The sequence below is a fragment of the Hermetia illucens genome, chromosome 2, assembly GCF_905115235.1.
Source record: "Hermetia illucens chromosome 2, iHerIll2.2.curated.20191125, whole genome shotgun sequence".
Lineage (NCBI taxonomy): Eukaryota > Metazoa > Arthropoda > Insecta > Diptera > Stratiomyidae > Hermetia > Hermetia illucens.
The window spans coordinates 51378659-51522837 of NC_051850.1; the positions used below are offsets into that span (position 1 = coordinate 51378659).

At 42.7% G+C, this 144179-nt stretch overlaps 6 protein-coding genes across 23 annotated transcripts in view; all 6 read left to right on the top strand.

Moving 5' to 3' along the window:
* The first annotated feature begins 8756 nt into the window (after positions 1-8756).
* LOC119650396 lies at positions 8757-44677 on the top strand. Its single transcript, XM_038053163.1, has 6 exons — positions 8757-8886; positions 25029-26338; positions 26396-26451; positions 32326-33646; positions 33827-33882; positions 43530-44677. The coding sequence occupies exons 2-6, from the start codon at positions 25124-25126 to the stop codon at positions 44602-44604; spliced, it is 3723 nt and encodes a 1240-aa protein (XP_037909091.1). The 5' UTR covers positions 8757-8886; positions 25029-25123; the 3' UTR covers positions 44605-44677.
* A 7414-nt stretch (positions 44678-52091) lies between these two features.
* On the top strand, positions 52092-55912 carry LOC119650398 (F-box/LRR-repeat protein 2-like). Of its 4 annotated transcripts, none has more exons than XM_038053175.1 (3): positions 52092-52294; positions 52404-52521; positions 54800-55912. In XM_038053175.1, exon 3 carries the CDS (start codon positions 54897-54899, stop codon positions 55617-55619), a length of 723 nt encoding a protein of 240 aa, XP_037909103.1. In that variant the 5' UTR covers positions 52092-52294; positions 52404-52521; positions 54800-54896; the 3' UTR covers positions 55620-55912. The 4 variants fall into 3 exon arrangements, with proteins under 4 accessions (XP_037909101.1, XP_037909103.1, XP_037909105.1 ...); XM_038053173.1 differs by having other exon boundaries at positions 52379-52521; XM_038053176.1 differs by lacking the exon at positions 52404-52521.
* Positions 55913-64010: 8098 nt separating this feature from the next.
* Positions 64011-94622, top strand: LOC119650395. 6 transcript variants are annotated; one of them, XM_038053158.1, is made up of 7 exons: positions 64011-64741; positions 74954-76269; positions 76330-76385; positions 82225-82730; positions 83837-84651; positions 84833-84888; positions 93428-94622. In XM_038053158.1, the coding sequence occupies exons 2-7, from the start codon at positions 75049-75051 to the stop codon at positions 94527-94529; spliced, it is 3756 nt and encodes a 1251-aa protein (XP_037909086.1). In that variant the 5' UTR covers positions 64011-64741; positions 74954-75048; the 3' UTR covers positions 94530-94622. The 6 variants fall into 6 exon arrangements, with proteins under 6 accessions (XP_037909086.1, XP_037909088.1, XP_037909089.1 ...); XM_038053157.1 differs by lacking the exon at positions 64011-64741 and adding an exon at positions 64817-65066; XM_038053159.1 differs by lacking the exon at positions 64011-64741 and adding an exon at positions 64817-65066 and having other exon boundaries at positions 82225-82723; positions 83830-84651.
* A 443-nt stretch (positions 94623-95065) lies between these two features.
* LOC119650397 lies at positions 95066-105468 on the top strand. 8 transcript variants are annotated; one of them, XM_038053166.1, is made up of 6 exons: positions 98170-98620; positions 98691-98711; positions 99877-100049; positions 102617-103912; positions 104777-104832; positions 104893-105468. In XM_038053166.1, the coding sequence occupies exons 4-6, from the start codon at positions 103244-103246 to the stop codon at positions 105371-105373; spliced, it is 1206 nt and encodes a 401-aa protein (XP_037909094.1). In that variant the 5' UTR covers positions 98170-98620; positions 98691-98711; positions 99877-100049; positions 102617-103243; the 3' UTR covers positions 105374-105468. The 8 variants fall into 8 exon arrangements, with proteins under 8 accessions (XP_037909099.1, XP_037909100.1, XP_037909094.1 ...); XM_038053172.1 differs by lacking the exon at positions 99877-100049 and having other exon boundaries at positions 98166-98711; positions 102617-103490; positions 103539-103912; XM_038053169.1 differs by lacking the exon at positions 99877-100049.
* Positions 105469-113981: 8513 nt separating this feature from the next.
* LOC119650185 lies at positions 113982-133702 on the top strand. The gene is made up of 4 exons (XM_038052741.1): positions 113982-114127; positions 125441-126735; positions 132682-132737; positions 132798-133702. Exons 2-4 carry the CDS (start codon positions 125482-125484, stop codon positions 133264-133266), a joined length of 1779 nt encoding a protein of 592 aa, XP_037908669.1. The 5' UTR covers positions 113982-114127; positions 125441-125481; the 3' UTR covers positions 133267-133702.
* Positions 133703-139326: 5624 nt separating this feature from the next.
* Positions 139327-144179, top strand: part of LOC119650026 — a 12976-nt gene continuing 8123 nt past the window's right edge. Inside the window, exons 1-3 of one of the 3 annotated variants that reach the window (XM_038052502.1) lie at positions 139482-139583; positions 139647-139737; positions 143974-144179. The exon at positions 143974-144179 is cut by the window's right edge and continues 1086 nt beyond it. In XM_038052502.1, coding sequence (XP_037908430.1) covers positions 144015-144179 — 165 coding nt within the window. In that variant the 5' untranslated portion in view covers positions 139482-139583; positions 139647-139737; positions 143974-144014. Of the gene's footprint in view, positions 139584-139646; positions 139738-143973 lie in introns of all 3 variants that reach the window. The other 2 variants (XM_038052501.1, XM_038052504.1) reach the window with 2 other exon arrangements.

Below are 144179 nucleotides of genomic sequence, written 5' to 3' on the forward strand. Positions count from 1 at the left end.
GCCACTCTGAGATAGTGGATTCTATCGCATGGTATAGCTAGCAATGGAGTTATTCATCCTCAACGGCGCAACAACCGGTATCCGGTCTAGGCCTGCCCTAATAAGGAACTCCAGACATCCCGGTTTTGCGCCGAGGTCCAACAATTCGATATAGCTGTCTGGTGTCCTGACCTACGCCAATGCCTCGTCTTCCTTTTCTACCATAGATATTGCCCTTATAGACTTTCCAGGTGGGATCATCCTCATCCATACGTATTAAGTGACCCGCCCACCGTAATATATTGAGCCGGATTTTATCCACAACCTGACGGTCATGGTATCACTCATAGATTTCGTCGTTATGTAGGCTACGGAATCCTCCCTTCTCATGTAAGGGGCCAAAAATTCTACGGAGGATTCTTCTCTCGAACGCGGTCAAGAGTTCGCAATTCTTCTTGCTAAGAACCCAAGTCTCCGAGGAATACATGAGGACTGGCAAGATCATAGTCTTGTACAGTAAGAACTTTGACCCTATGGTGAGACGTTTCGAGCGGAAAAGTTTTTGAAAGCTGAAATACGGTCTGTTGGCTGACAACAACCGTGCGCGGATTTCATCATCGTAGTTGTTATCGGTTGTGATTTTCGACCCTAGATAGGATGCATACATTAGTTATTAAAATTTGTATGATGAGTTAGAATATGGTGTCTTGTTAAAAACTGTTAAGAAGCACTGCAGAAGCAGGGCGTTTGCATACATCTAAATGAAATTGGAAGTGTCTATAAACCTTCCCATTTAATTCACATTCATAATTCATATATTGTCTGCATTTTTAATTCTGATATTCATTTTCGCACGAATTTGGAATATACAGGGTGCGGCAGCATAACTTCCTTTTTTCAAAACTCAATAAAAACTATTGTATACATCGGAAAATATTTATTTATTTTTTATAATGTAGGTACATGTCTAAAGTTTTTATTTACATTGATTTGAAGATCAAATCTGTTAGGTGACGTCCCCCATTCTCCATACATTGCGTAAACCGATTTCGGGCATTTGTCATGACTCTTGTTAGCATAGCAGGTGTTATGTTGGCAATTTCTTCTTGGATGTTGGTCTTCAAATCTTGTAGGGTTCTTGACGGTTCACATAAACACGGGATTTCAAAAAACCCCATAGAAAAAAATCACAAGGGGACAGATCGGGAGAGCGTGCCGGCCATTCCAAATCGCCTCTAATTGAGATAAGGCGCTCTGGAAAGTGTTCCCTCAAAACAGCCATCGATGCTCTTGAAGTGTGTGCTGTTGCACCGTCTTGTTGGAACCAAGTGTCCCCCAAATCCAAATTTTCTAGCCGTGGGAAAAAAAAATTCTGTAGCATGTTTACATACCGGTCCGAATTCACTGTCACTGTAACCTCATTTTCCTCAAAAAACCAGGGACCAATAATTCCAGCTGAGGAAATTGCACACCACACTGTGACTTTGGGTGAATGCAAAGGCTTTTGATGCAATTCTCGAAGGTTGGTGTCAGCCCAGTAGCGCATGTTTTGTTTGTTAACCGACCCACACAAATGAAAATGGGCTTCATCGCTAAAAAAAACAATAGCACCCTCGGGAACGACATCAAGAAGAAACTCACACGCGTTCATCCGAGAATTGAAGTCACGTTTTGAAAGTTCCTGCACTATCGCCATCTAATAGCGATGAAAATGAAGATCATCACGAAGAATTCTTATCACAGAACGATCGGATAGTCCAAGGGCAGATGCGTGTTTGCGCGCAGAACGCCGTGGCGATCGCAACATTGACGCTCTCACTGCTTCAATGTTCTCAGGTGATCTAACGGGCCGAGGGACTCCAGTTCTTCCTTTTGTCGCACTTGCAGTTTGTCTGAATGTAGTGACCCATGTAACAATTGATTTGCGGTCTGGGACGGGAGCCAACGGGGCTAAATTAAAGCGATTCCGAAATGCACGCTGTGTTGCAATAACCGAACATCCGCTTGAAAAGTAAACCTCAACGGCAAAGGCACGCTCCTCACTATTCCAACGCATGATGGCGACTGAACCGTGTCGGGACAAAACTTTACAGTATCCCCTCTTGAACGAGACCACTAGCGCTCCGCTATGACATCAACTAACTGAGTGGTGCGCATTTTAAAAAAGGAAGTTATGCTGCCGCACCCTGTACATTGATGAGATGCGGTGTCTAATAACGTCCGAATGAAGTGTAATTGAACTTGGTCTTGCTGAAGGGCAAGTGCATGTTGGCTTCAGTCGTGGGGAAAGTAACAATATTACATTTCTTCGGAGATCAGCATTTTTTCGCGAATTCTTAGAGGACACGTGTGTATAAATACAATACACAAATTGTATACCAGTGCAGTAATAAAATTCACTCATAAGAGTTAACCTGTTATACTTGGCGCTTCGGTGTTTCACTTGAAGCACATTAAAGAGATTCTTGGCGTTATGCCGAAGAACTTTGCCCCATTTAAGGCTACTACCTACTTGGTGTTTCGGTGCTCCACCTGAAGCATACAAAAGGGCTTTTCAGCGCTTCGTTAAAGGACAAGCTGCAAGCGCCGATAAAAGAATCGGCCCCCTGCGCTGACTAGCGCAAAAACAATGCGTTTTCATATTGTTCTGTTGACTCCGTACGCATTAATTTATTGTGCAAAATGAATCTTTACTATTTCACTATTAATTTACTGGACGAAGACACGAACGAGTGACTCATGCAGTATTGCTCCTCCCTCAACGATGTGTGGGAGGTTGCGCGACTAACCCTGAAAAGGGTCTCTGAGCCGCCATCGTTAAAAAAATGCTTCCTCTGGCCTCCAGAAAAAGAGCGGAATGTTGCTGGGGTTCTAGAATAACCTGTTGTACAGAATAACTTCAACACTTCCACCTCGATGCTGCTAGGCAGCAAAACAGGAGAGAGAGCCGACAGGCTGGGAACTTTCTCACTATCGGAATTCCCGAAACCGATGTTGTGCTTTTCGTCTTTGAAGACATACACTGTCGTGATCACCAAAAGAGAAGAATGGTCGATAAATGACCATGAGTCTTTTCAGATTACAGACTTAATAATCTTCACCGACGGGTCAGTTATGGGGAGCGGATCGGGGGCAGGGGGGTTCTCGGGGAATCCGATTATGGAACCGGCCCGACCCCTCGGAAAAAATGACGACCATATTCCAGGCAAAGATATATGCCATTTCATTGGCAGCAGAAGAATGTCTGCGACAAAAATGGAGGGGTCGCATCATTCGAATCTGTTCCGACAGTCGGGCGGCATTATCAGCACTAAACAGCAACGACATATCAAGCCAGTTGGTGTGGAGTTGTTATCAGTTGCTGCTGAAACTTGGCCGACTGAACGAAATATTCCTGATTGGGTGCCGGGGCACTCAAATGTGGCTGGTAATGAGAGGACTGGCAGACTGCTGAGGGTCTGGATCTACAATGGTGGGGTCAGAACCAGCTTTTGGAATTTGGCCATCCACTGTCAAGTCTACTCTGAAGGGTGAAATTACAAGGATTACAAGGATTCACGCAGCCGAGTGGAGAAATTTGAACTCTTGCCGGCAGGCAAAAATCCTTGCGAAAGAACTTGGGGTCGCCAGACCGGCATTTTTGTTGCCCCTTAAGAAGTGGCGCATGACAACCCTAGTAGGGCTTTTAAGGGGACACTGCTTCATAAACTACCGTATGGAAAACTTTGGGGTGGCGGTTTCGGCTAGTGCAGACTCTCTGTCTCTGGAGAATGTTCTCAAATTCGCTAAAGCCTGCGAACGCCGTAGGCGGGAAGCCATTGAATTGGCGAATTACGGGGATAGTCCAATGGGTTTAACAATGGCCTGAGTGCTCGAAGCTGCGGCTCCTTCCAGTAAACTAAATTAACTTAATTTGATTCACTCATGAAAACAAATTCCACTGATACACAGTTTTATTACTTTATCCTCTTTTAACATTCTCCTGTTATCCAACTGTATTTCCCATCAAAAAGCCAACAGTTTCCCTAATATATTTCGGTTTAAAATACATACTTTGCATTTTGAGATTTAATTTTATTTAAAAGAAGACGAAAAATTTACCACATGTCTATGAATACTCGGATTAAGGCATTTCCATTCCATATTAAAATTTGTGCACATTTTGCTCATACCACATTTCACCTTGGACATAGTGGTTTTTACGCAAAACCTGAAAATGATTGCTTCGATAAACAAACGTACACGGTACAAGATTGTCCTGAAAATATACCTACCTACATACGTGCAATACTCCTATTTGTTGCATTTTTAAAACAGAAATGTATCCACTATGCATCAACAGGACATCCAATATCGCCTCATCAATTAAGTCGACTTGTGTGGATGCATTGCGCTCTGAACTACTATTCGATGAATCTCACAGTACCAGATATGAATTTCCAACTATTATCCGTTTCAATCTGCAGCTCGAAGATTGTTTGGTGTTTTTATATTATAGGTAAATTGTAGCAACAACTGCAATGTTAAAGATAAGTCCTAATTTACTTTTTTTCGTAAAATTTATGGTTAAAATTATATTATCAATGACTGACAGCCCTAATCCTAGAAGAAATAACTACGACATAAGTCCACATTCGTCCCGCATTATAACGAAATTTTCCTGGTACTTTCTCTACCACATTCCAATTGGAGAGCACTTCAGCAGAATACCCCATGTGTGTGTGTGTGTGTATGGTGGGGGAGAAGCTACAGCTTCTGAGCACTCAGGCCGTGTTGGCCCATTGTACTCGCCTCCCCCGTCTAACGGAATATTCCGGATTCGTTAACGTATCGCAGGATTTCCGTTAGTGGATGTGATGCTACCTGTCGTAATTGGAGAACATCGGCACCAAAGATCTGATGCCTGATGCGTCCATAGACGGGGCATTCACATAGGAAATGCTTCGTGGATTCCGCTTCCTCATTACAGGAGGGACACGTATCATCTTCTGTAATTCCCACTCTGAACATATGCCCAGCTAGTGAATTATGGCCAGTCAGAATGCCCACAATACACCTGCAAGTCCTCTTGCTTTTCGACAGGATAAACTTTGCGGTACGTATGTTTGGTTCTGGCAGGAAAAGTTTGGTGTGTCGAGCAGCATTTAGACTCTGCCACCTGTCATTATGGGAAACTTGTTCCCAGTTTTTGAAAACAGATTTAGCCAATGCTACTGATACCCCAATTGCTGGCTTCGGTCCCGGCATAGGGGAGATTGACCCCTCTTTCTCTAAAGCGTCCGAGATTTCATTTCCCTCAATGCCACAGTGACCAGGTACCCAGAGTAGTTCCACCGTATTGAATCTAGACATAGAGTTCAAACGGTTTCTGCATTCCTGAACGATTTTCGAGGTGATCAAAGGACTGCTCAATGCCCTCAGTGCAGCTTGACTGTCACTGCAGATTGCGATGCGCCTGCTCTTTAACCGCTCGTCAATCACCCAGTTTGCCACCCTTAGGATCGCATAAACTTCGGCTTGAAAAACCGTTGCATATTGTCCCAAAGGAAAAGCCCACTTCTCGTTTTTATTCGAGAGGTAGACTCTGGCTCCAGAACCCTCTTCTGTTTTTGAGCCATCGGTGTGGAAGACTTCCGTATATCCCGCCACGCATTCCTCTGGGTCTTTCCAGTCCTCTCTACGCTTCAGGGTAACTTCATATATTCTACCAAACAGATGTATGGGGACACGAGAATCGGGAGTCATTGTAAGAACTGGATTCAGTCCTCCCAGTAACTCTTCCAATGCTCTGTGCCCCCCACATCCGTTGTTTTCCCATAGATCTAATCCAATTAGCCTATGAGCTGCTCTCATTGCAGTGCTTTGAATAAATATATCCAGGGGCTGCAAATTGAGTAGTGCATTCAGAGCTGCGCCGGATGTCGTGCTCATGGCACCAGTGATACCCAGACAAACAGTTCTTTGCAGCGCGGCTAGTTTACGGTGAAAACCTTTTTGTCTCACCTTAACCCACCACACTACGGATGCATATACGAACATCGGCCTAATGATGGCAACGTATATCCACATTACCACATGAGGCCTGAGTCCCCATGTCGAGGCAAAGGTCCGTCTACACAGCCCATAAGCTGTGAGAGCTCGTTTCATCTTCACTTCTACATGTTTGTTCCAAAGAAGTTGTTTATCTAGAGTGATCCCCAGATATTTCACTTCTTCGGAGAGTTGAAGGGTAGTACCCCTCATCTCAGGGAGAAAAACTCCATCCAGTTTTCTCCTTTTTGTGAGTAATACCATTGTGGTTTTATTTGGATTAACTGACAAACCATGTCTGAGGCACCAGCTGTCTATCAAATCAACGGCACGTTGTATATTCCTACACACCGTTCCAAGATCCCGATCAACAGCAAGTACAGCCACGTCATCAGCATAAGCTTGAGAGTGTATTGGCAAATTTTGCAGTTCGCATAGCAGTGAGTCGATCAGCATACTCCACAGAAGTGGCGAAAGCACACCTCCTTAGGGGCAGCCCTTCGTTGCTTCCGTAGTCAGGTAGCGATCGACCCCTACCTCAGCGCACAGCAATCTTTGCGTTAGCATAGCATGGATCCACTTAATTAAAGCATCATCAACACCATGCGCTCTGGCGGCATCACAAAGTTTTTGAAAAGGCGCACAGTCAAAAGCCCCTTCAATGTCCACGAACACCCCCATCGCGTACTCACCATTCAAAGTTGCATCCTCTATTTTTGTGACCAAGGAATGAAGAGCAGACTCACAGGACTTTCCACGTTGGTAAGCATGTTGGTTTTCACTAAGTGGGTGTGACCTAAGTGCGTTTCCACGAATGTGACGCACCACCAGTCTCTCCAAACCTTTCAGCAAGAATGAAGTCAAGCTGATCTGTCTGAAGTTCTTTGGATTAGAATAGTCATCTTTCCCAGGTTTCGGTATGAAAACTACCTTAACCTGTTGCCAAGAAGAAGGCACGTAGCCCAGAGCAAGACATCCTCGAAAAATATTTCTTAGAGGTCGCTCTAAGTGCTCCATACCCTCCTTTAGCATTACCGGATAGATGCCATCCATGTCAGGTGCTTTGAAATGTTCAAAGGACAGTATGGCAGCTCTCGCCTTTTCATGGGTAACAACCGCTTTCGCAGTGTTCCAGTTCCCCTTGCAACGCTTGCGTGTTGAAGGGGTTGCAAGAACCGTCAACTCTCCCCCTACCACTTCTCTCACCCGTTCTCCTGGGTGGTGTACTTCCAGGAGGGTCTGTACTGAGTCCAGTTTGGAGCTCGTGAAATTACCGTCGAGTTTTCTAAGAGAATCCAACTTGGCCGACTCATCCCTTTTGAGGACTCTGCACAGCCTTGAAGTCTCCCTTTCGCCTTCCAGTTCCTCACAGTACGCTCTAAAGGAGTCTCGTTTCGAACACCTCACGAGTTTCTTATATTCACGTTGTGAGTTCTTGAAATTTAACCAGTCTTCGTTCTTGTTACTTTTGCAAGCACGATTTAGAAGTCGCCTGGTTGATTTCCTGAGTGTTTGCAGTTCTCGGTTCCACCAAGGAACCGTTTTACCGCTTTGGCCTCGGGAAATAGGACAAGCCTCTTCATAGCACTCTAAAAGTGTGCAGTTCAGAGTTTTCAATTCATCTTCCAGCACCAAAGGAGTGCTTAGTCGCCTAGGGAACTGTACTTTATTGCCAAGAAGATCATTGAACTTTGCCCAATCCGTTTTCCTAGGGTTCCGTCTTTGTACTGCAGACTGTTCGCCCGCAATAGTCAGATTGAATTCTAGATATCGGTGATCTGACAGTGAGACCTCGTCTAACACTCGCCAGTGTGTAATCAACTCTAACAATTTTGGGGTACAGATTGTTAGGTCAATTACTTCGCTTCTTCTCGGTCCCACGAACGTAGGGGCGCTCCCTACGCTTGCAGTCATAAAACCAGCTGAAGTGATGAAATCAAATAGCTTCTCCCCTCTTGGATTGCATTTGCTACTGCCCCAACAAATATGTTGAGCATTCGCATCGCAACCCATTAAGAGTTCGAGACCACTTGATTCTGCATACGCCACCAGATCCCTAAGTTCTTGCGTGGGTGGAGGATATAAAGAATCATAGGGTAAATAAGCGAATGCAATTATGATGTTTTTCCGCTCGCCATTTGTCTGGTATTGTATGATGTCCGTAGCTAAGTCCTGGGAACAATATTGTCTCAGCATAGTTGCCTCTAACCATCTTGACATCAGGACGCAAGCTCTCGATCTTATGGATCTTTTGTCGTAGAAGATCCTAGCCCCCTTTACTGATCCAATGCCACAGATTCTGTTAAATCGAACCAACGGTTCTTGCACTAGAAAGATATAGGGGAGAATACCCCATAAGAAGGAGAATACGAGTAGACAGATGGAATGTCAAATTACGAGAAATTGTGTAATATGCGCCGGGGTCGCCGGGCTAACATCAGCTGTCCCTTGAGTCACTATCATTACGAGAAAAGTAGAGTATATTGTGTCATATATCTAATGATCGTTGTCGCGGGTACCATAGAGAAATTTCGTTTTCAAAGTTTACATCGTGAGGTGGAATATTCGCCGGGACACTGTGGACATACACAAAAAACATCAACAACAACATCATGAGCACCAAGTAATGTTTACCACTTTGGAGGTGCCCAACTTACTGAAATTCCTCCAACTCGTCGCGATAAAAAAGTGAGTCATATGGAACTTTCGTATTTTTCTGTGATATCAGTTGCTCGAAACTCAGGGAGTCGAACACATCGCATTTCCATTTTGAACTTTATTCTGGTCGGTCATATAGAAAATTCTAGATCCTTTCGTGAATAAGTGATACAAGTGCTTTAGTAGATTGCAGCGCATAGTCTGCACCATTTCTCAACTGTAAGTTCTCCATATATTTTCAAACGTTCTATGTACGAAAAAATGTTTAATCAGTGCAATACCGGAAACGTGGATGCTAAATCAACTCACGTTGTTTCGGGATGTCTATTTTTTTTTTTTGTGTGGATAATCTGCTATCATTACTCTTTTCTCTACATAGACCGTACACTGCTTCAAGCCTGGAGTACTTTATTTCCTGTGATGCACTTGATAAAGGCGTGTTAAAGGCCTCTATTCAATGTGTGTTTTCAGTGTCCATAGAATAAGGGAAGATATGCTTCCAGATATTCGTGGAGTGTGTAAAAGATATTATTTGTTCGCCTTCCGCTAGTCTCTTCTTGGTATGTTCCCTTGTCGAACCCAGGTGGCTTCATTAGATTCTGCTTCATAGTCGAAGATTCGTCACCAAAGCATGCTCCATCTCGATCTTGCAAACTGCACATGTAGAGTTGCATAGTAACAACTCCACCCAAAGCGCATTACCGGCTGCATTGGGCGTGCATTACATTGCGTGCTGGCAACAAAGTTGGTTTAGTGACCCACTCAGGAGGTACTAACGTCAACACTTGCTTCGACCGCTCCTAATTTTTGTGTCGTCATGCCCTCCAAAGAACTCTTCGTATCCAAATTAGCGTCCAATACATCGACTGAGGACGTTCTGAGGTATGTGGAACATAAGCTGCTTACTTGCCATCTCCGCTGGTTTGTACCAAACTAACTAAAAACAACAATTCTGGTCGGTTTCGGTTTTTCGGTTTTAAAGTCATTTATTCAAAAAACCAGTGACTTACATTGAATACATAGCATTTGTTTCTTGTTTCTAGCCTAAATGTAGCTTATGTATCACAATGTTTGGCCTGCCCGACCTTCTCTGACATTACTTTTTAAGGTTTTGTGTAAAACAAAACCTTATTAAAATCGATTCAACGTCTGTCTGTCTGTCTGTCACACGCATTTTTCTCCAAAACGGCTAAACCGATCCGAACGAAATTTGGTGGACAGATAGGAACTATGAAATCCCACGCATACAGCGAGTGGCATAAATTTAGGTGGAGTTTAAAGGGGGGTCCCCATACATGCAAAAGGGGGGTGTAAAATTTTTTTTCATCAAATATAGTCATGTGGGGTATCAAATTAAAGGTCTCGATTAGTACTTTTCAAAGCCGATCTTAGTTTTGATATTCGTTGGAAGGGTGGGGAGCGCGGGGGTTGAAAGGGATCACTTCTTTGAGGGGGCCATTCTCAGAAACTACCAAACCGAAAAATCTGAAAAAAATCAGGAGGCTGCCACTATATGGTGCTTGGGCTCCGAAATACCTTCCATGCCGATAGCCGTTTAAATAAAGTTAATAATAGTATATTACTACAATTTTTTGTAATTGTTTAGAAACCCCCCTTAAGTTCATCCTAGTACCATGAAATTTTGCAGTGATATAGGCTATAATATAGAGCATGATCTTACCTAGTTTGGTGCAAATCCCACTATTACTAACAAAGTTATAATACCTCAAATTTGTTGCTTCTTTGAAAATTGAAGACTATGAATGTCAATATCACCCGAAAGTGGATACTCTCACATAATATATGGATATATTACGTGCTACGTACTAAGAAATACACAAAACCTTTCGTACCTGAAGCGCCCAGCTTCCGGTTTCCCGACTTGTTTATATTTAATGTTGGTTAAATTGTTGGCATTTGCTAATAATATTAAACTCAGGGTGTGAGGCGTATGAGGTTGACCATTATCAACACAGGGCTTTCCATCAAATGATTTATTTAAATCGCTTTCTAGAAAATAGAGGGCAATGGGATTTTTAGCTATATTACACGGAGCTGTCGTGCACTCGTCGCTCCTCACATCTTTTTCTTTTTGTTCAGCCATTAGTTCACAAGCGGGGTCGGCCTGTGGTGATCGGTTTCGTCATTTTATAAATGCCTGATCAGGATGTAATCTTGAGACCTTTAAATCCCCATCCAACATATCAAGCCACCATTGTTTTGGCCGGCTTTTGGTTGCTTACCATTGCTTTCGATGTTCTGACCAATACTGGTTGTTGAATTCTCGTTAGTGTGAATTACGTGACCACACCATCGAAAACGCCTCTCTTGCAGTTTTCTCACGATCGGTGCAAACCCGTTCGATCGCGGATATTCTCATTTCAGACGTAATCAAAACGTGTCACGCCACCAGTGCAATGCAACATCTTCGTTCCCATTACCGCAAGACGCCGTTCATTGACCTTTATAGTCGGCCAATACTCAGAACTATAGAAAGGGGCAGACGGACGACATTGCAGTAAATTTTAGATTTGGGACGTGCGCTGATACGTCGATCACAAAGAACACCAGTTGGGGAATGCCAACTCATCCAGGTTGCATTAATGTGTGAAATAATTTCATTACGCAGTTCTCCATGGGCAGATAGCATTGACTCGAGATATTTAAATCGTTGAGTTCTGGCAATGGCAGTAACCTGCCCCTCAAGATATTTAAATCGCTGAGTTTTGGCAATGTCGGTAACCTGCCCTTCGAGATATTTAAATCGCTCAGTTCTGGCAATGGCAGTAACCTGCCCAGAACTGAACGATTTCAATATCTCGGGTCAATGCTATAAGCTAATGGAGAACTACGTTATGCTCCTCACATAGGGAAACACAAAACCTTTTATACCTGAAGCGTCAAGCTTCCGGTTTTCCGACTTGTTTTGATATATTTACGTTACACATTGATCTTGACAATTCATGATACAAAAAATGGACATATATTTGAAAAAACTGCGCCTGCACTTAGAGCGCGAGAAGGCTTATTCACTTATTCTAACTTAATCTAATCTAATAAATAATACTTAAATCTAATGCTTATATCTAATGTTTTAACAGCACTCACAATTTTGCGCTCAACCTCTGTGCACCAGGCAAGGAGTGTCGAAGCGAGAGACAATGGCGGGTTTTAATGCAGAGCTCACAATTTGGCAATGGGGTGGAGTTACCCTCCAGATAAAGTTGCCTCATTAGTGGATTGGGGTAATTCTTCGTTCTATCGAACAATCTTTCTAACAAATTGAGAGTGAACTCTCGAAGAGGTTTAACTTTTGCTCGCCTGTATACTTCGGCGTTGCGGCCGCACTTATTGGTTTTCCAATTGTACGACAAGCCGACACAGTGTCTCAAAATTCTGCGCTCGAAGGACTCGCACTTCTTCATAGCTTTGATCGAGCAAGAGATCCATGTAGGGGCTCCGTAGCAAAGAATCGGTCTTATGAGGACTTTGTATAGAGTCAGGTTTTTTTTTCTTTTTTTTTTGAGGAGGTGGAAATTTTCAAAAGACACTGGCCTGCCCACGCCAGCGTGTGGGATTCTTACCCACTAAACCCATCCCCTACTCCCTCCAAGCCCCGTGGAACCACCGTACGTTATTACATCACGGGGCGGAGTCAGCTCATTTTACCTTGGTCCCTTTTCGTCTGTACGCGGCGTACGTAACCGTGCTTCTCTGATCTCCTCTGCCTTTCGCAGTTTGCTCTGGATAGATACGACCATGGAGTTGATCGCATCCCAGTCTTCCTGACATGTTAGCATTCTTCGCACCAGATTCTCTGGTACAAGCACCTCTCCTAGAGTCTCCTCTAGGTTCTTCCTTTCCTCCACAAACCTTGGACAGTGAAAGAATATATGCTCTGGGCCCTCTGGGACTCCATCGCAGTTTGGACAGTCGGGTGAGGTATCCAGTTTAAACCTGAACAGGTACTGGCGATATCCTCCATGCCCCGTGAGAAAAAGAGTAAGATTATAATTAATCTTACCGTGCCGTCTCTCCAACCATTCCTTGATGGCAGGGATGAGCCTGTGTGTCCATCGACCCTTTCCCGAGCGTTCCCAATGCTCTTGCCATCTATTTAGCGATCTCTCCCTTTCGGCGTTCTTCGTCTGCGATAAAGGAGAGATAGACTTCGCATTATATATATTCGTCATCTCATCTGCCAAGATGTCAATCGGCATCATTCCACAGATGACGAATGCTGCATCATCTGAGACAGTCCTGAATGCCGAGCACACTCTTAGGGCTGTTCTTCTGTAGACTGAACTCAGTTTGTTACCGTTAAATGTAACCTGCAATGTCTTTCCCCAAACTGGAGCTGCATAGAGCAGGATCGGACTCACTACCATAGCTATAAGCAACCTGGAAGCATGCCGTGGCCCTCCCACGTTCGGCATCATTCTTGCCAGGGCCACACTCGCAGTGGATGCTTTGTCATAGACATACTGCACGTGTGCCTTATAGCTAAGCTTCCCATCTATCACCACTCCTAAGTATTTGATTATAGAGTCAGTTTAGATTTAGTGCAAGTCTTACTCTTCTACGAAGAATAGAGTAGATTTTACTTAGTGCACCGCGTGCTCTGCTGAGAGCAAAATTAAGGTGGGGGTCGAATCGTAGGTGTTCATGAAATGGCATTCCCAAGTATTATATTTTTTGTGAACTGTTTACTACGGTATTCCCGATTCGTAGTTTTAAGCGTTTAGCTTTTCTGTGGATAGATCTGTCTGTGTTTTGGCCTCGTTGATTTTTATCCACCAGGTCTGGTAGTAGTTGCAGAGATCTGTTAAGTATTTCTCTATAGCGTTAGCTGCCTTACCGGCTCGAAGGCTCGACGAGAAGATAAGCGTGTCGTCAGCGAACTGTAATAGTTCTGTGCCGCTCTCTGGGATTTGAGCGTCGGCCGTGAAAATGTTGTAGAGTGTAGGTCCTGAAATGGATCCCTGCGGTACTCCAGAAGTGACCGGTAGGAGATCGGAATAAACATTTCTCACGCTAACGCAAAAATGCTTATCTTCGAAGAAACTTATTATAAGTCTGGTCACCGGGATAGGGAAATCAAGACTGATTAATTTGAAGATGAGTCCGTTGACCCACACGGAACCAAATGCCTTTTCAAGGTGCAATGCACACACTACTGTGGGCTTGTTATTGACGTTAAGCCTGCTACTCACTGAATCGTGAAGGTAGCTTAGTGCGTGTTGGGTCCCGTACTTTGTCCGAAACCCGAATTAATGGTTCGGAATAAAGTTTTCCGATCGCAATGTTGGACTAATCCCACTGTCCGTGCTTTTTCGAAGAGCTTGCCCAAGTTGGATAGGTGAGAGACGGGCCTGAAGTTTTGTGATTCATGGGAGCCGCCTTTTTTTTAATGGCGATTATCTTTGCTATTTTCCAAGTAGAGGGAAAGTAACCATTATTGATGCCGTTGTTGAAGACTGCAAGAAGGAACTTCATTGATGCCCTAGGGAGGTTTTTGATGACACTATTTGCTATGTCATCTGGTCTGGTTGATTTTTTGCCGGTAAGGCTTTTAGTGATGGCTGCGAGCTGTGATAAGCTCAAAAAGGTTTTTGGATCATTTGGTTTCAGGATGGGTTAAAGGTGGAGAAGGTAGTTAGTTTGAGTGAATGCTCATGAAGAAAGTCTTTGATTGTCGTTTCTACAATCGAACTGACGACCTGGTTGTGTCTAGGCAAGTTCCTTGCTACGGAATTATTCCAACATTTGACGGATTAATGTACTAAGGCAGTTAATCCGAGAAATTAACACTTTATATTCCGTGTTAGTTTTGTTGCCATTTTTGTGGAAGTTCCGCTTGAGATTTCTGCGCCAGATTTGCCTGATTTTCAGGTGTTTTATTATCTCATGCGGCAGTTTATTGAACTGAATCTCATCGATTTTGAGGAGCTTTGTGTTTCAACGTGTAGCAGAGTTGATGGCATCAGTAGCCAAGATGATGGCCTCATCGATTTTTTTGTCTGTTAGATTTTGCGAGACAGTGATTTTTTTCAGGTTTAGCTGTGGTGCTAATTCTGGCCTGAATTTATCCCAGTTAGTATGGGCCAATGATCTTATTGTGCTGAATACTCGCTTTTGCAGTTGAGAGTTTAGGGAAAGTATAAGTTCAACTGCGAAGTGATCGGACATTCCTGGTAAAGTTTTGCACGTTAACACCTGAAGTGTAAGAGTGGCATCTGCGGACATTAGAAAATAGTCAAGTATTGACTGACTAGACTGCAGGCCTTGTGGGTGTGTCTGGCAAGATCATCTCAAGCTGATTTAATAATAATAATAATCGTTGGCGCAACAATCCATATTGGATCTAGGCCTTGAAGTGTGTTAGAACACTTCATTCAAGCTGGTTTAATGGACTTTGATTATGGATCCATTTTTCGAGGGCAACCCCATTTCGGTTTTTTGCCAAATCGCCCCAGGAAATGTGCCGTGAGTTAAAGTCCCTACCAAAAATTAGGTATTTAGATTTTGACTGGATATCGCTCAAGATTTGTAAGTCTTGGCCCAGTTGTTCAGAGGGAGAGTTACATTTTATGTAGACTGCAGCTATTAAGATGCGTCTACTGTCGTAAGTTTTAACAAAGGCCGCTGCCGCTGAACAGGTCTGCAGGTTTTTAATGGAGGCTTCTTCAAATGCATAGCATTTTCTGATTAAAAGGGCGGTACCGCTGTTGGCGTTGTCCCGGATAATGTTATATCCGGTAAAATTAACGATGTGCCTGCTTTTTAAATGTGTCTCTGAAACACAGAAGAAGTCTGCTTTCAGGGTATCGACCAACTCTTGTACGGTGGTACGTTGGGCGTGTGAAACCAAGGACGCGGAGTTAAAAGTGACGATTTTTAACTCTATAAACTCATCAAAAGTTGGATAGCGGCTAATTGTCGCTATTCATTTGTTTGGGCCGAAGCGAGCGTTTCGACCAAGGTTTTGAAGACCAACTTGTTGCCTTGTAGGACTTGAGGGGCTGTAGTTCTAGGAATAGTGTTCCTAGTTGTTTTGGTAAGAGGAGTTTGGGGGGCTGTAGCACTAGGAAGAGTATTCCTAGCTGCTTGAGCGTAAGCAACGCCCGGTTTGGCCAAGCTTTGTGACATCTGAGTCACCGCCTGTTTGGCTTTCATGGTCTCGGCATTTTTTTTTTTGCCCTGCCAGCTTCTGGTAATCATGTCCTTGTATGCCGGGGTGTCCGGACTGGCCGCAATTATAGCAAGTAGGTTTGTCTGCGGTGGGATTTGGCCATTCCCCTCACACATGGGTTTTCGTGCACCTCAGGCACGGTGCACGATGGAGCAATTGATGGCGATATGTCCGAAGTTTTGGCAGTTGTAGCACTGCACTTCTTGAATCGGCTTGATTTTCTCAAGTGAAATTTTCTGGTCAAGGATATATTTCACCTTAAACTCTTCATTTAGTTTTTGTTCTGGCTGGAAAGTAGCCACGAACAGCCCCGATTGCGACTTCAGGCTGTGTACAAGTTTGTCGGCTCGCGTGACTAGATTCGACACGCTTTTCAATTTTAGGTGCGGGTACTCTTCGTTGAGTTCGCGCATAACCTTCGCTGACATAACCGTGTCTGTCTCTCTGTGAAGACCATGGATAACTAAGGACTGAGTCCTTAAAGCTGGAGGGGTTCTGGTCGTGGCATGCAGTCCCTTTTCCTTAATAAGGTTGAAGATCGCTGAATGATCCCCTGCAGAAATGCATTTAATTCCATTCACATTATACTACCAAAATGTAAGAGGCCTGAGAACTAAGTTGTTAGATTTGCGGATATCGGCCGCGTCCTCAATGCACGATTACATTTGTCTTACTGAAACGTGGTTTGATAGTATTTTTAACTCTTCATTGTGATCGCGATGTGCAGTGTTCGGTTAAACTTATATGTGGAGGCGTTTAAGTTGCCGTGAAATAGCATGTTTCTTTTATCCCTATCACCTTGTTAAATATTCGTCCCTGTGTGGCAATCACTGCTCGCATTTCACCTTCGAATTGTCCCGTTTATAATTTCCTGTGTTTATTTTCCGTGTTCTTGTCCAGCTTCTCTAGTTGAAGAATTTTCTCTTAACCAAATATCCGAGCCAGCTATTAATACCTGTATAGGGACTTCATTTTCCCCCAATTGAATGGGAAACCTCCGCCGAATTCTTCCCAAACTTGTCACATTATCTTTTCTGGCTCTCTTGGAATTCATGAATTCGTGCTCCGCCTTACAATTTAACGTTCATCCCAATCATAATAACCGCCTCCTTGATCTAATTTTGTCCAACATTTTTCATCTTCATTCCTTAGTATCTCGCAGAAATTGCGAAACACCGGCTAAAATATCGTTGCAGAGGCAGTGCAGTTGATCTGGCCAACCTTAAAGTCCTACGTTCGTCCACAAAATCCTTAATTAGGAACGTGTAGCATCCTCCAGTCTCCCGGTCTATGGCTCCAGTTGCTAGAGCCATAGACCGGGAACGAGATTAGCGGGAGCGAGACATGCTGATCGATTGACAGCGGAATAGCGGGATCGGAGTTTTCAATTTTTAAGCGAGTCTTACAGAGTGAAGTTTTGTCTTGAGAGCAAGCCAATAAAATCGCGAATTACAGAATTGAGATGTTTTGCCGTAAGAATCGAAAATAATTTTCAGTTCCTTGGGTTACATTTCGGTTTCATTGTTTATTGTCTGTGATTCGTGAACACCAGATGTGATCCGAGGGAGGCCCATTGAAGGGGATTGCATGCGCTGCGACGTTTATGATTTTTCTCGTAACGAAAACAGCTTCGTGCACGGAATTAGGCGGAAAGTAAAACTGGAACAGTTGCGTCTGCGCCTGCTTATACCTGACTTGTGTTTGCTATGCTGCTCCGTGCTCAGGACAATGCAATTTATTCATAAATAATTGTAATGTGCGTATTTACTTTTCGCAGCCATAAGTAGTACGAACTAGATACTTGCGCATTGATCTCAGAAAATATCATAGTCACCGAAGAACTCGCGAGGAATAGTATAGTCTCTCTAACTCCATGGAACTGTGTTGCTAGCTACACTGCGTAGCGTCCGCCAAGACCCGGGATTATAGACTTTGTCCTGTCCAAGTTGGAGAGATAGCAAATTTAAGTGTTTTCATGTGATATTTATTGCGGTGCAAAAGTAAACACCAAGAAATGTTGAGTGAAGTCCGTGGCCGGGTGAGAAGTGGGTCGTCCAAAGATCCTTTTTTTGTAGGACTTTAGTACGTCCGGAATGCAAAACGGAAGAATTGCGTGTTTGGATCGCTGAGACGGAGAAAGAGTGTTTTCTTCGAGATTGATTGTTTTGTTGCTGGCTCAGTGTCATTTTGGGAAGAAAAGAAATGTGCTGCGAATGTGCAGGAGAAGAAGTGATTTGGAAATGGACGTGTATACCTTTCTGAGTGCTTTTCTTCATTGCGGAAATCTTTCCTGTTTTCGAAGACATTTCTAGTCCAAGCAGTGTCTCATGTACCGGCAAAATTGAAAGTTTAAAATCCAATATACAGGGTGCGGCAGCATAGCTTCCTTTTTTCAAAACTCAATAAAAACTATTGTATGCATCGGAAAATATTTATTTATTTTTTATAATGTAGGTACATGTCTAAAGTTTTTATTTACATTGTTTTGAAGATCAAATCTGTTAGGTGACGTCCCCCATTCTCCATACATTGCGTAAACCGATTTCTGGCGTTTGTCATGACTCTTGTTAGCATAGCAGGTGTTATGTTGGCAATTTCTTCTTGGATGTTGGCCTTCAAATCTTGTAGGGTTCTTGGACGGTTCACATAAACACGGGATTTCAAAACACCCCATAGAAAAAAATCACAAGGGAACAGATCGGGAGAGCGTGCCGGCCATTCCAAATCGCCTCTAATTGAGATAAGGCGCTCTGGAAAGTGTTCCCTCAAAACAGCCATCGATGCTCTTGAAGTGTGTGCTGTTGTGGCGCGGCAGGATTCGCAGCATTTGAAATTTATTTCAAATGTTGTGAATACGAACGAATAGATGGCGCGGATCTATCCACTTTGCGGAGCTCGCCACGGGAATGGAGGACCGGCGAGAAAAGTGTGCCATGAGTTAGGGGCAGAAGAGAAACACATGAAGCGAGTCTCACTTCTGCCTCTAACGAGCATACGGTGACATGAAGTAAAGAAAGTTAAACATCTAAAAACTTTAACAAATGTAAAATATAAGTTCTACGGTTATTGAATTTAGACTGTCTGTACTTCACTGCAGGATTCTAATTTTTGAAAGTGTTTTGCATCTGGCACAGAAGTTATCAGTTAAAAAGTACGGAGAAAATAGAACTGATTAAGAAACAGAGAGCAAACAAACTAAAATGAATATCCAGGGAAGATTACAAAATGAAAGCTAAATTGGTGACCCCGGAGCGAACATTGCAGCAAGGAGCCAGCGTGTCCAGCCCCGCTCCGCAGTCTATAACGCCAATCGTCAGCGTCAACCAATCAAGCGGGCAGACCATCGCACAAAACTTGAACATTGCCTCCTCCGCAACTGTCGTTCCACTGGCTATTTCGTCGCAAACTCCAAATGTGATTACCGGCACAATCAAGGTAGCGAAAGTGATCCCCCAACAATAACAGCAGCAGCCGCAACAGTCGCAGCAACACCACCAGCAGAGCCAGCACCGCAGCGCTAGACGTTAGCATCACTGCCGCAGCCACCATCAATTCAACGAGCGCGACCACCTTTCAACATCGACAACGCAGCAACGGCGGAAGCATTCAAAATCCCATCGAGGTACAACAATATCAGCCTCAAGTTCAACAACATCAAAATCAACCGCCAGCACAACAGCAACAATATCAACAGCAGCAACAACAGCCACCACAAAATCAGCAGTTCGCTTCAATCAACTCGCAGGTTTAGTTTTGAATTTGTCCATCTGATTGTTTATTATAGTATTAAAATGTAAAAAATTGTGATAATAATAATCGAAAATCGCTGCAAGAGACGGCGTTAGGTGTTTCACATCGCGGGTTCTCCGTTTCCTTGTTGGTGTTTTTGGTCTGCGCTGGAGAGCGTCCGCTTCGGTCGTCATTTCTCTGTTCGTGCGTGCATTTGTGGGTGCGGCCTGCCGTGTCAGTGTAAAATTCACCGCGTTTCGTTTTAAATTCACCGCGCCTGCATTACAACTCGTACTTTTCGTGAAACAAGATGTCGTTTGACAGTAAAGACGCGGCAGGCCCATCGGACCCGCAAGTGACCGCCCTCGCCGTACGCGTTCCTCCGTTTTGGCGGCGGAACCCGGAGCTGTGGTTCGTGCATTTGGAAGCACAGTTCCAAATGTCCGGCATCACATCGGACGCGACCCGCTTCAACTACGCGGTGGTCGGCCTGGACGAAGAGTCTATTCTTCTGGTGTCCGACGTTGTGAAGTCGGCATCGTACATACAGCTCAAGAGCGAGTTGATCAGGCGCCTGTCGGCAAGCGAGTCGGCAAAATTAGACCACTTGCTGGCGGGTTTAACGTTGGGTGATCGAACTCCCAGCCAATTGCTTCGCGAAATGAGGCAATTGGGTGGAAGATTACAAAATGAAAGCTAAACTGTTGCACCGTCTTGTTGGAACCAAGTGTCCCCCAAATCCAAATTTTCTAGCCGTGGAAAAAAAATTCTGTAGCATGTTTACGTACCGGTCCGAATTCACTGTCACTGTAACCTCATTTTCCTCAAAAAACCAGGGACCAATAATTCCAGCTGAGGAAATTGCACACCACACTGTGACTGTACATTCCGAAAACCGAACAAAGTTGATACGGTTGTGAAATGTTTATATTATATCCGCACGGGGAATAAACTGAAAGTTCAAAAAGCTTTACAACTGGGGAATTTGGTGTGTGCATTCCAGTTTCACGATTCAACGTTGGGAGGATATAGAGAAAAAGGAGAGCGTCAAGGGATGGTGCTCGATATATGATATAATGTATAGCATATGACCCAAATTTCCTTTAATTTTTTTATTTAAATTCGTAACAAAAATAAATAGTATCTTTGGGAGATGAGAAAACCGAGGTGTAAAATAAATTGATGGGACATCAAACAGAGCTCTGGGCAAGGTTACCGAATGTTATGTTATCAAATTTCATTTTTTTCTTTTTTAAGGTTTTGTGTAAAATAATATTTTAATGAGAATCCATTCACTGTCTGCCTGTCACACGCACTTTTCTCCAAAACGGCTAAACAGATCCGAACGAAACTTGGTGGATAGATGGGAACTATGAAATCCCACGCATGCAGCGAGTGAAATAAATTTAGGTGGAGTTTAAAGGGGAGCCTGAGGTTTGTGCAAAACACTTATGTGAAATTCAAGCCTCGAAAGATGTCCCATTCCGATATCTGCTCAAATAAACTTACCAATTTGTATATTACAAATTTTTGGAAATGGTTTTTTTTTTGTTTGCACTGATGAAGGGAACAAGTGGTTCCCGAAATATCGGTATTTGCAAGAATAAATACCCACACCAACGAAAAAGTAACAACAAGTTTTATTATTTATATTAATTAATCGTTGGAAACACCGCATAATTTCACTCTGATAGAATACTATGTTCACCTTTCGATGAGACAAAATTTTCTGTTCGGGTAACTCTATTTTCCCGGTTTCTTCAGGGAGATCAACGTTGCGGAAGTGCCAAAAAGCACCGAATGAACATCTTAGAATTTTAGACTGGGACTGATGGAGCAGATTAATGTTGGATGGTCTGGCAGACTCTCATTGTCCATACAGGCTTAAACACCGATTTGTAGAGCAACAATTTACAGTTTATAGAGAGTGATTTTTTGTGAAGAATGTTTGAATTTAAGTTTGAATTGTTTCGAGGTGAGTCTTCTATCGAAGTGTATCCCCTGCTATTTAACGTCATCCGATTGGGGATAGCAATGTTTTTTATCTTCACTTGAGGACAATTTCCTTTTCGCAAAGGGAAAGTTATTTGTACAAACTTTGACCCGTTGATTTTCATCCTCCACATTTGAAGCCAGTTTTCTACTTCCCTTAAATGCGATTCCAGTTGCAGGGAAGCTAGTTTTGGCTCCGCATGTGAACTTAAGATTGCGGTCCCGTCACCAAAGGTAGCTGCGGTGGTTTGCCCGATAACAGGAAAATCTGCCGTTTAGTTATGGTACAGTACAGGACCGAGTACACTCCCCTGAGGAACTCCTGCTTTGATCTTACGTTGTTCATAGAGAATATCTTTGTGTTTCATCTGGAATTTATGTTATTAATAGATTCTGGAAACAATTAGGGAGTAGTTGTTTGATTTTATTAATGAGACCTACGTGCGAGACCTTATCAAGTGCTTGCGCCAAATCTAGGAATTCTGCTGTGCAATATCTCCTTCCGTCGTGAGCATTGTTTATTTCTGATACAAATCGGTGGACTTCCACTGTGGCATTCTCTCCAGAGTATTTAGCATCATTTAAAATGGAGCCGGAGACATTGAACTTGTTATTTTTTGTGTGAAATGAGTTTCTGATATTAGAAACAGACTTCAGCTCTGTGTTGGCTTAGGCCGTTTGTATTCCAATAGGCATGGGATCATGGTGCTGATAATGTTCATGAATTGGTTCATATTATTCGGCAGTGTAGTAATAATCGAAAATAGTTCTTGCTGTGAACTGTCAGCGCCAGGTTCGTCTTGACCTACATCAGCAACTTGCACTCCAGGACGAAGAGATGAGGCTGGTAAGTTAACGGAGCTGGACAGAGTTCATGTTTTAGCCACAGAGTTCATTTGTTGTTGCTCCCATCTTTGAACAGGCAGTGTGTTTTGCTTCAGGGCTTTATATACAGTCTCTTACATAAGAGCGTGGTCACTGTTACACGTAGATAAAAAATCAGAGCGTCCTGTTTCTTTTTCTATGACATAGAGGGCACCTCAGTCCTTCATGCTTTTTGTAAAAAGTCAGCTCTCTGTTAAATTTAGTCTTCAATTGAGTCGTTTTTCGAAATGAGTGCTGTTTACGCCTCTCGCTTTGAGGCAATTTTTCTATGTTTGCATGAAAAAGAACCCAAATTAACGCAAACTGCTGCTGCGAAATATATGGGAAAGTCGAAGCAGTTCGTTAGCAAGTGGATAAATCGCTATAAAAAGGTCGGTAACGTTGATGATTTTCCTGATCGCGGAAGTGCAAGCAAAGTCTCAAAAAAAGACGAAAAAAAGATTCTCGCATTGTTCTCGAAAGCAAAAGGTGTTGACATATCTTACGGAACGATTCGCAGGCACTTGCTTGCCAATAAAGTGAAATATAGCAGTACTTTGGAAAAACCAATGTTGAGTGCAAAACACGTTGAAAGACGAGTGGAATGGGCGAAGCAAAACTAGGACCGCGATTGGAGCAACGTAATTTTTTCTGATGAATCCTCCTTCTGGGCATTTCCGAGCATCAAACCCGCCAGGACAACCTCCACCAGTAGGATGCTTCAACGGACTGTTTAACACCCCGTCAAGGTTCATGTTTGGGGGTGCTTCTCAAACAAAGGTTTCGATACTTTGTTTTTATTTACCGAGAATTTAAATGCCGAAAAAATGAATAAAATATATCAAAAAGCTTTGTTACCATCTGCAAAGCAATGGTATATAAAGAAAAATGAAAGCTGGATCCTTCAAGAGGACAACGACACGAAACATCGGAGTCGAGCGTGTAGCGAGTGGAAGGCGCAAAACGGAGTTGTCACTTTAGATTGGCCATCTCAGTCACCGGATGTAAATCCCATAGAAAATGTGTGGGCTCTGATGAAAATGCAGCTTCGCAGACGCATGGTAATTTAGATCAACTTTCTCGACAAATTCGGAAAATTTGAAGGTCTTTTCCGGTAGAATATGCAGAAAAACTAGTGGAAAGTATGCCCCGACGGTGCCAGGCCATAATTGACAATGCAGGAGATTGGACTTGCTACTGAGGTATTTGCATTGAGTATTGACGACCAAATTATCAATAAATTTGCGAATTTTCGAAAAATCAATTGTTATTATTTAACAGTGACCACGCTCTTATGTAACAGGCTGTACTTTGCATCCTCTATAATTCGGTGTATGGTCTTGTTCATAGTTATTGCATTTTCTGGTTGTATCGTCTTTTTTATTTTTGGTACATAGAACTCTTTGATCACATCGGAAATGAGGATATCTGCGATCTTTATGGGGTTGCACCGATCGTAGAAAAATTGCGAGAGAGGCGTCTTCGATGGTATGGTCATGTAATTTATGTTAACGAGAATTCACTTACCAAGATTGGTCTGAACATCGAAGTCGATGGTAAACGACCAAAAGGCAGGCCGAAACAACGGTGGCTTGATGCACCGGATGGGGATTTAAAAGCCTCGAGATTGCACCCAGATCAGGCATTCGATAGAGCTAAATGGCGAAAGCGATCCGACGAGTCGACCCCGCTTGTGAACGGGACAAAAGAAGAAGATATCCTGGTGTGCATTGGTAAGGATCATTGCGTTTATGTAGTTCTTCTGCCTTGATTATCCTGTGCAAAAGGTAGCGGAGATTGTATATTGGGTGAACTTTTTTTTTTCCAATTTGAAAACCTCTGGATTTAATTCAAGTTTGAATAAGGGTTGCGGTATTCTGTTTCGGTTTATTTTCACACTGACTAATTTTACCGCATTTCCTATTTCAGTAAGTTCTTTTGTTTCACTGGGATCAACTTCAGGTTCAATCACCTTAATCACAACGCATAGGCCTTTGCTGCTCTTAAGCTGGTATGTGTAATATTGTCGTTTTTCCGTTCCGAAATCCTTGGTTATCTTTTTAAGACTGTCCTCAAAATAGATTTCTATTTTCGTCTCATTGATCTTTCTTTTTTTGATGGGAGCAATCTGAAAATTGTTTTCCCCAAGAATTGCTAGCAATTTGACAACCAAAGTTTTGCTGCTATTTTCACGAAAGTAAACCGCAGGGGGTTTAACTTTAGTGATTGCTTTTGGCTCTTTATCAACTTCTGGGGGCAAAACACTTTTTTAATATTGTTGATTTTCGACGATTGTGGACTGCGACTCCTTTTAATAATGGTGATGTAGCGACCGATCTCACTTTGGTTCGCAGTATCCTTCGTTGACGAAGAAGTAGATGCTTGATATGCTTCATTATTGCCATCAAACTCAATAATGAAGCACCAGAAGCATCGTTTTGAAACTATGTGATCAAATAATTTAAATTATTTTAAGATTTTATACGGAAAATGCGAAAACGCGTACTTTTTGTACAATATATGAACAAACTTATTTATTCTGTACTTACTCTCACTAATCAGCTATTCTACTCCTTTTATGCAGGCTTTAACGATAAAGACCGATTTAATTTCTTAAACTTTGGGTCATCTTGATAAGGAGCAGCTCTTCAACAGAATAAAAAATTGTTCAAAAATAAAATGGAGGCGCCAACCAGGACAATAAAGGACTTGGATAAGGAAAGTCTTCAACATATATTCTCTCATCTGGACCTCTTGGATAAATTAAAGCTAGCATTAGTTAGCAACAACATCACTGACTTGATCAAAGATGCCCTTCGCAATGAAACGCTCGATGTTTTTGATGTTCAAACCACTTTTTCGGTGCCAGAAGCAGAATTCATTCTAGCTAACTATGGGCAATTTGTAACAAAATATCGATACGTATCCACTTGGGAAGATGAAATTGATTTTTTGAGGCTAATACCAAAATATTGCCTAAACTTGGAGGAAATTGTACTCTCAAGACGTGAAATAAAACCAAATGATGTTCATGGCCAATTATTGACCGTGTCCAAACATGTCAAAGCTTTAACCCTTAGGAAGTGCATACTTGGAAACGCTTCTTGCTCTCTCCTGTCGGGTCTTAGTAACTTAGAAGTTCTTAATTTAGAAGATAGCAAACTCACTGGGAAAGATTTCAATAAATTACGCAACCTCGTTGATTTGAATTTGAAGAATTGCCGAAATTTTAAGTCGAGAAATTTCATCGAAATATGCAAATCGAATAAACTAAAGAAACTGAATATTGCAGGCTTGAAGCAATTAACACATGCTTCCATTCAAACTCTAGTAGATACGCAATCAGACCTAGAAACATTGATTGTGGGCAACAAATATTGGTTCAAAGATTGGAACCGTATGTTCCAGCTAAAAAGTTTGCGGGAGGTATCCATGATTGGTTGCTTTGAACTAAATGTGAAAGCTAATCTCGAAGTGCTTGTGGACGAACAGAAGGAGACGCTTGAATGCCTAGAAATAAATTTTGAAAATAGCTATCCGGAAAGAGGAGTTGATTTCTTGGAGAGGGAAGTTCTAAGCCGGATATGCGAATTTAGTAACTTAAAAGTGCTTAGCCTGAGAAACTCGGAGTTATTGGAAGACAAACATTTAGTGAGGATTGCGAAGATGTGCAAACTTTTGGAAATGTTGGATATTCACGGAACAGCTTTTCGAGATATGGGAATTATTAAGTCCGTGGAACATTTAGAACGCCTACATTATTTGGATATTTCATATTGCAGAGTGAAAAGAACTCTGTACAGTCATTTGGTAGAAGTTCGTAGAGAACAAGGAATCAATCAGCAACTTTTGGTCTATATTAATTCCAGAATGGAATTGAAAAATTTATTGGCTGTAAGTTGTCATCCAAATTAATAAATTTAATACTTCATGAGGTTCTCTTTCTTTCAGTCGGACGAGTATAAATTATGTCATCACTTTGTCATATTGCTTTTGGATCCAATGAGGTTAGCAGTTGTGTTATCAAACGTTCTCTTCGATTTCGAATTTATTCAAGGTTTGAGTGAGAAGTGTGTTTATGAATGAATGAAAAGTATACTTGAAAATTTACAATTCTCCTGACTTTAGTCAAAGACAGACGATATGAAGTATTTAATTTTAAGACAAATTTGTTTCTTAGTCCTCATCGGTTCTTTGTATGTGACCATATGCAATTTTCCAATTTAACATTTAATTTGATAAAAACTAGTTTATGGAATGTGCTGGATTTCGTGCCTTTAAGTGAGGTAACTGCCTATTAGAGTGTGGTATGAGACATGCAGTCGAAGAACGTTTGATTGTTAAATATGAATCTCTTGGAGCGAATCAACGGAACGGAAACTGAACGAATTCGACCCATTTTTGAAAGGGATTGTGACTGGTGATGAAAAGTGGATCCCGTAGGACAACCTCAAGCGAAAAAGATCGTGGTCGAAGCGCGGCGAGCCGGCCCAAACCATCGCCAAGCCCGGATTGACGGCCAGGAAGGTTTTGCTGTGTGTTTGATGGGACTGGAAGGGAATCAGCCACTATGAGCTGCTCAACTATGGCCAGACCCTCAATTCGGTCCTCTACTGTGAGCAACTCGACCGTTTGAAGCAGGCGATTGACCAGAAGCGGCCAGGATTGGTCAATAGGAATGGTGTTCTGTTCCTCCAGGACAACGCTCGGCCTCACACATCTTTGATGACCCGCCAGAAGCTACGGGGGCTCAAATGGGATGCCCGATCGCACCCACCGTATAGTCCGGATCTGGCACCAAGTGATTACCATCTCTTCTGGTCCATGCAAAACGCTCTTGGTGCTACTAAGTTGACCTCAAAAGAGGGTTGCGAAAACTGGGTGTCTGAGTTTTTTCGGAAATAAGGAGAGGGGTTTTATAAGGAAGGGATAATGGCAACAAGTTTGTGAACAAAACGGCGCATATTTGACCTAAATCGGATAATCCTAAGCATGTTAAATAAAGTGTCAAATTTCGATCACAAATACGACATTTCTTTCTCCCGTGCTGGCTCGAGAGAATATTGAAATACAGTAGACGCTCGAAACAACGAACACACGAAATAGCGAACAACGGTTTTCCCACATTCAGGCGCTCGAAATAACGAACATCAAGCTTGAGGACTCTTAATATAATACAATGTAAATGTTCAAAACATATACTTTTTACTCTTAAGTTTTCTTTGGCAGGCATGTGTATCTCATTTCATTGCTTTATGTTTACTATCATATATACATAGGTATATGCAATAGAAGTGCAATACAAACCTTAAGTGAAATAAGGGTACGGAAAACTGAAGAACGTTTTTCAAAGCATCTGTATAAACAGCTATACAGCCGAGTGCGAGTTATAAGTTTCCAAAGAGCAGCATAAATATAATAATGTAAGGGAGGGCGGCAGGACGTGATAATATGCTGTTAGACTCTGACCAACGATTGGGCATCAAGATGGTTGCCAATGAACTGAACTTGTCGCGATGAGGAAAGTGTGCGCCAAGTTCGTGCCTAAGGGGTTGTCAGACCACCAAAAGGCCAAGCGAGCGGAAATTTTAAGTGATTCTTGCAACGTATTGAAATTTAATTTAATTTTTTGGACAACGTCATCACTAGTGATGAAACCTGGGCTTCTCAATATGACCCAGCAACAAAACCACAAAGCTCTGAGTGGCACATCGACCAGTCCTCCAAATCGAAAAAGATTCTTGCATTTGCAAATATTAAGTGAAAACCATGCTCATTGCCTTTTTCGATAGTAAAGGAGTAGTCCATGAGGAGCTTGTTCCTCAAAGACACATAGTTAACGCTGCCTACTACGTGGATGGGCAGGAAAGACTCGGAAAAAGGGCCATCAAGATGCGAAAAGACATCTCCGCTACCTGGAAACTACATCACGACAATGCGCCATGCCACAACGCACTACTAGTCCGTGAGTTCTTGGTCAAACAACGCTAACGCTGCCCTACCCTTTCATAGTCTTGACGTCGCCTCAGCAGACTTCTTTTTGTTCTCTCGGATTAAGGCAGCTCCACAGATGGGATCCAATCAGCTGTATCGAAGACTTTGCGAGAGGTCTCCGAAGACGCCTTTCAGGGCCCACACCGGTCATGGCAGAGTCGCTGGAAATAATGTGTAGAGGCCCTAGGACAGTACTTTGATGATTTTTTTAGTGATCGTGCAAATCTGTTCAATAAATTACTTTTAACAAAAACTACATTACTTTTACCTGTATATATAACTAGCTCGAGGCAATATGTTTCAATCGTTTCCTTAAACCGTTCGAAACTTGTCTTTGAGTGGAAAAGTTGTCATGAGTGCAAGAAGTAGAAGAAAATTATTGACTCTTGAAATGAAAGAGCAAATATTAAGCGACTTAGATAAAAGATTAACAATATGTTCGGTCTCGCGAAAATACAATTTGTCGAAATAGTCAGTGTGCATGATTAGGAATAGAAGAAAGAACATTTTAAGTGTTGCCAGTGAGGCAGTAGCAACTATCAAGAAAAAAACTTCTATGAAGCCGAAACCGACTCTAGAAATATGGGTGCCAAATACAGGGTGCGGCAGCATAACTTCCTTTTTTAAAATGCGCCCCACTCAGTTAGTTGATGTCATAGCGGAGCGCTAGTGGTCTCGTTCAAGAGGGGATACTGTAAAGTTTTGTCCCGACACGGTTCAGTCGCCATCATGCGTTGAAATAGTGAGGAGCGTGCCTTTGCCGTTGAGGTTTACTTTTCAAGCGGATGTTCGGTTATTGCAACACAGCGTGCATTTCGAAATCGCTTTAATTTAGCCCCGTTGTCTCCCGTCCCAGACCGCAAATCAATTGTTACATGGGTCACTACATTCAGACAAACTGCAAGTGCGACAAAAGGAAGAGCTGGAGTCCCTCGGCCCGTTAGAGCCCTGCCTGAGAACATTGAAGCAGTGAGAGCGTCAATGTTGCGATCGCCACGGCGTTCTGCGCGCAAACACGCATCTGCCCTTGGACTATCCGATCGTTCTGTGAGAAGAATTCTTCGTGATGATCTTCATTTTCATCCCTATAAGATGGCGATAGTGCAGGAACTTTCAGAACGTGATTTCAATTCTCGGATGAACGCGTGTGAGCTTCTTCTTGATGCCGTTCCCGAGGGTGCTATTGTTTTTTTAGCGATGAAGGCTGACACCAACCCTCGAGAATTGCATCAAAAGCCTTTGCATTCACCCAAAGTCACAGTGTGGTGTGCAATTTCGTCAGCTGGAATTATTGGTCCCTGGTTTTTTGAGGAAAATGAGGTTACAGTGACAGTGAATTCGGACCGGTATGTAAACATGCTACAGAATTTTTTTTCCCACGGCTAGGAAATTTGGATTTGGGTGACACTTGGTTCCAACAAGACGGTGCAACAGCACACACTTCAAGAGCATCGATGGCTGTTTTGAGGGAACACTTTCCAGAGAGCCTTATCTCAATTAAAGGCGATTTGGAATGGCCGGCACGCTCTCCCGATCTGTCCCCTTGTGATTTTTTCCTATGGGTTTTTTTGAAATCCCGTGTTTATGTGAACCGTCCAAGAACCCTACAAGATTTGAAACCCACATCCAAGAAGAAATTGCCAACATAACACCTGCTATGCTAACAAGAGTCATGACAAACGCCCGAAATCGGTTTACGCAATGTATGGAGAATGGGGGACGTCACCTAATAGCTTTGATCTTCAAAACAATGTAAATAAAAACTTTAGACATGTACCTACATTATAAAAAATAAATAAATATTTTCCGATGCATACAATAGTTTTTATTGAGTTTTGAAAAAAGGAAGTTATGCTGCCGCACCCTATCAGATGAATCACACAGTGACGGCTCATATGAAGAGCAAAAGGAGTCGTAAAAAGAAAATATCTTCTGCAGAAGCGATTTCGAATTTAAACAAAGCACAATCTCGAAAAGCTATTTTTCAAAAATAGTGGACATTTTACAATGTAAAACCTTATTATATTAAAAAAAAATAAAACTTAAATACAGTGCCCGACAAAAAGTGTTCGCACTCCGAGTGTGAAAGAAAATTCTAGTTCAAAAGGGTTTTTTTCTGATTTATTATGAAGCTGGAGAATAAAGTTGTGCTTCCTGTGATTGCATGTGGAGTTCTTATTATTTACACCAGCAGAAGTTCTATTCAAAGAATATGGTGGAAAGGAAAGTTGAAGTTTTGAGGGAAAAGGTACGTTCTTTGAAGATTTGTGTGTTAATAGTAGAGTACAAAAAAAACGTCGAAAAAAACATATGCAAATAATTTGTTAAACGATTTTTTTTAAATGAAAATAGATAAATGAAGATATCTACAAATGTTAAATTAGAAGAAATCAATTTTCGCTTTTTTTGGGTCTTTAGTATTTCGTATGGCCGCCTCTCGCCCTTATCACCTCTGCAACTCGTGCGAGCATCGATTAGTTTAAATTTTCAAGAAATTCGTCCGGAATTTCATTAAGCCATAGTTTTTGTTGCAGTCGCCGCTTCAAAAATGCTCATAAGTTCTCTGTGTAGTTCAAATCTGGACTGTTTCCTGGCAATGGCAGCGAATGTATGCCAAGCTCCTCTTACCAAGATGTTATCCGTGAATAAGATCTGTATTGAGGATAAAACAAAAATTCGTTTAGTTACAGTACGAGCTCTATGACACGGGGCCGAATCGTCCTTAATCAGCTTATCTTAATAAAGTGCTCATACAGTGCTTCTACCGTTTGAACAACGCGATCTTCGATAACTTTTTTGTACTTTCCTGCGTTGACAGCACCGCTTAGAAACGAAAAACTACCAATTCCTTTGGATGTTATTCATCCTCACATCATTACTGAGAGAGAATGGTGTGTTAAGCGTACAACATACTGGGGGTCAAATCTCTCACCTTCACATCTTCGCACGCCGTCACGTCTTTCCAATGCCCAATTCACTCTTTTTTCGAGCATAGCCTTCGTTAGAATCGGCTTTTTTGCTGATCTTCGAGCTCTGACGCATAACTAACTGACGCATTTTCCCCTTTCAGCATTTCAGCACGAATTGAGTTGCAGTTGCAAATTTATCTCGCAAGGATATTCGCTCTAATGAGGAGTAATCACCTACTTGAAATCCCAGGCTGCCATCTCTGGTATACTTTTTAATAAAATTGCTAATACTTTTCTTCGAACTCAATTTCCCCCCCATTTTCCTATCATTATCACCCCGTTCCCGCAAAGCCAGTTCTTTCGATTCGGAGCCTGTAGTAGGGACTTATATCACTCAATGATTGAGGGCAACAATACCGCATAGGGACTTCTTGTTGATCCGCTTTTATGTAATCTGTTTTGGGCATTTAAGTCAGGGAACCTGGACGCCACCAAAGAAAGTCTCTTGACAATTTACTGGGTGAAGACTACGGGTCGAGAAATACTGAGCCAGTATAGCCCCGCTGCGCCACAGTGGAATCATAAAAGTGTTGAGTGCGAACATTATTTACCCTTGTTTTTCTTATAGTTTTTCTTTTCCAATTTTTAAAGTATATTTTTATTATATTCGCCAGATAGGATGCTATATTTCTTGTATTTTATAGTTTCGTAAGAAGAGAGAAGACAAAGACAAAAATTTTTACAATTTAATCAAAAATTTGACCGAGTTTATGTGAATGTCCACCACTGCACTGTACGTAAATATCTTCGATCCTATCAACCTCAAACAATTTAGGATAGAAATGTAAACTCTGAGATATATGATGTTCCAAAAGTGACAAGAATGAATGAGTAACTCGTAACTTTAGTTTTTCAAAACGGTTCCACCATTTCTTCAAATTCAAATTCAAAATCATTAATTTATGTTTTCTTTTTCAGGTTGAATAATGGAATCAGCATCTTAGAACGTCTACGACAATTAAATACAAATAATTCAGAAACACACCAATCTAAGGAAATTCTCCGTCCAAGTTCGCCTGACGCATCTGAAATTTTACAACAGAAAGTCACACTGCTCAGTTTGGATGAAAATGCACTTTACCATATAATGAAATATCTGCGGGTTCCTAAAAAGCTAGAACTGGTTCTTATCAGCGAACACTTTTGCAATGTAGTTAGACATTTTCTGCATAAGGATTTCGTTGATTTTATTGACATTATAACGACTTTCACAGCAAAAGAGACACATGAAATTTTATCACGATGTGGTTTCATGGTGAAACGTTTACGTATAAAAGTGCCAAATAGCCAACCGAAGGATGCCGAATATTATGATTTAATAGCGGAATTTTGCACAAATTTAGAGGAACTGAATTGTTCAAATATGTTTAACGTATGCAAACTGGTATCCATTATCAGAGCGTCATCTAGCACCTTGAAATTTCTAAATCTCTATCACTGTGAGATTGATGAATCAGTCGAAATTGAAATATCGAAAGCATCGAATTTAAAAACTTTATGGGTTAAGGAGACGGGGATTGTTGGATCTCATGTGAGGCAATTAAAAAATTTGGTTGATCTTGATCTGGGTTGGTGCCTAAAGTTAGAACCTCAACATTTCATTGCCATTTGTAAAAACAATCGACTAGAGAAATTAGGAATTAGCAAATGTACTGCGTTGAATAACGAAGCATTTTCTGTGTTATCAGAAACACAATATAATTTACAGAAGATTATACTCGACGGAATCTACGAGGCTTCAAATGTTGTAGATATAGCAAATCTTCCAAATTTAGTAGATGTTAGGTTGAACGGCAGTAGTCCTCAGGAACTAATTGAATGCCTAAATGCCCTTATTGAACATAGAGTTGATGAAATACAATGTCTTCAAATTCAATGTTTAGAGGATCCGGAAGCATCAATTCTTCCAAAATTACGAAGAAGTATTTTGGAGTTTGCAAATCTTAAACTCCTTCGGCTTCCGTTTGGTACATTTATAAATGATACATGTTTAAAACAGATTGCTTGGTTATGTCCATTGTTGGAAATTCTTGATCTGTACAACATATCTAATCTAACGAAGGAGGCAATCATATATGCCGTTACGCATTTAAAACATTTGCAGCATCTCAATATAAAAGGATGCCAAATAGATGATATTTTGGCTCTGTATCAGGAGGTTTTGACAATCAAAGTGCAGCAAATGGATGCTGAGTGTTTAGTCTTGCACGTGGATTCCGACTGCGAAAGCCTTACAGAGGTAAGAGTAATGGATATCATACGAACTGTTTTCAAATCTTTATATCTGATTCAAAAGCTCCTAAAAATTATTTTTTTCTTTGCATTAAATATTTCCAAAAAAGTGCTTACAATACGTTATTAACACGAACTTGTGCTCTAAAATATTTTTCATGAAAATACTTGTATTTTCCCTTTTCAGACAAAAGAATATGCTGTTATGAAAAAATACGTTACACTATCCACGAAAGACCTAAGGTAAGAATAATGACTGCTAAAATTGTCTTAAGTTATTTATGGGAACCTTTAGAAAACATCCCTATGGATCTATAATATACAGAATATTTGTCTTTTAACCGCTGACCTTCAGCTCAGCTTTCTTTTATAACCTATCCGAATTCATAACTTTCTATTTATCTTTGGTAGTGAAGGGGGTAGGAATGTACTGCGAAGGCTATACAATGGAAGCACTAAAGCCAGAAAGAGGATTAGGGGACCTTTAATTTCATATGCAAAAATTGGGTTCCTCTAAAGTGAAAGTCTTCTTCTCTGCATTTCGTCCCGGAAACTATCTGAGAGAAACGGGAGGTGGGCATAATTACACGATTGCAATCGTGCAATCGTAATCAGACGTATGCAATCATCATGGAATCGTAGGTATGTATGCGCCTACAAATTGCAAACAACCTTTCATGGTGCGCATATAGATGATGGTTTCGTTTGCTTTCAATTTTGAGATATGTATGTATCGACAAACTTGCACGCATCAAGTCGAAATGGTGAACTGAGATATATATATGCGCATTGTGAGCGGCAATTCCCAATCCCGAAACATATTGTTTATATGTACGTACTTTGTGAGATCCAGATGGAATGGTTAGTGCAGCCACATACATTTATCTGTTTGATATCTAACACACGGACAGATGTTTGTCCCCTTCAACTCGAAATTACCTCACGGACTACATTTCGTATAATTACTTGCAACCACATTCTACTACAAACATAATTGTAAGTTACAAGAATATTTTGCACACAACAACTCCTCCAAAACACCAAAACTTGATCAGAAATTATCCAGGATTTTACAAATGACTCTTATTTGATTAGATATTCTAGATCCTCTAACTGATGGGAAATATCGTTTGTTTCACACATCGAAACAACCATCACCATCACTAAGAGTTGAAAACCTTTATTTCTACAGCAAATCTTAGGTTGAAGTCATAAAAATGTACATGTTATCAAATACATAGAGATCGGTAGGTGATTTATGTAATATTACAAAGCGTAATACCATATTGCCATCAGCGAGCGCGTCCAAAACATCACCAAATATTACATATCACCTAGCATCGCCACATTATCGCATCACCTAATATCACCTCATTACCTTGCATTATCGCATCACCTAAGATCATCGCATTACAAAAGTGATGATATTATTTTTCTGAAAAGTAATGTTTTGCAATGTAATGTCAAATTACAAAGCATTACCGCTCTTCGGAGTACCGAGCTGATGCCGACGCCGAGTATCGCTTGTGAATTTATTTTTGTTATGGTTACTTGTATTCTTCACTACTTTAGATTGGCTTTGCACTAGTTTTGTACTGGCTAGAAAAATTGGAGGCTAGAAAAACTCTTCCGGGTGCCAGTGTATACGTGGATGCAGATTTTTTGCTTTAAGTAAAATTAATACGTAATGTTATGCGAGATATTTAGGCATACATAGTCAGATCAAGCAATCGCAACTGAAAATACAGGATTATGATTACGTGATTACATTACTACGTGACCAAAATCGTATTCACGAGAGCCCTATTATGATTACAATCATGTTATCATGAAATCCGTAATCATGATTCTGATTTTACGGCGACAGAATGCTACCCCCTTCAAAGTTGAGGGGGTGAGTAGGATGAGAGGGGGAGGGGGGGGGGGGGCTGGGGGCTGGCTCTAATTGAGGTGAGATGGGATTCCGGTGAATATTCCTTCCCCTCTTACGGCAATGTGGTTTCGTATTCTTGAAAGCCTAATGGTAGCGGACGTGAATCCAACATTATACTGTTGCTGACGGCCACCATAAAACGTGCTCTCTTGAATTAGTAGTAGATGTTCTTTGATAAGATCTTGCCTTTGGGTTTCCTGTCCAGGTTGAGACGCATAATAATTCAGTATAACGCATCAACAGAGATCTCCAACCTAGAGGAGAAGGACGGCTTCTATGAGTAATTACCCGCAGTCTAGGAGAGGCATTCTCAAGGTGACATTGTGATGATGATGGGCGATCTGAATGCCAAGATGGGCGCTGACAACACTTTTCTCGGATATGTGATGAAGGGGCATCGTTTTAGGTAGACCTCCGCAGTTTGAACCGTCTCGTTGTTGGTGTCATGGAGACATTGTTCGAACGCAGACCCAGTTACAACGTAGCTGCTTTTCGACTGACGATAATGAAAATCAAATCAGATCAAACATATCGCGATCAGTACTAGAGATCTAGAAAGGGACCATCATTTGATGGTCGCTTATCTTCCCTTGCATATCATTACTGCGTCTGCTAGCAGGAGAACACGATCTACGATCTATCCGTTGTGCAACAGTGATGGAAACTTTCTTACTACGCAAATAAAACAAACTGTAAATTATCTGTGAGATGATATTGATCAATACTAAGAGATAGATCGGTTAGTGTAAGAAGCTGAAAGCTCTGTTATAGACGGCAAATGCGGGTCTGCACGATGCTGTCAAAAAGCAATACAGCGTAGTTTGCGCTGTGAGGAAAACAATTTGACCTGTTGAGAAAAGCAGAGGCTACTGCAAATAAAAATGATTTCTCTATCGTATATCATATTACGAAAGAGTTGCGAAAGCCTTTCAATGTCCTGCAGCCGTCTAGAGTGCGGCTGCTGGAGGCCCATTTGCTTGGTTCTTACTGTCGCAAAGATATTAACTAAAATCATTCTGGATCGTATGAACGAATACCTTAAAGCTTGATCGACAGGGAGCAAGTTGATTTATCCTCTATATCCACCTCTATCGACCGCAGTAACACCCTTCAGAATATTGCGAAGCAGAGGGCGGAATTCAGATATCTGCTTCATTTACTTTTCATCGATTTTGAAAAATACTTTGGAAAGCGTGATCAGGGAGTATATCTGGACTCCTTTAGGAAGTAGGAACGGCATTCTGATAACTATTATCAGAGGGACATATGACAGTGCAAGATATCACGTGTTGTGTGAAGGCAAAGGCTGAAGAGAATTTGAGGTCCAAAGCGGAATCCAACAATGTTGTATCTGGTCACTGATCCATTAATAGTAGCATCAAAGGCGTCGAAAAATTTGTATATCTAGGTTGCGTTCTTTTAGCCGGCAAGGCATCGAATTTTAAATTGCCTGGCGTATTAACAGTACTAATTCCGCCTTCGCTATTTTGTCCAAAATTTGGAAATGCAACTATCTCAAGCTCAATGTCAAACTGAGAGTGTTCCACTCCAATGTTCTGTACTATAGCAAAGGAGAACATGGAAAATGGCGGCTGTTGTTACTAGAAAGCTCCAAGCTTTCATCAATTTATTTGTGGTTGATATCATCGGGGTATTCTGGTCTTAGAATAGTGGAAGAAAGGTGCAAGCTTCTCATACTTGAAAGAGTTGAACATTACCAGGAATTAATAGCAATGGCGCTTAAGTGTCAATGACCCGCTATTCTCCAGAGGGGTTTATGGCAGCTATAATAAAATGTTGCACAATTTATCTGCGACAGCAAAATAAACCACAACTATTCTAGATTGTCTGCATAATCAATATTAGCGTTGCTTGTTCTGATACGCAGAGGCCAAAAGATGCAGCGTAATGTTATTCCACAGCAGTTGTCCCAATACGGAATCAGAAAAGCCTTTCTGCAGGCAGACTTTTTAGCTCCAGCTTTCAATTTACGAAACTAACTCTCGGTGATGCGTCTAGCTGGAAATTCCTTGATAACCGTCAGATGGTTGTGATATCTGCATACAAGACATACAAGAACTCCGTCGTAATCACCAAGAGAGAGGAATGCCTTTTCGAATTACAGACTTAATAATCTTCAAGATGCATCGTTCGCAAGGGTGTTCTCGGCAAATTTGCTCATCGAACTGGCGCGCCCTCTTGGAGGAGTGACTCTTTCCCAGGCGGAGATGCGCATATGTACTTTCATTGGCAGCAGAAGAATGTTTGCAACAAAAATGGCAAGGTCGCACCATTCGAATTGGTTTCGACAGTAGGACAGCTTTGTCCACACGAAACAACAACGACATAAAAAAGCAATTGGTGTGGAGTTGCTATTTGTTGAAAATTCTCCGACTGAACGAAACATTCCTGATGTGGGTGCCAGGGTGCCTTGAACATCACTGGTAATGAGAAAGCTGGCAGACTGACTCGCCAGGCGCTGAATGCACATTGATGGGGCTTGAGCCAGCTTTTTGCATTTAGCCATCCACTGTCAAGTTTACTCTGAAGAGTGAAATTGTAAGGATTCACGAACCCGAATGAAGAAATTCGAACTCCTACCGGCAGGAGGAAATTTTTGTGAAAGAACCCGATGCTTTTGTTGTTCGTTGAGAAGAGGCACATGAAAACCCTAGTAGGGCTTTTAACGGGGCACTACTCCTTAAACTACCACATGGGAAAAATTGGGGTGGTGGTCTCGGCGGGATGCAGCGAATGTGAGGAGGAGTAGGAAACGGCCTTGCATTTCATATGCATTGCCTGGCTTCGGTAAGGCTTTCTTCAACAAAGAATCTGTGCATTCTCTGCCCGTGCAAAATGTTGATTCGCAAAAACCTTTTGTGCAAACACAAAACCTTATTAAAACCGGTTTACTGTCTGTCTGTCTGTCCTTCACATGCATTTTTCTCGGAGACGGTTGTAGCGATTGGCACCAAATTTGGTAGAAAGGTGGGAACTGTGAATCCCCACGCATATCGAGGGGTATCAAATTAAAGGCCTCGGTTAGTACTTTTCGAAGCCGGTTTTAGTTTTGGCATTTGTTGGAAAGGTGGGGAGTGCGGGGGGTTGAAAGTGATCATTTCTATAATAGACCCATTCTCAGAAACTACTTAACTGAAAAAAGTCAAGAGGCCGCCACTATATGGTGCCTAGGCTACAAAATACCCTCCATACCGATACCTGTTCAAATAAAATTAATAATAGTACATTACAATATATTTTTAGTAATTGGCAGGAAAGCCTCCCTTAAATTCCGCCTAGAATCACGCAGCAATGTAGGCCACAGCATAGAGCATGACCGTACCAAATTTGATGAAAATCGCACTATTACTAACAAAGTTATAATAGGTCAAAACTGTCGCTTCTGTGCAAATTCAAGACCTTGAATGTCAGTATCACTTGAAAGTGGATATTCTCACAATTCAACGTCGCCTCGCCGCCAAAACGTACTCACCACGTCCGACGAAATTCTGGCCTATATCAGAAGCAAAACCAACTCAACCTTCGATGCTATCGTCCAATCTTCCTTTTGGCCACAGGGGGTCTTCATCAAGCTTTATCAGAGAACTAAGCTTCGTGAAATTTCCGGCCCGCCCGACTGCCTCGCCGAACTGGAATAATTCCGACAACGTACACTCTTTTATCAAAATGTAAGGGGTTCTAAGGACCAAGCTGTCGGATTTCAACCTGTCTGTCTTAGTATTCCAACATCATGTCATGTGCATTTCTGAAACCCGGCTGGATGACAGGATTTTAGATTCTGAGCTCCTGTGGCGCCCTCCAATTGAACCTTTCTAGAAACCACTTAGATGGCACTCTTGACTTGCTCCTCTGTAACCTTCCTGTGCGTTGTCTTTCTCAATCCCTTCATGCTCTGTCTGCCCCTGACGCCCACCATCCTGCTCTCGAGTTCGATGTTCAGATATCCTGACTCCACTCTCCTGTCGCTCGCAAGCCTACCAAGTTCAACTTTCATAAGACGAACTTCGAAGGTCTGAACTAAGCCCTGGCGTCAATCAACTGGGTCCCCTCCTCTCTCCATTTACGTGTGACCAAACACTCAACACTTTCTATACCATTTTATCTGATCTTCTTCCTTGTTACGTTCCCTCCTCTCCTAAGTGCTTACGCTCTTACCCTGTCTGGTTCACCACAGAAGTTCACAAAAAACTACGTCAAAAAGAAACTGCGAGGAAGAAGTTCCTGTCTTCTAGAAATGATGCTGACTTAGTTTTTTTCAAATCTCTTCGTTCCGCGGTCAAATCCTTAATACGTAAGTCCAGAAACGAATATTTGACCAGTGTGGAAGACTCACTAAAGCGCGGAAACCTGAAGCGTTTCTGGTCCCACATTCGCAACTCCTGCTGCCCTGCCCAGTTATCGCCTCCGTCCATTCTCTGGCTTCTCAGCTAACTCCCCCCAACTATCTTGTGATTTACTCTGCTGCTATTTTTCATCAGTCTATGTTCCTCCTCCTTCCTCCGAGTCCTTCCTGATAGTGGATGTAGCCTGCCCCGCATCGCCTACCATTTCCCTTCTTACCCCTATCCTTGTCGAGTACCTCATTAGCAAACTTGATGCCAATGTCGGACCTGGCTACGATGGTCTTCCAAACCTCGTTTTGCTCAAAACTGGTAAGTCCACCTCCCTTCCCCTATCTCTTATTTTCAACAAAAGCCTCGAAGAGAATCATTTTCCCGGCATGTGGAAAGAGGCCTTCATCATCCCCATACACAAAAGTGGCGATCGTACGCTTGCCGAGCATTACCGTCCCATTTCCCTCCTCACCTTCTCTTCCAAAGTCCTGGAAAGATATGTCAGCGACTGGTTGTCCGCCCACTTTGGCCAACACATAGTGAAAGAGCAACACGGCTTCGTTAAACGTACGTCCACTGCTTCCAACCTGCTTGACTTTACCAACTATGTCGCCAAATGTCTAAATTCACGGCAGGAAGTGCATACCATTTACACTGACTTCGCTAAAGCCTTCGACACTGTAAATCACAAGATATTTCTATACAAACTCTAGTCTCTAAACGTTCCAATACCACTTGTTTTATGGCTTGCCTCTTACCTTTCCAACCGATCCTGCCGCGTCTCTTTTGACGGCTGTATATCCTGCTCCTTCTCCCCCTCCTCTGGCGTCCCACAGGTATCTATTCTGGGTCCTTTGCTATTTTTATTTTTTATTAACGACCTTCCTCCTCTCCTTACTTTTCTCTGTTTGCTCTATGCAGACGATCTAAAGCTATTTTCCGCTATATCGTCGCCTATGGATTGTGTTTCCCTTCAATCTAACCTGGACACTCTGGTTCGTTGGTGCTCGACTAATAGTTTAGCGCTAAATGTCAGAAAGTGTCACTCTATTTGCTATTCCCTAAAATCCTGACCCACTTCTTCCTCCTACTCTCTTAACGGGCATTCCTTATCCTGCGTAAATTCCACTCAAGATCTTGGAGTCACTTTCGACAATAAGCTCCGCTTTGACACCCATTGCCTCGATGTCATCAATCGAGTTGCAAAACTGTCAGGCTTTATACTTTGCTCTTCCTCTGATTTTGACTCCATCCAACCCTCCTTAGCTCTGTTCAATTCCCCCCTGAGGAATACCCTCGAGTATTGCTCCGTGATCTGGTCACCCTCCCGTAACTGTGATTGTCTTGCTTTTGAAAATGTGCAACGTAAATTCACCCATTCCCTCTTCTTTAAAAAAAACTTCCCTCGTGTGGATTACCCCTCCCGCCTCCGCTTTCTGAACCTTTCGTTCCTACAACAGCGTAGATCCTATCTAGATCTATGCACATTTTTTAAACTTTCCTCGGGACTGCTCCGTCGCTGACGACATCACCTGCCGTTCTGCGTCTTATAACACATGTAGCGCAGACATTTTCAACGTGCCCTTCGCAGAGCTCCAAGTCTACTTTCGCAGAACAGCTTGGTCCTTTTAACTTCCCTACCTTAAGTAGTTTTAAACGTAGGATAAGGTTTTTGCTTTCTCCTACTCCTGAGGACAATCATTAATTGGAGTTTACTCTGTTTGTTGCCCGTTAAATTAAATAAATAATATATGCATATATTACATGCTACATACTAATGGGACAAATGCACAACCAAATCTCTCTATAAAAGAAACACACAAAACCTTTCATATCTGAAGCTTCCGGTTTCCCGATTTTTTTTTACTTCGGGGTCTTTGATTGTATCTCCGTTCGCTACATATAGCTATATCAAAATTCGGCGCTCCAATGGTTTATGAAAAGAAATTGAAATTGATTTGCATCGATTTTATTTACTTGTGTGGTCCAACTCGCTAAATGATGGACACCTGTCACTGTGCCGATCATCTAGACCTACGTGTTTTCCCAATTAATTGATGCTTTTTGCAACCTCGCTTCACAGGAAAAGGAATGTGAACAAGTTTAAAATTTAATTTTAAGTAAGGGATTATTCCTCCATCAAAGATGAACAAGCCGGAAGGCGGAAATATCTAAAGGTTTAATGGTTTTTTTATGAGTTCTATGTGCGTTCTGTTCCATTTAGTCGTAACTAGAAATTAATGTTGCTAATGAGCATTGTGTTCGAAATAGCCTGAATGGTGCACTTGCGTCAGTTTACAGGAGTTCATATCTAAATTAAATAAAGAAAAACTAGTATCTATTTTCGAGCATTTGAGTCTGCTTTATAATTAACTAGCTGACCCGACAGACTTCGTACTGCCTCAACCGATAAATAAAAGACCTAAACTTTTGTATAAAATAATTTTAAAACAAAACGAATCCGTATTTAATAAAAAAGCATATTGTGAAGCATTCCGTCTGCGGATTCGATCAATTTCATTATGTCCTGATTGCTGTTGTTGTGTTTGATGTGCACGAACTCGTTGCATTCTAACCCTATTTACTTCATTATCACTCACTAAATAACGCAATTCTGACATAGCAATATGACTATTTTCTTGATCTGTCTCTCTCTAGTCATTAGTGCGGTTAGGACGTGAGGTAGCTCTTCGCACATTTGATTGACTGCGACGACCTAAGTCAGCTCGTCTTCTCCTCGGCATCGTAAATTGTAAATAATGAAAGTGAGAAAATTTTTCGCTCGCTTAGCAGGAAAGTGTCACAATCACAAAATATCAAAAAAAAAGAGCACATTACCTGGAATGTCACTATCGCAAAGGATCCCCAAAGTAAAGAAAGTTCTCGCGCACTCGCGTAACGCAATATCGTAATACTTCTTTCCGTGTTCTAAAGTGCAACAGGATGGATTGACATATTAGTTGGGTGTCAAATCTAATGTCAAATATTATCGTTGCGTTCAGAAATTTAATTTGTAACAAAACTTAATATCTAGTTTAGGTCTAGGTAGTCTAGTTTGGTCTTGAAATATTTATGGAAATTCAGAGAAGGTTTAAACGGTGAGAAACAAAAATACTAAAAACAGAAATTCTATTTTCCAATACAACATGTTCTGAGCTGTGAAACATTTGATATCTTTTGTCTTTTTAGAAATAAAGATTGTCACTTGGTTGTCAAATATTTCTAGTTGCGTTAAAAAATTTGTCCGTTTCATAGCTGTAATATGAGTGAGCGATTGAACTCTATTGAATATTAATAAAGTTCAAATTGACTCTAAATTTTATTTAGAAAAAAACGTTTATATGGGAAGAAGAAAAGTGCTGTTTTTAGGGTTTTACCGGCAATTATTCGAATTTTTCTCACCTTTTAAACCTTCCCTAGACCTCCACGGACATTTCAAAACCAAGATAAGATAAATTCGTTCAGCCGTTCTCGAGTTTTAGCGAGACTAACGAACAGCAATTGATTTTTATATATAAGATTTAGTGTTTCCAAGTGGTCCCATAACCTAAGTACTAAGCTTGAGATCTTAGATTCATTTGAATATAATTATTTTTTTCTAGTGATTTGGAAAAGGAAGGATACTTCAAAAAGAAGAAAGGAAAATATCAGAAGGAAGTAAAATCGACAGTTTTCAACACTGATTTCATTAACAACCAAGACTATGTCAACATTTTGGACCTGCCCACCAATTGTTTACTTAATATTGCTACCTACTTGGGAACGGTAGATAAGTTGAACTTCATCTCAGCTCACAGCCGATTCTTGGATTCGACCCGGAGTTTGATTGAGTGCATGGTTTTCAATGTCAACGAGATAAGTCAGTCGTTTACTTTACGGGAAGCGCAGGACTTGTTTAAAAGGTGTGGAAAATCTATAAAACGGATACAGTTTACCGCTTTGAACTCAAACTACGTGGAGTACTTGAGACTTATTCAACCCTACCGTGAACACTTCACAGAAATACACTTAAGCAATATTTCTGAACAAACTAATGTGGAAGAACATAAGAAACTGTTTGATTCTCCATTACAGAGGCTTAAAAAAATTGTCTTCGATAATGTTGAAGGGATAGATGCATTCTTAACTGTTATTCAAAATAAAGATGATTTGCAAATTTTAGATACTTCATGTTACAACGGGGACGGAATGCTCATTAATCAGTTTAAAAATCTTACAGAATTATCTTTATTAAATTTTGTACCAACGCGATTGTCTAGTCATAGTCTCATACAAATTTGTCGAAATTGTAAACTGAAAATTCTAGACGTCCATGCGTTTGAGCTTTTAACACTTGAAGCATTTAATGTATTAATTGAAACGCAAAGTGATACCCTCGAACGACTTTCCATATCCTGCGAGTATGATGACGATGTTTGTAGTGATGTAGTGAAATTGCCTAACTTGAAACACATTTTTATACAATTTTACACAAATATTTCGCTCCTAGAAAAAGTTTTAGATAAACTTGTTAAATATCATCGCAATGATTTGATATCTTTGGAGGTAACAAATGACATGTATGTCCTACCAGCATCCGCCGATATGTTAATTGAAACTGTTCACGAACGAAGTAAAAAATTCAGTAATTTGCAGAAACTTGCAATAAATGTCTCTCCGTCATTGCAATATGAATAATAAAATTCAAACTGTGATATTAAACAGAAAATGTATAGTTTTAGGAATATTTTTTTTTTGTACTGAAATAAAAGTTAAAAGTACGAACAATTGAAACTCCGTTATATGTATTACGACTTCCTTAAGAGTATGATTTAACTGGCAAATATCATTGAAAATCTGGGGCAACCACTGCGGGAAAAACGTGCTTTAAAGATTTTTTCCGTAAAAAAACGAATGTATTTCTAAACTTTGTTATATCTGATATATGATTTTGTAGCATATCTTATGTAGAATTAGATGTGTAATTGAAATTTTTGAAAAAAATTGGTACAAAGTTTCCACTTCCAGGCACAGAAGGCTCTAAAGAAGAGCATAAGATCGGCTAAACGCTCATCATGGAGACGCTTTTGCGAAGAGACTAACTCTCTTAAGGCAACCTCAAAGCTGAAGCGGATTCTGGTCAAAGAATGTAGCCAGAAACTGGATTATTTACGTTTACAGAACGGGAAGTACACAGAAGGCGATGAAGAAACGGCAAACCATTTGCTTGAAGTGCACTTCCCAGGCAGCATCCAAAATTTAATCTCGGGGCCAACATGTGCATACAGCCCTCAACCGAGAGACTGGAATCTGGCATGCAAAGTAGTATCACTGGAGCGAGTAAAATGGGTATTTAACTCGTTCCATAGATACAAGTCTGCAGGTCCGGATAGATTCATCCCTGCGCTATTAATAGAGGGAATGGTTGCACATTCGGAATATATATCGCCCATACCTACCATATGCTTATATTCCAAATGGCGTGATGTGAAGGTGTTATTCATTCATTCATTCCGAAACCAGGAAAACCCACCTACACAGACGCAAAAAGCTTTCGACCGATCAATCTAACGTCCTTTCTGCTAAAATGACTAGAAAGACTAGTAGATCGGTTCATAAGGGATACACACATTCCTAACTGGCCCATAGGCAACATGCCTACCAGAAAGGCAATTCCACGGAGACAGCACTCGATAAAATTACGGCAAAAATTGAAAAGGCGATGTTCGAAAAAGAATAAAAGACACAGTATGTGACCGCTTGAATGCACCTCTGCATGAAATCCACAGCTGGTGCCTCCGCAATGGACTCACGGTGAACGCTAGGAAGACTACCAGTTATGTTCACTAGTAACGTCAGGTGGGGCAACTATACGCTACCCACTTTAGCAGGGGCGGAAATCCAGCTGGCACAAACAGTCGAGCATTTAGGAGTACATTTCGAGTCCAAGGTAACGTGGAAGCACCATATCCAGGAACAATATCAAAAATCCTGCATATTGCTCTGGTGCTGTAGGAATGCGATAGGAAAGACCTGGGGACTTTCACCAAAACGGATACACTGGATGTATACATCGATAATAAAACCCATTTTGATTTATGTATGCATCGTCTGGTGGCCAAGACTGAACTTTGCTAACAGCAGGAAGCTGCTAACGCTGTTTCAGAGGCTTGGTTGCCTAAGCGCATCACACGGTCATGCATGCGTCTCTCTGGAAATTCCTTGGCAAAGATCCAGTAACTCTGATGCCGGTCGATCATATAGTTTTCGTTTTTGAAAAGAGATACACTGTCGTGATCACCCAACGAGAAGAATGGTCGATAAATGGCCATGAGTCTTTTCAGATTACAGGCTTAATAATCTTCACCGACCGTTCAGTTATGGAGAGCGGATCGGGCGCAGGGGTATTCTCGGGGAATCCGATTATGGAACTGGCTCGACCTCTGGAAAAAATGACGACCATATTCCAGGCAGACATATATGCCATTTCATTGGCGGCAGAAGAATTTCTACGACAAAAATGGAGGGATCGCATCATTCGAATCTGTTCCGACAGTCGGGCAGCATTATCAGCACTAAATGGCAACGACATATCAAGCCAGTTGGTGTGGAGTTGTCATCACTTGCTGCTGAAATTTGGCCGACTGAACATTCCTGATGTGGGTGCCGGGGCACTCTAACATCGCCGGTAATGAGGAGGCTGACAGACTGGCTCGCCGAGGGTCTGGATCCATAATGGTGGGGCCAGAACCAGCTTTTGTAATCCGACCATCTACTGTCAAGTCTACTCTCAAGTCCAGTGTAATGGTATTGTTGAGTGAAAATCCACTCATAGTTTTGACTGATGCATTTATTACCTGCGTTTGCGAGGCAAATTTAGAAATATAAGCCTCATTAACGTTCACGCCCCTACAGAGGAGATTGCAGAGTCGGAGAAGGATACCTTCTACCAGGCAGTTGAGCGGACCCTCAAAGCCTGTCCCAAATAAAATATAAAAATTATACTTGAAGATTTCAACTGTCAAGTAGGGACGGAGCTCGTATTTAGGCGATACGTCGGCTCCCATAGCTTACATAAAGATATCAATGATAACGGTCTGCGGACTATTCAGTTAGCAGTATCACACGAAATGGTTGTTGGAAGTACCTGGTTTGCGGGGAAAGCTGTGCACGTGCTGATTGAACGCCGCAAAATCTTAGCCTTGATGAATGTCACAACATATGGGCGATGGGATTGCAATATAGACGCCGATCACTATCTCGTTGGCCTAGTGCTCCGGGCTCGAATTACAACATCGCCTACAATCCCCTCTGACAATCAGGTGAGAGTGAATTGTGAAACCATTTACAACATAGCCCTCCGTAACATCTATAAGGGCGAAATGGATGCCGCAAAATTGGCAGCTAACAGATGTCCTGCAGATGAAGCATCAACAAATGATCTTCACACAACCCCCTGAAGAGCGTTATCATTGACAAGTCCAAACGGCTGGTTTGTCGATGAATGTAAGCTAGCAACGGAACGGAAGAATGCTGCATACCGAGTAATGTTGAATTCGCAAAGAATGCTGGCACGCGCAGAGACACCCATAAAAGGTGGATATCATACAGTGCAGCAATTATAGATAAAACTGACTAGGTTGACCCTGACCAATGTCCGAGGGCAGATAAAAGCACCAGGATTACTCTCAAGACCATTCAACATCAACAACGGTCTCCGACAAGTGGATGCCCTATCATGCGTCCTCTTCAACCTGGCCCTGGAGAAAGTGATTCGTGATGCTGAGGTAAATGCGAGTGGTACGATCCTCTTTAAGTCCACCCAACTGCTGGCCTATGCTGACGATATCGACATCATGGGAAAAACGACCCTAGACGTACAAACTGCTTTCATCCATATCGAGCAGGCGGCGCGAGATATTGGGCTGCACATCAATGAAGGCAAGACAAAGTATATGGTGGCAACGTCAGCACCAAAAAACAACCAACCAACAACATCAAACTGCACTGGTGAAACGGGAAGAATAAAGATAGGAGACTATAACTTTGAAACCGATAACAGCTACGATGATGAAATTCGCGCACGGTTGTTATCATCTATTTCAGCTTACAAAAAATGTTCCGCTCGAAACGTCTCACGACAGCGTCAAAATTCTTACTATACAAGACAACGATCTTGCCAGACCTTTTGTATTCCTGGAAGACTTGGGTGGTTAGCAAGAAAAATTACGAACTCTTGGGCGCGTTCGAGAGAAGAATCCTCCGAAGAATTTTTGACAGCTATTAAGTTGATTACCGCGGGCGTCGTGTGCAGGCTCAGGGAGCAAATATCTCTGAAGAGATGCTTCAGATGCCTCGATTTCGCTCATTTTGCGGCGGCGTGCACTAGCCAGCATGATAGGTCGAGAAGTTGCAGGAAATGTAGGAAAGAGGGCCACCTCATCAAAGATTGCACCGGAGACCCATGGTGTATGCTGTGTAGTGGGAAAAAGGGCGTGGACGGCCAGCATGTTGTGGGAAGCAGCAGATGTCCAGTATATAGGAGGGAGTTGAACCGCACAAGCAAATGAGATTGATACAAATCAATCTCAATCCCTGTGAGGCAGCGCGCAAACCATTCGAGAGTCGAATGTGTATGTCGCGGTAATTTGCGAGCCGTACAGAAACCATGGCGGTGCGACTTGGACGGTCGATGTGTCTGGCAACGCCGCAATTGGGGCGTGCGGAAGATAGGCCATTCAGGAAGTCATGGCCACCCCGGCAGCCGGTTTTATAAGGGCGAAGGTCAACGGTGTCCATATTTACAACTGCTACGCCCCTCCTAGTGCAACCTTAGCCCAATATGAGGAGATGTTAAACAGTCTGGTGTTGGACGCTAGAGACCGCAGCCCTAAAATCATTAGCGGCGATTTTAACACGTGGGCCCTGGAGTGGGGAAGCTGATCGATGAACACATGAGGTCAAATTCTGCTGGAGTCTTTTGCGCAGCTGGACATCGTGCTGGCCAACTTTGAATGCGTGCCCACCTTTCGAGGTAGAGGGTCGAGTTCGATCTTTGACCTGACATTTGTTAGCACTTCACTGGTGAGGGAGATGGCTTGGCAAGTGAGTGAGCACTTGACCCACAGTGGCCACCAGGATATCTTCCTCCGCATTGGGAACCGGGCAAGCAGTCAACGACGCTCTGGAGATGGAAAGGCTAAGGCGGTTGGTTGGTCTATCAGAGCTTTCGACGAGGAGACATTCCTGGCGGCATTGGAGGGAGCCCATGATCCGGATGGAAGAGCGGTGGAAAGGGTCACACAACTATCTCAGCGTGTAACCGAAGAATGCGACGCTACGATGCCACGACGACGTTTGCACGATGGCAAGAGGCCAAACTACTGGTGGAGCAAGGAGATCGCTGCTTTGAGATGCTCTTGTCTCCGAGCGAGGAGACTTTCTCACAGGACAAGGGGAAGGCCGGAGCACTAGTAGGCCATAGGGAGAAGCAAACGGGAACGCCACCAGAAGCTCTGCATGGAGGCTAATATGAATCCGTGGGGTACAGCCTACCAAGTTGTAATGAACAAGATCCGCGGGCAAAAATCATCTCAAGTGACATGCCCACGGCTCATGTTGCAAATAATTACAACTCTTTTCCCGCAGCAGGAGCAGGATGAAAGTGAACCCCAACTGGCAGCTCAGCAGGACGTCTTCTCGATCCCTGGTGTTACCGAAGAGGAACTCCGGGATTGGACGGAATTCCGAACAAGGCTCTGAAGGTGGCGGTCAAGGCCAGACCAAGGTGGTTCGCAAGCACATTCGAATCGTGCATGGCGGAAGGAGTATTTCCCGCCCAGTGGAAGAGGCAGAAGCTGGTGTTGCTACCAAAGCCCGAAAAACCACCCGGCGTGCCCTCTTCATATCGCCCTATTTGTTTCTTAGACACCATGGGGAAGATGTTGGAGAGTGTGATATACAACAGGCTACTCCAGTTCATCGAGCTTGCGGGTAGTCTTTCAGAAGGGCAATATAGGTTTCAGCGAGCCCGTTTTACGGTCGATGCAGTAGCAAAGGTCGTGGAATTGGCTCGAAATGCAATGTCCATGGACAAATGCTGTGCTCTGGTGACGCTGGACGTCAAAAATGCTTTTAACTCAGCCAACTGGGGCTGGTTTAAAGGCGCTTTGGCCAAACTGGGTGTTCCTAGCTACTTGGCTCGGCTAATCGAGAGTTACCATTCGGACAGACTTCTCTGGTACGAGACGGACGACGGGCCGAAGGAGTATATTGTGACAGCAGGTATGCCTCAAAGTTCTGTATTGGGACCACTGCTGTGGAACATAATGTACGACGGAGTGTTTGGCCTACGCGTGCCGGAGGAGGCAACGCTGATTGGTTTTGCGGACAACCTGGCGGTAGTTGCAATTGCAAAGTATCCCGAGGATGTGGAGCTTTATGGAAATGAAGCCATACCATCAAGTCATGGTTACGAATGGCTATTCATCGCGGGAGTGGAGAGGTCGATCCTGCTATACGCGGCCCCTGTTTGGGCGGGAGCGTTGAATCACGCTCTCAACCGGAGGAAGATAAGTTCGCCATACCGGCCAATTGCGCTAAGGGTGTGCAGCGCATTTAGGACGGCGTCAACGGAGGCAGTGTGTGTAGTCGCGGGAATGATCCTTATAGATCTTCTAGCGAGCGAACGGAAGGCAAATCCAGTCGAGGTGAATGCGGATTTCCGAAAAGCCAACAAGAGAGAGTTGTGTGGCAAGTGGCAACAATTTTGGGATAACTCCGACAAGGGCCGGTGGACCCATACATTGATCCCGTGTATCGAGAAATGGGTCGACCGAACGCACGGAGAATTGAATTACCACCTGACACAGTTCCTTACGGGACACGGTGGCTATAGGAAGTAATTGCATCGCTTCGAGTTGGACGAGTCTCCCAACTGTCCTGAATGCGCTGCTACATCCGAGGACCGGGAGCACGTTATGTTCCATTATTCCAGATTTCTGCAGCAGAAAAGGAGGTTGAACAGCATCTTGGGGGCGGACATCGAGCCCTCCAGCCTTATGGAAGAGATGCTGAAGTCGGAGGAAATCTAGATGGCGATAAATGAGGCAGTAGCCGTGGTGCAGACAAAACTTCTGGAGTTGGATCGAGCTCGGAAGGCAGCGCGATGGAGACGCGACATGGACGAGCTGGTATAGCGAACCAGAACCTCCCCCGCGAAGTAATACTTCACGGTGGCGAAAGAGTGTGGGTGGTTTTAGTAGATGCGAAACCCACACACTGCTGGAACCTGGCGCAGCAGCGTCTTTCTAAGATTTCCACCTCCATCCGTAAAAAAAAAATACATAAGCTATATACGAGTATTATGCAGAAAAAGGTTATTGTTTAACTCTAGTAGTCCTGGTACTACGAATTTCGTGTACCTGTTATTATTAGGCTTTGATCGAATACCGCTTGTTGCGTAGTTGATAATGATGCAGTTGTGACGAGTAGTGGTGGGAGAACTCCTAACGATGTGATCCTTTTAGTTATCCCCCTAATGCTGATACACCCGAGAGGAAAACATTGAATAACAGATGGCTGCCACTCGATGAGTCACATAATCCTAAACATGGATATCCAATTGTTATCCGTTCCAGTTTGCAGCTCATCGCAAAACGCAGATTGTCTGATGCTTTGAAATTGTAGGTAAATCGCTGTAACAACTTTAATAATAATCGTTGGCACAACAATCCATATTGGATCAGGGCCTTGAAGTGTGTTAGAGCACTTCATTCAAGACCGTAACGGTACACTAGGAGGCAATGTGCTCGCCCGAGATTATTACCCTGATTTGACTCAGGTACTCATTCACAGCTGAGTCGACTGGTATCCGACGTCAAATCACGATGCAAACAACTTTATTCAATTTTAAAGTAAATTATAAGAAATGATGAAGCAAGTAAATAGCTCCCGAAATATGTGCCTCTGTGTATAATAAAAAAAAATGTTTATAAAAAAGGAGAAGCTACAAGTTTTAATATTACACCTAGTACTCTATTTACCAAATTTCACCTGAAGACCACTTCTCCAAGAAAAAATCCAAGAGGTCACCGAGTTATCGTCAGCTGTTCCCCAATGGGCATAGAGTCATTATCAGTGCGAGATAAGTAGAGTATGTACTATATGTTGTGTCATTTATTTATCATACATAAAACGATCGTTCTCGCTGGTAACATAGAAAAATCACTTGCCACTTCGCTTTCAAAGTTTACATCGGGATTTAGGATATTCTCCGGATTATCGTGGACCTAGGCAGAAAATATCAACAACAACGTCATGAGTTCGAAGAATAGTTTACTACTTTGGAAATGCCCAACGAAGTAATTCATGGCCAGAAGAAAGAAGGGTGAGTATGCAATTTTCGTATCTTTAAGTAATCTTATCTGAGGTCCGGGAACTGAAAACATGACATTTTAATTTTGAACTTTAGTGCCGTTGTTCATATTTCTTCCTAGTGAGAAAGGGAACCAAAGGGGCGTTATATCCTTTCGTGAATGAGCGATGCAAGTGCTTTAGTAAATTGCAGTATATAGTCCGTGTCTACATAGTGCCAAAGGCTGCTTCAGTTGTGGGGTAAGTTGCTTTGTTCCAATTGTAGTTTCCATAGAATAAGGGAAAATATACTTCTAGCTGTTCGTAGAGAGTGTAATATTGTTATAATGTACTTGCCTTACCACAATTGCCATGGATTTCCAGATCAACGCATGCGCGTATGATTGGTCGCCATTCCACGCGCCAATAGTATGAGGCGTATATGCGTGGTTAGGTGTTTTCCGTTTCCCCTCCAAATAAACGAGAGGTTAATTAGGATGCTTCCATGTTGGATTGGAGTCAACATGTATTCCTAAATACTTGACTGTTTTTACCAGATGGATTTTCGCTCTTCATAAGGTGGGTAGCGGGTAGCTTTAACACCTAACGTTCCTAGTGAGCATAATTAGTGCAGTCTTCCTAGACTTCACTGTGAGTCCGTTGCCGAGGCACTAACTTTGGATTACATGCACAGTTGCGTCCGCAAACTTGAAGGTAGTTATTACAACTAGATCGTACGCGAAGGCCTTTATGGCTTCCAGGAGCTATAGCAAAATACCCATTACCAGGAACCATAACAGAGGAGAGAAAATTCCTCCCTGTGGGCAGCCCCTATGACATCATGCTCAGTAAACTTCTGGCCGACCAGTACATGGATTTTTTTGCACTCTAGCATGTGAAGGATCCAACTGATTAATAGCGTATCGATTCAAGTGAGACATAATTGAAGGCACCTTTGATGCCCAGGAATGCACCTAAGGCGTATCCTTTCTCGGGCATTGCCTTTTCAATTTTTGCCGTGACCTCATGGAGTGCTGTCTTCGTGGATTTGGGTTTCTGGTGAGGGTGTTTCTTATAGTGAAGTAGTTACTTAGCAATGTATGCCTTATAAACCAATCAACCAGCCTTTTCAGTCCTTTAAATAGAAAGAGAGACTGGTCGGTCGGAAGTTTTTTGCGTGCATGTAGGTGGGTTTACCTGGTTTGGGAATACATATCACCTTCCTTCATTCGGACCTGCACACTTGTATCTGTTGAACGAGTTAGAGCCTTTAGAGCCTTATGTGCCTCTTTATAGTGATTACAGTCAGCGGCTGAATCACACTTTAGAGCACGATTGAGGAGCATCCTTGTCGTTCTCCTCTGTTTTGCCAAATCCGAGTTTCATCATGGTGTTTTACCCTTCTTTGGCTCTCATGGAAAGCTTCTCTCATGCAAGTTGTGATCGACTGGACACGTTTTTCAATTCCACCAAAGGATTTGATGCGTCTCTCAGAGATCGTAACTCCGAAATGGAGCGGTTTGGAGGTGGATCTACGCTCATTACGAAATTAATACGCCCGTGATCCGCGAGTATTTTATCGTACTCTCTATTCTCCGACAAGAGCAGCAGTGATGTCGATGGCATCTCGCTTGACCACGTTAAAGAAACTAGGCCCGTTACTCAAATTGAGGATCTGCAGATCGGTTCCTTTCAGATACTTTAATAGTCTCGATTCTCTTGCGTTGATGTTGAAATTTCGCCAGCTTATATTTTGGGCGTTGACATCACATCCTACTATTACCCCAATGCCTTTACTTTTGGGATATTGGATAGCTCTGATGAATGTTCCACTGGAAACTCCTTCTACGTCATAGGGGAAATATGCATGGTTCATTATTTTGTTGTGGTTCTGTGGACATCACATAGGCCGTTAACCAGGATAATCTGGAGGTCATATGAGACCACCATTCAGAAGCAGAGTCGATCACTTCCATTGGTAAACAACAGGTCACCATGTCAGCTCCGTTCGAATACAGTCAGTTACCCTCGACTGCAAATTATCCAATGGGCACGATTCGCATAACACCCTGGTTTGGGGGAGGTGTTTTTCGACTCCCCAGTCTAGATCCGTAGCGTTTTGTTAATAGTAGGGTCACTTCGTATAGGGTGTGGGTATCACCACTCACTAACGGTCTTGGTAGACGAGAGGCTTGGCTCCTGAAAAGCCACGCACCGCCCCAGAGGAGAGACAGCTCATCCTCAGAGAGAGACAGGTTGGCCTCAGGGAGCTATGTTCCGCGTCGGTCTATCCTGCAGTGCACTGCTTGACCCCAAGTATTCGAGATACTTGAAATGTAGTCAGCAAAACCGCAAAGACTATGTTCGCTACCTTGATTCACAGTTGAGTTCCCATTGAGAATTTCTTCATAAATAACTGGAGTGCCTTTAGGATTCGCTCCAAAAAGTGTAAATAAGTCCTTCTCTTCTACAATATTTAACGATTTTACTTATTCTGTACTTACTCTTGTAAATTAACTGTTTTATTCATTTTATCCAGGCTTCAAGAACGAAAAAGTCGATGCAATTTTCTGAATATTGGGTCATATCCATAGAGTGCGGCAGTTCAACAGAACAAGAAATTGTGTGAAAACAAAATGGGGATACCAGCCAGGACAATAGACGACTTAGACAATAAAAGTCTTCAACACATATTCTCTTATTTAAGCCTCGTGGATAAATTAAAAATATCATTAATTCTCGACGACTTCAACGACTTGATCAAGGATGCCCTTCGCAATGAAATATTTGACGCGTTTCAAGTTCAAACGACTTTTTCGCTTCCAGATGCAAAATGCATTTTACATAACTATGGAAAATTTTTAAGAAAATATCAATGTGAAACCACTTGTAAAGTCGATTTTTTGAGCCTAATAACAGAATATTGCACAAACATGGAAGAAATTGTTCTTTCAGGATGTGAAATCAAAGACAATGCGCACAGCAAATTATTGTACATTTCCGAAAATCTTAAATCTTTAACACTTAGGAAATGTGTACTCGGAATTGCTGCCACCTGTCGCCTTGACGAGCTTAGGCAGTTGAAAGTGCTGAATTTAGAAGATTGCAGTGTTCATGGCCAATATTTAAGTAGATTGCGTAATCTCACTGAGCTTAATATAAAGAATTGCCGAAACATTAATGCGAGAGATTTTATCGAAATATGCAAGTCTAATAAACTAAAGAAAGTGAATGCCGAAGGCCTAGAGCAATTAACAATCGCATCCGCAAAAACTCTAGTCGAAACTAGAAATATCGTTTGTGGGCAACAAGTATTGGCCCAAAGATTCAAGTCGGGCATAGCATCGACAACATCCTGAGAACCAATCCCGAAGTGCTTGTGAACGAACAACAGGAATCGCTTGAATGTGCAGAAAAACCATTTCTTGGAAAAGGAATTTCTAAGTCGGATATGTGAATTTGGTAACTTAAAAAGTTTAAGGGGCTATTCTAGTATTAATTTTTTTTCGATTTCTTCCTCCTTTTGCATATTTTTATAATGCGTTCAAGAATAACTGTAAAATTTTAGATTGATATCTATTTTCGTTTTAATTCTATAAACATATTTATAAGCGCGTGTCGCACAGCTCCGGTACAGTAGAAATCAATAAAAACGGATTTTTCTCAAAACATGTTTTTTTTTGGTGCGGGAAGCAGAGAGCAAAATAAAATTAACCCATTTAAGAGGGTTATCCGTTTTATACGTTGGAAGGTGGAAACGTTCAAACCCTACCGCTGGCTCCTGCCATACGGTTATGTGAGACTTTTACTCACTAAAACCACCTCCTTCTCTTTCGCTTACCCCGCGGGTCTGCCATTTCGTATTACATCGCGGGGCAGGATCAATTCTGAACTGCGGCTTCTGTCGTTATTTGTAACTTTCCTCCGAAGCTCCTCCCTCCTCAGCAGATTATGGATCGCCTTCATTAATTTTTCTCCCGCCCTCCAAGATGTAAGATGTTTCAGAGGCTAGCATGTGGTCCACGATATTCTCGGGTGTTAACTGTGCCTCGGCATCAATTTCCGCCTCCGCTTTGTGTGCGGGGAACCGCGGGCAGTTAAAAACAACATGCTCCGCATCTTCCGGAATTATCACGCATGTCTGGCAATGCGGGGAGTCGTCACGCCCGAAGCGATAAAGAAATGGACGATACCCTCCGTGTCCACTTAGGAATTGAGTTAGGTGGTAACTAACCTCACCGTGCCTTCGCTTGATCCATTTAGAGACATATGGAATAATCCCGGGTGTCAAGCATCCTTTAGGTGAATCATCCCATCTTTTTTGTCATTCCAAAATAGATTCACTTGGTGCCAATTGCCAACGATTGGTATAGGACTCGCCGGTATTTAAGCGTTGGCTGCGACTGTATAATGTATTCACCAATCCTGATCTTTATCGAAGTCTGCTTCCTTCGTTTTGTAATCAAAACTACCTCGGTTTTATGCTCCACGAGTGTCAGACCAGCTTCCTCTAGCCAAGACCTCGCCTCGTTTGTGAGTACCTCGATCTCATCAATGTCTTGTGCCACGATAGTTACTCCAATATCGTCTGCGAAGCCAATGATTGTCACTCCTTTGGGTAGTTGCAACTTTGAAATTCCGTCATACATTATTATCCACAGGAGAAGACCGAGGGCTGATCCTTATGAAACACCGCAGGTTGTTGTATACGTCTTAGGTCCATCGTCCGAATCGTAACACAATATCTTCTCCCGGAGAAATTCCATGACTATGTGCACCAGATATTTAGGAGCGCCCAATTTGGCTAAGGCCGCAATTATTTTGCTCCACTTACCGTATTAAAGGCATTTTTCACATCGAGAGTAACTACCGCGCAAGATTTATTGGCCTCCATTGCTTTTCCCGCAATTTCCGTCACCGTGCTGATGGCATTGACAGTAGACCTTGTCTTTCGGAATCCGAACTGTCTGTCTGAGAGATCACCCTCCTTTTCTGTGATTGGTACAAGCCTATTGAAGATGACCCGTTCGAAAAGTTTGTCGATGCCGTTTAGCAGGCATATAGGTCTATAAGGCGAAGGATCACCCAAAGGTTTATTTGGCTTCGGAATTAGCACAAGCTTCTGTTTCCTCCACTCTTCCGGGAAAATCCCATCTATGAGGCACGTCGTAAATGCTTCAGCGAACCACCTTGGAACTGTTTCGACGGCCATTGTCAGTGCTTTATTCGGAATATGCCGTCTAAACCTGGGGATTTATTTTCGACAATCTTCTTCACGGCTTCTAGGACTTCTTTCGTGGTGACCTCGGGAATTTTACCGGGATCTACCTGGACAGTGGGTAGGTTCGACTAACTTGAAGAAAGTGCTAATGATTTCCCGCAGCCTTGCATGTACCTCCCCATGGGTCGAAGTCTGCTTGCGTGCATAACCTCTTGAAGTGTTCAGTTTTACTTCTAGAGATGGCTGCTTGCAATTCTTTCCTCGCCTTCTTATATTGGTTGTAAAACTCTTCAGCCTCAGACCGGTTCCTGCCACGTTGGCTATGTCTTCAGGCTTTAAGGCAAACTTTACGAAGTTCTTCGATTTCGGCATTCCACTAGAAATTGGGCATTCGTTTTTTGAGTACCGTGCGGTGAGGCATGGAAGCGTCACAAGCTTTTTGTAACTTTTCAAGGATCTGCGCCACCTTTTCTCGTGCGGTTCCCACCGGCATTGCTTCCTGCAGAAGTATTTCCTCGAACATTTCCTCATCAAGTTTTTCGGATGTCCAACCCGATACTGCAGTGTTCTTGATTCGCTTTGCTCCTGTCCTACGCTCCATCTGGAAGATGATAGTCTGATGGTCACTGTGCGTATATTCCTCGCTCACCTGCCATTGGAGATCCTTAGATAATGAATCGCTAACAAACGTAAGGTCTATTACCGATCTCATATCCTGTCCCCATTTCCCCATACATATCAAAGTGGGGTGTACATTTTTATTTCACCGAATATAGTCATGTGGGGTATCAAATGAAAGGTCTTGATTAGTACTTTTCGATGCCGGTCTTAGTTAGAAAGGCGGGGAATGGAAGGGGTGGAAAGTGATGATTTCTTTAACGGACCCATTCTCAGAAACTAGCCAACCGGAAAATTTGAAAACATTCATGAAGCTGCCTCTATATAGTCCCCAGCCCCGAAATACTCTCCATGTTGATATCTATTCAAATTAAGTTAATAATAGTATATTACCATATTTTTGGGAAAATTGAGTAAAACCCCCCTTAAGTTTATCCCAGAGTTATAAAAGCCACTCCCAACACCCTTCTCCGCGGAACTACCATTTGATATTACATTACAGGGCGGAGTTAGCTCCATCTGGCGTTCGTAATCGCGCCTGCTTTCTGCTTTTTGCAGTTTAACTTGGATTCCTGCGATCATGGAGTTGATCGCATCGCAATTTTCCTGATATGCTAACATTCTCCCGACAATATTTTTCCTTTTTTCCATGAATCTTGGACTTTGGAAGAATACGTGGGCTGAGTCCTCTCAGACTCCATCGCAGTGTGAACAATCAAGTGAGGTGTCCAATTCTAACCTATAGAGGTACTGACGGTAACTAATTGTCGCTAGAAACTTGCATCACTTTCACGGTTACCACCACGCAATAATCATTAGTATTACCTTTTCTGTGAATTGCATTTTCGGACATGTCAGTAACTAATTCGATGGTATTAATGATCTGATCTGATAGGGTTTCTTGGCTCTCGGCAACCAGGGATAATCTATGGTAAACCACCTGCTTCAATTTTTTCCCCATAGTGTCCAGAAGACATAAGGGTTTATAGGCAAATAGTTCAGCTGGGGGCTTACCAGCGTTAAGCTGCAGTACCGACTTCTGCCGCTTCCATAATTCATGTTCGGTTAGGATTTCACGGCAAGATTCAGGGCCTTATTCGGTATTAAAAAAAATTACAAATTTGGTACCAGAATAAATAATAACATAATAGATAATTTTTGAAGGAAATTCCACTATTTCTGTGAATTTATTGCACTCTAGGATGTATATAACGTCATCATTAAATAAAGTGAACTCATATGAGCGGTAGGCACATGAGATTCTCTTAGTTAGCTTTTTTAGGTTTTTATATTTCAGTATCAGTTATTCGAATGGATATTTAGTACCAACGGTATTCAATTTACCTATGTAAACATATGTATATGTATGGAAGCGACATATACATATGTGTATATGCATCAGTTCCAGGGCGACGTCAATTGATATTAAGCGGGATAAAGAGGAGAAATCCTTGTACTGGTGGCGGTAGGATGCCAAACTGCGATAACCGTGCCCAGTTCTGCCATTTGTATCTTGCTGGGACTTTATCGCTGCTGTTATAAAGCAAACAAAATAAATAAATAAAAAAAAAATAAAAAAATAACAAAAAAAATAGAACTTCGCCGAAGCCGGTCCCAAGCCCGGTTGTGAAAGGAGGAGGGATGGATAGCTTCAGTCTGAATAGCTGTACGCTACCGCAGCGTCTCAGGGGGTAGGTGAGGAAAGTGCAGGAACTTTGCAGTCTTGCAGATTACTCACTAAGGAAGCTATCTCAACACCTGGCAGCTAGGGATAAAATGCACCACCAACAATGAGAAGAAGGAGAAATTTGAGGTCCGGTACGGATAACCGGCGGGAGTCGTCTGACTTGGTGACTGGGTCGAGCTCTCGTAATGGACAGCACGGCGTCGAAACCGCTAGTCGTGGGGCGGTTCGACGTCTAGGCGCCACGACGACCAGGAGCACAGCTCCGCCTGCTGCAGCTGTTTCGCCACAATCTGTGGCGACCACTTCAGCAGGTTCGCGTAAGAAGCGGATGAAATGGACTAAAGAAATGAACCTCTTCATCATCCGCTCCTACTACGAAATAACGGCGGGGGCGGGTACAACATCTTACCGCCCCTTGTTGCACTAGAGATTCGTTGAGCGTTTCCCGCAATTCGCGCACGTGTGCAGCGAGTCGCAGACCAGTACCGCTTTATTACTCGCAGCGACACAATCCCGGCCACCATCAGGGAACCTGTTCGACTTGAAGTCATCGGGGAAACTGGTGACCGAGAGTCGATGGGGGCAGATGCGGCGGCATCGACAACACCACGCCGCACTGCAGGCAACAGGTTCAGTACTCGCCGAAGCACTCTTCTCTACCGTCCAGCTGATATTTCCGCTGAGGTTCAGGACCAATTCCAAAGAGCGTGTATAGAATTCTCGGATATGGATCCTTTGCATAGATCAGGTATTTTCAGACTCTATGCATCTTCAGAAACTCCGGGAATTCTATCTCAAATCAATGATGAGATTGCGTCTCGACTGTATGCTGATATGTCGCTGCTGCAACTACAATCACTTGTGTATTGTGGTGCAGTTGCGGCTATCAGATTGCACGGTCAGAAGACTCGCTTTCGTGTTATTGGTTTGGGTGACAAAAGAGATCCACCATCGAAAATTCGTCTGGAACGTCGGCGGGACTCACTAAGGCAGGACATTGCTAGACTGATTCAAATCAGCACTGGCAATGCCAGCCGACGGGTGAGAAATAAAGTGCAGAGGGTTTACCGGAACTATGCCATCCCCTGTGAGACACCCGTTGTTGAAATTCTGGATACACTAAAACAGAAATTTTCTGTCATATGCAGTCAGTTACGACGGTATGGCGAAAGTTATTCCAGACGTGTCCAGAATGCAAGATACGCGAGGAACCAGCGGAGCTTTTTCAGATCTCTCAACGAATCCCAACAGAGCGCCCAGACAATACAGTTCTCGGTGAAGGAAGCGAAAGAGTATTGGGGTGGACTTTGAGGGTTACCCGCCCAGCATGCTGAGCATGCTGAGTGGATCACCGCCGAAGGCACCCGCCATGCCAATACACCTGGCATGAATTTTACGGATGTTACCGAAGAGGAAGTTCGACGAGCCATAAACATCTCGAAGAACTGGAGGGGCCCAGGTCTGGATCGGGTGCAGAATTTCTGGTATAAGAAATTTACCAGCGTACACAGTCGGTTGGCACGCAGTATAAATGAGGTCATGAGTCGGCCGGAGGAATTTACACCTTTCATGGCATGGTTTTGCAATAAAGTATGGCCTACGTGCTAAGTGCGAACTCATACACTTGATGTACCTAGATGACAACAAGCTGTATGCTGGAACTGACAACCATCTTAGAAATCTGTTGCGAATAATAGACATGTTCAGCCGTGATATTCGGATGGAGTTTGGATTAGACAAGTGTCGAATCCAAGCCATCCGAGCCGCATGCCGGACATAGCATTGGTGACCTCCACATCGAAGCTATGACCGAGACAGACTTCTAAAAGTACCTAGGAATTCTGCAAGGAACCCATGCTCGAGTTGATGATCTGAAGGAAGCTCTTCTGTCCGAATTCCTGCGACGTGTAAAGCTGGTGCTGAAATCGCATCTCTCGGGGAAGAATAAAATGAGCGCGTTGAATGTATTCGCTATCCCTTCACTGGCTTATGCATTCGGAATATTGCCGTGGACGAAGACCGACCTGGAAAACGTCCAGCGGCGGATTCGGACAACTATGTCCAAATTCCGAATGCATCACCCAAAGTCTGCCGTGGAGCGGATGAACCTGCCTCGTGACATCGAAGGTAGGGGCGTGGTTGACGTGGCGGCACAAGATCATCGCCAAGGCGACTCGCTGCGCGCATATTTTTACTGCAAAGAGCAGGCGAGTCCCTTGCATGCGGCTGTCTGTAAGGCGAACTGTGAGCTGAATCCACTTAACTTGAAGGATCAATCTTTCCGTCCTCTGAGTGGGGCGAAGTCGGACCAAGCGGATCGATGAATGGAAGTCGAAGGCAATGCACGGTAAACACGTGAATTGTCTTTGGCAGCCATTTGTCGATTTGCATCTGTCGAACAGGTGGCTGTGTGCTGGGAAACCCTTTGCTGAGACGGAGGGGTTCATGTGTGCCATTCAGGACGGCGTGGTCTCCACCCGAGCTTATAAAAAGCTCATCATGAAAGAACGGGTGGAGAACGATCAGGGCAGAATGTGTGGTTCGGCGTTAGAGACGTTGGATCATCTCATTTCTGGCTGTACTGTTATAGCACCGGTGCAATACATCACTAGGCATAATGCTGTATGTAAGGTTATCTATCAAAACCTTGCATACAAGCATGGGCTGTCCGCTTTACCGATATGAGCCGGAAGCAGTACTTGATGGTTCTGTTTACAGTATGTATTGAGACCGGCAAGTTCTGACTGATCGCCATACTCCACATAAGGAGCCTGACGGGTTGCTCCGCCTATATTATTGATGTTGTTACCCCCATGATAGCAATATTGAACGGAGAGTGAGAGAGATGTGGAGAAGAATGTGAACTATGAGCCATTGGCTCGGGAAATCAAAGAAATTTGGCGTCTCGAGCGGGTGGTTGTAGTTCCCATAATATTGTCAGCTACAGGTATTGTATCTAAATCCCTCACGGCTTTCCTTGATGTCCTGGGACTTTCGCACAGTCTGGTTCAAACTATGCAGAAGTACACCATTCTGCATACGTGCTCGATGTTGTGGGGAGTTCTGGACGGATTCTCCCATTGACCTACCGCCAACGTCCCTTTACTTAGTTGAAATTAGTGTCCATGTTTTTTTTACAGTTGGTATATAAGTTGAAAAATGAGAACTAGGTTTTTTTCCTTATCCTGTAAATATTTTTATTTTTTACCCGCATACGATCGCAACATAACTTTCACAATTGAAAAGGAAGTTGACCAGCGGATAGCGTGTTTGGACCTAGCAATAATAAGAACCAACAATAAACTCGAGTTTGACATATACAGAGAGAAAACTCATACAAAGCGAACCATACCAAGGATCGAAACACACATACGGGCAGAAAATGGCGGCTTACTACAGTATAATACATCGGCTGCTAGTGACACCATTGACAGAAGAGCGATTCAAAAAAGAAATAACTTATATAAAAGACACAGCGGTAAAAAACGGATACAGTAGGGGGGAAATAGGTAGAATATTACGTAAAAAGCAAAATAGAATAAATAGGGATCAACTCACAACACTCTACAAACAACAAAAAAGGGATAATGCTCCTATCAGAGCAAGCATTACATTCTCATCGCTATCGGACAAAATAAGGAATACGCTCTCAAAACACAACATCGAAAGAGTAAGCACAAGCGCTAACAGACAACTGAGGAGTAAGCTAGGTTCAACCAAAGATAAATTCAATAAAGAAGAGATGAGTGGAATCTATAAGGTCAACTGCCCAGAATGTGAAAAAGTATACATTGGGCAGGCTAAAAGACTAGTGACAACTCGATTCGAGGAGCACCTAAGAGAGTACAACAAACGTAAAAGCGATGATCCTCGAAACATAAAGTCTATGGTTGCAAGGCATATGGTGGAAGAGGGACATGCCATAACGATAGACAATGTGGATGTGATAAAAGCGGGTGCGGAAACCCCATCTCTTAGATGCAGCAGAAAGCTTATACATCATCAACGAAGAGAGCCAGGTAACCCTAAACCACGGTGAAGGAAACCTGGTGAAAAAGCTATGTAACATGTAACAAATACAAAAAATAGAAAGATGTGGAAAGTATGGGTAGGATAAATTAATTAAGCATGATGTAATTATTAGAGCTAAAAAGTTTCAACATAAATAAGGGTAGCTTAAGGTAGATTAATTAATTAGGTACTAGCACTGAAGAAAGAGGCACGTGGTCTCCGAAACGATCGTATGCGGGGAAAAGATAAAAATATTTACAGGATAAGGAAAAAAAACTTAGTTCTCCTTTTCCCTTTACTTTTTAAGTAGGTAGAATCGTCCGAGCCCAAATGCTTGGCAGTTAGCGTTAGTTTAGGTAAAATCCGGCATCTGTCGAGATTGTGATAACTCCGAAAAAAATAGCAATTTGCGTATCGTTGTGAAGTATGGTTTCATTATCTAGAGATAAATCCTATCAGCAGGGTATGTAACATAATTATACAGTTACATAATGAGAAAAAAAAGTGCTGTATATCAATTGTAATGTCAAGATCCATACCCAAATAAACTAATACTAAATAAAAAAAATAAAAATATTCACGTCAGTTACCGGGGATTCCCCTAAATTTTAAGCAAATTGTCATAGCACATGATGCAAATAGAAGTAAGGGTGGTTCATAATATAGATATGCGACGCAATATAATCATAAATGTACACAGAGGTTCAGTAGAAACGAGGTGAGACATAGGGATCTATCTTTAGTCAATCGCATAGTTATGTAAGTTAACATATTTTAGCTTCTAAACATCAGCTGGCTAGCATTCCTGCACAAGAACTCAGAAGAAGAAGAAGATGGATTGACATGTCGTTATGTCAACTTGCGAGAAATTGTGTAATACGCATCCAATCAGCCGACTAACGTCAACTTTCCTATATGGGATATTGAATCACTGCCAGTACAAGGTATTATTATAATTTTGTTTGAGAATGCTAAACGTGATGGAGTTTTTTTACCTTGTTCTTGGTCGAAGTAAATGAGTCATATGTGACTTTCGTATTTTTGTGTAATGTCAGTTACTTAAACTCGCAGAGCTGGAAATATTTCATTTCAGTTCTAGACTCTACTCCGGTCGGTCATATTTTCACATACAAACAAGTGGAATGGAAATCGAGTGAGAATTTGTAAATCCTTTCGCTAAAGTGTGATGAGTGTGTTTCGGGTTTTATAGCAGGGTGCGATGCATCCTTTCCGAACTGTAGGCTGTTCGCATTCCTACAAAAAATCCATGTAAGGAAAAATGTTTAATCTGCAGCAATGCTGGAATCGTTATAGCTTTTAGAATAGTCTCGTTTGTAAAAAACGGCGGTAAAGTTTGGGAATGGTTCAATATCGATGTATCTATCATGTTATTGGTCGCTGGAAGCTGATTTCAACCATAACATTTTTTGTTATTAATACATACTGTGACAAAGGTCATGGTGTATTTGCAGAGCTCATGCGGATTACGGTATTCCTCATGTCCTTCCTGTTCTTTGGTTTTTTATTTTCCTCCACCATCTCTTTTCCAACCCCCCTAACCGTTCCGAGAAACTCGAAGGGGCTCCATCCCGCAGGGGATACTTTTATGTAATGAAATGAAAATTTTCTTTGAATCTCTCCCTGCACACCCCAAATAATAAGGAATATACAATGCTTGGCGCAACAATCTATATTGGATCAGGGTCTCGAATATCTCACTGGTGCCAGTGGCATTTGTATCGTGATTTGACGTCGGATACCAGTCGACTCAGCTGTGACTCGTTGAGTCTAATCAGGGTAATAATCTCGGGCGAGCGCAATGCTGACCACATTGCCTCCTACAGGATACTGTAATCCTGCAGTGGATCGTCACGATCTCGAATGAAGTGCGCCAACACACTTCAAGGTCCTGATCCAATTGGATTGTTGCGCTAACGATTATGTAATAAGAAAAGGTTTTCTTTTAGCCGTTTGGACCGGGGATCCATTTTAGTAATCTTTGTTCGAATGTGTAGGTTAAGGTCTCGCCTGATTGTTTTGCTGCTCATCGGCCATTTCTAAAACATGTTACCTTAATCAGCTCCTAGTAATCTTTCCTTGATGTACCCTACACAGCTTAGCCGCACGCATTTCATTAACAATGAAATTTTGTTCACCCTCATTTTGACAACAAACGCTAGCAGTAAATTAGCCAACTTATCTCGTTGCTTGGAGCCCAATTCCATCCTGGCTCTCATCAGTGGAATCGAATGTATTTTCTGCGATATGGTAGAGAAGTATGGGTTAACACCTGTTGAGTAGTGGAGGCTGTAGATGATTCAATTTATCATGCGGTCGTAGTTTCACAACGTTTCAAAATGAATGATAGGTACCACGTTCACGAGTCTGTTATACAGTTACTACCACCTTCGTCGGATGAAGTAATGTTCTTGCATCTGTGTTGCATACTATTGTCCTTAACGTTGCAGGTTATTATACAGAATCCAATTTTGATCGCACGTTAGAATAAACTTGGAAAAACGATCTCTGTAGGATAATGCTCTACCAATCGGCAGGATATTGGGAACACAGGGAAAGTAGCATATTCTTTGTCAATTAAGTTATCGAGGATAAGAAGAGGAAACCGAAAGGTCTTTGTCTTTTATATGGATGTATGAGGAGTACATCTCTGCAACTTTCCAAAGAAGCGAAGTATCTGGGAGTCATTTTAGATATGAAGCTCCTTTGGAACACACATGTATAGGTAAAGATGATATGATCTCTCACATGGACTGTGTGTGACTGTAATGTGGATATACGATGCAATTACTAGGCCAATCTTCGCTTAAGTCCAATAAAGTAACTGGGTACAGCGATCGCCGTCAAAAACTTCCTTATAATATTTCAATTGAGTTGAATGCACTTTGCACATCAAGGGTAATCACTATACTTGCCCGTGCGATCCTTTTCGTACATTGCATTTTCATCTAAGCCAATAATCAGTTTGATATCGTCGACTGTTGATCTGGTCGCACGCAAACCTCCCAGACTTTCTACAGCCGGGAGCAATCTATTATAGATTCTTCGCTCCAACATTTTACCCATAGTTTCTAGTAGAGAGAGTGGTCCGCAGGCTTACCAGGCTTACCAGAATTAGGCAACAATACTAGCCTTTGACGTTACCATATCTTAGGAAAAATTCCATTCAACAGGCATGCTTCAAACAACTACGCACTCTACAAATATGTGGGGCGTCGACTTAATAGTCAGTTTAAGTGTTTTGTTTTTTATGCCATTGAGACTCGGTGCTTTGTTGTCTCCCAGCCTACTCCAAATCTCCACAATATAAACTCTGAGTAATTTTCAGGGAGAGATCAGGACATGTAATTTGTGGAGCTTTCAGACCTTTAAATCCTCCCATTCCAATCTTGAAGGCACTTCCGCATGGGTTTATATCGGCCTCTGCCTCCTGATCAATCCTTCCCATTGCTCTCAGTTAGGCCTTCTACTGGGGAGAGTATAGTATCGATGAGCTGCATCCCGTCACGATGCTCTTCGTGATATGGAAGGATATATCTCCGGCTCCCCCCGCCCATTAAGGCGTTTTTTTTTTTTCATTGAATTCGCATCAGGAGGTGGACCAAAGCCACTCAATAGTGTTAAACAGTATTTTTAAACTTTTCCTTACTTTTCGCCAATTGCGTCGCACAGCCTAGACACTTACCTCCGGCTCCACTCGCCCATTAAGGCGGTGATCAGAAATAAGGTTTCTTTTCATTGAATTCTCATCAGGAAAGCCAAAGCCATTTAGAAGTGTTAAAAAGTATTTTTAAAGTTTTCCTCACTTTTCGACCATTGCTATACACTTACCTCCGGCTCCCCCACCCACAATGCAGTCGGATCACCCTTTTCGGTAAGTATCAAACTGACCACCGTTAGTCAATAATATATACCTAAAAGAGATAAAACTCTCTTGCATTCGTCAGTGAACTTTCCCATTCTGTGTCCCATGCATTGAATTCAACGGCAATAACTTTAGGTCTTCGTTCTTTTGCGTCCAAGACCAATCTGTCCAACATATCTTCAATTCAGCCAATGTCAGGCGAATATGCCGTCTATTTTTGGCCACATGACCATAAACCACCTCTACTCCAGGATCAACTGCCCATACATTATTGTTAGGGTTTCTATAAGATTCTCTTATTATCGCGAGATCAGATTTTGAGGGACCCTACAGTGATTGAGGTTGATTTGGCTCAACCTCATTTTTTCATCGTACTTACCACCTCATGATACTTGCCGCTTCCGGCAATATGTCCGCTGCCTAGGGTCTTGTTTTCCTCGCACAGCATACATATGGGATCCTTGTTATATTGTGTTACAATGTGACTCTGTTCGTCTTCATCGTTCCGGCCAATCAACGGCACTTGTGCATGCTTTTTGCATTCGGTATTACGTCGCGGGGCTGGATCAGAATTTATTCTGCGCTCATGTCAAGATTCGTGTTCCTCTCGCGTTCATTCTTTCGGATGACTTCCTCCTGCCTAAGCTTCTTTCCGATGGCTGTAATCACTTTTTCAACTTCGGTCCATATCCCCTTGGATTTCACCATAAGCTCCATGATATTTTCGGGTGTAAAGTGCTCCCCGGTTGTAGCTTCTAATGTAGCCCTTTGGGTTTCGAATCTGTGGCAGTGGAAAAAAGACGTGCTCTGCGTCCTCTGGAATGTTTGCACACTGTGGGCAGAATGGCGAATCATCACGCCCAAATCGATACAGATATGCTCGATAGCCTCCGTGTCCGCTCAAGAATTGAGTTAGGTCGAAACCTACTTCGCCGTGAGGTCGCTCGATCCATTTCCGGATATCCCATATGATTTTGTGAGTCCAACGGCCTTTTTCTGACACGTCCCACTTCTCTTGCCATTCCGCGACAGTTTCAGCTCGTGCGAACTGTCGCCGACAGGCAGGAGATTCTCCGGTGAGGTACGTTCGATCGTAAAGTCGTTGTATTTCTTTCGCCAGAATCTCAATCGGGATCATTCCTGCTATCACGCAAGCTGCTTCATTAGGAATTGTTCTGTAAGCGCAACATGTTCGGAGTACACTTATGCGATACGCAGCTCCAATCTTTTTCTTATTTATTATATTTTCCAGTGCATCTGCCCATACTGGGGCTGCATACAGTAGGATCGAGCTGACCACCCTTGAAATAAGGAGTCGACGGCTCGGCCTTGGGCCACCTATATTTGGTAGCATTCTCGCAACCAGTGCTCCGATGTTATATGTCTTGGTAGCTGCACCCTCCACATGCAATCTGAAATTCAACCTCTGATCAATCATTACATCTAAGTACTTAAGTGCAGGCTTGGAATAAATTGTTTGCGTTCCAACTTTGATCTTCATGGCAGTCCACTTTCTCCGCTTGGTAATAAGTACTACTTCCGTCTTATGCTCTGCGAGCTGTAGACCAGCATTCTCTAACCAGGATTTAATCTCATAGACTGCTTCATTTGCATAGAGCTTGGCTTCCTCGAGAAGGCGTGCAACAACCGTCACACCAATATCGTCCGCGGAACCAATGGAGGCCACACCAGTAGGAAGCTCTAGGGTCAGTACCCCGTTATACATAATAATCCACAAGAGTGGCTCTAAGACAGACCCTTGTGGAACTCCGCATGTCGTTTGGTAGGATTTCATTCCTTCATCTGATTCGCATTACAGAGTGCTATCGATTAGGAAGTCGGCAACAATGCGCACCAGGTACTTCGCCAAGTCTAAGTTAATTAGGGACTCAAGTATTTTCCTCCATCTAGCGGAATTGAAGGCATTCTTCACATCAAGTGTAATCACTGCACAACATTTGCCCTCGTCAAGTGCGGTCTTAGCTGTGTTAGTTACTAGGACAAGTGCATCCGTTGTAGACCTCCCCTTTCGAAAACCGAACTGATTTTCGGAGAGACCGCCATCCTTTTCGGCAATTCGAATTAATCTGTTATAGATTACTCGTTCGAATAGTTTGCCAGTATTATTTAGAAGGCATATCGGCCTATAGAACGAAGCTTCACCCAAAGGTTTGTTTGGCTTGGGGACTAGAATTAATTTCTGCTTCTTCCATTGTGTAGGAAATATTCCTTCTTTAAGGCATGTGGTGAACGCCTCGGCAAACATATTTGGAGCTATTTTTACTGCTGCCTTCAGTGCTTTATTGGGGATGCTATCCAAGCCAGGTGCTTTATTTCCAACAATTTTATCCGCAGCTTCGAGGACCTCCTTTTCGCTTACCATGGGAACTTCGGCGGTGTCTATCTCGACAGTGGGAAGTTCAGCGGTACTCACATTCTGTGCGAAAAGATCCGTTACTATTTCATCAAGGAGAGTAGGGGAAGAGATCGGTGGGGAGCGTTTGCCTTTAACTTTCGATATTACGGTTTTATAGGCGCCACCTCAGGGGTTCGTGTCAGCTTCATTACACAGTCGGTTAAAGTGTTCGCTTTTATTTTTCATTATGGCCACATGTAGTTTCTTCCGAGCGTTTTTATATTCTTCATGTAATTGCTCGTATCCAGATCGGTTTCTATTTCGCTGACTGCGCCTTCTGGCCTTGAGGCAGGCCTTGCGGCATTCTCCGATTTCAGAATTCCACCAAAAGTTCGGAACTCGCTTCTGTGATACAACATGCCTTGGCATGGATGCGTCACATGCTCGTCGCAACTTCTCGCCAATCTGCAAAGCTTTATTTTCTGCGCTTCCTTCAAGCGCTGTATTTTGCTGCAGAACCTCTCCGAAAATCTCCTCGTCAAACCAATTAGCTGATCACCTTTCAGCTCTCGTCCGAGACCGTTTCATTCGTTTACCATGTCTGATTTCAAAAATGATGGCCTGGTGGTCGCTATGTGTATATTCGTCAATGACATACCACTGCAGATCCTTAGCTAAAACATCGCTAACAAAAGTGACATTTATCACGGAGCCCATTTCTCTCTTACGGAAAGTGTTCACGCGTCCAGTGTTAGCCACTACAATATTCAGACGAGAAAGAGCTTCGAGTAATAATAGTCCTCTTGCGTTCGTTTCTCGGCTGCCCCATGCTTCAGCCCATGCGTTGAAATCTCCAGCCACTATCTTAGGACTATGGTTGTGTGCGTCTGTTGCTAGCCTCTCCACCAAAGAGGGAAACTCCTCTGTCGTAAGGCTTGGAGCCGCATAACAGCTGTAAATAGATATTCCGCCTATTTTTGCTCTTAGTGAAGCCATTCTCGAGGATCTTGGTGGTTCCTTCTATGGCCCGATTTCCGCATGTCCATATCGCTGCCTTTGCGCTCTTATCCGCGACCCATACTCCACTGTTTAGGTTTTTGTACTGCTCGCAGATAATAGCAACGTCGATTTTGTTTTCCAATATCGTCTGGGAGAGCAGGTCCTGAGCCGCTTGGCAATGGTTCAGGTTTAGCTGTAGGAACCTCATTTGCGCATGGTGTTGATCGCCTTCCTATACACCGGACATGTGCTGCTGCCTGTGATATGGGCGCTGTCAATGTCATTTATTTGCCTGCAGAACAGACAATTGGGTTTTTCTTCGCAGGCTTTTGCAATGTGGCCTTTATTTCCGCATTTACAACTCAGGTCGGACCTATCGTGAACGCTAGTACATTTCTTCGCCACGTGCCCAAATTCCAAACACCTGAAGCATCTTTTCAGAGTTATCTGCTCTCGTAGTCGGCAGACGACCCAGCCAATCCGAACTTTACTGGCTGTGATAGCCCTTTTGGCCGCTTCAAGTGTTAGGCTTATGGACGCAGTTTGTGTGCCGCCATATGCCTTCCTCAGCCGTAGAATATCTCGCTCCTGGACCGACTGTATTCCCAACTGGGATCGTAGCGCTTGACAAATTTCTTCCTTCGTTGTGATCTCGTCCAAGTCTTTACACTCAATAACCACACGATTTTGACTGAGCTTCACTTCTGCTGCCTCACCCAGTGACGACTCGATTTCGAAGTCTTCTGGCTTGTTTTCGCCTGGTTTGAATTCCAGCAATAGGTCGCCCTTCTGTGTTCGCCTTATGCGGTTCACACTTTCACCTAGCTCCATTAACGAGGTGTCTGTTTTGACCTTGCGCAGAATATCAGCGTACGTAAGCTCACCTGTTTTTGTTATTATTAGCGCATCGGGCCTGCTTCTCTTCTGCAGCTTTTTCTTCTTTTCCACTTTAGTCCAAGTGGAACCTTGGTTGGAGTTACCGTCTTTCGCCGTAGGGTCTGGTAGTCTTTCGCGAATTTGCCGTGGAGGCGTTTTCTCCATTTTGCGTTTTTGGCTACGTCGAGGAGATTCCGGTTCCCCATTAGACTCTCTCGGTCTTTTACGGAGCTCCGGAGTTTCCTTAATAGTGAAGGGGCTGCCCCTAGATGGAAGCAGCACTCTAGGCGATGACTGCAGTGCTGCAGTTTCTCCCTGTTTCTTCCCTTCACTACTTTCTTTAGTTCTTCTCGTACTTCAAGATACGCAGCTCTAATAGCACGCACTTGGTCTTTATCGCGTGATGGACATTATGTCGAGCGTTTACATACTCCATGAGGTTTTTTATCATTGTCCCTAGCTTAGTTATCGCCTCCGGCTCACTACTCGCATCCTTAATCGAGGCGTGTTGGCTAATTTTGTGAGCAAGCAAGTAACCTACCGTAGCACTGCATTCCATAGTGTTTGTGAAGATAATAAGCTGTAATTTTTGACGAATAGTGGGATTCAAACCCAGGGTTGAAATGGAATTCTGGTGAATGAGTATCAATAAGTTATACGCAGCACTATACAAACAAAATTCAAAATGTTGATAAAAAATGTCCCGTCCTTACTCGGGTTTGAACCTGAGTCTCCGTGATCGACGGGCAGACAAGCTCGCACCACGTATATTACTGCCGTCAGTTTCCTTTTTAAGGTTTTTTATTCACTAGTCAAGTTTGTAGCCGCTAACACATTCAGTAAACGGCTAGTTAATATCTAGCTCAATACAGAGGGCAAACAAAGAAAATGAAATGAACAAAGAGAAAATTATCACTGAAGAGTCAATGAAGAATTTCTTGCAAAGTATTCAGATAATTATACACTTTTGTTTGTCACTTTCACCTTATTCACCAACTCTCACTGTTTTTGTTTTTTGTTTTGCTCACTGCTTCCGAAATTATTATTAAACACCAAATAGACGCGGAGCGTTTTAAAGTTCGCCTGGCTCAGTCGACTGTTGATGTCGGACCGACACTTGTGCATGCTGTCGCCAGATGTCCTTACAAGTGATACTTGAAGGATCTCTTTAAAGAGATCTGCTCTCTAAGGCGACAGACTACCTATTCAATAAAGACCTTCCCGATATCCATGGTTGTCGTCTCTGTGCCAGCAAGCGCGTTTCTGAGGTTTACAATGCCCCTGCAAGTTATGCAGCTTGAACTGCTCTACTAAGGCGGTGCAGATTTCTGCCTTAAACTCTATTCATACGATCTAGCAGCTATCGTTTCCAGCACGGAGCGTATCCAGCAAAGCACAGACGAAAATATTCATACGATTCAGCAGATATCGTGTCCAGCACTGTACGTTCAGAATTATTCCATACATTTACTATGATCCAGTACGGCGCGTGGCAAACACAGCACCGTAGAAGCCAAAAACACTCGTTTCCAGGCTTGAATTTTATGGTGGAAGAAAATCATTGTGCGCATCTCAGTGGGACTTTGTGCAACTATTTCGTTCTTGCATCAATGATTTCATCAATATAAACTAATGAAAAATGAATACATGTGAAATTAGTATCGACAAATGCAGCTACCATTCTTTCAGCATTCTTTCGTTAATTTATCCATGCTGATGATACATTCACAGCTGAAAAAGAAGGAAATTTGGCACAATGCAACTATCTTCGCTTTGCACTCTACACATGTAAACACTTTATATTTGCGAAAACTATGCTTACATTCCTGAGAGGTACATTTCGATATAAATTGGCCTCCAATGGAACAATTCCTAAAAAAACTCGTGCACATGCCTATGCTTCTTCATTTTCAATGGAATAGTTTTTCAATTTTCCTACTGGGATACCTTCCAGCACGAGTAAAATATTGTTTGTTGGATCGTATGAATACTCTCATAGTAAATGTATAGAACAAGTTCGCTGCTGGATCGTATGAATATAACTTCGTCTAGTTGCTTCCACTCTATAGCGATCTCATGCTTTGAGTACACACGGCAAAACTTTCCCCAAGTAAATTTTTTGACTTCACTGTGGAAGCTCTCGACTTTAGTCTCTTCGGACCTTTTCAGCTCCAGTATTAGATCATCCTTTCGTGCTCCGAATCAGGGTCTGCTTTCTTTCTTTTTATACTACCTGTGCTTGAAATGATGATAGTCTGGGAACGAATTCGCATTTTCTGCTTCTCCTTTTTAACTTCCTTGGTCCAGCGGTTACGAACTGTTTGATTGGATATCGACTGTCTTGGTGACGCCAGTGTTTTAGGCACTATCCTCCGCTATTTGTTGTATAGGACCTTGATGGCTCTCATTATATGTCTTCTTGCTTTGTGCTTGTCTTCGATTAATTCCGAAAATTCAACAATTTTTGCTCCAAGCAGTTCGGATTCTGTTCTACAACACGGAGTGACCTCCGGTTCTGCTTCCGCACATTTCGGGACGTGTAGGAAGCTCCTTTGGCCCAGGTCTCTTGCCGTCTTGGATAGTTTAGGAGATCTCATAATCATTGAGCTTCTCCTGAACGGATTCAATTCTCCTCGATCCTGAGAAGTTTCCTCTGACCTCCTACGCACGAATGTGGTTGGTGTTACTACGGCTTTGGAGTGCGGAGGCTGGATTCTTTCACGGACACATTCTCAAAAGTTACTCAACCGAAAAATTAAAAAAATCACCAACTTGCAACTATATGGTGTCTAGGCTCCGAAATACTCCTACCGATATCTGCCCAAAGAAAGTCAGCAATTCATTACAAATAACTGTAACCCATCACTCTCCTGGCAAATAACTGGACTGAATTTGATATTCGGTGTACATCTTGTATTTTTATTCAAAAAAATCAATTAATATCAAAAGTACTCTTCATGTACATGCATATATATTACACAAAATTTACAAATCATTGCACTTATTTTTGCTAATTGACGTAAAATAATTCCTCTTTTGCAGGGCTCGATGACGGAGACGCGGACGTATTTTTTGTAAATATTGGATCAGGTCTAAGTTTTTTTTACTTCAAGACAAAGAAGCTGTCCAAAGACAAAATGGGAGAACCAGTCCGGACAATCCACGACCTGGATACGAAAAGTCTTCAACATATATTCTCTTATCTAAGCCTCGTGGATAAATTAAAGCTAGCATTAATTCACCACAACGCCATCGACTTGATCAAAGATGCCCTTCACAATGAAACGTTCGATGCATTTGATATTCAAATAACTTTTTCGGCTCTAGAGGCAGAATGCATTCTAGCTTGCTATGGAGACTTTATAAGAAAATATCGGCATGTATCAACTTGTGAAGATGAAAACAGCATTGGGTTTTTGAGACTTATACCGGAATATTGCCAAAACCTGGAGGAGATTGTTCTCTCAGGACGTGAGTTAAAACCAAATGATGTTTATAGTCGATTACTGAGCGTTTCCAAGCATGTCAAAGCTCTAACCCTTCGGAAATGCATACTTGGAAACGCTTCCTGCTCTCTTCTATCGGGTCTTAGTAAACTGGAAGTTCTGAATCTAGAAGATAGCAAACTCACTGGGAAAGATTTAAATAAATTACGCAACCTCATGGATTTGAATTTGAAGAATTGTCGAAACTTTAAAGCGAGGAATTTCATCGAAATATGCAAATCCAATAAACTAAAGAAACTGAATATTGTAGGCCTGAAGCAATTGACACATGCTTGCATACAAACTCTATTAGACACTCAAGCGGACATACAAATATTGATTGTGGGCAACAAGTATTGGTTCAAAGATCCAAGCCGTATTTTTCAGCTGAAAAATTTACGAGAAGTGTCAATGATCAGTTGCTATGAACCAATTGCGGCAACTTACCTAAAAACGCTTGCTGATGAACAGAAGGAATCGCTTGAATGTCTAGAAGTAAATTTTGGAAACTCCTATCCAGAAAATGATGGGGATTTTTTGGAAACGAATATTATAAGTCGGATATGTGAATTTGGTAACTTAAAAGTGCTAAGCTTGAGAAACTCAGCTTTATTGGAAGACCAGCACCTAGTGAGAATTGCGAAGATGTGTAAACATTTGGAAATGTTGGATATTCACGGAACAGGTTTCCGAGATATTGGAATTATTAGCTCTGTGGAGCACTTAGAACGCCTGCGTTATTTGGATATTTCATATTGCACAGTAAAAAGGACCCTGTATTGTCGTTTGTTAGCAACTCGTCAAGAACAAGGATCCAGTCAACAACTTGTCGTTTATATTAAACCAAAAATGGAATTAGAAAGTCTGTTGATTGTAAGGCATCATCCAGATTTAAGTGTTGTATAATATTTTCATGTAGGTTTTCTTTTTCAGTCTGACGAGTATAAATCATACCAGCGTTTTGTTAAATTGGTTGTGGCCCCAATGAGGTAACTATTTGTTTTTTAAGGTGTTGTTAGCCCGTTTCAGATAAACGATAAAATTCGAATTTAGTTATGGTTTGAATAATTACATTTGAAAGTTTATGTATCCATTCGTTTAGTCTAAGAGAGATGATATTTAGGGCAGTTATTATTAGTATTATTTATAGTATTTAGCGTTGCCATTTTGAGTGTTGCCGCCAAAACAATACACTTTAGAACAGCGTTTCCATGAATTCTTACTTTTCTTTGAGCGCGATATTAAACCCTGCTGAAAATTGCGCGAATACTCAACTGGAAAATTAATTCAATAAAAAAATCTTTGGTGCGAAAATGCAATTGAATTTGGGCCTTGAAGCGTGTTAGAAGACTTCCAAGCCGGGAGGATACCCTTCAGTCTCTATATTGTAGGAGGGAACGTGTTTCGCATTGCGCTCGTTCGTGATTATTACGCTGATTTGACTCAGATACTAATTCATATCTGAGTCGACTGGTATCACGTGTTCGGAGAGTATTGAATTTTTGTCCACCAAAATCAACTCTTGCTAAGCTATGACCGCATTTATAGGAGGAAAACCTGTGATCAACCCCAGCACCTTGGTTGACTTCGTTGTGGAATAGGTTGTTCCTTAAGACCTTTAGTCCTTTATGAGGATAGGTCATTCGGCTTTAGTCTTTCCAGTCATCATCATCATCAACGTAACAATGTATTCGCAAGTCCTTACACAGCCTTCATTTCGAATGTAGCAGCGTGCTCGGATGGCACGTAACAGACAGGTGTTGCGAAGGATTGAAGCTTCGGAGTGAGAGTGGCGATTACTTTCAGATGCTGCTTCCATATAACACGGAACAGCTTGATCTTGGTGTTGAATTAACTTCATTTCTAGATTTTAGTTAAGGAAGGGAGCAAAAGTGGATATATCACTGTTAATGCATCGGGTGACATCCAGTTCGGTGCAACCGCCGGCAGAAACCATGCTTCATAGATATACAAATTGATCGATGCCTCCTATGTTTTGCACATTGATGTAGATAGGGGGAGTGCAATGACCCGCCAGATTGAGAACCCAGGTTTGGTTGCTGCTTATCTTCAATTTAACTCTACTTGCGTCACTTTCCATATCCTGAGCTATTGGGGCAAGGTCCTTGACCCGGTGAGCAGATGTGGTCAGCGTAGTCGATGTGTTCGAGGAAAGATGTCATAGTCCATTGAATATCGCTGAGAGGTTTTACCTCGGTGCAGCCCATGACATTTTGACATCATATGTCGCTCTGATAATAGCTATTAGCTTCTCCAGACTGTCCCTTCTGCGTAGAGTACTCCAGATACATTCCCTGCTCATGCTATCGAAAGCATTCTCGAAATGGAGGAAGAGCAGATGAAATGAAGATCTAAATTCCGCGCACTGTTTTAAAATGATCGGTAGGGTGTTGATGTGGTCAATGTAAGAGGATCTGGAGTAGATACCAGCTCGCTCTTTGTCGATGAAGCTTTCGAGATGTTCTTGAATGCATTTCAGGATTGTTTTAGATATTATCTTTGCGACGGCCGGGGGCACGCAGATATCCTTCCAAATGCCGCACACAAGCTTACGTAAGCGACCATTATCTCAGCGCCTCTCTTACGCACATCTAGAAGAGAACTCTTAAATCTACTGATGAGCGTAAATCGGCCAATCTGATTGCTCGTACCGAGTCGGCCAGGTGGCCTTATGGGAAGTACTGTGCTCGAACAATGTGTCACCAATGACGAGGCGATGGAAGCTGTAGAAATCCACAAACCTCCCACAATTATCGTTACGGTCGCCAAGACCGTGTTTCTTCATCACATGTCCTATTAAAGCGTGGTTATATCCCACCTTGGCGTTCAAATAACCCCTCACGATCACGATGTCGCTTATAGGAAGCCTCTTCTGAACTACGTGTAATTTATCGTAGAAAGCATCCTTCTCCACGATATGGAAGTCTCCGTCATAGCAGAGGAAATTGTGACGCTTCTTTAACCCAAATTGGTATCTTGCAGTCAGAATCCTGCTAGAAACCGGCTCCTAGGTCAAAGGACCTGCGGCAGGTGCCAGGGACAACCCGACACCAGATTCGCATCTGCTTCCACTTGGCTTTCCAGAGTACAAAAGCACATTGCCCTCCAGAATCTAGAGTAATTATTGAGTACTCCTGTTGAGGGTTGGTGTGGTCAGTCCTTTTGGTTGTTCTCTATTGTTTTCAATGTTAGTGAGTTCTCATCAGTGCGAATTACATGTCCACACCATATAAGACACTTCTCTCGCGATTTTTCCACGATGGGTGGAATCCCATACCGATTACTGATGTCCTTATTTCGGATGTAATCATAACGGGTTATGCCATTGATCCAACGCAATATCTTCGCTGCATTGATGCTTCTCACGGTGTTCCTCCTTTCTTGTTCTATTTTGGAATGATTGTACTTTTTGCCAATCTGATGTTGTCCTGCCCTCCTCAATAACTCACTGAGCCAGAATGATGGTTCAAATTTTTCCAAAGTTGCGATGTCATCATGTATTGTTTTCACCGATTTTATTCGTTTGATTGCTTCTTCAAGATTTGTGGCACTGGCAGGTTTAATTACTTGTGGAAGTGGCGGATGAACAAATTCTTGCGTTGAAATCTGCTCAAAGTATGCACGGGCATGTCCGGTTTATCGTAAAAATTGCTCTGGTAAGAGTGATTGGCATTCCTATAAATTTACCAATTGGCGAGAAACTTATGATAGAGATAGATAGATCAAGTATTTGGGTTAGTAAATCGCTTATCAGGCTTGGTGGCATGAAGGGCTGCATAGATCGCTTTGTGAATCGTATTTTTAGTTTGATTACATCTTTCTCCGACGTTCGTAATGGTCGGCAGTCGCGTAAGTGAAATCATTTTTCTCTTTCCGCACGGAATCGTCAGGACAACTAGTGCGCCCCTTGTACGTTGTTTTGAGCGGTGATTTGACCCGCATGGAAGCAATTAACGGCCGATGATGATGGGAGATGTTAGAAAATGGCGGCGTCTTATGAGAATCCGGTCGATTCGCGTTTTGCTGTTCCACTTTTAAAATGCAGGAAGATAAAATAACCATGCATTGACTAGTATAAGTTCATGAGTGTCAGCAAAACTGACAAAACGCTCGTCACCCTCACTAGGTGTGCAGCAGCCTCAACCTTTATGACACCAGATGCCGTCTGTCTTCTCACTGACGTAACTATTAAGATCACCAACAATGTGGATGTAGTCATCTGTCGTCATAAATATTTTTCCAAAGTTATATTCGTCACGAGTTACATTTGAACGTATGCTTTAAGTGTCTTAGAGCATTCTAGACGGTGATGGTTCTCTAGAAGGCCCCGTTCAAAAGCAGGGTTTGTTCTCTCAAATGCATGGTCTGGATACAGTCGCGAGGCTTCCAAATCCTCATCCAGCGTATCAAGCCACCATTATTTCGGCCTGCCTTTTGGTCGCTCACCATCGACTTCGATGTTCAGACGAATCTTGGCGAGTGAATTCCCGTTAGCACGAATGATATGACCATACCATCGAAGGCGCCTCTCTCGTAATTTTTCCACAATCAGTGCAACCTCATATCGATTGCACATACCCCTACCTCTACCCCGGATGTGATCAAGGCACTACCCCAACACAACATCTTCTTCATTACGATGAGACAGAGACACGAAGCGATTTTGATACTCCCGCCACAGTTCAAACTTTACTTTTCGGATCGTGGTAGAGCAATTGAACTCAGCGTACGAGTTCTTCTGGCACTAGGTATTGTCGTGGAGCATACCAGATGAGTGCGTGTGGCACAGGGTCCAGGGCTTGATTCAGAGTTATTTGAACCATCTCACGAATACTGTTGTCAAGAATGCGATCACATGGATGGACAGTAACTGGGTCGGATGGTAATTTGAACCTTCTGCTGGACTACCTTTCTTTTCCGATATTGGAACTGTGCAACTGAATAACCCGATTGAAGAATTCACTGGGACACAGTGGGTACCAACTTTTAGCTTTCCATAGCTCAGATGTGATGTCGTCGTTCTGTTGCTTTTCCCGATTTCACTCGTTTTATTGTTTCCTCATTTTCAGTGGCGCTAACAGATGGAATTGGTTCAAATGTCGGCAGTGCTCATGGAAGTGGAGGGTGAACAATTTCTTCAGTTAAAATCTTTTCAAATTATTTTCGTCGCGGGTCATCGGTCGGCAAACAGGTTACCGTTTTTGTCATTAACGCGACAGAAGTGTTCGATATTCTGTAAAGAAATTTGTAATGGACCGCTCGGGTAATAGCGATCGCTTTTTTTGCTTCCCGATTGGCATTCTTGTAAATTTGCCAATTGGCCAGCGTTTTACGGTCGAGAAAGTTGTGGTAGAGGCGTTTTTTTTTCATGAACCTTGATTTGAAGATCGTCATTCGAAAGCCAAGTATCTTGGTTGATGAACCGCTTACCTGGCTTGATGACCCCGAGGGTTGCATAGGCTGCTTTGTGAATCGTGTTTTCAACTTGGTTCCACGATTCTTGCACATTCATAATGATTAGTAATCGCGTGAAATCATTTCTTTTTTCTTCTCACGAAATCGCCACCTTTTAATACGCCATGGGTAAGTGCGTTCCTCACGCTGTTTTACCGGTGGCTTGATTCGTAGGACGGCAATCAACGGCTGATGTTGAGGTGCGATGGTCTCATAGAGAGTGACTTTAAAATCAATGACGGTGGTACAATTTCGGCGTCTTATAAGAATAAAGTCGACTTAGATTTGTTATTCCCACTATAAAATGTAGGAGGATGAGACAATCGATTGATGAACCATGCACGAATATTCATAAGTACAAGGTCATGGGGGTCCGCAAAATTGATTATGCGCTCGCCACCCTGATTGTGCGTATTCCATTTTACCATTTGTATTTGATTTGTCTGCCTGTCTCGGGATCTGTTATCAAGACAGATCAGGTAAAATTTATCATAGTGGAATAACTGCAACTATACTTTATTTATCTCTTTTCCTGATCTCAGCATTTTATTTTTGCTTTACTGAGGGTAGCACAAAGTACGTTGCCTCAGACCCTCCTTGTTTGCCTGGGAACAGCATGCTATGTAAATAACATGGGAGAGCTAGAAAGATGCACGAATACTTTGCTAGAAACCACTATGTTCTCGGGACTTTTCGTCACCGTTTGAGCCGTTTATAGTTAGGAATCCTCATTAAATTTTCGTCCTGTTTTTATACAGTTAATATTTTCACGCTAGTTAGTTCAAATTTTAACTATGTTATAGCCGCATATTTTCCCAAGGGAAAAACTGCAGTTTCAGCATCCAGGCTTTTAGTGGCCTCATTTTGGATTCGAATCTAGGGTACGAGGCTCAGATCGACGTCACAATATCGTAATGCTGACCACGTTGTCCCCTAGTGTTCCATTACGCTCTTGAGTGAAGTACTCTAACACGCTTCGAGGTCTAGATCCAAATTAGATTGTTGCATCATTGATTATTATAATTATCGGATGGTTATTCAATAATCGCAAAACTTACTGCTCTCGCACTGTTATTGATTCATATGCCTCACATAACGTGTACAAATACCCTAGCCCGCGTACTGACGTGTGGGAGTCATTTGCTCCTCAAATAGTGCAATCCGTAATCAAGTCGATGGAGGGATGAACTCACATCCTCAATCAAAAGATTATTTGTTTATTAAGGCCCGCATTTGGAAATTTGCGTCTGACCTGAACGAAACCGTCATCTATTTTTGCCTTTAAATGAATATATTACGAAACGCTCACTGTCTTTGATCTAAAAAAAACTTATTTTAAATCTCTTCTTTCAGATTGAATAATGAAATCAGCATCTTAGAGCGTTTACAGCAGTTGAACACAACTCATCCGCAAAAACATCAATACAGGGAACTTCGCCGTCGAAGATTGAATAACCGTTTTGAAACTTTACACCAGAAAGTCTCACTACTCAGTTTGGATGAAAACTCACTTCACCATATAATACAATATCTGGACCTATCTGAGAAGCTGACACTGATTCTAATTAACGAACACTTTTGCAGTGTAGTTAAACATTTTCTGCATAAAGATTTCGTTGTTTTTGTTGAGATTATATCGAATTTCACAGTGAATGAGGCACGCAAGATTTTATCGCGATGTGGTTCCATGATGAAGCGGTTGTATATACAAAATCCAGTTTATCACTTAGATACCGAATACTATGACTTAATAGCGGAATTTTGCGTAAACTTAGAGGAGCTTCTCTGTGAAGATTTAATTGGCGTATCCAGCCTGGCATCTATTATCAGAGCATCATCTGGCACTTTGGAAATTTTAGGCCTCTACCGCTGTGAAGCTTATGAATCAGTTGAGATGGAAATAGCAAGGGCATCGAACTTAAAAAAATTGTCCCTAATAGGCAACGATTATGTTGGGTCTCATATTAGCCAATTAAGAAAATTAGTGGATCTTGATTTGGCTTGGTGTGAGAAGTTTCGGCCTGAACACTTTATTACCATTTGTAGAAACAATCGCTTGGAGAAACTAGCAATCCGTGGATGCACGGCGTTAAATAACGAAGCGTTTTCTGTGTTGTCAGAAACACAACATCATTTACAGAAACTCAAACTTGGCGGAATCTACGTGGCATCGAATATTTTTACTATAGCAAATCTTCCAAACATTATAGATATTAGAGTGACTGATATTGCCGCTCAGGAAATAATTCAATGCCTAAATGCCTTAATCAATCATAGAGCTGCGGATGTACAGTGCCTTGGGATACAATGTTTAGATGAGCCGAAAATAACAATGCTTCCGACATTACGAAACAGTATTTTGGAGTTCCGGAATCTTAAATTTATTTGGCTGTCATGTAGTACATTTGTAAACGATGCATATTTGAGACAAATTGTTAAGTCGTGCCCACTTTTGGAAGCTCTTGATTTGTCCTTCATTTATGATCTAACGAACGATGGGATACTATATGCCATTAAACATTTAAAACATTTGCAACATCTCAATGTAAAAGAATGCCGCCAACTAGATGATATTCTGACACTGTATCAGGAGGTTTTGAAAATCAAAGTGCAGCAAGTGGATGCGCAAAGTTTAGTCTTATATCTGGATCTCCCTTGTGACGGACTTAAAGAGGTAAGAATAATGAATATTTTGCATTATATTTGATTCAAAAGAAGCTCTTTAAGGTTTATTTTCCACTTTGCATTGTAGTATTACCCAAGAATACTTTCGAGTAAAGTTTTAGAATACATAATTGATACGAGATGATGATCCTATAAGTTTTCATGGCAATACTCGTATTATTTCGTTTCAGACAAAAGAATATGCTGTTATGAAAAAGTACGTTACAATACTTAAGGACCGCTTCAGGTGAGAATAATTACATTATGTAGACATTTACCATATAATAATATAAAATTTTAGGCCTCTACCGCTGTGAAGCTTATGAATCAGTTGAGATGGAAATAGCAAGGGCATCGAACTTAAAAAAATTGTCCCTAATAGGCAACGATTATGTTGGGTCTCATATTAGCCAATTAAGAAAATTAGTGGATCTTGATTTGGCTTGGTGTGAGAAGTTTCGGCCTGAACACTTTATTACCATTTGTAGAAACAATCGCTTGGAGAAACTAGCAATCCGTGGATGCACGGCGTTAAATAACGAAGCGTTTTCTGTGTTGTCAGAAACACAACATCATTTACAGAAACTCAAACTTGGCGGAATCTACGTGGCATCGAATATTTTTACTATAGCAAATCTTCCAAACATTATAGATATTAGAGTGACTGATATTGCCGCTCAGGAAATAATTCAATGCCTAAATGCCTTAATCAATCATAGAGCTGCGGATGTACAGTGCCTTGGGATACAATGTTTAGATGAGCCGAAAATAACAATGCTTCCGACATTACGAAACAGTATTTTGGAGTTCCGGAATCTTAAATTTATTTGGCTGTCATGTAGTACATTTGTAAACGATGCATATTTGAGACAAATTGTTAAGTCGTGCCCACTTTTGGAAGCTCTTGATTTGTCCTTCATTTATGATCTAACGAACGATGGGATACTATATGCCATTAAACATTTAAAACATTTGCAACATCTCAATGTAAAAGAATGCCGCCAACTAGATGATATTCTGACACTGTATCAGGAGGTTTTGAAAATCAAAGTGCAGCAAGTGGATGCGCAAAGTTTAGTCTTATATCTGGATCTCCCTTGTGACGGACTTAAAGAGGTAAGAATAATGAATATTTTGCATTATATTTGATTCAAAAGAAGCTCTTTAAGGTTTATTTTCCACTTTGCATTGTAGTATTACCCAAGAATACTTTCGAGTAAAGTTTTAGAATACATAATTGATACGAGATGATGATCCTATAAGTTTTCATGGCAATACTCGTATTATTTCGTTTCAGACAAAAGAATATGCTGTTATGAAAAAGTACGTTACAATACTTAAGGACCGCTTCAGGTGAGAATAATTACATTATGTAGACATTTACCATTCCTTCTGAATACATTCATATTGACATTGGCTTTCAAGTCTTTTTTTTTTAAATCTTCCTAAATTCATGATCAGGAATCTTGCTTTTTATGGTAGGAATAAATTATCGTTATAAAGTTTGCTATTGTCTATCAGGAGCATTTGTGGGATTATTTTCTGCCTCTAAATCCGCCCTTTATAGATCTTGCATAATATATTTTTTTCCTGTATTTATCAGTCTATTAAAAAAGATGAAGACCGAATATTAGTAAGGCAGTCGTTAAGCTTTTGTGTAAAGTGTGCTACGCTTGAAAAAACATCCCATTTCTATATTTGCTCAATTAGTTTCACATACCAGTCTTATTGTTATTAACTTTATTTTTATTCTAACTTATTATAGCGTGTGTGTGTTTGAGGTGGAGAAGAGGCAAAGCCTCTGAACACTCAGCCTTTATTGGTCCATTGTACTCGATTCCCCCGTCTAATGGAATATCCCGAATCCGTTTATGTATCGCAGGATTTCCGTTAGTGGATGTGATGCTACCCGCCGCAGTTGGAGCACAGGTCCATTGTACTCGATTCCCCCGTCTAATGGAATATCCCGAATCCGTTTATGTATCGCAGGATTTCCGTTAGTGGATGTGATGCTACCCGCCGCAGTTGGAGCACATCAGCACCAAAAATCTGATGTCTGATGCGTGCATAGGCGGGGCACTCACATAGAAAATGTTTCGTCGATTCCGCCTGCTCATTACAGGATGGATACCTATCATCTTGGATAATTCCTATTCCGAATATATGCCCAGTTGGTGAATTATGGCCAGTCGGCATGCCTACAATACTTCTGCAAGTCTTCTTGCTTTTCGCCAGGATAAACTTTGCAGTATGTTTGTTTGGTTCTGACAGGAAAAGTTTGGTGTGTCTAGCAATATTAAGGCTTTGTCACCTGCCATTATCGGAAGCTTGTTCCCAGTTTTTGATAGTAGCATCAGTCAATGCTACTGACCCCCCAATTGCTGGTTCCGGTCCGGGCATGGGGAAAGTTGAATCCTCTTTTGCTAAGGCATCCAAAATTTCATTTCCCTCTACACCACAATGACCAGAGTAATTCCACCGTATTGAATCCAGAAACAGAGTTCAGTCGGTTTCTACATTCCTGAACGATTTTTGACGTGATCAAAGTACTACTCAAAGCCCTCAATGCAGCTTGACTATCGCTACAGATTACGATGCGCCTGCCCTTTAACCTTTAAAGGAAAAGCCCACTACTCGTTTTTATTCGAGAGGTAGACTCCTGCTTTCGAACGATTTTCTGGTTTTGAGCCATCGGTGTAGACGATGTCAGTATATCCTGACACGCATTCTTCTGGTTCGTCCCAGTTTTCTCTTCGCTTCAAGAGAACTTCATAATAACTCCATATCTTCTACCAAACAGATATATGGGGATCTAAGAATCGGAAGGCATTGCGAAAACTAGATTCTAGAAACTAGAACTCTTGCAATGTTCTGTGCTTCCCACGTCAATTGTTTTCCCATAGATATAATCTTTGGTCTTTGAGGTGCTCTCATTGCAATGCTCTGAATAAACAAATCTTAGGGCTGCAAATTAAGTAATGCATTCAGAGCTGCGCTGGATATGGTGTTTATGGCACCGGTAATACCCAGACACACAGTTCTTTGCAGTGTGGCTAGCTTACAGCGAAAACTCTTTCGTTTCAGCTTAACCCACCACGCTACGGATGCATAAGTGAACATCGGCCTAATGATAGCAACATATATCCACATTACTACCTGAGGTCTAAGTCCCCATGTCGGGGCAAAGGTCCGTCTACACAGCCTGTAAACTGTGGAAGCATGTTTCATCTTTATCTCTACAAGTTTGTTCCAAAGAAGCTTCTTGTCTAGAATAACTCCCAGATATTTCACTTTTTTGGAGAGTTGAAGGGTTGTACCCCTCATCTCTGGAATGCAAAGACCATTCAGTTTCCTCCTTTTTGTAAATAATACCATTATGGTTTTATTTGGATTTACTGAGGGTCCATGCTTGAGACTCCAATTATCAATCAAATTTACGGCGCTTTGTGTATTTCTACACATTCCGAGATTTCGACCAACAGCTATCACAGCCACGTCATCCGCATAAGCTTGAACGTGTATTGGCAGATTTTGCAGTTCGCATAGTTATGAGTTGATCAACATACTCTACAGAAGAGGGAATGGCACACCTCCTTGAGGGCACCCCTTCGGCGTTTCCGTTGTTAGGTAGCGATCAACACCCATTTCAGCACACAGCAATCGTTGCGTTAGTATAGCGTAGATCCACTTTATTAAAGTTTCGTCAACACAATGCTGTCTGGCGGCATCACAGAGCTTTTGGAAGGACGTACAGCCAGAAGCTACTTCAATGTCCTCGAACACCCCCATCGCGTGTACTTACTCTTCAGAGTTGCATCCTCTATCTTTGAAACCAAAGAAAGAAGAGCAGACTCATAGGATTTTCCACGTTATTATTATATTATATTATATTAAAAGCTAAATTTTTGGTGCCGTGTTATACTTTTTTTTGTGAATTTTGGTGTTTTTTCACGACTTCTTCATTGAATAAAAAAAAACTACTGAACGAATTGCAATTATCCTAGTTTGCGGACTGTAGAAATATGTTTTGAATAAGTCTTGAAAGATTTCGTTGGATAGATTTTGGGCTATGGTGGCAGCCGATTTTGAACATGCAGTTTCGAGAAAAACGCATTTAAAAAGTAGAATGCGATTTTAAGCCATAAAATCTTAACTGACCATTAATCTGCTATACCTAATCCATAGACCTTAGGTTTCTTGAAGAAACACATGTACAGCCTTGGCTTCAATTTTTGTCCTCTTAGCGAAGTCATTCGAACGTCATTCGGATCGATAAATACGAGCTTTATTACGGCCATCGACATAAAGCTGACATGGTACTTATCACGTGCTTAACACTATCATTTCCGAATGACTCCGAATATCAAAAAATCACTTTGCCCATATATTCTACACTATATCTAGATATATTTGATGCCGAAAAAAAAATTCGATCCCGCGGATCCCCTTAACGCCTTCTCGCTCAACCAGTCTCTCCAGACATTTCAGCGAAAATGATGTTAAGCTGATTTGCCTGAAATTCTTTCGATTTGAATAGTCATCTTTCCCAAGCTTCGGTATGAACACTACCTTCACCTTCTGCCAAGAGGAAGGCACGTAGCCCAGAGCAAGACATCCTCGAAAAATATTTCTTAGAAGTTGCTCTAAGTGCTTTATACCTTCCTTTAGCATCGGCCAGGTGCTTTGAAGTGTTCAAATGATAGTATAGCAGCATTTGTCTTTCCATTGGTAACAACCGCTCTCGCAGTGTCCCAATTCCCCTTGCAACACCTTCTAGAAGTCCCCCTTTTACCTCCAGTTCCTCACAATTCGCTCTAAAAGACTCTCGTTTCGAAAGTTTTACGAGCCAGTTTCGGAAGTTTAGTCAGTCTTCATCTTTATTGCCACGTTAGTCTCGGGAAATAGGACAAGCCTCTTCAAAGTATGCTAAAAGTGTGCGATTCAGAGTTTTCAATTGATCTTCTATCGCCAAAAGAGTCCTTGGTTTCTAAGAAGTTCAATGAACTTTGTCCAATCGTTTTCCTAGGATTCCGTCTTTGTATTACAGGCTGTTCGCTTGCAATAGTCAGACTAAATTCGAAGTAACAGTGATCTGAGAGTGAGACTTCATCTAACACTCGTCAGTTTCTAAACAACTCTAACAACTTTGAAGTGCAGATTGGTAGGTCAATTACTTCACTTCTTCACTTGGAGGCGCACTCTACGTTTGCGGTCATCAGACCAGCTGAAATGATAAAATCAAACAGCTTCTCCCTTCTAGGATTGCATTTGCTACTGCCCCATCAAATATGCTGAGCGTTCGCATCACAACCTATTAAAAGTTCAAGACCATTTGATTCTGTATATACTACCAGATCCGGCTAAAGCTTCCTTCTGCCGAGCCTTCCTCTCCCGTATTTTAGAAGAGTTAGACAACAGTGTCACCGACAGGTCGGCCTTAGTCAGATTTCCAGTTCCGCCCATTAAAGGAGTTGCTGTACGATCGTTTTTGGCTGACCGCGCCGTAGACACCGGGTGTAAGTTTTCCACTGAAGTGGAGAGCCTGTCTTCCACAGATTTCTCCGTGGGGGAACATCAATTAGGCGAGGGCTCCAAGATCCGTGCCGCGGCCACGACCTGATTTCTCAAAGTCGCGGGTGGATTCGAAGTTTGTGACTTTTTGGAGATTTACAATCCTTTGTTTCCATTTTCATGTGTTTTTGGACACCCTTAGTGTAGTAGTAAACTATCATAAGCTCCCCCACCACGACAAGATGACGAGGGGGAGACTTATTATAGCACTTCATCAACTTCTTCCTATTCTTAGTGCCAATCCAAAACAAAATTCGAATAATTTATTAATATAGATCTGATGGACGTCTTTTCCTCTCTCTTGAATACAACTCAATTTGACTTTGAAAAAAGGAAAACCCTCCTTTTGGGCATGCGTCCCTCCCAATTAATGTGTGCAGGAAGAAATTCCTTGAGTATGCGCTGCAATCCAGTGGAGTGAAAAGCCGACCTAATGTCGAGTACAGGATCACTGGAGAATCTCAGGTTCTCCCAGTATACTAGCTATGTGGAACTTGTAGCCAATTCTTCGCGGTTGGTTTTTCAGAGACCAAGTAGAGAGAGTGGCAGGACTTGCGAACAAGAACGGGTTATCTACCATCCCAATTGGATTGCGGGTGGTATGCGGTTGTCCGTTGGCATTTAAAACTGAGGACTTTGCCTAACTGCGAGAAAGGAGAGGTCGAACCGTGTTCCTTGTTTAGTGTTTATATTTGTCGTGGAATCCACTTTCGACAAATAGCTTCGGCACAAGATTATGCGGGAATGTCTTTCATAGGTCTTGCTTCACGCAGGGGAAAATGGTTGTTTTTTTCTTCACATGTTTTGTAGTGTCTGGTCCAAGAATTAGTATCCTTGTTCATGGATGGCCAGAAATACTTTGGGGCGACCACCCGATTCGTTGTCCGGATGTCTGGGTGCGCTAGATCGTGAATGACGGAAATCAGCCGGAATATATGGTCCTTTGCCTGCCTTGTCTGAGGTCTGACAGCATATATTAGATGTTGAGCTGAAGATAGAAAACTCCTTAAATGTGTATTTGGAATTGGTCCTGGAGCCCTAAAGGATTGCCTGGTCCTTTTACGTCTTCGTGATTGCCGAAAAATAAGAGGTAGCGGGAGTTTTAATCTCTGCAACACGTGGCAAAGCGCCAGCAACTACGGTATCCTTTCTAAAGAAATGTTGAATGTGGAAAGCTCATGCGTCGAAGAAGATGCTTTGTCGGCCAAAAGTGAGTGGTTTACGCTCCATGAACTTTATAAACGGCCTACCTCCAAGGGAATACCGTATTCATTTAATTGAAAGGTATGTGGCTAATAACTCACAACCGTAGGTGCTGAAGTTCCGTTGAGCTGGGGTCAGCTGCTTGGAAAAGAAACTCAACGATTGCTAGGTTTGGTTCACCTTTTACGACAATCTCTGAGGAATGGGCAAATACGCCCACGGGTGCATCTTTCTGAGGAGTAGGTGTTTGCGACTACGCCTTCAGGCGGGAGCTTTTGGTTCTCGGCCCAGATAAGTAAGCTTTAAGGATCGGATGGTGGTGGATAGCTTTGGTTAAGAAACGTCGGTAGAAGTTTAACATGCTCAAGAACTTCTTATGTTTCCGGATAGCTGCGTGATTAGAGCACAAGGCTGTCGTACGGAAAGTCGCGGTTCGAATTTCACTGATGGCAGTGGGATTTGTATCGTGATTTGACGTTGGATGACAGTCGACTCAGCTGTGAATGAGTGAGTGCCTGGGTCAAATCAAAGTAATAATCTTGGGCGAGTGCAATGCGGACCACATTGCCTCCTACAGGGTACCGTAATCCTGTAGTGTTCCGTTACGCTCTTGAGTGAAGTGCTCTAACACACTTCAAGGCCCTGATCCAGCATGGATTGTTACGCCAAAGATTATTATTATAAGAACTTTTTAGATCCTTATCTGTTTTCGAAAACGGGAGGTTCGAAATCAATTGCACCTTCACTGGGTTCAGTTGGATGGGAGGAGGCGGAGGAATCTCACCCGTGGTTGAAAGAGTTTGCATTTCTCAACGTTGATTACTATACCATTAAGGCTGGAGATGTTACAAAATGCTCGAACTCAGAGGAAGGCGCGACGTCACGTAAATAAAGGAAACAGAAGTGGAGGTTTCGCAACATAGAGTGGATGATTTTCTGAAATTTTTGCGTCGCCTTGCACAGTCCAAAGGTCATTCTAGTGAATTCGAAGAGTTGGAAAGTGTGCATGTTGCCACTTTCGGAATGTCTTCGGGAGGTGCAGAGCTTTGATGACATTCCTTGATGAAGTTCAAGATTGAGAAAGTACGGCAGTTTGCGAAAAAGTGCATGCCAGTGGAATGGGGTAACAGTCTGGGCACTCAGACGTCTGTAATCACCCCAAGGCCTACATTCGCCATTTGGTTTAGAGACCATGTGAAGTGGCGAAGTCGAGCAGCTGTCTGAAGGTCTGCAAATTCTTTTCTTAAGAAGTTTTTTGAACTGTTTCCGTGCAACTGTGAGCTTCTGCGGTAATAGCAGACGCATGTTAGTAAAGAAAGGAGAACCAGCAGCGTCGATGCGTAGATTAACCTTAACGGACTTAGAGAGACAACGTTTGACAGTGATGCGGTGATATTTCTCAATGATAATGGAAAGAGAGTTGGGACTTCATTTTCTGTGGGCACTTTGTACGTCTGGGGAGCACTTCATTTTCGCATGTCCACTTGGTTGCGATTGCGCTACTCAAATATAGGTGCTCCGGGTACTGGGGCTCGCGAACACCGAACGGTCCAAATATCGTAGGACCGGCCGACAATTCACTCAGAAATGACGTTTGGCAGACATAATTGTGTCTGATGGTATGAAAGCCCTAATGCCCTTTTTGGCCGCTGTACAAAGCCATTCCGAGTTTATGGCAGGGAGGGAAAAAATCTGTAAATGTCTTGCTTCAGTCACTTACGTCCTCCTTCACTTTCCTTTTCCCACGCTCTAGTACGTAGCACGGAACCCTTGATTAATCCAAAACAATGAGTCTCCCTAGCAAATGAGAAGCAACTCCTTCCGAGTGCATCGTTTCAAAGCCACCAGCACACAATTTAATTTTCGATTCTATCTTGAAATCACGCAAAAATCAATTCAAGTCTAAATTGACGACTCTCAAGGTTACCAATCTTGAGTTTTCTATACCAATCTTATTGTTATCAACTTTATTTTTGAGAGGCGCTGATATCGGCTTCGAAAGGGAACATCATCCGATAATCGCTTACCTTTGCTTTGGTGTTATGTCTGCCATTTCTAGCAGGGTTGGACCATTTTTATGATTCAGCCGTCGCTCGACAGTGGTGGGACTATTTTGCTGATGGGACGGCAAATACTCTAAGTAACTTATCTAAGGATATCGATGAGCATTTGGCCGCCTTCAAAAATGCTCTTTTCTCAGATGTTTCGCAGGTCGTCTGCCGCATCCGAAGGGACATTACAAGATCTGACTGATTGCGGAATCGTGGAAGCAGATCAATGATCAATGGAAGGGTTGTAAAATCTATTGACCACTGCGATAGCGAGGGTAAAGCCGTCGAACTCCAATACCGTGTCACCAAGAAGTTGAGACCTTCTATGCTATATGGGAGTAGCATGTGGAAAGTGACTACCACTGTCACTCAAAAGTTCCAAGCCTTCGTCGGCATTTATCTACGACGTATCAGAATACGCTTTGCTGATACTATTTCGAGCAAAGAACTCGGTCGGCGCACAGGCCTGGTACCCGTACGCAATATTTTTGGAAGACGGAAGTGACAGTGAATGGGTCACACATGAAGAAGGGTGACAGTTGCACTGCTGGCTACGCCATGCAGTAGAACCCACCGTCCCAAGATGACCGATGAGTAGGTCGCCCCAAGAGCAGACCAATAGAAGAGGAGTGCGGGCGTCTCAGAGAATCTTGGTAGGAGTCGAAGGGCATTGCAGTGGACCGTGTATTATGTCGCGTAGGTCTGATCGCGTGCTATGGTCCAACGAGGGCGAATAGCAACCGTATATATAACATTATGAGCCGTACAGTCAGAAAACTCTGAAAAGACGGTGGATGAAATTAAGACTAAAACTATAGTTCACAGGTCTTTACTTCCTGGCTTCATAGACGAATTAGTTTGCAGAGGTTTGAAATTACATTTCTAGTGGGAAGTTACTTTTTTCTTAAAGATAAAAATGCCAATTAAAATTGAGTATATTGACATTTCTGGCGAATTATACAATAAAAGTTTGCGCTATGCAATTTGGTCCGATAAAAAACTACAAAACGCACGTAGCTTGAAATTCTGACTTTATTTCGATTTAATATTTTCTCTATTTTTTTCAGTGACTCGGAAAAGGAACAATATTTCAAAACTAAGAGAGCAAAATACAAGACGGCGAAGAAACCACCTATTTTCAACACTGCTGCAGATAACAACCAGATCCAAAATATTGACATGATCTTTCATGTCAATATTTTGGATCTACCGGCCAGTTGTTTACTTAAGGTTGCTTCCTATTTGGGAACCATCGATAAGTTGAACTTCGTCTCAGCTCATAGCTGTTTCTTGGATTCGACCCGGAGTTTGATTGAAAGCATGGTTTTCAACGTCAATGAGATAAGTCAATCATTTACTTTACGAGAAGCGCGAGATTTGTTTAAAAGGTGCGGTAGATCTATAAAACGTATAGAGTTTTCTAGTTTGTACTCAAATTACCTAGAGTACTTGAAACTTATTCAGCCCTACCGTGAACACTTCACAGAAATACACTTAAGTAATATTCTTGCAGAGGCAAATGTGGAAGAACATAAAAAATTGTTCGATTCCCCATTACAGAGGCTACAAAAAATTGTTTTTAAAAATGTTGCGAAACTAGATCCATTTTTAACTATTATTGAAAATAAAGATGAATTGAAAATTTTAAATGCTTCATGTTACGACGGGAACGGAATACTCTTCAATCAGTTCGGAAATCTTACAGAATTATCTTTAGCACATTGTGGTTCATGGGAACCGTCTACTCGTGATTTTATAGAAATTTGTCGAAAATGTAAATTAAAAGTCCTGGACATTCACGCCTGCGATTGTTTAACACTTGAAGCATTTAATGTCCTGATTGAAACACAAAATGAATGCCTCGAACGACTTTCCATGTGGTGCGACTATGAAGATGATATTTGTAGTGATGTGGCAAAATTGTCTAACCTCAGATACATTGTTATAGAATTTCAAACAAATATTTCGCTCCTAGAAAAAGTTTTGGATAAACTTGTTAAATATCATCGCAATGATTTGATATCTTTAGAGGTAAAAAATATTACATATTATCTACCTGATTTCGTCGTTAGTTTGAATGAAACGGTTCACGAACGAATTAAAAAATTCAATAATTTGCAAAAATTTGCAATAAATGTCTCCCCGGCCCATTCTAAGTCATATAGATAATAAAGCTCAGACTGTGATATTGAAGAAAAAATGTATATTTTTAGGAAAATTTACTTATTTTGAATAATAAAAGGATCAATAATTGAAAATCGACTAATTGTCTTTATATTGCTTTGTAATTCAGCTTCATTCAGTATCTGGGTGTGTACCGTATGTATGAGGTGAGCGAGAGGCAAGCCTCTGAGCGCTCAGACCCTAGCAGTCCATTGAACTCGGTTCCCACGTCCCAGAATCGTTTATGTATCGCAGGATTTCCGCTAGTGGATGTGATGTTACCCGATGCAGCTGTACCATATCAGCACCAAACAGCTGGTGTCCGATGCGTCCATAGACGGTGCACTCCCATGGAAAATGCTCCATGGCTTCATTCCTTCCTTTTTCAGTATAGGATCGACATGTATCATCTCAGAGAATGCCAATACTGAACATATTGTATGTTCAGTATTGAGAGGCCAAATTATTATTATGTAACTATAATTGTTGGCTATTTGTTCTTACCAATCTACATTAAATCATTCGAATTTTTGATTATTTTCTAGTTGAGTGGTGCGATCTGGAGACCTCGGAAGTAGTTAACAAACAGTAAGTACCGTCACTTCTGAAAGCGTTTATTGTAAGTGTTAAAGAAGGTGTTAAATTTTGTGCTGTGTTAATGTGCTAACGAATGACTTAATCTAATATTTTGGGTTCTATTGGCAGAATATTTGTTAAGCAGTAAAACTGTAGTCGAAATATTACCAAAAGAATGGATAACCGTAAGCCTGTTGATGGCAATCGGAAGAGAAAGTATGGTAAAAAACGGGTCACATCAGTTCGTACCACAAGAAAAATACTATAAGTCGTCTAAGGAAATCGTTGGCTACGTCGGAAGAAAAGATGTTATAAATCTTAAATGAGTCTGGACTGAACATTTCCGATAAAACGACCTTTCATATAAAAAACGACGGTTTGCAGAAATCTGATTCAGATGTTACCGACCTTTAAAGAAGCCAAAACCCACCGCTGCGATGTCCAGAAACCATCTGACATGGGTCGAAGAGCAGTTAAGCCCATCGTGTTTAACGTAGGTACCTGTTGTGGAGACTTAATCCTACGGTCCGCTTCAGACACGGATTGATTTTGTGACCACAATCAGAGCCCGGCTGTGACAAGCAACAACGGTACCAGTCTATACCAAGTGCATGGCTTAACATTCATGTTGGTGGATGCAAGACTTACCTAAATCTCTACCGAACTAAGGAGTACGGCACCCGTGTTGAAACGCAACACCACGCCGAGGCCCGAAGGTCTCTTCTCGCTTGAGGATCACCACAACCTCCATGAAACTCCGACTAGGGGGCCAACCGCAAATAACCGAGCTGTACTCACATACAACGGGAGTTCACCTGAAGTATAAGAGTCCAGTGGCTACCCCGGTTCCCATGGTATCAGTATACCCCTGGTAAGGTTTCGTGACCAATTGCCATTTCAGATGAGTCTAAGTGCAGACTCGGGTCTGATCGCCCTGATTAGGCCTTTGGAGCATTCGCCTACTGCATCACGGCCGGCAAACCAAAGTGAGTACGGTGTCTCCCGATGCCACCACTATGGAGGTTCTCTTCGGCCATTTGATTTTGGTTTAGCCGACAGGGTTGCCGCCCCGGCTTCCAGTTGCGCTGACAAGTGGAACTGCTCCAAATGTCGGCAGTGATTATGGAAGTGGGGGATGAGCAAATTCTTCAGTTGAAATTTGCGCGAAGTGTTCTCGCCATCTATCCGTTACGGCTCGACGGTTGGTAAGCAAAGTACCGTTCTTGTCATTAACGCATCAGAAGTGTTCGATATCCTATGTACATTCGTTACGGCTTTTGGCAAGTCGATACAGATCTTTCTCGCCATCTCGAATGTCCAGTTTATCGTAAATATTTTTGTAATGGTCCGTTTGGGTGACAGCGACCGCTTTCTTTGCTTCCCGGTCGGGATTCTTATAAATTTGCCAACCGGCCGGTGTTTTATCGTCGAGGAATTTGTGGTAGAGGCGTTTCTTTTCACGGACCTTCATTTCAACATCTCCATTCCAAAGCCAAGTATCTCAGTTGATGTACCTGTTACCCGGCTCGACCACGATTCTTCCACATTCGTAATGGTTGGTAATCGCGTAAGTGAAATCATTTCTTCTTTCTTCTCATGAAATTGCCACCATTTAATGCGTCGCAGGCCAGTGCGTTCCTCACGCTGTTTTATCGGTGGCTTAATTCGCAGGACGGCAATTAACGGTCGGCGATGGTCTCATAGGGAACGGCTTTGCAATCAGTGATAGTGGTCAAATGTCGGCGTCTTATCAGAATATAGTCGATTTACGTTTTACTGTTCCCAGTATAAAATGTAGGAAGATGAGACAATCGTTTGATGAACCATATATTCGTAAGTATAAGTTGCAGAGCGCAGATATTAATGCGAATTTTCCGAACGGCTCTTGCGAGTTCCTCGGTCTTTCCAGTCAGGGTACCAACATTTAGCGTGCAAACACGTATTTGTTTTGTTGTATCCATTTTCTTGGTCGGTCTGTCGCGGGACCTGTCACCAAGAGAGATCAGGTAGGGTTTAGCATAGTGGAATAACTCCAACTATACTCTATTTATCTCTTTCCCCCCAGCATTTTATTTTTGTTTTACTGAGAATAGTACAAACTACGTTACCTGGGCTTGGGACTAGCACATTATGTTAATAGCATGGCGGAGTTTATTAAGTCCGGTCCATTAATTGTGAATACTATTTATCAGATGTACTGTGACTGAGGTACTGTTAAGAGTAGAGCACTGTCTGTCTTGTCCGACAGTCTGCTCTTTCTAGAGGGGTGTTACTTTGCGCATGTCGCTCAGACTAGTTAGCTTCTGAGCTTCTGCACTTTTTGACTAGTTTGGAGGATGTCGTCACTCAGCACAAGGCCTTAATGACAGCTTTGCTGTCGATCAGAAAGACATTTGCGTGATGCGCATAATTTTGTTTGTCTGTTTCCTGAGACAGGCATAAACATTTGTTTGACACATATTTGTCCGCCCGTCGCCTGAGACAACCACCGATATTTCTCTGACTTCTGTCTGGGACGAAAATATTTGTCTGTCTGTAGTATATGGTAGATGGCGTCAAGGTTGCCAATTAGGTACTCAGCAATGAAAGGAGACAAGCTGTATCCACTTATGGGAAAGAAGAAGAGGGAGGAGTAAATCACAAGATAGTTGGGATAGGTGGGTGGGATTGCGGGAGTGGTAAATGTGAAACCAGGATGGTTTGAGGTTCCCGTGCTCCAGTGAGACTTCAACACTTGCCAGATATTTCTGAACTTAACTATTAGTTATTTGACCGAAGAATTTATAATATATTATAATTTTGGAAAAAAATGAAGTCAGCACCATTATACTTATCTATCATGTCATTAATCTCATTGTCAAAGTATGCATTTAATATATCATCGTACACCAGAGCTCTACGCCGCTATCAGGGATCAGAATGTTAACCGTGAAAATATTATAAAAAGTTGGTTGTAAACCGGCTCCCTGCACTGCTTCTGATTTGACCGCAGAAAATCGGAGTGTCATTTCCCGCGCTGACATAGAAGTGTCTACCTTCGAGAAAGTATAGTAAGCATACATTTAGTCATCGCACTAGGGACTCTTTGACCGATTAATCTATTTATAAGTCCGTTTATCCATATGGAACCGAAGGCCTTTGTTATTGACTTAAGATTGCTGCTCACGGCAGCATTGCAGCTCAATGGGTGCGGTACTAAGTGTTTTGCCCGAAACCCAAACTGGACAATAGCTAGCGCCCACTTGTGTTTAAAGCGTGCCAACCAATTATTATTGGAAACAAATACATGTGGAGAGACGTCTCCTTTCTTGCAGAATTTGGTGAAATTGGTTGAGAGGCAAAGCGCCACTCACTGCCAGCTGTTAGGAATTTCGCCATCAAAGCTAATTCAAGCTTTCATGCACATCAAATGCAGGTCAACATTCATTCAGTCAGTCTTGTTTCTAGCGTAAAAGCAAAGCGGCTTATCGGACATTCAAGTTCAGTTCGTAGTATTCCCCGATTCATAGAGTTCTGTTCATGTACGGTTTGGAGTGATTCATTTTCTTATCTAAAGAAAAAAATTGATTTGTATTTCTGTTTATTTTCTAGTGGTTGATAACAAATTCGAAGGTATATAATATAATAGAATCATAATTGATAATTGATAACAAAATCCGAGATCGCTTTTAGAGACAGATGGCATAAGATTCTAGTCTAGTGCATTTTCTCGTCTTAAGGTTTTGTGAAAACATAAAACGTTCGGCTTACTGTCTCTCTGTCTGTCTGTCCGTCACACGCATTTTCCTCGGAGGCGGTTATAGCGATCGACACCAAATTTCGTGGAAAGGTGTGAGTGAGTTACATCCTTTTACGTCGAATTTAAGGCAAAAGGGTAGTGTAGTAGGGTAGTTTTCCCCCATATATAGTCACATGGTTTATCAAATGAAAAGTCTCGATTAGTAGTTTCCGAAGCTCGTTTTAGTGTTGACATTTGTTGGAAAGGTGGGAGTGCGGGGGGTCGAAATTGATTATTTCTTTACCGAGGCTATTCTCAGAAACTACTCAACCGAAAATCTAAAAAAAAATAAGAGCCTGACACTGTATGGCGTCTAGGTTCCGAAATACTATTATCATAATTTTCAGCAATTGGCTGCAAAACCCCCGTTAAATTCATCCTAGCACCACGAAATTGCCGTAATGTAGACTATTACATAGAGCATTATCCTACCAAGTTTGGTGGAAATCGCATTATTACTAACAAAGTTATAATAGGTTAAAGTAGTCGCTTCTTTGCAAATTTAAGACTATGAATGTCAATATCATCCGAAAGTGGAGACTCATATATATTACGTGCTACGTACTAATGAGGTAAACGCAATGTCAATGTCCTGATTTCTATCCCGGCGTTTACTTATATTAAAAATTTATTTATTTATTTAAATCATCATCATCAACGGCGCAACAACCGGTATCCGGTCTAGGCCTTTTATTTTATTTATTTAAATGATCAATTTAATTTTCATTTTTATAATTTTCTTTACAAAACTCTACCACCTTGTACCTTCCCCAAAACTTTAAAACCTATTTCCATACCCAATTTTTTTCAATATTGAATGAAAATTGGCCTTTCACATAGATTTGCTCATACTGCGTAGTAATATATGCAATTCCAATGGTTTGTTTCTGCCTAACGCGAATGGCAATTGGTTCTTGCATTGGTTTGAGGAAAGTTGTTTATGAAAATTTGACAACATTGAATTTAAATTTTATCGTGGTAAACCACTACAAAAATTAGTCAGGCTTGGCCCGGCTGAGGAAGGTGAATCACGGAGTAGCTGGATCTAAAAAGTGATGAAGAGCTAATGGGATATCAGTGCAGCGATCGAGGGAAAAGAACGACGTAGTTAATAAGAGCAACTGCGAAAAAGCCGGATTATTGGGGACTCACACCGGCGGCTCAGAGTTATTGTAAGTAATGAAGTACATTTATTTTATATAAAGGCGTTATGCCTGGGAATTTTGTTTTTATACTATAGTCCTATTAAACGCAAATACAATGAGGAGACAATTCAACTCCTTTGGAACCGATTTGGCGCGAGCGGACTGCTTCTAAAAACCTACAGAAATCAAGCTGTTTGTTAAGGTTTAGCAGACATGTATGTGGCCTTTAGGTTCGCGTGATATCTCATCCTTGTTGGTTTTTTTTAGTTCCAGTGTAGTCCCACCAATTGGTTAAGAACGCGTGATTTTTTCGTAAAATGGCACATGAGGTATTGAAGTACCTTCACATTCCCGAGCCTTCTAGCATAGAAGCAAGTAAGCGCGTATTTACGGAACACTATGGTGGAGAAGTTAAGCAAATAGTTTCTCCTTTTTATAAATAATTTTTATTTAGCTCCAAAAATAAGTACTTACATACTAGTTTATTTGTAAAAAAATGCGTGACCTATCTACTATCATTTCCATCTTCTGATCAACACGTCCACGGGTACTTGCCTATGCGTCGGCGAAGTTCGCTGCCACCGCTGGCAGATAAAATGCTTCCGAGCTATACAAATTAATTAATCCCTTCGATATTCCCCTTATTAATGCAGATAGGAAGAATATGATGGCCCGTCAGACTGAGAATCTTGGTTTTGTTGCTAATTATCTTCGGCCCCATCCTAGTTGCCCCTCTTTTCAAAACCAGAATCATTTTGCGAAGACCCATGATTTGGTGAAAGACCAAACAGATGTCGTGGTCCGTTGAAGCCCTCCACGTCCTCGGAACAAGGCAGCATGAAGAACTAAAACTGAGGGGAATTAGTGGCTTTCGAACGTTCTCCAATGACGTGGCGTTAGTCAGAGCCGATTTGTTGCCGGTAGACGTGTTGGCTGAAGAAATCTCACACCCCAGAAAAACCTATTTGATGATACATTCTTACCAACTTAAAATCCGCCACAAAGCAGAGTTACGATTATCTCGTCCGAAGTCAACGTGTTAATGCAGCCACTATCTGAACGTCAACCCACCTTTACCGAGTGGCAACTTTTTTGGCAAAATGAGCCAAGGGGCAGGTGGACTGCGCGGCTCATCGACAAATTAGACTCGTTTGTTTGTCAGAAAGCACGGTGAGATTGATTACTTCCTTACCCAACTTCTAAGTGGGCATGGACGTTTTCAGTCTTACCTGCACAGGATTGGGAAGGCGCGATCTCCTGATTGTGTCTTCTGCAATGGAGTGGCGGACGACGCTGAACAGACCTTTTTCTCTTGCGGGAGGTGGGACGGTCTTCGCCAGCAGCTTTATGTAGACACAGCGGAGCTCTCTCTCCTCAACATTGTCAGAGAGATGCTGAAGAGCGCTGGCAGCTGGAATCGTATTCCGCATTATGTTCGGGCGCTTCTTATTGCGGAGAAGATTGAACTCGACCAGCGGAGGGATCGGACGGTAAGGGGTTCCCTGAACTAACAACAACTCCCTGTCTCTCCTACCGTTGGTGAAAGGAATTCCCTGACTTGAAGGCTCTCAAAGCTGGGAGAGCGGGAGGGCTAGCCCGAAGTAATGTGTCAAACGGTTCCAGGCTGATGGCAGGGAGGTGTTTAGTTGGTAGTCCGCCAGCGTGTTGTTGCGGGAGTCCAACACTCTGTGCGTAAATGCATTCACCTACCCTACTCCTAAAAAAATCTATCTGGCCACAGTGGATATTGTAAGTATACAGGTGCACCCATGAGAAGTCTCCAGCATGTCCAACTTGCCCAACCCAAAAAAAAGACGCGGAACATGCAATATCCCTTTTGTATACGCTCCGCGACATGGAGAACCAACAGCGCGCGTTTGTTATTTGGTCAAATACAACAATCAAAGGATGCATGGCATTATGTAGTGGCTTTTATAACAAACATCCAAAAGGATCAGAAAGGGAGGGTCGAGCAATAACCACACAGGAATGGCATTATTGCTAACCTGTGAAGTTCCACGGGGTGAGCGGTTGAAATGGTACACGTGTGTGGTTTAGTATGTAGGTGTGGTGCTTCGATCTGTGAATCGACCGCATCAGCGGTTTCCTCGGAAGAAGATTCCACATCCATGACTAAACCAAAACCAGCACACTTTGTCTCGGGGAAAACCCGATGTCGACGACCTTGTTGCAAGTTTACTACTATTGGTATCCACAACGTCCATTTCGACGATAACGGTTTGCTGACACGGTTTTCGAACCAACATTTCATTTTCGGCCTGACGGATTTTTCGGGAAAGTTTCGGAAGCACCTCCTTGGTTACGCAGCTACCCATGTATACTGTTTTTCTTTGGCTTGGGCACCTATTAGCACTTTTGACGGTGTAAAAGCATAGTCCTCAAGTTGTTGCTGTTGTTGTTTTTCTCAGATATACTAATATTAAGACATTCCGAAGACCCGGAAACCCTTGTACGGTGAAATATAGACCTTCCCATGTTTGCTTTTTTAATTCACACTGTCAATAAATCAGGCGTTTCAATACTAAAATAAGCCTGAGTTACACATAATAACAAATTTTCATGTTCTTTTCCAGATTACAGTTAAACCGTTCCAAATGCAGAAACGTGGATCATCATGTCTCCTTACTCACATCCCAGATCCATTGTACAATTGGATGACAATTGCCTGTACGCTATAATGTCCTACCTGAGTCTACCTGATAAAGTGAATTTGGCGTTTTCCGATGTTCGATTTGAAGACTGTATAGAGCGTTTCTTAAGAAAGGATGTCTTTCGAATATCGGAAATTAGAACCAATTTCAATGAAAATCAAATTAAAGAGATTTTCCGAGAATATGGACACATGATTAAACGACTAAAGCTAGATATTTTCGACAAAAAGGACATCGATTATCATCAACTGGCAACTATTCACTGCAGAGATTTAGAGGAATTATATTGCCATTGTTCCAGACAATCGGATGCAGCTGCTTTCTCCCAACTTATAACAAATTCAAGTTCACTTAAAAGGTTCAAACTCCTCAAATGGCCGAACGAAAAGATTCAGTTTGATGAAGTTTCATTGGAACTGTCCAAATTACCTAACCTGACGAGTTTAACTTTAGATCATTCGAACATAACTGGCCAACATCTTTCAGTTTTGACGAAGTTGAAAGATTTGAGCCTAAAAAATTTGCTGGGGTTTAGACCCCGCACACTTCATGGAAATGTGCAAATCAGTGAAATTATACACATTAAATATCCAAGGATGCAACAAGCTGGATGACGAGGCATTTGAAACCCTCGTGGAAACACAGGTTGATCTCGTACAGATATCAGTCGGCAACGATTACGAAGCTTCAAATCTAGAAATTGTCGCGTTACTAAAGAACCTCAGGAAATTCGCTGTGAGTTTGTCCGTTTTTGAAGATGTAGTGCGGTATTTGACAGCCCTAGGTGAACATAAAGGTGGATCATTGGAATCGCTTTTCATCGATAAATTAAATCGGATTCTAGATTCATATTTCGGGTACGCGCCATTACAAGAACGAGTTGGTGAACCAATTAAGCAAAATATTCTCAAGTTAAGGAAACTGAAAACACTTCAGCTGCCTCGGAATACGCTCGTGGATGATGATTTCTTAGAGAAATTGGCGAAATGTTGTCCTGAATTGGAAGTCTTCGAAAGCAATTATCCCCATATGGCGTCTGCGCAAGGAATTATTCAGTTGTTAGGAGAATTGAAGCACTTGGCACACATCGATTTTACTGGAAGCGCCGTTTTGGACTTTAGACTGTATGACAATGTCTACCGAGTGATTAAAGATAGGAATACGGCTCCGTTGAAGTTATACAATGGTTATACAAAGCAGATACATTTGTTTTTGGATGTAAGTATTTTTTTTTTATTTGTATTGGGGCTAATTGTTTTAGAACTGATGGTGGTGGAGAAGTTGAAAACGTCATAATCTTCACTATTATATGCGAAATATATAGCGATCAAAGGATAGTTTATGCTAGGACCAAGGGTGAAAAGTGGATTGGTATTCACGATGGAGCATAAAAACTGCGAAATGCCTTAACCATCATCGACAGCTCTACTACCAAACCCTATCGCCACTTGGTGATCGATTGGAGTTCTTTCTTAATGAAAAATTGCAGGCAGAGAGGAATGAAGGCGAGTCCGCGCCAGAAAACCGTACCAATTGTACCAATTGGCTGATAACCCTACCCGGCAAAAACGAACCTGGCAACGAAAACGGATGATTGATTTGCGCATTCTCATGGAACGTGCGTTCCCTATATAGACCAAATGCTGTATGAATACGTTCCCTTGTTAAATTTCGAAATATAAGCCTCATCAACGTTCACGGTCCTACAGAGGAGACTATAGAGTCGGAGAAGGATACCTTCTAGGAGGTAGTAGAGCGGACCCTCGAAGGCGATTCGTTGGCTCCCAGAGCTTACATAAAAACACGGCACTGCGGATTGTTAGAATTACTTGCGCGGAAAGCATTCCACAAACCAAACATGGGCCTCTCCAGACCGGACCACTTTCAACCAAGTTGAACACATGTTCATTGAACGCCGCCACCTCTCAGCCTTGATATGGGGAGCCAATATATTATAGATTCGGATTACTATCTCGTTGCCATAGCGCTCCGGGCTCGTCGCATTGACAGTGGACATTGCAAATTTCTCAAACATCTTAAATACTTTGAATATGTTTTAATGGAAAAATGTTTGTTTTTTAGAGTATGGAGTATAAACACAGAAAGAAATATGTGGAAGTAATCCCAGGATGCATCAAGTAAGTAATAATATAATTTACCGATCACTGGCATCAGTCTAATGATTTAAAAACTTTAAGTTATTTCGCAGATTCCATGCCAAACAGAAAGCGCCCCAGGACTACCTTAAAGGAGCTCAACCAAAACTCAAATCCAGTCCAAACTACAAACCTATCACTTTCTACCTCTCAAGACGTTTCATTTTTGGATCTTCCGGATAAAGTTTTTCAGTTAATAATTTCCTTTCTGGCTCCTGTGGATAAATTGAAAATTTTGCTAATAAATAATCGTTACCGAGCCTTGGCAGCCAGTAGTTTACGTGATGATAAAGTTGATTTAAAAGAATTCTATCAGTTCTTTACTTTTGATGAAACACGGCAAATTCTTTCTACATGCTCAAGATATTTAGACAAATTATATTTTATATACAAGGACGGAATGAGACCAAAGGAATACTTGGCTGTCATGGAATCACACAAAAAAGACTTTATTCAAGTTGATGTCGATTCAGCACCTGAAAATTTTTTTGAGGACATTTTGTTATTTGAAGGGAGTTTGTAATATAAATCATGACTGTTGTTTGTAACCAAATTTATATATGTCTGTGATATGTAGGAAATCGCTGTTACAAGTTTTATTAAATTGAAATAAATAAATTCGAGGATTATGATTTACATTATAGTATTGAGTAAGATAAGCTTGAGAACATTTTTCATTTCGTTGTCAGAGAATTAGGCTGGAATCGTGTGTCACATTACTTTGGAGTAGTCCTCCCGCTCTCCTTAGGAAGCCTTCAAGTTAGGGAATTCCTTTCACCAACCAGAGGGAGAGGAGGAAGGGAACTATTAGTTCAAGAAATCCCCTGCCATCCGGCCTTCCCACCGGTCGAGCTCTATCTTCTTTACAACAAGAAGAACCCGAACGTAATGTGCAACACGACTCCACCTGTCAGCGCTTCTCAGCATGCCTCTGGCAATTTTGTCTGGAGAGAGCTCCCATGTGCCTGTATAAAATTTCTGACGAATCCCATTTCACCTTCTATAACATAAGATGGTGTGATCGGCGTCGTCAACAACCACATAGCAAAACACATACAGTCAGAAGAACGTGCCTACCCAATCTTCTCCAGGGAAGACTGGAAACATTTGGGAACAGTTAGGAGCTGGATAAGAAAAACGTCAGTCTCACTATGCTTTCGGTTCACCAAGGAACCTAAGTTGCCAATGCGCCTCGCAGTCCATCTCCCTCTTGTCTCGTTTTGTCAAGAGATTTGCCATTCATTTAGTGTACGTTGCCATTCTCCACGAGCAATCACCTCCCTTAAGTTTTTCTTGCGCTTCTACATGACTCTTTAGTAAGAAGGGCAACGAAAATCACTCCGGTGATCATCATCAGGCTGGTTCAGAGATTGTGCGATAGGCGGACGACACCCGCAAAGCTCCTCGTCTCTGTGCATGTGCAAGGTGAGTCGAACGTAAATCCAAGGTTTATCGACTCGCGGATCAATATGGGACACATGTTCGCAATTTTCTTTTTAGTCATGAAGACTTATTGTGTTTTTTCTAGCGCAAGGCTAAAAGTGCATCAATGTCAAGTCTGCTTTTCACCTGTTCAACAGTGCCCTCGGCCATGTATTGTCTAGTGTATCTAGAATGTTTTTCCATTTTACGGAATTTCTGATATTAAGTGTTACAACCACGGCTGTGCACCTCCGTATCTACAACCTACATGACTGCATCCACTGTGCATCCCCTTGGCCTGAAGCCGAACTGTCTTGAGAATAAATTTCCGGCAGCACGTATCCCCCCATATCCCTTTTCCTGATAAGCGCAGGCCTCGTCACCGTCCAACCGGAAGGAAAAATGCCTTCTTTCAAGCAAGCGTTGAATGCGCCAAGTGTGGGTCTTGTCGACGTTGGAACATCAATTTGGATACCTTCGTCAGGCTACCATCGGGCCCCGGCGCTTTGTTGTTTTTCATAGAGACGGTTGCCTCTTCCAACTCTGTTATAATGAAAAGTGGACAATCTTCGGCGCCTTCCATACTGTTGTCATCAACCAGTAGAGGATATGCAAGGAAAAGTGCACATATAATACAATACATCTGCTCCCTTTCCGCATCGCTCCAATTTATAACCGAGTCCCTATGGGCCCTCATTTACCTCATCGACTGTTCTGTCAACAGCGAGCTTTGATTCTGTTTGTCGCGCTGTGGAGTCGCCTTTTCGCCGATCTGCACTTTGTTATTGTGCGACAAACCTCCTCCCGCTCGTTTAGTCGTTGGGTCAAGCAGTGGAGTTTGTAACACTCCTTCCGGAGCTTGACAATTTCCACCGTCTACCAAGGTTTGCCCCATCTTGATGCCTTCCAGAGCTTGGATGCTCCGCATCAGATTCACAACTGAATTAATGACAGTATCAGCTCCAGCGTCACCACCCCAGGAGTTCCCTCCAGCGCTGCTCCAAGTACTCCGATAAATTGCCCGGTGTTTACCTTTGCGACGTTCCACGCACAGGAAGCGCACAGGGCTGCTGAAAATGGCTCTAGAAAGCGCTCGCAAGGAAGACTCTTTTATGGTTCACATCTTAGCTGAATTATTTGTTATCTTATTCTGGTTAGATCAGTGCTCATTTACGTGCTCATTTGGTTCGACTTGAATAGTAGTCAAATGGAGAAACTAAGAATTTTTGAAAGGAAATATCTGCGGGCTTGCGCGAGGTATAACAAGACTACTTCGCTTATAAGCATAATGTAACTAATGACGTGCATACATCACCTGCTGTGCGTGTCTGTTGCTATGCCGAGAATTGGCACAGTTATCGTCAGATTGATTCGGAATCATTTAGTGATCCGCTGCGCATAATGAGAACCTTTGGGTTTCGCAGCCGTGCTTCCGAAATTACGGGTACTTCGAGAAAACTCTCATCGCAGGTTTCATTTCTCCCGAAGCGTTGGTGTATCTTGGCAGGAATGCTCTAGTTCTTGATTTTGTCGGTGATCCGGTTATGTATTATATACATAGGCGGGTCACCGGAAAGAAGGATACCCTCGAGCCAGAGTATGCAATTCCGTGATTGGATTGTAGTTACCTACAGAGTGAAGGCATTTGATATTAAGCGGGATGAAAAGGAGAAATCCTAGTGCAGGTGGCTGCGGGATGCCGGTTAGTGGCGGCCGTGCTTAGTTTTGCCGCCTGTGCTTTGGTGGAACTTTCGAAATATGTAAATACCAACGGGTGCTGCTTTCGCCACCAGTTGCAACATGTACGTATCTTATTATTCTGTCATGTTTGGTTGTTAATATTATAGTGAAAAAAGAAAAAAAAAATAATAGAAATGCAAGTGCAATACATCACCAGGCATAATGCTGTATGTAAGGTTATCTATCAAAACCTTGCATACAAGCATGGGTTGATCACTGGAACATGTCCGGTTTACCGATATGAGCCGCAAGCAGTACTTGATAGTTCTGCTTACAGTATGTATTGGGACCGGCAAGTTCTAACTGATCGCCACAACAAGCCTGACGTACTATTAGTTGACAAGACGGGTCGCTCCGCGTATATAATTGATGTTGCTTTCCCCCATAATAGCAGCATCGAACGGAAATTGTGGAGAAGAAGGTGAACTATGAGCCACTGGGTCGGGAAATCAAAGAATTTTGGCGTCTCGAGGGGGTGGTTGTAGTTCCCATAATATTGTCAGCTACAGGTATTGTACCTAAATCCCTCACGGCTTCCCTTGATGTCCTGGGACTTTCGCACAGTCTGGTTCAAACGATGCAGAAGTACACCATTCTGCATATGTGGTCGATGTTGCAGGGAGTTCTCGACGGATTCTCCCATTAACCTACCACCGGCCACCACCACCAGCGCCCCTTTAGTATTTAAGTAGGTAGGATCGTCCGAGCCTAAATGCTTGGCAGTGCTAGTATTAGGTCAAATCCGGCATCTGTCGAGATTGTGATAACTCGAAAATATACAAGATGGCCTCTGAAATCACCTTGCTCGAACATATGAATAGGAAACACAGTCATGGCGACCGTAAAGATAATGTTAGAAGGTTTATAGCTTTTTAGAATTTCCACCGCTTCGTCATTGGTGGTACGTTTTTCGAGGACAGAGGCTGCCATATGGTCAGTTAGGTTTCAACCGACGATACCGTAAGAACAATCAACAACAGTCGATTTAGGAGTTGTCTTCTGATAGACAGTGCTTATATACCGTTCCTCATCCCGTTCCTTCTCTCTCCCCTCTGGTGTTCCTCAAAGTTCCATTCTTGGTGCCTTGTTTTTTATCAATGACCTCCCATCCATCCTTACTGAACGCTCAAGACTGTTTACTGAAAGCTGAAGACTTATTTTCCTCTGCTTCGTCTTCGCCGGATTGTGCTCTCTTGTAGCAAATGCCACTGGATGTGCAGTTCATTTAAACCCCCCCAACAACCTTTTCATACTCTCTTGCCGGACAACTCCTTCCACTTCTGACCTCGTTCAAGATCTGGTTGTAATCTTTGATGGCAAACTTTGTTTCAGTTCCCACTTCATTAACATCATCAATCGAGCTTACAAAATGTCTGGTTTTATCCTCCTCCGACTTTACGTCAATTCAGCCTTTCTTAAGACTTTTCAACTCCCTTGTCAGAAACATCTTTGAATATCGCTGTATGGTATGGTCCTCCCTTCGCAACCGTGATTGTCGAACCCTTAAAGTTGTAGAACGTAAATTCACCGGACCCTCTTTGCACCTTTAGTCTCCCTTCCCTGCAGCAACGCCGCATCTTCCCTGATATGTGTACCCTTTTCAAACTCTATAATTACCTGATGGACTGCTCTGCCAATTCTGATATTATTTTCCCCATTGCCTCTCGACGTACACGTAGCTCGGATATTTTTGAAAAACCCTTCGCGGAGCTCAAAATTTTCTTTCGCTCCCCGGTCTCGAAGCTATGCCGCTCTTTCAACGCCTTACAGCTTTGGTCCTTTGCGTCAGTCTCTTTCCTTAGCTTTAAGCGCATGTTAAGCCATTTACTTTCTCCTCCCTCTGAGGACAATATTTAACTAGGAATTCACTTTCTTGTATATTGCCTTAATTAATTAAATAAATAAATATATGCGGAATGTCATGTCAGTCATAAAAGCATAATTTCGCTGAGCGGAAAAGACCAGTTTTATCTATAATCCTTAAGAATTATCGGTTATCTGATCTACCTGATCTAAGAATTCTATGAAATCCTTTAAGGCTTGAAATAATATCTAATCTTTACTTTCCTATGTGATTTGAATTTGCCAAAATTCTTTTTTTGTATTTATTTTCGTAAAACAGTTTGATCCTTTTATTCCACTAACAACTACTAAGGAACTTACGAAATACGTTGGTTTTTCAATTTTTCATATGATACCAACTGCTTCCAACCTTTTTATTTCAGTTTTCACTTTATTTATCGCTTTTGAAGGCACATGTCAACAGGTTCCCATTAACCTATTAGCAGACACACCAGCAAACCAGAATGTCTACAATTGATTGAAAGGGTGCATAGTCCCTAGGTGACAATGTAGCGAAGATCGATTTAAGGCCGTCTGTATAGAGCAACTACGGGCTAGTAAAGTTAGGTCGTTAATAGAGAATAAACGGGTCAGCATATAGCCTTGGGCGACGCCAGAGAAGGAGAAAAGGGGTAGGACGTGCAGCCATCAAAGGGAGCACGGCAAGATCGGCTGGAAAGGTAAGAGGAAAACCATCGCACAAGTGCGAACGCTGAGCGAGATGAGGTTGAACAAAAGCATTTTGCGAGTTATGGTGTCGAAGGCCTTAGAAAACTCAATGTAGATTTTGCACTTATTGCCATGAGTTTAGACATTTAGTCAGAAAATTGGTGAAGTCGAGCAAGTTGGGGGCTGTAGAACTACGTTTAACAACGTGTTGTTCTCTCACTCTGAGGTGGCCAAAGTGGACGGACAACCTTCGCTGACATAATTGTAATGTACTGTCCGGTTGCTGTTAAAATTGCACATATAGTCGAGTCCGGGTCTGTTGTCATGTCCGTGAAAGTTCTCAGATAATGTCTATCGTCATGTCTGTAAAAATTGTCTATATTCTGTGCATCGTTATGTCTGTAAAATTGCATTGTATTCTGTCCATCGAGCTGAAACAGGCTGCTGTTGAGCTGCCTGATGCATGTGTTCGGGTTCGAGCCTCGCAGTGCAACAACTCGCTCTCGAACCAACCCTTCAACTAGTGAAGTGACTAATCCTCCGTTGCTTTAGAATCCTGCGTGAAAGGATCAACCTAACCCACAGGATTTCTCCTCATGCGACCGTCAATCAGCGCGGTGCACTGGCAGGTCAAGGCTCTGCTGAGCTCCATTGACCTGGAGGTAGTGTGAAAGGAAAGTGACACTGATCTTGTGAAGAGTGGTCACGATGGTGAAACATGTTCATGTTTGCCAAAAAAAAAGAAAATCGGCCAAAGAAAAACGCTAGTCGAATTCTTTACTCGAGAAGAATTAAAAAAAAATGTTCCAGGCAGAAAAAAAGAAATGAAGGTCGAATTAAGTTGACAAAGCAAAAAGAAATAATAAAATCTCAAAAAGGAATCAGGAGCAAAAATTAAAATATCAAAAGGAAAAATCCAAATTAAAATAACTAAAGAGTTAAAGCAAAAATAAGGTAAATCATGGAGAGAAAAGAAAATTAAATCAAGAATAAAAAAAGAATGAAATCAAATAAATTCTCAATAATCAAAATAATGTTCAACTCCCTGATATACTTCCCACAAAACTCTCGGATGGCTAAAATGCCATCCCATCCTCAAAGTTTGTTGCAACCTATGTGTGTGTGGTAACCCAAAACAAGCAAACAGGATGAGGTTTGGAATAAGAGAGCAAAGTGAGGATGAATCATTGAGGACGGAACGCAAAGCATGTAGCCGACTACCCCCGTATTCCATCAAGGATTCATCTCACCCGTCACTTCATGCCTACGAAGAGGAAAGAATATTAAGTTTAAGGATAGGGCAGGAAACTCTACAAGGTGGGAAGGAAAAATTGAGGCTTTAGAACAGTTGCTTATGGGGGAAAAGGCGTGAAATCAAAAACTAGAAGGATGAAGTAGTGTACGTAGAGCCTAGCCGGGAACAATGTTGAAAAACTATTGTTTCCCTATCAGACAAAATAAAACGAAGTTATGAGCCGGACTATTTTCCACGGATTCAAGAAACCTGAAACTTGAAGAATGAATCTAGGTGACTTTGTACCCCACGTTGGTTGCCATTTGTAATAAACCAAAGAGAAAAACGTTGTGATCCGTCGTGGATCTGACCTCTCGATCGAGGCACTCGGGTCCAGAGATTTACGGCCCTACGCGAGCCTTCGTTTTTTTTATTTTCATTTTTAGGTTTTAACTCGCGTGTTGTTGATTTCGTTAGGCTCGCGCGAATCCCCATGTTTATGTGATTATTTTCAGGATCTGGGCGCGTAAACACGCACCGGTATAAACACTAGAAAGTTTATATCGGTGCGACACTGGAGGGTTTGAAGCGTTCAAAGAACCCTCGCATTCTCGAGCTTGGCTAGCACAGAGGCGTGCAAGCACGTGTCGACAGAGCACTTGGATGGAATTTCAGTAGACCTTACCGGTCAACTTAACCAATTTCTTTTAGATTTAGAGATAACTCTTCCCTCTAGGTTGTGTCCGGTCACACAGGGTAGTCGCCTGGCCATTGACAATAGGACAGATCATTGCATAGTTTTCCCAAATTTTGATGCCGAAGGAGATGACAAAATGATGAGGACAAGAATGCGATCGCCACTTTTGTGAATGGAGATAATGAGAGGCTCCTTCTACATGCTAGGCTAGGGTTCAAGGCTCTTATTAAAAATAATGGCAAGGGAAGGAAAATAGGCTGACCAGTTCTAATCAAAAGAGGGGAATTGGAGGAGATACGGGGGAGGCTGCATCCAGAAAGGTCATAGACTGAGGAAAAGTAGAGGCAGAATAAATCATAAGATAGTTAGAAGGGAAGCCAGAGAATTTAATGAAAGGAGCTGGGCGAGGTTGTGGGAGTTGTGAATGTAAGACTAGAATAGTTTGAGGTTTCCGCCCTGCAGTGAGGCTTCAACACTGGCCACATATTCCTTTCAGTCAGCACCTGTATCCTTATTTATCATATCATTAATCTCATTGTCAAAGTATGCATTTAATATATCAACATTCAACAAAGGTATGTGCCGCTACCAGAAATCGGAAAATTAACCGTGAACATATCATAAAAGGTGGGTTCTAAGATGGATCCCTCTAGTGCTTCCGTTGTGACCAACAGGAAATTTTAGTATATTATTTCCCGCACTAACATAGAAGTGTCTATCTTGGAAGAAGTATAGTAAGCATAAGTCTAATCATCGTAATAAGGAATCTATGACCGATTTATCTATTATTCCGTTTATCCACATGGAATTGAAGGCTATCGGCCATCGTAACGTAAGTTTCCTGTTGACTTAAAGGTTGCTGCTCACGGTGTCGTGAGGATAGTTCGAAGGGTGTAGTGTTTTGCCTGAACTACAAACTGGGCAATGGCTAGCGTCTATATTTTTTTAAAGCTTACCAATGTTTGGATTTGAGTGTGATTTTTCATCTGATTACATTGCATTTAATTTCAATTATTCAATTATATTCAATTATTAATGGAAACAAGTTAAAATTGACTCTCAGATCATCGTGATTGTGATTTCATTTCATTTCATTGTATTTATTTACTTAAGGCTAGCTTAAATAATAGCTAATTGTATTTAACTCTATAAAACGGGTGACTATTAGATTGTTTGGCCAACCCGATCTTCTCTATAGTCTACTCTATTGTGTATATGATTATAGATATACATCGATCTTCACAATTTTGGTAATATCTTTTCATTAAGAAGAAACTGTGCCCGCAATAAAGGCGACAGAAGCGCGAGTGTGATGAATATAACGCACTTTCATTATCATCGCCGGGTAAACAATAATATAAATAAAAACATGTGGAGCAATTCTCTCCGTTTCTTGCTGAATTTGGTGAAATCGATTGAGAGACAAAGCGCCACTCACTGTCAGCTATTAGGAATCTCGGAATCTCGCCATCAAAGCTAATTCAAGCTTTTGTGCACATCAACATTCATTCAGTCAAATAATCTCGCTTCTAGTGTAAGGCAGAAAGCTTAGTTCGTAATATTTGCCGATTCGTAGAATTCTATTTGTGTCCATCGTGGTGTTCTCTTGTTTGAAGAAAAAAGTTTGATTTGAATCTCTGTTTGTTCTCTAGTGATTGGTAACAAATTGGAAGGTAATATAAGTAAATCGGTAGTGAATATTTGTGTTTACAGGATAAAAACTGAATTGACAATTGATAACGTACTCCAAGAGCGCTTATAGGAGCATTCGGTACACGAATCTGTTGTAGTGCTTTTTATCGCTTTTTATAAAGCCTTATCTATTCGTCAAAAGGTGGCAGTAGGTGTTCTTCCGATTAGCGGGCCAAACTAATAACGTGGAATTTTGTGTAACGGTAATTTGTGGCCCCAGAAATACCACCATGCATACCACCTTATCAGTGCGTTCATCTGAGAGTGTCAATATCTCAAGGTCGATCTTTATACGGAGAGGCATCTTTCAGGGGTATTCGTTGAGCCCCTTTGGTTTTGCATGGCACTGAACCCCCTTTCATGGCTACTGAATGAAGCTAGAGGGCATTGTTTTCCAATAAAGTATGGCCTACGTGCTAAGTGGCGAACTGAAAAATTTGCTGTACTTAAATGACATCAAGTTGTATGCTGGTATCGACGACCAACTTAGATGTCTGTTGCGAATAATAGACATGTTCAGCCGTGATATTCAGATTGAATTTGGATTAGACAAGTGTCGAATCCAAGCCATCCGCAAAGGTCATCACGAACTTCATGCCGGACATTGCATTCGTGACCTCCATATCAAAACTATGACCGAAACAGGCTTCTACAAGTACCTAGGAATTCTGCAAGGAACCCATGTTCGAGTGGTAATCTGAAGGATGCTCTGCTGTCCGAATTCCTTCGACATGTGAAGCTGGTACTGAAATCGCATCTCTTGGAGAAGAATAGGACAAAAGTTTTCAATGCATTCGCTATCCCTTCATTGGCTTATGCATTCGAAATATGTCTGTGGACGAAGACCGATCTGGAAAAAGTCCAGCGGCAGATATCGACTACTATGTTCAAATTCCGAATGCATCATCCAAACTTTGCCTTGGAGCGGATGAACCTACCTCATGACATTGGAGGAAGAGATGTGGTTGACGTTGCGGCATAAGATCATCGCCAAGTCGACTCACTGCGCGTTTATTTTTACAACAAAGAGCAGGCGAGTCCCTTGCATGCGGCTGTCTATAAGGTAGACTGCGGACTGACTCCATTTAACTTGAAAAATGGATCTTTCAATCCTCTGAGTGGGATGAAGTCAGACCAAGTGTGGATCGATGAATGAAGTCGAAGGCCATGCACGGTAAACAAGTGAATTGTCTTTGGCAGCCATTTGTCGATTTGAATTTGTCGAACAGATGGCTGTGTGCTGGGAAACTCTTTGCTGAAACCGAAGGATTCATGTGTGCCATTCAGGATGGTGTGGTCACCACCCGAGCTTATAAAAAGCTCATATTGAAGGCACTGTTGGAGAACGACCAGTGTCTTTTGGCGTTAGAGACATTGGACTGTCTGATTTCTGGCTGCACTGTCATGGCATCGGTACAATACACAACGAGGCATAATGCTGTATGTAAGGGGATCCATCAAAACCTTGCATACAAGCATGGGCTGGTCACGGGAACATGTCCAGTTTACCGATATGAGCCGCAAGCAGTACTTGATAGTTCTGCTTACAGCATGTATTGGGACCAGCAAGTTCCAACTGATCGGCATATTCCACACAACAAGCCTGACGTACAGTTAGTTGACAAGACGGGTCGCACCGCGTATATAATTGACGCAATAGCAACATTGAACGGAAATATTTGGAAAAAAAGGTAAACTATGAGCCACTGGCTCGGGAAATCAAAGACATTTGGCGTCTTGAGCGGGTGGTTGTGGTTCCCATAATATTGTCAGTTACAGGTATTGTACTTAAATCCCTCACGGCTTCCTATGATGTGCTGGGACGCTTACACAGTCTGGTTCAAACCTTGCAGAAGTACACCATTCTGCATACGTGCCCGATGTTGCGGGGACGTACTCGACGGATTCTCCCACTGGCCTACCACCGGCCACCACCACCAGCGCCCCTGTACTTTTTAAGTAGGTAGAATCGTCCCAGCCTAAATGCTTGGCACTTCGTGCTAGTATTAAATAAAATGCGGCATCTGTCAAGATTGTGGCAACTCGAGAAATAATAATAAAAATATTCTAAACTGGCGGTTTCGTCTGGCACCATGGGCAACACCTCCTCCTTCTGTTATTGAAAATTCATGCAAACTTGTTGTTCTTCTCTTCCTCCTGTCCAATGCCGGAGTCTTATTATCCCGTCGACTTTCTTCCTGCTGTGGGAAAAAGAATTACGATTATTTTGAAGAGGAGTCGAAGGCACGTCATTTGGGGTGATTTTTGCCCACGAATCCTATTCATTATAACCTTGTAAGCGACGCACCACGGATTAGTACTGGCCTCAAAACACAACTGCTTGTGGCAATTCCGCTTACTTGCCCGTATGGCTTTTTTCAGGCTACTTCGAAAATCGCGATATTCTTCTCCGTCTGCCGGAGTTTTAGCGTTTCTCTTGTTCTTTGTCAAAACCTTTTCACTCACAGACACGCTGGTCTCAACAGCGAGATTTCCTGATTCCACTAGTAGGTTTGGTGGAAACGCCGTCGCGGCAGTGTCGAGTCGCATGCCTCACTTACCCCCTGACATAGTTGACGCATCTTTTCCAGGGCCGTTTCCTTCGGGTTGTGATTTTCCTTAGGAAAATCGGGTTTTCCACTTCTGTTGCGCAATCGACTGTTGCCTTCTCTGTTTCTGATGTTGAGAAAGATGGCCTGTTGGGAAATTTGGGCGGCTGGCGGAAAAATCATTACTTCATGTACGGATTGAATTCTGCATGTCTAGATTCCCACGTTTTCAGATGGGTCTTTTACCCACACACATTATCTCTTCTATTCCGCTAAGGTTGAATAGTTCACTTCACAGATATCCTTCCGTGATGTAACCTTGGATAGGTTTTTGCACCCGATTGCTACCTCTTGCTTTCAGACTTTCATTTCCACTTGCCACCTTTTCAACCTGGCTGTGGCGCGGCAGGATTCGCAGCATTCGAAATTTATTTCGAATGTTGCGAGTGCGAGCGAATAGATGGCGCGGATCTATCCACTTTGCGTAGCACGCCACGGGAGTGGAAGATCGCAGAAAAGTGTGCCATGAGTTGTTGTCTAAAACGGAGTAGACACAAAAAATTAATCTAATGCAGTAATTATGTTTTTCGTAAATGTCTTTGATTTGTAATATTAAGTTCGAATATATGAATAAATACTGAAGTCTTTTGAATTAAAAATAGGAAAACGGAAGTTGAGTCCGCCGACTAAGATTAGGTCAAATAACATGTATAACTAATTTAATAATAAATGTTAACTTAAATATTATAATAAATATAAGTAATGTTAAATACTTAATTGGTGACCCCGTTATTTAAAAAACGACAAATTATCCGACATCGCCGCCATTGGTGAAGCTCTATTGACGACAAAATTCGTCCGAGCAACACGGCAGAAATAGAACTTCCAAACACCGAGAAATCTATCAAAAACATCAGTAGACCGTACGGCAAGTGATTTTCACGCGTTCGCATCTACAGTTGAGTGTGGAGTGCCGTTGTAAACATCACGAAAACGTGTCGCATCTCCACATCCCGAGTCGGAGCAGAGGCAAGAAAAAACGCGAGAAAACCTTCTCTACACAGTGTACTGCGCGACACACGTCGGACCCTCTCCAGAAGTAGATTTTCACGCGACTTCCCGTACGCACGCCCTCCTGCACAACACCTTTCACGCACCGGACTAGTCATCATTGTCACAACGATCAACAACAGCAGCAAACGGCTGTCCCCGTCGCCGCCACCGCTGCCGTCCACAGTCGCCGCAACCACCACCGCTGCCATCACAGACGCAGCAGCTGTCACCGGTGCTGCCACAGACGCAGCAGCTGCCACCGCTGTCGCTACAGACGCCATCAACGCAGCCCCAGCCACCATCATTGCCGCAGCCACTTCCGCCGCCGGAATCGTCTCCACCATCGCCGCAGAGGTCGAAGCCGCCGCCGTCACTGCAGCCCTCGCCGTCAAGATCAGCGCAGCTGACCGACACCAGCATCACCGCTATCAGGCAGATACCGAAGACCCCGCCACCATCGCTGCAGCAGAAGCCGCCACCACCGCCGCCGCCTTCACATCAACGCCGTCTTCACCAAAGAGGCCGCAGCAGCGAAGCATTATTGTAATTTATTATTGTTCAATACATTAGAAGTTTTAAAAAAAAATAGTAATAAAAGATTGAAATCGCTGCAAGAGACGGCGAAGAGGTGTTTAGCATCGCGAGTTCACCATTTTCATTGGTGGTGTTTTCGGTCTGCGCTGGAGAGCGTCCGCTTCCCTCATCATTTTTTTTTTTTTTTTCTCGTTTCGTGCGTGCATTTGTGGGTGCGGCCTGCCGTGTCGGTGTAAAGTTCAACGCGTTTCAGTATAAACTCACCGCGTTTACATCTCAATCTCGTACTTCTCTGTAAGAAAAATGTCTTTTGACAATAAAGACTCGGCAGGCCCATCGGACCCGCAAGTGACCGCCCTCGCCGTACGCGTTCCTCCGTTTTGGCGGCGGAACCCCGAGCTGTGGTTCGTGCATTTGGAAGCACAATTCCAAATGTCCGGCATCACATCGGACGCGACCCGCTTCAACTACGCGGTGGTCGGCCTGGACGAAGAGTCCATACTTCTGGTGTCCGACGTGGTGAAGTCGACATCGTACGTGCAGCTCAAGAGCGAGTTGATCAGGCGCCTGTCGGCAAGCGAGTCGGCAAAATTAGACCACTTGCTGGCGGGTTTAACATTGGGTGATCGAACTCCCAGCCAATTGCTTCGTGAAATGAGGCAATTGGGTGGGAGCAAGATCGGCGACGACCTCATCAAGTCGCTCTGGCTGCGTCGGCTCCCGGAGGTCACCCAGGCGATCCTCGCTTGCGTCTCCGGTTCCTTGGAGGAACTGGCAGCGACGGCCGACCAGGTCCAGGAGGTGTACGTACGCCCAACCTTGGCGGCCGTTCAACCACCGTCGGATGAGGTGGGTGAATTGAGGCGCGAGATTGCTGCTTTAACAGCCAGTATGGCCGAGATGCGGGCGACGTTGGACGCTCAGCGTTCGGGCGCCAGATCGCGAGCACGCTCACGGTCTGCCACCCGAAAAGGGCGATCAGGTAGCAGGTCGTCAAGACAGTCCACGGACCAAGGGATTTGCTGGTACCACCGCAGATTCGGGGATAAAGCGACAAGATGTACGCTACCGTGTAGATTCTCTCCTACCACAAAAAACTAGGTCCGCGGGGGGTCTTGGCGGCGGCCACCCAGAACGCAGCGCCACGTCGCCTAACTATTTTCGACCCCCTCAGCGGGCGCAGCTACCTCATCGATACTGGTGCGGAGGTTTCGGTTCTTCCCGTACCTCGGCAACATCAACTTTTCCCTCAACCGCTCAAACTTGCGGCAGCAAATTCCTCCCGCATAAACACGTACGGGTATAGGCAAGTGGACGTGAGTCTTGGCTTGCGTAGGACGTTTTCGTGGCGTTTCATCCTGGCGGATGTCAGCTTCCCCATACTAGGCGCAGACTTCCTGTGTCACTATGGATTGCTGGTGGACTTGCAAAACAAGTCTCTTATAGATTCCACGACCAACCTTAATTCGTCGGGACATATGGTATCTCACCCAGGCAATAATCTTTCCGTTCTTTTAGAAGACATTACCGACTCTCGTGTTCGGGCACTTCTCCAAAAGTTCAGCCAGATTACTACCAACTGTGGTCTCTCCAAACCAGTGAAGCACAATGTGCAGCACCACATTATCACTACTGGTTCCCCGATCTTCTCGAAGGTGCGTCCTCTACCATCTCAGAAACTGGCAATTGCACGGAAAGAGTTTGAACAACTCGTTCAACAGGGTATCTGCAGGCCCTCAAACAGCTGTTGGTCTTCCCCACTGCATATGGTCCCTAAGCCAAACGGCGAATGGCGCCCATGTGGGGATTACAGAAGGCTAAATGCACAGACTGTTCCTGACCGATATCCAATTCCACTCATCCACGACTTTGCGCATCACCTCGCGAATTGCCGCATCTTTTCGACCTTGGACTTAACCAAGGCTTATCACCAAATCCCAGTAGCTCCTGAAGACATTCCAAAGACGGCAATATGCACACCCTTTGGACTCTTCGAGTTCACCCGGATGACTTTCGGATTGTGCAATGCGGCGCAAACCTTTCAAAGGTTCATTCACTCAGCCCTGCGAAACCTCGAATTCTGTTTCGTATATTTGGATGATGTTTTGGTCGCTTCTTCCACTGAGTCTGAGCACTTAGCCCATCTCGAGTGCATTTTTCAACGTCTCCTTGAGGCCGGTTTAGTCCTAAACGTTGAGAAATGCAAATTCCTTCAACAACAGGTGAGATTCCTCGGCCATTTCATTTCCCCTGAAGGAATACAGCCCGACCCAGACAAGGTGCAAGCGATAACAAGCTTCCCGCGTCCAAAGACAGTGAGGGAGTTGAGGAGGTTCTTGGGCATGCTAAACTTCTACCGTCGTTTCCTGCCCAAGGCCGCCCATCTCCAGTCCATTTTGAACGCGTACTTGTCTGGCCCCAAAACTAAGGACACACGAGAGATCGTGTGGTCTGAAGAGGCTATCTGCGCGTTTGACAAATCCCGTCAACAACTGGCCGAAGCTACACTCTTGGCATTTCCTTTGCAAGATGCACCCCTAGCCGTTTTTGTTGATGCCTCTGACATCGCAGTAGGTGCTGCCCTTCACCAAAAGGTGGACCAAGTTTGGCAGCCGTTGAGCTTCTTCTCGAAGCAGTTGAATCCCGCTCAACGGAACTACAGCACCTACGATCGCGAACTGCTCGCCGCATACCTGTCCATCAAACACTTCCGTTTCTCCCTAGAAGGCCGGCCGTTCACAGTGTTCACGGACCATAAGCCTCTCACGTTCGCTTTGAAACAGAAGCCCGACAAAGCGTCCCCTCGTCAGCTTCGACACCTGAGCTTCATAAGTCAGTTCACGTCAGACATCCAGCACGTGTCCGGGAAGGACAACATTGTTGCTGACGCTTTGTCTCGTGTCTCCGAAGTTAACATCCCCGCCTCACTCGATTTCTCGGCTATTGCCAAGACGCAAGTGGATGACGCAGCACTTCAGAGCCTCAAGTCCAACCCCAAATACAAATTTCGGGAGTTGCCCATCTTCGGCTCAAACCTCTCGCTCTGCTGCGAAGACTCGGAAAAGGGACCTCGGCCATACATTCCGGCCACATTTCGCAAGGAAGTGTTCCACGCAGTTCACGACTTGGCCGTCCTGGACGCAAGTCTTGCCTCTCGTCCTACTCGGCCTTCGTACAACCCGCCGAGAGGAATTTGCTGCCAGCCCCGCGGAGCTGGTTTACGGGGAGAACTCAAGACTCCCAAGCGATCCGGTCTTCGACAAGAGATCGGGTCTCACGGAGTCGGGGTTGGTGCGTCTGCTGAGGGACAATCTCCGACGCATCAAGGCGCCACCACCCACTCGACACACGCACGTGCTGATCAGGACGGATGCCGTCCGGAAGCCGCTGCAGCCTCCATATCAGGGCCCGTACCGCGTTCTCGAGCGGGGAGAACATTTCTTCCAGCTCGAGATCGGTGGTCACAAAAAGGCGGTCTCTTTGTCCAGGCTGAAACCCGCGTGCGCCCCGAAGCAACGTCGTGTCCGCTTTGTGGATTAACGGCGAACGAAGTTCGGGGATCAGTCGCCGAAACCCCTAGGTTTCATCTGGGGGCGGAGTGATGTGGCGCGGCAGGATTCGCAGCATTCGAAATTTATTTCGAATGTTGCGAGTGCGAGCGAATAGATGGCGCGGATCTATCCACTTTGCGTAGCACGCCACGGGAGTGGAAGATCGCAGAAAAGTGTGCCATGAGTTGTTGTCTAAAACGGAGTAGACACAAAAAATTAATCTAATGCAGTAATTATGTTTTTCGTAAATGTCTTTGATTTGTAATATTAAGTTCGAATATATGAATAAATACTGAAGTCTTTTGAATTAAAAATAGGAAAACGGAAGTTGAGTCCGCCGACTAAGATTAGGTCAAATAACATGTATAACTAATTTAATAATAAATGTTAACTTAAATATTATAATAAATATAAGTAATGTTAAATACTTAATGGCTACGAAAACTATCCGTGGTCGGGTCGCTGGATTTGTTTAGCTTCGCCTAATACGATTCACATTATCGCCCAGGTTTGTCAATTACAGATCGGCTTTGACTTCGCCAAGGATAACAGCGTAAGACATATCTTCTTTCTTGGAAATAATGATTATTTCCGGACCAATTTTCTTTTCTTCTTTGTACCGCTTTTTGCTGCAAATCTTGGTCCATTGCTTGGGTTAATGAGTTGCAGATTCTTCCCCTTTTGTCAAAGTTCCGGGGAAGAACTACTTGGAGCATTAGTCGGCTCAGTTTTTGTCGGCGAAGAGGAGTTTTTCTTCTTGGCCACTTGATGAATATCAAGGGGTTCACTTATTCCGTGCCTACTCCATTTGCTCGCGTTCCCACCTACCTTATGTTGAGGAGCATTCGATTTCAAAGTAGCCAAGTTTCTCACTATTGAGGGACTGCGGTCGCTAGACAACGGCAGGGGGTTCCACATACCCACTGCCAAAAACCACCGGTACTGAGTTCCCGAAGTCCTGCAAAGTAAAACCTCTTTTCCAGACTTCCATATTTAGTTCTATTTCTGAATATCCTTCTCATACCCAACTTTCATCCACGGGTAGGCGTTTGCTTCGACCTACCTTGTCTGACATACTCATGCGCGTACATCTGCTAATGCGTACATGTGCATGCCGAGCGTTCCCTTAGCCGCACGAAGCGACCCGCCTGATGGGAGGTTCGCCAAATCCAGACAGGTGGCTAGAGAATGTAGTCAGGTTGCCACAAAGGATAGTGAGGAATATCAAAATGTCAGTGATAAAAGCATTTATGTAGGAGACAAAGAGGAAAGCCAATTAAAAATTCTAGTAGAACAAAGGATCTACTGATAGAATTAGAGCAAACAATGAAGGTACCCCCAGGCCTCGGGCTTCGGTAAGAGTGCCAGTAAATTTGAAGTTATTTTGTCAGCAGTGGTGTCTACATAGGAAATGTTATATTATTCAGTAGAACCGGAAGGCTAAGTATTCCAATTATTAATAGCTCACAGAATGAATTTGCATTGGACAAGGTTCTGTTGAAAGCTGAACCACTATCTTGTATATACCTTCGATGAGGAGGAGGGTATTGATGTTCTTGTTATAGACACCGTCACACGGGACATCTAACGTCCAGCGTCTTACACACTGCTTTATGCAGATGATATTTTCCTAGCATCTAATAGCAAAAATGATCTCGAGCAACTTGTCCAAAAATGGAATGATCGCTTCATGCAACACGGTCTCAGATTGAACTGAATTTTCGACGACCGATCCTCATGAAACAGGCACAATCACTGTCAGCGGCAGTGATCTGCCCAGAACTGAGCGATTTAAATACCTCGGATCAACGCTATCAGCCAATAGAGAACTGCGTTATGAAATTGCTTCACGCATTAACGCAACCTGGGTGAAGTGGCGTTCCACAGCTGATGTTCTTTGTGATCGACGTATCAACGAACGTCTCAAATTTCAAATTTACCGCAATGTCGTTCGTCCTGTCGCCCTCTATGGTTCTGAGTGTTGGCCGACTTAAAAGACAATGAACGGCGTTGGACTAGTGGCATGACACGTTTAGATCACATCCGAAATGAGGATATCCGCGATTGATATGGAGTTGCACCGATCGTGGAAAAATTGCGAGAGAGGTGTCACGCAATCCCCCGTTGGGGAGTTCCTTCCCCACGTACTCGAGGAGGGCGATCAGACCCGAGTCTGCAAGGGACTCATCTGAAGTGGCTCTGCCACGAAGCCTCACCGGAGGTTATCTGGTACCATGGGAACCGGGATGACCCTCTGAGAGCATATGCTCCCGGAGAATTCCTGGAGGATGCGTTCTCGGCCCGGTTATTTGCGGTTGACCCCCTAGTGGGAGTTTCATGGTGGTTGTGGTTATGCCTACATCGCGGGCAGAGCTCCTCGGAGCTCGAGCGTGAAGTTGCGCTGTACAACTCGGGTGCCGTACTCCTTAGTTGCGGCAGAGATGCTAGATAGGCCTCGCATCCACTGGTATGAATGCTGAGCCTGCACTCATTATAAACCAGGACCGCTGTGCTTGCATGGCGGGGCTCTGATTGTGGCCCCAAAATCAATCCGTGTCCGAAGAGGGCCGTGGGATTATGCCTTCACGGCAAGTACTCACGTTAAACCCCGCAGGAATTTCATGCCACGCAATCCGTGCTAACGTGAATTCAGTTGCCAAGATTGGTTTGAACATCGAAGTCGACGGTAAACATCCAAAAGGCAGGCCGAAACAACGGTGGCTTGATACGCTAGATGGGGATTTAAGAGCCTCGAAATTGCACCCAGATCATGCATTCGATAGAGCCAAATGGCGAAACCGGACAAAGGCTGAAGAAAAAGAGGAAGAGGAGGAGAGTATTGAAGTAAACGACCCGGCAGTCGACCTAGGTAAACTCTTGGCAGCCAATAATAAGACTGAATAACTAATTGAGGAAGGAGTTGGATGTAGGGAATCAGTTGAATTAAGGTATGTGCAACTAAATGAGAGAGACCACGGAATTCATCATTATTTATCTTCCGAAAAAACCCGGGCCAGATGTTGACAAAAAATGGAAAGTTGTGATTGATTTTCGTAAGCTGATTGAAAAACCATTTCCAGAGATTAATAACCTAAGTCCTTACAGATCAGGAGTAAGTGGTATATCTAGAACATATTTGTTCGGGGGTAGACGCGACTGGTAGCTAGCGTTCGAAATTTCCCAAGACCCATGACAGCTAATTACTACCGAAAGTTCATTCTACAATTCTCAAAGATAGCCCTACCACTCGCAAATCTACTTCGCTAAAATGTTAAGTGCGCATAGACGGAATAATTAATACCACTTCTCATCCTGGGTTATCCGGACTTTTCAACTCCTTTTAGTTGATGTTAGCGGCGAAACGATAGGTCTGGTTCTGGTTCTTCTCCTACTAAAAAGAGAGAACTAGTTGCAGGAAAGCTCTTTCTCAGATATATTAATTATTAAAACATTCCGAAGACCCGGAAATCTGTGTACATTGAAATATAAAATGTCCATATGTTGTTTGCTTCTTTTAACGAAATTCACAGTATCAATAATTCAGCCGTTCCAATACTAAATTAAGCCTGCGTTCCTCATAATAATAAATTTTCATGTTCTTTTCCAGATCACAGTCAAACCGTTGTAAATGCTGGAAAGTGGATCGTCATGGCTTCTAACTCACATCCCAGTTCCATTCTACAATTGGACGACAATTGCCTGTACGCTATAATGTCCTACCTGAGTTTACCTGACAAACTGAATTTGGCGTTTTCTGATTCCCGATTTGAAGACTGTATAAAGCGTTTCCTTAGAAAGGACATTTTCCGGATATCTGAAATTAGAACCAATTTCAAAGAAACCCAAATTGAAGCCATTTTCCGAGAATATGGACACACGATTAAGCGACTATACCTGGACATTACCAATCAAAAGGACATAATTTATCATCAACTGGCCACTGTCCATTGTAGTGATTTAGAGGAATTATATTGTAACTGTTCCAGACAATCGAATGTAGCTGGTTGCTCCCAACTTATAACAAATTCGAGCACACTTAAAAGATTTAAACTGCTCTCCTGGGACTTTGATGAAAATATCCAGTTTGACGAAATTTCATTGGAGTTATCCAAACTACCCAACCTGACGAGTTTAACTTTAGATCACTCAAATATAACAGGAAAGCACCTCCTAGTTTTGACGAAATTGAAAGATTTAAGCCTAAGAAGCTGCTGGGATTTGGACCCTGGCCATTTCATGGAAATATGCAAATCAAACAAATTACGCAAATTAGATATCGTAGGATGCAGAAAGCTGAATACCGTGGCATTTGAAACCCTCGTGGAAACCCAGATTGATCTTGAACAGATATCAGTCGGCAACAATTACGAGGCTTCAAATTTTGAAATTGTCGCGCTACTAAAAAACCTCAGAAAATTTTCTGTGAGTTTGTCCAATTTTGAAGATGTTGTACGCTATCTGGCCGCTTTAAGCGAACATAAAGGTGGATCACTGGAATATCTTTTCGCTGATGACCTGTATCAGATTCGAGGTTTTTATTTCGGTTACGCGCCAGTGGAAGAACGATTTAGTGAACCAATTAAGCGAGACATTCTGAAGTTTAGAAAATTGAAAATGCTGCATTTACCATGTAACACGTTCGTAGATGACGATTTTTTAGAAAAGTTGCCAAAATGTTGTCCTGAATTGGAAATCCTTGAAAATAATTGTCCTCCCATGATAACTGAGCGTGGAGTTATGCAATTATTGGGAGAATCGAAGTACTTGGCACATATCGATTTTACTGGAGGCGTCTTGGACTTTAGACTGTATGAAAATATTTATCGAATTATCAAAGACAGGAATACCGTTCCGCTGAAGTTACACACGGGCTATACGGAGCAAATAGAATTGTTTTTGGATGTAAGTAGTATTTTATGATAAATTTATTTTCGGAGTAGCTGTTTGAAAAATTGTGGTGGGGAAAAAAGGTTGAAAACTTTATGTTCAACCAATGCTTTTACTGGCTTTCAGATGAGGAGTGTAGTGGTGCTGAGGCTCTGGAACAACCTTTTGACACCTAGGCAGCAGAGCAGAAAAAGAGATAGAGATAGATAATGAATTCATTTTGTTCACTCTGGCCGGGCGGGTGATCATCGACATCACGGGGTATCCCCTGATATGGTGGCTCTTGTCGGAGAGTGGAGAATGTCTAATGATATCACGCTCTCAGATTACAGGCACATTGATTTCGTCATCGGTATGGATCTACGTCCAACCGCGTCATTTCGGAATCCGATCTCGACAGCCATATACAGCCACCAGCCAAGGGACTGAACATTTTCTCATGCAAAGGAGTGTCAGTTGAGCGAGTATAATGGGTACTTAACTCCTTCAATATAGACAAATTTGCATGCACAGATGGCATCATTCTTATTCTTTTAGTAGAGGGAATCAATGCCCTACGTCCGCGTCTTATTTTTATTCCGCCTTTGACCCTTTAAGAAACGAGGTGTACTTGTATCGGTCAGTTGCGTCCTTTTGCTCGGTCATAGGCTTTATTTGGATGAAGTTGCGAGGCTCTGAAATCACCACCTCCGTGTCAAGCTATCGTTGCTTACGTTGCCCTTTTAGCAAAAGAGTTCTCGTCAGCACGAACTACATGCTCATACCATCGAAGATGCCTCTCTCGCAATTTTTTCACGATCAACGCAACCTTATATCAACTCCGCCATGCCATTAACATAGTATGCTGGTCCCAAGCCCAGGTAAAGGAAGAGGGTTTGAGGCAACGTACTTTGTACTATCCTCAGTAAAACAAAAGTAAACTGCTGAGATCAGGAAACGAGATAAATAGAGTATAATTGGAGTTATTCCACTATGCGAAATCTTACCTGATCTCTTTTTGTGACAAGTCTACTGACAGGCCGACCAGGAAAATGCATACAATGCCGTTGAAAACAACATGATCGGATTGAGTCACAAGCCTCGGAGAAATGCTAGGGCGTTCACCTCAGTCGACGGCAGGACGGGCCCCGGTCCTGTCGAGAAATGGGCAAGGGTTCTTGACGCATGGACGGTGTCAGGACGTAAGCAAGTTAGTCCGAACAAAACAAATACGTGTCTGCACGCCAAATGTTGGCACCTTAACTGGAAAGACCGAAGAAATCGCTAGAGCCCTTCGAAAAAGAAGCATTGATATTTGCGCTCTGCAAGAAATCCGATGGTTGGCTACCAAAACTGCGACATTGAACACGAACGCGGTAAAATGGCTATAAACTTCTCTATTTTGGTAGCCCACACACTCAATGTGATGTTGGCATTACCATCTCAGGGGGTTTCCGTGATGCCATTAAAAAAGTCGAACAATTTGATGATCGAATGATGAAACTCATCATTATATCAGCTGATTGCACTATTCACTTCTCCACCGCGTGTGCACCAGGTCGACCTGATGCCGAGAAAAATGCCTTCTGACAACTTCTCGATGAAAAGACTTGTCACGTGCCTGCTAGCGACTATATCATCATTGCCGGCTACTTTAATGTTCATGTTAGTGAAAAGGCAGACGGTAATAGGTGCCATGGGGGAAATGGGTTCGGAACGCGCAATGAGGGTGGCATACGTTCGATTTTGCGGACACCCATGACCTTGTACTTATGAATACATGGTTCATCAAACGATTGTCTCATCTTCCTACATTTGATAGTGGGAACAGTAAATCGACTATATTCTCATAAGACGCCGACATTTTACCACTGTCACTAATTGCAAATCCATTCCCTATGAGACCATCGCACCTCAATATAGGCCATTGTTGGCCGTCCTGCGAATTAAGCCACTGATAAAGCGTGAGGAATGCACTGGCCCGCGGCGCATTAAATGGTGGCGATTTGATGAGAAGAAAGAAGAAATGATCTCATTTACGCGATTACCAACCATTACGAATGTGGAAGAATCGTGGTCGAGCCGGGTAAGAGGTCCATCAACTGAGATACTTGGCTTTGGAATGGAGATGTTGAAATGAAGGTCCGTGAAAAGAAATGCCTCTACCACAAATTCCTCAACGATAAAACACCGGCCAGGTGGCAAATTTATAAGAATCCCAACCGGGAAGCACAGAAAGCGGTCGCTGTCAGCCGAGCGGAGCATTACAAAAATATTTATGATAAACTGGGCACTCGGGATTGCGAGAAAGATCTGTATCGACTTGCCAAAAGCCGTAACGAATGTACACAGGATATCGAACACTTCTGATGCGTTAATGACAAGAACGGTACTTTGCTTACCAACCGTCGAGCCGCAACGGATATATGGCGAGAATACTTCAAGCAGATTTCAACTGAAGAATTTGCTCATCCCCCACTTCCACAGCGCAACTGGAAGACGGGGCGGCAACCCTGACGGCTAAACCAAAACCAAGTGGCCGAGGAGAACCTCCATAGTGGTGGCACCGGGAGACACTGTACTCACTTTGGCTTGCCGGCCGTGATGCAATAGGCGAATGCTCCAAAGGCCTAAGCAGGGCACGGGGACTCATCTGAAGTATGAATGCTAAGCCATGCACTTGGTATAGACTGTTGTTGCTTGTCTCAGCGGGGCTCTGATTGTGGTCACAAAATCAATTCGTGTCTTAAGAAGACCGTGGGATTAAGTCACAAGACGGGTGCTCACGTAAAACCCTCAAGGACTTAACTGTTAGCGCAACTGAAGTTGAGGAGGCAATAGAACGAATGAAATCGGGGAAAGCCACAGGACCTGACGACTTCGCATTTGTCCTCTGGAAAGCGAAGAGCTGGGACCCAACACTGTGGCGTCTTGCGGTAATAGAGACGGGGATGTTGCGTGGCATGTTCACATGTCACATCCGAAATGAGGATATCCGCGACCGTTATGGGGTTGCACCGATAGTGAAAAAATTGCGAGAAAGGCGTCTTCGATGGTATGGTCACGCAATTCGCACTAACGAAAATTCAGTTGCTAAGATTGGTCTGAACATCGAAGTCGATGGTAAACGACCAAAAGGCATGCCGAGACAACGGTGGCTTGATACGCTGGATGGGGATTTAAAAGGCTTGAAATTGCATCCAGATCAGGCATTTGATAAAGCCAAATGGTGAAACGCATCACGACGAGACGACTCCGCCTGCGAACGGGACAAAGGCTGAAGAAAAAGAAGAATGCAACCTCAGATCGATTGCGGATGTTCTCATATCGGATATGATCATGATATGTTACGCCATTTGAATCGATGCAATATCTTTGTCTCCATTATTTTATAGTCGACAGGTACTCAGAACCAGGAGTGTCCTGCCAAACTCCGGATCGCGGTAGAGCGATTTTATCTAGCGCACTAGGTGTTGTCACAGGGAATAACAGATGAGCTTATTTGGTACACGGTCAAAGCCTTCACGACATCTAGAGATGCACAGAGGTCTATGCTTCTCACAGCAATTCTCCATGAGTAACCGTGCAACGTGTGTTACATCTGCAGTTCTTGAATAACCAAGCTTGGTTCACGATTATTTGAGCAATGCCGCGAATATGGTTGTCAAGAATGCGTTCAAAAATCTGCATGCCAAGGAACAGCAACTACTATTAGCTGGTAATTCGAATATTTTGTTGAACTGCCTTTCATTTCCCTTTTTGGAGCGGTCATGCTTTTTTGCCAGTCAGACGATATTTCATCCACCTCAAAAACCTGATTAAAAAACTCAGTCAGGAAAGGCCCGTAGAGAGAAAATCTGAGCCCGGGTGATGTTAGTCGGGGGTAAAAATTACGCGGCCGAGCCCGGGAAGAATACCCCCTTTCCACCCCTCTCCCGTGAGGCGTCGGTCCCCGTCAGGCAGATCGGTGGCAGATCACCATCTGGTCGCTTACGTTGCCTTGCGTGATTCGCTCGCCACGCCTTCTCGCAGGATTGGGGAGTTGCGACTCCGAATTTGAACATCGACCTGTTGTATGAACGACAGTGGGAGAGCTATCTTGCGGATCGGACAGTAGATACCCTGAATAACCAGGTTGTAAATATCAATGAACATTTTAAAGGCATTTTCTCGGATTCTGTGCCAGCCGCTTGCCACGTCCCAAGGGGGCGTCATAGAATCTGGCTGACTGCTGCAGGTGATGGCGAGTGCCACGCGCTCGAACTCTGATACCGTGCAAAATCCCAAGAAGTTCATCGTAGTTTGCGCTATGATAAAAGGGGATTTATTATTGTGCTGGTCATGGAAGGTGCCGAAGACGACGCATCACGAAAAAACTTGCATGTGGTCGTAAATCGTTCGATGGTCCTGTGAAGGATGTGAACGATCGGCTCTCATTTATGACTATGCGCAACAACCGCGAACATTCGGGAGAAATTCCACCTTTTGCTAGCGAAATTGTTAGTTGGTGTAACATACAGATACAGACTACAGCTCCAAGCAGAAGATAAATCATTTCGTCTATGAAGGACGACGAAACAGAGTAAAGCCGGGGGCTTTACGCTGCTCCTGCAGTTTCCGCAGAGTTACTACTTCCACTTCCTGGAAATTTGAATCTTTTCCCATAGAAGGAAGATTCCGAAAAAGAGTAACGTTCTTGGGTGGAACGCGTTCTTGAACAACTCGAAAACTTGATCAACAAAGAGTAGGTTGGTTTTTGCTCTAGATCCATCATTCTCTGACAAATTAACACCCTACGGTGTTTAGAGTTTCACCTGTTTCGTGGTAAAAAAACTGTTGCACCGGGGTAAAATCTTAGAGGAATTGGAAATCCAATGCGAAGTCCGCCAGGATTGGATCTCGCCTCCGATGGCTTTGACCTTTTTCATGTTTCCTTGCCCACAGAACGTGGAAACCATCAACGAGCCATGAGATTTTCTTAATTACCTTGTTACCATAGTCGCTGATGATATCTGCTTGGTCTTCCATTGAGTCACGAAACTGACTCTGGATTTGGAGAAGAAAGCAAGTAGAGTTAGACTGAAAGTTCACATCAACAAACTGAGGTTCTCACTCTGATTGGCTATCTTACCCTTCCTGTCATCAAAAGTGTTGATTCAATTGCGTATCTAGCAAGGGTTGTTTCTCCTGACGACGATAGCGAACTGGATGTCGCTCAATGCATTTACATTAACATTGTTGCTTTACCTAAAATCTGCAGTCATCTGAACACCGACATCAAATTGAGATTGTTCTGTGCTAATGTGCTTTCTGTGTTATTATATGGGGGTAATAGATGGAGAGTAACCACCACTGTCACTCAAAAGTTCCAAGCCTTCGTCAATACTTGTCTGCGACGTGTTAATTTCCAATGAAGAACTTTGTCGGCATATAGATCAGTTACCTGTGGCATGTTAATCACAAGTGCGAATCCACTACCTAAGTTGTCAAAAGATTGGGCCGTCCCAAGAACACATGGTGCAGGACAATGGAGGAGGAGTGTAAGAGATTCGGGAGGTCCTGGAAGGAGCAGAAGCGTATTTCGGCAGCTCTTGAACGATGGGCATAGACGTGGTTGGTGCGCTGTGCCCCATTAAGAGATGAATGACAACCATGTATATATTTATGAAAAGCTGAGGATTAAGAAATTTAGGGTTACTTTCTGCGGGGAGTATGTGGTTATAAAATAATTAATTTGCGGAATAGGTAGTCAGATCAATGTTATCCTATAAAACAAAAAGGTGAGGGTGGATCAAAATAATGAGGGAATCTTCTGGACAGGGCGGAAGGAACAATTACCTACCATTCGGAAATACCTTCCGTTAGGTGGAGACGGAAAGAAAACTACGCTTTCTCAATGTTCCTGAATATTATCAATTTTTCAAACAACTCTTGAAATACTTTGTAAATGTTTTCATGGCAAAATTCATGTGTATTTTTTAGAGTATGGAGTATAAGGAAAGAAAACAATATGTCGAAGTAGCATCAGAAAGTATCAGGTAAGTAATAACTCATTTTTTCGATACATAATATCAGTGTAAAAACTTCAAATCTTAAAGATCCATTGCAGATTCCACACAAAAGAAAAAACGCCTCAGGACTACAGCCGCCAACAAATGCCCAAATCTAATTCAAACGGAAAACTCATCACTTTCTACTTCTCAGGAAATTTCATTTCTAGAGTTTCCAGATAACGTCTCTGAGCTAATCGTGTCCTATCTAGCTCCTGTCGATAAGTTGAAAATGTTGTTAATAGATAATCGGTACCAGGCCTTGGTGACCAACAGTTTACGTGAAGCTCAAATCGATTTAAATGAATTTTGTCGGTTCTTTACGTTTGCTGAAACACGACGAATCCTTTCTATATACTCACGGTATTTAGATAAAATGTATTTTATATATAAAGATGGAAAGAAACCATTTGTATACTTGGCCTTAATGGAATCATACAAAAAAGATTTTATTCAAGTTGATGTCGATTCAGATCCTGAGAATTTTATGGAGGATAACATTTTCTTGTTTGACTAGATGTTCTTAAATGAATCATGCATTATGTTTGTAAATCAAATTTTCTTTTAATATGTGTGAGTCTGTGATAGTTAGGAAATGATTTTTGAAAATTTTATTAAATTTAAAGTTATGACAATCCACAGATTGCAATTACAGAAGTATTGGGTAAGGTAAGCTTTGGAGAATGCTAAATTTAAATAAATGTATGTGGTAAGAATATAAACAACATACATACATACATAACACTTAGCCCCTAAACGTTTTTGGTTGGTAACTTTAACTCGTAAAGCTGGGTCTTTTTGGTCCTGATGTTTATAAAAGTTTTAAAAATGCTGCAATAAATCTGAAAAAATCACGAAAGTTCTCAAGACTTCTAATTTAAGGAATCGCAGGCGATATCATAATTTTTTTTTTGTTTTACATTTTTGTTCAACAATTAAATGAAGTAACTCAGTTAAAATTCTCTTTCTTTTTATTTAAATTGTTGTATTTGAATTATAGCTATAATGATATCATAATTGAACCAAGACTTTTGAAGGGGAAGAGTGTTGCTTTCATGAGTTCCAGGCTGTGTCGCGGACTCTTCGATAAGGCAAGGTTTTTCAAAAATTCTCGCATGTCTAAACTGTCATTTTCTTTCCGGACATTGTGCAATATACACGAATTACGCCGGCTTGATCAACCATTCCCAAAAACGCATCGGCCATCGAATACACGTGTAGTTCGAGCATAGTTGATCAAAGACATTTTGTTTCATTGTAGAAAGCAATCATCTCCAGTCGCCGTCTGCGCATTGTTTTTCTGTGTTGTGCTTCGAGGACAACATCAGAGATGAAAGCAAAGAAAGAAAAATATTACCCCCATCATTTCCGAAATGAGCATCCTTCCTGCCAATCCATCATTTCCTTCTCAAACCGCAAGGAATGTATCCCTTTCCAGAAGTCCACATTCAACCAGACGCACTGATTTTCTTATTGCAGAAATACCTTTCATTGCCCAGCTCCAGCGTCATGAAAGGTAGCTTAGTTGTATTCACACACCGACTAGCGTTGACTTACATTAGGTGATTAATTAACAAAATCGTCTCCTTTGGAAGGTAATAATGTTCCGAATGTTAACTTATATCATAAGAAGCTCCGCAAAAAGTCTTGTGTTCGTTATAGGGTAGCCCACTTCATACCCACGCTCTTTTTTTTCTGGAGATGGAAATATCCAAAAGACACTCGCATATATGTTGCCAGTGTGTGGGATTTTCATCCACTAAGGTCACTCCCTAACTCCTGTCCTCTTCCCTGTAGAACCATTGCAAAGCATTACGTTACGTCTTAGACCTAGTTCTTGCTACCTCTCCCTTAGGCCACGGGTTGTATTCCCCATCGCGTCTTTTTTGTCCCTTCTGCTTTTCTCAGCCCATATTGAATCTGATTTACAATATGAACAACCGCATTTTAGTTCTCCTGCCACGTGAACATTCCCAGGATTAGATTTCCCCGTATTACTGACCTTGTCAATGTTTCCTCCAGACCCTCACTTTCCTCTATGAAGCTACGATAATGGAAGATGGCATGGTCCGGATCTTGGAGCAGGCAGGGCCGTGCTGGAGGGGGTTGATAGTTTCGCAGCTTACACCGTCGTAAACTCAATGATGAATCTGATAACGACGGCGTGTGAGACTTCCATGTCCCGAAGGGGCCCCAGATGCGACAAGCCATCTATCTACTGGTAAACAGTAGAAATTGCCGACCTACCTTTTGACGCAACGTTTGCACACCGACGTGAAGGCATACGCCATTAAGGTCGAGTATAGATCTGCAAAAAGGAGAGTCCTCAGCGCTATAAATAAAAACAAAGCTCCCTGCTGGCAGAACCTTGTCAACAAGGTTAATGAGGACCCGTGGGGACTTGGCTATAAGCTTGTCACCCGGAAAATCAGAGCTCTGCGGAGCCCCGGCATAGTAAGTACCGACCAGATGGACCGCATTGTGTGGGCATTGTTCCCCAGACACCCTGTATGGATTGATGTCAATAGCGCGGAAAGCGTCGAGAATTGCCTCCTTTTTACAATGAGTGAGCTCGAAGAAGCGGTTCTCACTATGAAAAACAAGATGGCGCCAGGCCCTGATGGCATCCCGGCAGAAGTTCACAAAATGATGTTCCGCCAACGTCCAGAATTGCTGCTTGAGGGTTCAATGCTTCCTTGAAGGAGGACATTTTTCTTGTCTCTGAAAAATGGCCAGACTCGCGCTGATCAGCAAAGGTAAAGAAGACCCGGAGCTCCCGTCTGCATACCGACCGTTGTGTATGCTTGACACAGCCGGGAAAGTGCTCGAGAAGCTCATCGGGAGTAGACTCGCTGAAGCGATCCGCGTTGCCGGGGACTTATCCCCAAGACAGTTCGGGTTCAGAACAGGGAGATCCACAGTGGATGCTATTATGGAGATGGTAGATCCGGTTCATCGAGCAGAGACACACAGCTACCGATCTAAACGGACAGTGCTCCTCATAATGCTTGATGTTAGATTTGAAAGATTGTGAAATTTCACGTTTGTTTTTAGGGATCGTGCCAACCATGGTCAATCCATGATTTTTCTTCATCTTGTTGAACAGTTCAATTGCTGTGAACCAGTTGTCACATGTGATATTTCTAGGCTTGTCATGAATCGGCTCACCCAATTTACACACGTAATACGTTGGTACACTTTTGCTGCGGTCAACTGCCCGATGTATGGAATAGCATTTACCGTGTAAAACGTTTTGGTATCATTCATCGAAACAATTTTAATTTCGTAACGCGCCGGTTTCGCTTTTATATACACGCGCGCAGAAAAACAGCAGCCGAACCCTAAGAGCTGTTCGTCTAGTCCATGGTCAAAAAATCACTTAGCTGATAATTATTTTGCCAGTTTAAGGCAGAAACGTCGATTTCGCGAATTGATGCCAGAACAACTGCAGCGCGTCTTTCAACCCATATGTCTTTATCGTCAAATCTAATCCGACAGCTAATAAATGCAAAGCGTCGTTATGACATCACTTTACAGAGCATAGTTCCGAAATCATGTGCCAACAACTCTTTGACACCCACCCGACTGCTTTTGTTTATTCCTAAATAATGCAGAAGTCCTATAAACGCTTTCAATTCATTCATCGACACAATTCACAAAGACGCGGACTCATTAGTATTCGGTTGGATAGCCAAGCATCTTTCAATTTCAGCGTTCATGTTTTTTAAAATTACCTCCAAAATCTTAACGCGCTCCAAGCTTCTGGTGGTGTACAGTGGTGGCAGCATCACCAATAACTTGAGGCAAAATTTCTATTACCGTTGATTGGCGTCCTCTCACTTCCGGAGCCTGGAGGCACCATTTATGTTTGTCTTTGCCATAGGCGTATTTCCGTCTTCTTATTGGAGCATTTTATTGACCGTTTATGTCTTCGTCTGTTTCGTCATCGACCACTTCTTCAGATTCTATATCGGATACGCTTGCTTTGGAACTGCAGCTGTCATCTTCTTCTACAGCATCAATTTCGTCTTCAGTCTGATAAAATAGTTTCGTATTTTATTGTGTGCCGGGGGATTTCCTAGTGTATTTCCGCTCACAATAAACGTTTTAAAACGAAATTTGAAAAAAAAAAAAAATATTTACACTTTATTGTATGTTGTGGAATAACGATTACCGAGAGTTTTGCTCCATTATTAAGGGGGATGAAATTTATAATGTCATACATAACACATACATATACATACTACATTTATTTTTGGACGTTTCTACTAAATAGAAAACAACAAAAAATTATCAAATTTTAAGTTGAATACAAGCAGCCTACATCCCTTACGACCGTTCGTGAATATATACTAGTTGCTAGTCAATTATTCTTCCGAGTTGTTACAATTTCGGCAGACACCGGATTTTATCCAATACTAGCACTAATTGCCAAGCATTTAGACTCAGGTGATCCTACCTACAAAAAAAAATAAATATAAAGGGGCTCTGGTGGTGGTAGCAGATTATTGGGAGATTCTGTAGAGAGCTCCCGCAATATCGAGCACGTATGCAGAATGGTATATTCCTGCATGGTTTGAATCAGATTGTGTGGGAGTCCCAGAACATCACGGGAGGCTGCATTATGGGGAACAGCAACATTATAATGTACGCGGAGTCAACTAACTAGCGTCAAATAGCGTGTCAGTTAGAACTTCCGCTGGTGACCACGCCATCCTGAATGGCACACGTAAATCCCTCCGTCTCGGCAAAGAGCTCACCAGCACACAGCCATCTGTTTAACAGATGCAGATCGACAAATGGCTGCTAGATGCAGTTCACTTGTTTCCATGAAGGTCTGTCTTTTGTCCCCTTCTTTTCTTCACTCTTTACTTCAACTAAAATGACTTTTTTGACATATTTTTAGTGGCTGTTGAAAAATTATTTTTCAAATCCCTGGCCGACTCTTTCCAGAGTCTAAACGCTGCGTGCGTTCATTCGCTAAAACACTCCCCCCCGAGCTGAAACCAAACAAGGTTTCGGCGAAAGACCAGGGCATGGTTCCCTCAGTTCGGCTGCCACAAGTAAGAATGAACGCGTCGCGCACGCTACTACCGACTTACTCAACTGTTTTCGGAAGCGGGAAGCTCGAAATCACTTGAACTTTGACTGGGTCCGGCTGCCTTCAGGAATAATCAAGCGGTCGAGGAATCTCACCTGCGATTGCAAAAATGCGCTTGAGGGGCTCTCAATGCTTGAACTTGCACGAAGACGCGACCAGAACTTAATTGAAATAAACAAAAGTGGAGGCTTCGTAGCGCAGATTGGACCAATTTGTGTTTGTACCTATCCTAGTGAACGTGAAGATTCGGAACGGTGTGCGTTTTCAGAATGTATATAAATGCCTTGTTTAGGAAATTCTTCGAACCCTTTCGGCGCGGTTACGAGCTTCTGTGGTGGTAATGGACGCTCCTTACAAAAGATAGGAAAGCAGTAGAGTTTGATGTGGTGCTGAACATCATCCTTAACGGGCTCAGAGAGATTACATTCGGTATTTATATTGTAGTATTTTTGAAAAAATGCGCGAATACGTGGGTCAGCAACGTCTTCAAAAACAATGAAAAGAGTGTTGGGTGTGCAGCTGCGGAAATTGTGAATGTGAGACCAGAATGATTTGAGATTTCCACGCTTCAGTGTGGCTTCAAAGCTGGTCAGATATTCCTTTCTGGATTTAGTCGAGGAACGCTGGGTTTTGAAAAAAGGAAGTCAACATCTTTATACTTATTTATCATATCATTACTCTCATTGTTAATATGCATTTATTATATCAACACACAACAGAGATATGCGCCGCTATCAGGGCCCGGAATGTTAAATATTATAAAAGGTTGGTTCCAAAATGGTGCCCTGGAGTGCCCCCGATGTGACCACCAGGAAATTGGAGTATGTCACCACCAGGAATTGGAATATGTCATTTTCCGCGAACATAGAAGTGCCTATCATCGAAGAAGCATAATAAGCATAAGTTTAATCATCGCATTAATGAATCTATGACCGATTAATCTATTAGTTCGTTCATCCATGTGGAAATGTGGAATCAAAGGCCTTTTCTAAGTCTATTGCAGATGCTGTCGTATCATAAATTTGTTGTTGACTTAAGATTGCTGCTCACGGCATCGTGAGAATAGTTCAATGGGTGTGTTGTTACGTGTTTTGCCGAAATACAAACTGGGCAATGGCTAGCGTTTACATGTTTTTAAAGGTTACCAATGTTTGGATTTGAGAATGACTTTTCACCAGATTTAATTCAAATTAATCTTGGAAATAAATTAAAATCCGATCTGAAATACACAATGTACCTATAGAATGAAGCTCTATAGGCACATTGTGTAATTCAGGCGACTGGCATCGCCGGGTAAACAATAATATAAACAAACACATTTGGAGCAACTCTCCCCCTTTCTTGCTGAATTTGATGAAATCGGCTGAGAGACAAGCGCCACTCGCTGCCAGCTGTTGGGAATTTCGCCATAAAAGCTAATTCAAGCTTTCGTGCACATCAAGATTCATTCAATTAGTCAATCTTGTTTCTAGCGTAAAAGCGGAGAGACTAGCCCACATCCAAGTTTAGTTCGTAACATTGACAGATTCGTAGAGTTCTGTTTGTGTCCATCGTGAAGTGAACCTTTCTCTTATCTAAAGAAAAGTTCGATTCGAATCTCTGTTTATTCTCTAGTGATTGGTAACAAATTGGAAGGTAATATAAGTAAATCGGTAGTGAATATTTGTGCTTACACGATAAAAACTGAATTGACAATTGATAACGTACTCCGAGAGCGCTTATAGAAGCATTAGGTACACGAATCTGTTGTAGTGCTTTTTCTCGCTTCTTATAAAACTTTTCCTATTCGTTAAAAGGTGGCAATATTGTAAGTTGTTTTGGTAACTGTGGACTGAACTGGGAGTTTGCAAATTCGGTGCTGCAATCCTCAACAAATAGCTGGGTAAAGTACGTTGATTTAATATCTACGGCTCTACTACCAAGTTCACAAAGGTGCTCAAAGGGTAGTATTGGTCCCAGAGAGACGAAACGTAGATTGCTACACACGATGGAGCATAAAACCTGGGAAACGCCTACTAAACGAACATCAACAGTTCTACTACCAAACCCTGTCTCCACTTCCACGTGGTGACCGCTGGCAGCTCTTTTTTAACGAAAAGCTGCAGACGGAGAAGGATGAAGGCGAGTCTCCCGCACCTAAAAACGGGACAAATTGTACCAACTGGTCCTCTAGGTTAGGGATTGGGTAAAACACAAAAAAACAACGTTACGAAGCTACGAATGGAGCTTGGGACAGGATGGACTTTAAAACGACGAACCCGGCAATGACAATAAAATAACGGTGTTCGCATTTTCACTGTATAGAACGAATGCTGCTCAGCACTTAGCCGATACCCTGTCCCAATATAAGGCTGATGTAACAGCGCTGCAAGAGATGCATTGGACAGGGGACCGGTTTCCTGGAGAAGAGCAGCAGCACCATATATTTTTGCGGCCATCCAGTAAACCGTGTGCTCGGAGTTGGTTTCTTAGTCAGTCAAAAAAGGAAACCTGCTGTTATTAGCTTAGAGAATATAAACGAAAGGTTATGCACTCTGCGTATGCGAGGCAAATTTAGAAATGTAAGCCTTATAAACGTTCACGCCCCAACAGAGGAGACTGCAGAGTGGCAGTTGAGCGGACCCTCGAAGCCTGTCTACTTGATAGATACGTCGGCCAATGATAACGGACTGCGGATTATTTAGTTCGAAATATCACAATCGTTGTTGGAAGTACCCGGTTTGCGCGGAAAGCACAAACATACGTGGGCCCCTCCAGACGGGACCACTTTCAACCAAATTGACCACGTGTTGATTGAACATCGCCACCTATCAGCCTTGATGAATCTCAGAACATATAGGGGGGCCAATATGGACTCGGATCACTATCTCGTTGGCATGGTGTTCCGAGTTCCAAGAACAACACCACCCAGAATCTCCTCTCACAATCAGGTGAGAGCTAACACTGAAGCTATCCACAACACAACCCTCTACAACACCTATAAGGGCGAAATGGATGCCCCAATAACCGCAGTCAACAGCCTGGAGATGAAGCATCAACAAACGATCTTCACAATCACCTGAAGAACGTTATTATTGATACGGCCACAAACATACATGGCCCCAGTCGAAAAAAAGTCGGAACGGCTGGTTTGACGATGAATGTAAGCTACCAACAGAACGAAAGAATGCCGCATAACGATTAAAAAACGCGGGCACGCGCGAAGACTTATCACGAACTCCGTCGAGTGGAGAAAGGACTTCATAGACGGAAAAACGAACCCTGGGAGAACAAATGAGTCTGTGAACTCGAAAAGTACAGGAAGCAACCGCGCCAGGTGCGTAAGTTTTACCAACAAGTCAGCAGGATAAAACCTTATACACCTCGATGCTCATTCTGCCGAGACAAAGAGGGAAATCTGATTTCTGATAGAATGGGCATATTGGAGCGATGGGTTGAGTATTTGGATGAACTGCTCAACAACCAAAATATCGGCGAGTTGGAGGTCCCGCCAACTGAACACAAGTTCCTGCAATGAATTGGCTTAGAAACCATAAGTCGCCAGAAGCCGAAGGAATTACAGCCGAAATTGTTAAATATGGAGGCGACCAATTACATCAAGCGGTTCATCAACTTATGCTCAAAGTGGGGGACAGTGAATCTCTTACATAATGGGGAAATATCACACAGTGCAGCAATTATTCTCCGCTATCTTGTTAGGTTGGATAGCCCCATACGCCCAGAACATCATTGCGCCATACCAAAGAGGCTTCACTCCAGGCAAATCAGCACCAGATCCGATTTTCTCTCTGCGGCAAGCGATGGAAAAACTGTTGGAATATGGACATCAGTTGCACCATCTATTCATCGAGTTTAAACCCGCCTATGATAGCATAGCCAGGGTAAAATTGTATACGGCCATGAGAGAATTCGGTATTCCAACGAAATTGATAAGATTGACTAGGCTGACCCTAACCAATGTTCGAGACCGGATAAAAGCAGCACGATCACTCTCAAGACTATTCAACATCAACAACGGTCTTCGACAAGGGGATGCCTTCTCATGCATCCCTTTTAATTTGGCCCTGGAGGAAGTGATTCGCGATTCAGATGTAAATGCACCATCCCCTTTAAGTCCACCCAACTACTGGCCTACGCTAACAATATTGACATTATGGGAAGAGCAACTCGAGATGTATAGTTTACCTTCATTTAGATCGAGCAGGCGGCGCGAGATCTCGGGCTGAACATTAATGAAGGCAAGACGAAGTACATGGTGGCAACGACAGCGCCAAAAACCAAAGAAGGAACAACATCAAGCTGCACTGGTCAAAGAGGAAGAATAAAGATAGAAAATTAGAACTTTGAGGCTGTTGCAAATTTCTCCTATCTAGGATCGAAAATCGCAACCGATAAGAACTATGACGATGAAATCTGCGCACGGTTGCTGGCAGCCTACAGAGCCTATTTCAGCTTACAAAAACTGTTTCGCTCGAAACTTCTCACCATAGGGTCAAAGCTCTTATGGTCTTGCCAGTCCTTATGTAATCTTCGAAGACCTGGGTTGTTAGCAAAGAAAACTGCGAAGTCTTGGCCGCGTTCAAGAGAAGAATCCTCCGAAGAATTTAGGCCCCCTACATGAGGATGGAGATTCCGTAGCCTATATAACGACGAAATCTATGAGCGATACCATGACCGTCAGGTTGTGGTTAAAATCCGGCTCAATAGGTTACGGTGGGCGAGTCACTTAATCTGCATGGATGAGAATGATCCAGCCCGAAAAGTCTATAAGGACAATATCTATGGTAGAAAAAGACGACGAGGCAGACCTTGCCTGAGATGGAGCGATGGCGTAGGCCAGGACGCCAGAGAGCTTTTAGGAATATCGAATTGGGGGACCTCGGCACAAAACCGGGATGTCTGGAGTTCCTTATTAAGGCAGGCCTAAACCGGATACCGGTTGTTAGGTCGTTGATGATAACGACCATATAAATGCCGAAATCTGCAAATTGAATGATAATTTTAAGAGGCGGATCCGCTTACAATTTTACGAAAAGAAGGGTTTCGGGCCAGGAGTAATGAGAGTAAATTCGTTTCATTTTAGCAGGTACCAAAATGTATATATAGGTAGTATTTTGTGGCATCGATGTTTCAATTGGGAACACTTTCTTATACTCCTCTACGCCAAGACAACGACAGCCAAGGACTATGTGAAAACCATCAAGACCGACGAAAGAGCAGCACAACCGGTCAAATGGAAGACCCGATAGAATACTCATTGAAAGGTTGATGGGCATATAAGTTGATTCCAATCATCGATAGGTGGGATAATCGGCGCCATGGAGACTGCCGCTACCAATTAACGCAGTTACTATCTGCCACAGTAGATACCGTAAGTTGATTCAAATCATGTTCAGATTTGGTCATGATGAGTCTCCAGAATACCCAACCTTAAAAAACCATGGTTTCACGGGGTGAGCAGTTCAACTGGTACATGCGTGTGGTTTCGTAGGTAGCTTCGGTCTGCGAATCGTGCACTTCAGCTTCAGCTTTGTTGCAATTGTACTACCATTGGTATCCACAACGTACATTTCGACGATAATGGTTTACCAAGTTGGGAACCAACAGTTCGTTTTTAGCCTGATTTTACTGTCGTTAATCTTAGCACAGAGGCACTGAGGCTGGTGCAAGCTGCGCTGTGATCTATGGCCATCGTTTGCTGATGTAGGCTTATTGAAGAAGATCTCCTTTCTGGCCAATTCAATTACCAGGATGAAAGTCCGAAGGGAAATCGATTTTCCGACTCAAGAACAAGCACCACCTTGGTCACGCAGCTTCCCACGTATGCTGTTTTACTTGAGCTTGGATGGTGATTAGCACTGTTGACGGTATAAGAAGGATAAACCCTCAATTTCACTTACCCTTTAAGAGCGACTAGTAGTCAAGTGTATCTCCGCCAGGCCTGAAAATCCTACTAATAGGAAAGCTAGGCGAAAATGTTTTTTTTCCAAGATATATTAATTATTATGACATTCGAAAGACCCTTTGTCCAGTGAAATATAGACCTTTCCATTTCTGCTTTTCATCCAATACTGAATAAAGTCTGCGTTATCCACAATAATAATTTTTCATTTTCTTTTTCAGATCACGTTCAAATCGATCTAAATGCAGAAAAGTGGGTCGTCATGGCTTCTAACACACATCCCAGATCCATTTTACAATTGGACGACAATTGCCTGTACGCTATAATGTCCTACCTGAGTTTGCCTGACAAACTGAATTTGGCGTTTTCCGATTCCCGATTTGAAGATTGTATAAAGCGTTTCCTTAGAAAGGATATTTTTCAAATA

Bases quoted from the DNA above. Each gene is read 5' to 3' on its own strand.
- LOC119650396 (XM_038053163.1), top strand. From the start codon at position 25,124: ATGGAGGCGCCAACCAGGACAATAAAGGACTTGGATAAGGAAAGTCTT. The intron at 26,452-32,325 runs GTTAGCAGTTGT...TTTCTTTTTCAG, and splicing joins TTGCTTTTGGATCCAATGAG to GTTGAATAATGGAATCAGCA. The intron at 33,883-43,529 runs GTAAGAATAATG...ATTTTTTTCTAG, and splicing joins CTATCCACGAAAGACCTAAG to TGATTTGGAAAAGGAAGGAT.
- LOC119650398 (XM_038053173.1), top strand. From the start codon at position 54,897: ATGGGGATACCAGCCAGGACAATAGACGACTTAGACAATAAAAGTCTT.
- LOC119650395 (XM_038053158.1), top strand. From the start codon at position 75,049: ATGGGAGAACCAGTCCGGACAATCCACGACCTGGATACGAAAAGTCTT. The intron at 82,731-83,836 runs GCCTCTACCGCT...ATAAAATTTTAG, and splicing joins TGGCACTTTGGAAATTTTAG to GCCTCTACCGCTGTGAAGCT. The intron at 84,889-93,427 runs GTGAGAATAATT...TATTTTTTTCAG, and splicing joins ATACTTAAGGACCGCTTCAG to TGACTCGGAAAAGGAACAAT.
- LOC119650397 (XM_038053171.1), top strand. From the start codon at position 103,244: ATGGAAATGTGCAAATCAGTGAAATTATACACATTAAATATCCAAGGA. The intron at 103,913-104,776 runs GTAAGTATTTTT...TTTGTTTTTTAG, and splicing joins AGATACATTTGTTTTTGGAT to AGTATGGAGTATAAACACAG. The intron at 104,833-104,892 runs GTAAGTAATAAT...AAAAACTTTAAG, and splicing joins GTAATCCCAGGATGCATCAA to TTATTTCGCAGATTCCATGC.
- LOC119650185 (XM_038052741.1), top strand. From the start codon at position 125,482: ATGGCTTCTAACTCACATCCCAGTTCCATTCTACAATTGGACGACAAT. The intron at 126,736-132,681 runs GTAAGTAGTATT...TGTATTTTTTAG, and splicing joins AAATAGAATTGTTTTTGGAT to AGTATGGAGTATAAGGAAAG. The intron at 132,738-132,797 runs GTAAGTAATAAC...CAAATCTTAAAG, and splicing joins GTAGCATCAGAAAGTATCAG to ATCCATTGCAGATTCCACAC.